The 144,179-nt window shown below is 40.8% G+C and overlaps 4 protein-coding genes, 2 long non-coding RNA genes and 3 pseudogenes across 6 annotated transcripts; 6 read left to right on the top strand and 3 right to left on the bottom strand.

Annotated features, from left to right (window-relative positions):
• LOC134633402 (ankyrin repeat and SOCS box protein 3-like) overlaps positions 1–12,156 on the top strand; it is a 14,826-nt pseudogene extending 2,670 nt beyond the window's left edge.
• Positions 12,157–13,743: 1,587 nt separating this feature from the next.
• On the top strand, positions 13,744–15,652 carry LOC135933516 (uncharacterized). The gene is made up of 3 exons (XR_010573784.1): positions 13,744–13,953; positions 14,405–14,494; positions 15,556–15,652. It is a non-coding gene; the product is annotated as an uncharacterized LOC135933516 (long non-coding RNA).
• Positions 15,653–15,659: 7 nt separating this feature from the next.
• On the top strand, positions 15,660–38,518 carry LOC134633401 (ryanodine receptor 2-like). The gene is made up of 25 exons (XM_063482252.2): positions 15,660–15,693; positions 15,800–15,877; positions 16,003–16,078; positions 16,494–16,617; positions 16,879–16,994; positions 19,687–19,751; positions 20,681–20,802; positions 21,022–21,071; positions 22,907–22,967; positions 23,858–24,096; positions 24,170–24,251; positions 28,481–28,611; positions 29,268–29,395; positions 29,616–29,808; positions 31,771–31,853; positions 32,142–32,299; positions 32,456–32,543; positions 35,011–35,103; positions 35,251–35,421; positions 35,922–35,981; positions 37,207–37,341; positions 37,550–37,662; positions 37,862–37,958; positions 38,106–38,218; positions 38,476–38,518. The coding sequence occupies exons 2-25, from the start codon at positions 15,845–15,847 to the stop codon at positions 38,516–38,518; spliced, it is 2,574 nt and encodes an 857-aa protein (XP_063338322.2). The 5' UTR covers positions 15,660–15,693; positions 15,800–15,844.
• Positions 38,519–40,223: 1,705 nt separating this feature from the next.
• Positions 40,224–47,408, top strand: LOC134633341 (ryanodine receptor 2-like). Its single transcript, XM_063482212.2, has 5 exons — positions 40,224–40,655; positions 43,477–43,541; positions 43,724–43,824; positions 44,743–44,794; positions 46,907–47,408. Exons 1-5 carry the CDS (start codon positions 40,505–40,507, stop codon positions 47,000–47,002), a joined length of 465 nt encoding a protein of 154 aa, XP_063338282.1. The 5' UTR covers positions 40,224–40,504; the 3' UTR covers positions 47,003–47,408.
• Positions 47,409–82,632: 35,224 nt separating this feature from the next.
• On the top strand, positions 82,633–83,080 carry LOC134632671 (uncharacterized). Its single transcript, XR_010094563.1, has 3 exons — positions 82,633–82,667; positions 82,752–82,807; positions 82,899–83,080. It is a non-coding gene; the product is annotated as an uncharacterized LOC134632671 (long non-coding RNA).
• A 181-nt stretch (positions 83,081–83,261) lies between these two features.
• Positions 83,262–94,618, top strand: LOC134633400 (ankyrin repeat and KH domain-containing protein 1-like; annotated as a pseudogene).
• A 7,488-nt stretch (positions 94,619–102,106) lies between these two features.
• Positions 102,107–105,913, bottom strand: LOC134633340 (ryanodine receptor 2-like). The gene is made up of 7 exons (XM_063482211.1): positions 105,897–105,913; positions 105,226–105,304; positions 104,685–104,774; positions 103,494–103,631; positions 103,310–103,387; positions 103,109–103,184; positions 102,107–102,700 (listed from the first exon to the last, which is right to left on the bottom strand). Exons 3-7 carry the CDS (start codon positions 104,742–104,744, stop codon positions 102,624–102,626), a joined length of 429 nt encoding a protein of 142 aa, XP_063338281.1. The 5' UTR covers positions 104,745–104,774; positions 105,226–105,304; positions 105,897–105,913; the 3' UTR covers positions 102,107–102,623.
• Positions 105,914–107,039: 1,126 nt separating this feature from the next.
• LOC134633399 (ankyrin repeat and SOCS box protein 3-like) lies at positions 107,040–121,856 on the bottom strand (annotated as a pseudogene).
• A 13,810-nt stretch (positions 121,857–135,666) lies between these two features.
• Positions 135,667–138,098, bottom strand: LOC134633011 (serine protease HTRA1B-like). The gene is made up of 3 exons (XM_063481877.1): positions 138,033–138,098; positions 137,552–137,660; positions 135,667–135,803 (listed from the first exon to the last, which is right to left on the bottom strand). Exons 1-3 carry the CDS (start codon positions 138,096–138,098, stop codon positions 135,691–135,693), a joined length of 288 nt encoding a protein of 95 aa, XP_063337947.1. The 3' UTR covers positions 135,667–135,690.
• Between the last annotated feature and the right edge of the window lie 6,081 nt (positions 138,099–144,179).

Below are 144,179 nucleotides of genomic sequence, written 5' to 3'. Positions count from 1 at the left end.
AGCTGTTAGCCACGGGCACACAGATGTTGTAGAACTGCTGGTAAGCAAAGGTGCTGAGGTCAACAGAATATACACAGAGTCCAGCTGGACCTGCCTGCATCAAGCTGCATATAAGGTAGGCATAAGCATTAGCACTCATGTTCTTAAACAAACAGTTTTCATTTAACACTAGATCATGACTTTTAGGATTTGATCAGGAAAGCATGGTCACATCTGTTGGGGATTTTCCCTTATTTCCCTTATGTTTTCTGACTGGCTGCAAGGCACAGAGAGAGAGAGACTTTGTGCATGTATTAACCTTTTTATTACATTTCACTTATAAATGAAATAATTTTTTACCTTTAAACACCTGCAGAAAAGGTGCAAACTGGCACAAAAAATTTCAGCAGAATGCAGGGATGCAGTGATTTCTTGTGATGCTCACTGTGAAGAATGTAGGGCTTAAACGTTCCTGCTCTCTGCTGCCAGCATTAACAGTGGGGTCCTTGTGTGTTTGCTGATTGTATTTAAGATCATGTTTCTCCCAAAGGGCCACACTAAGATCGTGCGCATTCTTGTTAACAAATGCAACCTGGAGGCAGTAGATGATTACAGGATTTCCCTGTTATTTGTGGCTGCACAGTACGGACAGAGGGGGTGCCTGGAAATACTCGTTAACGCCGGTAAATATGATTTACTTTTAATGGTAGCTGTACTTTTTTTTCCTCCTTGTTAAAGGATCTCATGCTCCATGTCCTCTTGGCCTCTTCTTTAGGAAGTAATTAAGTAAAATAGATTACACAGTTAATTTTTTAACCTGCTTTCACTTCAGGTGCCAACGTGAACAAGCAGGCAGTTGATCTGAGTACACCTCTGTTCATCGCCTCTCAGGAGGGACACCAGGCCTGCGTGGACTTCCTGTTGGACCACGGGGCTGACCCTAACATGGTCTGCAGTCACGATTGGCCCCAGTTTGCCATTCACGCCGCAGCCCAGTTTGGTCACATCGGGTACTGACTCATAACTTAACCTCTTTTAAAATAAGGCTGATTGTGTATTTTTGACGTTTTGATATTCTGTCACTCCAGTATCCTCAGGAGCCTCATAGCTGTTACGGATCGTGCGTGCGACCACGGCAAGAGCATGGTGAGTCCGGTGCATGTGGCTATCAACAGTGATCAGACCAAGAGTGTGGAATTGCTGTTGAGGGAAGGTTACAGCCCAGATACCCAGGACCGCTCACACACCCATGGCCTCCTCTCACCGCTCTCCCAGGCCTTGTATCGCACACCCCAGAAACCTTACAGGTGTGTAAGAATGCCGATTTTACCACCTTGCACATATTTGCAAGATAAACCAGATGGTTTATTTTAGTTTGATATTAAAATCTCTTTCAGTGAGTCGGTGAAACTGCTGATAGCTGCAGGAGCAAGGTTGAATGAGGAAGATTGGATTTATGCTTTGGCCACTGACAAAGCAGACCTGCTGCAGCTGATATTTGAGCACCGGTGGATACCTCGCCCAGAGGCTGTGACCAGCAACGAATGTGTACTGCAGCATGATGGGAAACTGAGCTGAAGCTGAGAGAACTGAACGAGATGCTCTCTGTGGCTCTAAACCAAGTACATTTTGCTGGCTGCTGGCTTCCTCTTCTCCTGAAGGCAGGACTGGAACCATCTTTACTGCTTCAGCCCCACATGTAAGGTGCCACACCACCTCTGTCTCCTTAGTAATCAACAAGCTGTAATAGGTTTGTTCCAGGGATGGGCCTCTAAAAATCAAAAACTTGACTTTGTATAATTTGGCCGATCACAGTTTCAGGGTCATCCTCTCACGCACAGCTGCTGTTTGGAGAAATCACAGAGGATATTCTAAGTAAACAGTTCTCTAACGTTCTGACTCGCCCCACTTTAAAAGCCAAAATAAGGTCAAACCCCACAGTTAACAGGTTTTATTAGTCAGTGATGTTAAACAAGGATCCCAATTAAATTTTAGTGACATTAAGATCAGCATAGTAGCATTTGCATCAGCCTCTCACTCACCAGCAGTGGCCGTTTTCGCCCACCAAAAGAGGACTTTGGGGGAATAATCTTTAAAAAAAAAAGAAAAAAGCTTCCGTATTTAAAGCTGTCTGGATATGCCTGAGAAAATTCTTTTAAAAAGGAGATCGGCTAAATTTAAGTCAGGATCCAAAGCTGGTTGATCACCCATCATCATTATCTGTTCCTTTGTGTCATCTGTTCTTTGTAGGTTGGAAGATGCAGACAGCCAGGTGTTAAATTACCTCCTTCAGTTTGTAAACTGGTCGACTTTATCTCCCCATTTGAAACATATTCTGGATCGAAGGGTGGCAGAAAAGTCCTGGGATCCACATCCATGTTTCGGTACAGCAGTAAATATGCACTGCAGAGTTTAAATAACCTGCACGTGGAAACACTGCAGCGATTGATCTTTTCTCTCCACCTTCTTTCAGACTCCGTCCCCTGTCTTTCACACATCTGCCGGCTGCAGGTCAGAGCACTGCTGGGACCAGATATCCTGATGAGGACCAATGTCGTCCAGCAGCTTCCTGTCCCCAACCGGCTTCATGATTTTCTTAAATTCAGGGACATCCCAGAAGCTACATACACACACGCACCACCATTGCCTATTTCACAGCGACTCTGGGAATATCCACATTCTTGCAATAAATGCAAGTATTTGAGTCTGGTTCATCATTTTATGTACATTCCTATTTGGAGTATGGATGGATTGGAGGTTTAATCAGAAGAATGTCAGGTACAGAAGAGGGACAAATTAATAGAAAAACCAAAAAGCCTCTTACTAAGGTGTTGGACCACCAGAACAGCACTACTACTCCTTTATGTTTATTCTTGAAATGTCTGGAAAGTCACTGGAGCGCTGGACACTGTTCTTCCAAAAGATATTCCCTCATATGTTTGATGATGTTGGAGAGGACTGTCTAATGGTCAAACATCTCCCACAGGCGTTCATTTGGATTGAAATGTTGTGACTGCACACGTGTGATTCACACCATTTTCATATTCTTCAGTGACCCTTGTGCCCTATGGATGAGGGCAATTCTCACTCTGAAAGAGAGCATACATAAGGATAAAAGCCAATCACATAGACAAACTTTGTATTGATTTGCAGTGATCCCTCCCCTTTTTGTGCAGTAAGTACAGCTAGTGTCAATAAACAGCTCACTAGTGGTTAAAATAACAACAAAGCAGCCAAGAAATATATAACATACAAATAGATGTAATTATCCAAACTCATTCATATTCTTCCTCCGTTTTATTGAAACCAGATCGAATTCACAAGAAACAGCTTCAGGTCTCCAGATCTGGCAGTTAACAAAACAGACATCTCGCTTTTCAACCTCTTTTTCAACAGCAACAATGTTCCTCATATTTAGTAATCAGCCTTACCAGCGTAACCAAACGGAAAACATTTAAAGGCTGGAGAACAATCCCCATTGGTTAAAAATGAAATTGTCCATCAAGGTCAGAAAATAACAACTGTTAAACAAAAATGAATAAATAACAAAAATCAAATGTATTTGGCTTTCAACACAACAATAACTTTTTATACAGTCATCTTATTAGAATTTTGCTTTAGAGTTTGCAGTACATTACACCACATGAGTAGTAATTCTGACCAAAGGTTTCTACTTTTATCTGACTGTGACTGTGGGCTACAACATCACCTGCATAAAGCAAATCTTGAGGCCACCAAATTGAGATTTTCCATTATTCCTATATAGTCTATAAAGGCTATGAATTGGTGACACCGGAAACAAATTTATTAGTATAAAATGCAGAAAGCTACACACTGAGATTATTTTAAGGTGGCACATGCCACCACAGTAGATCCGTCCCCGCTGCCGGTAATGTGGACCAAGCTCTAGCTGTGGGCGTACAAAATGCCCCATGTCAACGGGTCGGGCATCCCATACTGCTGAAGCCCTTTGTTCAATCTCTGTTAAATAAATGGAAATTGTAGGTGTCTTTCCACTGTGCTATATTTTTTCTTTTTGAAACAAACAACCCAAAATAATAATAATAATTTATTTTTGCAGGTGGTGCAATATCTAGCTGGGTGTGGGCTGCAGAGCTGTGTGATGCTGGTCTGTAAGGGATACCCTGACAATGGCTGGAACCCTGTGGAGGGGGAACGATACCTTGACTTCCTGCGCTTTGCTGTCTTCTGCAATGGTAAAAATGTAACCATATGACTGCAGTCAGATCATTTATTTTCCACTGGAGTTTGTGTCATGTGCAACCACAATCTTAGCAACTTGTCCCTGTTATGTGGCCAGGTGAAAGTGTGGAGGAGAATGCCAATGTTGTGGTAAGGCTCCTTATTCGTCGACCAGAATGTTTTGGCCCGGCTCTTCGAGGTGAAGGTGGTGATGGGTTATTGGCAGCAATGGAGGAGGCCATTAAGATCTCTCAGGATCCCTCCAGAGATGGTCCGTCTCCTATGTCTGAGAGCAGCAAGGCACTGTATGACCACACTTCTAACCTGATTACTTACATATATATGTTAAAGTTCACACTGACAGAACAGGACTGATCAGTTGGACTGAAAAGGCAAGGATCAATTACATTTCCTTTATATTTATACAGCACCCATTCATAGCAGCAGTTATCTCCAGACACTCAGCCGTCAGATAATTCCCTATAAGCAGCACTTGGCGACCCTGGCAAGGAAGACCTCACTTTTAACAGGAAGCACTCGCTAGCACAGTCATGTTGACTGTTTCCATTTGGTCTGCCTGGTAGACTAAATTCCTTACAAAGGTCTGTACATGAGTCTACAAGTCCAGATGGCTTGTCGACAACCTGTTAAATGTTAAGGGATTTTCTTAAGATCTAGAATTTGCATCTGTTTTGGAAATTAGGGCATACAAAATGCTGACTCATAGCAATTATAATTTGTTGTGCAGATGTATATTTCAGTAGTTATGAATGCCTGTCACAAAATCCCAGGGTTCAGTTGGATACCCTACTGACTGGTGTTGGCCAGAGGGGCCGATGGCGCGATATGGCAGCCTCGCCTCTGTCAGTCTGCCCCAGGGCAGCTGTGGCTACAACTGTAGCTTGCCTCCACCAGTGTGTGAATGTGAGAGTGAATGAATAATGGAATTGTAAAGCGCTTTGGGTGCCTTGAAAAGCGCTATATAAATGCAATCCATTATTATTATCATTATATGACTTTGAGCACACTATTTTCCTTCGGCACACCTTTTGGTAACTTCCTAAACTACGTGTCATATTTCCAGTACTAACAATATTCAAGCAGATTATCTCTTCCTGTGTTTTCCATTTAGAAAAGAACAATTTCAGACAAACATCAGCCTGAACCAATTATCCTGTCACTAACCTGAGTTCATGAGTAACTACAGTACAAGCACAGAGTGGGAAATGAGCATAACGGGTCAGAAGAAAGTGGTCTGAAGTATTTAGGGGCATTTAATATGAGAGTGTGTCTCTGTGTGTCCGTGTGTAGCAGTGACATGCCAGGGGAAGAGGAAGATGATACTATTCACATGGGAAATGCCATCATGACCTTCTACTCTGCTCTCATTGACCTGCTGGGCCGCTGTGCTCCAGAGATGCATGTGAGTTACTTTGTACTGTACACGTGCGTTTGTTCAGCTGTCTCTGTTTTGTCTATGTCGTCCTCGTCAATGACCTATTTATACAGGGTCCTATCTCCAATTAGAGCACCTGACTGGAAAATGCCTTAGGAAATGTTTGAGGAGAGAAGTTTTCTTCCGACTTCATTTGCATCGTGTCTGCATAGCTGACTTTGTTCACAAACAGATTAAAAATGTGCTGCACGTGTATCTTTAGTGAGCAGAATGTGTTTTCAAAGTCTCTTTTGAGTAGCTGTAGTTGTTGTTTGCAGATATTGTTAGCTCCTGCATGCACAATGACTTTTAGATTGCCCGGAAGCAAGAATTCCAGTAGCTTTATCCTCTATGTCTCAGACAATAGCTCCCAGGTAAGAGGGGTTTGTGACTGAGCTTGTTTTAATATTTTGGATTATTGAGTCACTGATAGTGAGAGTTGTCGCTGGCCGTATGTGTGGTCTTACGGGCTCCGAGCTGGCTGGCCTTGAAGTGGAGTACCAGCAATTCAAAATACACAACTCCTACATGCAGCCTTACGTATATAGTGCACTCACTTAAGCCCTACCTCTTTTCTATTAGCTGATCCATGCTGGTAAAGGTGAAGCTATCCGTATCAGAGCGATTTTGAGGTCTCTCATTCCTATTGAAGATTTGGTGGGAGTCATCAGTATTCCATTCTCTATGCCTAACCTGGCTAAAGGTAAGAAAGTCATCTGACATGATGAGATCTAATCCAGTACTGTAATAACAGTAACTGATCCTGTAATATCAGCAATCAGAAATTGAATTGTGTTTGCGTGCATGCACAGATGGGTTGGTTGTGGAGCCAGACATGTCAGCAGGTTTCTGCCCAGACCACAAAGCAGCCATGGTGCTGTTCCTGGACCGTGTCTATGGTATAGAAGACCAGAATTTTCTTCTCCACCTTCTGGAGGTTGGGTTCTTACCAGACCTGAGGTCTGCTGCCTCTCTGGACACTGTAAGTTTCTGTCTGTGTGTATACATCTTTTCTTTCTCTTCAGGAACAGAAATACAGATTTGACAAAAAGAGACAGAAAGGTAAACTAACAAGCAGTCAAGACCAATGTTCCCTCTAATTTTTCATGTGTCTGAGCGAACACACAAACTCCCTGAGCGATCCCTTGGACCACTGTGAGCGACATCAGACGTGTGCACTGCGGTCACGCCAGCATCGAATCCATCCAAGTTACATGGTTTATTAAAATAATCAAATTACACCATTTACATTTATGTTAGACTACTTTTAATTAACTGCTTTAGCCCACTTATAAATGATAACTTGAACTCCAATTTTGAAAACACCCTTTTTTTTTTCTTTTCTTTTTTTATAAAGCTCTGACTTGTATTATGAGAATGAGTCTGTGGTGTGGGACAGAGTCCTGTAACTCTCTGTCTGCAAAATACAGTATATAATGACCAATGCTGGGCAATTAATTATATAGTTACTTCTCCAAAAAAGTAACTCAGTTTGGCAAACAACAAAGTTTTTTGCAGCTATTTTTTAATGCAGCCAAGGCGTTTTAAAATAAACAGTTCAAACTATTTACAGAACAATCAGCTGTTCTGCATCAAATCTGATGCCACACAAATTATTTGTGCCACTCCAAAAAATAATTTCTGTCCACTGTGAGATAAAGGAGACCAACAGCCTGATACCTGCAGGCCTGACAACAGGAGATGTATCACTCCTGTAACACCTGTAACATTCAGCAGTCGCCTCACTGTTCTGACACACACAACAAAACTATTGACTACACTACACACTGACTACACAAGATTTGCGCTAAACGTCTCAAAACACCGCCGTCACTCCTAAAACTTCCTCCCGTTTCTTAACAACTAGATGCCACATTGCCATATCATTTTTTGATTGGTCGACATGGTATTTTTTTTCGACCAATAGGGCTTTGGAGCGTGATGTCACGGGAGCGGTGCCACGCCCCCTCCCGCCATGACAGTAGGCCAAAGAAAGCACACGGAAGCGTCAGCTATGGTTCGTACGTGCTGTGTTGCAACGTTAGATCACACGATAAGGAAGGCAAGAAGCTGGAAAATGGGCTCTCTTTTCATCGTTTCCCCTCCTGGAGGCAACGGGAGGGATCTCATGTATCCGGTATTACTAAACGAAGACGTCAGGCTTGGATTGCAGCGGTCAGACGAGCGGATATCGAGTTCTCTGCCATCCCCAATTTTTTGTTGGTTTGCTCGCGGCATTTTCTTTCCGGTGAGTTCTAAATAAATTCATATCTCTCTTAATAGGCTTTTCGTGTTATTTTGAATGCGCTGAGGTCATAGATAATTAGATAAACATCCTAATGTGTGATGCTGCAGAACCACGTCATGTTGACGGAGTAGCGTATTATTTGGCATTATTGCAGGCAAACCAGCATATGAAATATGAAACAGAAAAGAAAAGTATGTTTATTTTTTTTATTCAAGATCTGTTCACATGTACTAAGCAAGTACATACACATGAAATGCAAACTATTTACATGGCAACGCACAGCTGGCAACCTCTGGCTGTATCTTGATCATATGGTCAACGTACTCACAAATTGGAGGCTTAAAAACGGCCAAATCTTGTACCCAACCGTTTGTGAATTAGATGTGCTCCTCCAGGAATTTATAATTCCGGAAATGATTCGCCGTGTATGCGCTGACTCCACAGACAAGGTACGCGACGATATCGGGATAGGACAACGGCGGCAGGCCGTCTGGGTTTCCGCTCCACTGCCTTGTTTCATACGGGTCCACATTACCGATGCACGCTATTTTTTCCATGTACCGTCTCTTGGCGTCTGGACGCAATCGTTCGCGATACAGCCCTTTGTCTTTTGCGCTGATTTTAAGCATGGTTCTGGCAGTCCTGCTATCAACACAGTGGCTGTGTCCCAATTCAGGGTATGCACGCTTGAAGTACGCGCACTACGCGTACTACGGACGGTGCGTACTATAAGTACGGGAAGTGCGGAAGTGAGAGGCTTGTGAAATGGGACGGTCTAGCCTTCGTCGTGCTGTTCAGGTTGCCTAGCAACCATGATACTAACCGCGAGACACGTGTCATACAGCAGTGTGTGACAGAAATGAAGGAGAAAAAATGTTCTGTTGGTCCTTCATTTTTGTCATGACATCACTTTGATTAGTTGAGTATCTGAGGCTGAGACCACAGGACTGTAAAACATGATAGTTTGGCTTCATTTCTGTACTGAAGTCATTTCAATATTAGTTAGTAAATAACAATCAGCTAATGTTGTTCATGAGACTAAAATCATCTCACTGTGGTAATGTAAATATAATATGGCCAATATTATATGTATTGTCAGATTATTATGGTATATATATATATATATATATACACACAGTACAGGATATATTACAGCAGTGAGCTTGAACTCTGGGTCAAAGATTCAAGTTGCAGTTATTTATATTTTCGATCACCTTAAATCTTCACTCAAAGACAAGTATCTTTGACAGTGTATATATAGATGTATTATACATAAGAGACAAATATTGTTCGTCTAATATGTTGGCATCATTACATTTGGCTCAATGCTTACATATATGTGTAAAAAGGAAAATGTACGAGCTGTGAAAACTGTTTCTGATACAATGAAGAGTAGACTGATATATTAAATATTCCTTTATTGGGTGAGAAAATCAGACCATGTCATAACTGCTTTAAGTCATACAGAATAGATATCAGAGCCTTAAACAGGCTGACTTCTGCTAAATGGGTCAAACTGGGCAGAAAGTATACAAACACATAACATCCTTATAGAATATGATGTAACACTATAGATCAACTTACCTCAGAATATATAAAGCATATAAACAATTACAGCAATATGATGCAACAAACACAGCAGTACTACTAATCCAAAATACTCAAAGCTTCATAGAACTGAAACAAACATTTATTTTTAGCTCCATTCTGCTGCTGATACATACTTTAGGTTTCTGAATATTAAACTTGTTGCTGCCTTTCATAGTGTGTAACTTGAAGGCCCTGAGTACTTTCTCCCACACTGAAAACACTGGAATGATATAATTATTTGAACATTACCTAATAAGACTGATTCAGGACAGACAATTAGTTATGTTAAACTTTTCTAGCAGTCCTTCACAAACAGGGAACAGTCTGTCTATTCTCTCCATCTGTCAGCTGCTGCTGGCTCTTCCTCCTCCTCTTCCTCACACACTGCTGAGTTTGTCCTGGTGGATCATCAGGGGTGCAAAGCCTCACAGATGATGTGCAGCAGTGGGTCCCTCAGTCTGTCCTCACTCTGGACACTTGCAGTTGTCACACATGGAAATCAAATGTGTGATAAGCTGCAGGATTCAAACACAAGTGTAACTTATAAATACATGTTCATACTTTTATTCCACAATCAGAGAGAAAGAAACAGAGAGAGAGTGCAGGACAGACAGACAGGTGACAGTCTCAGGTGTATCCACTGCTACAAAACAGCACAAGAGAAGGAGGATTTAGTGTTTGTGTTATTACGAGTGCTAAACAAGAAGAGTTCCCAGATGGTCCAGTGGACACATGTGTGACTCCTGTGATTAAAGCATCTTTCTTTCAGCTTAACGAGTGAACCGTCAGCTCGTTCAAACACACGTTAAAGTCCGTTTGGCTCGACACCACCGAACAGAGGCAGCAATATAACATAGCTAACATTAACAGTGCAGTGAATCCTGCTTGTGCCGTGATATTCAGGACTGCAAACCGAGCAGCATCACTGACTTTCAGCTTGTTGTGTTTGTGGATATATGACTGACTTTAATTATCCATAAAATCATCACATTCTCTGTAAGATTAAAGTCAGCTATTGTATTATTATATTTTAAAGGCTTTAAAACCAAGTAAACGCTGAAAGTACAAACATCGCTAATGGCAAATAACTTTGCCGACATGTGGCCAACAGTAATGTTTTAATGTTCCTCATTATTAAACATTCGCACATAAATAAGTGACATCATATTCAGTACTTACTCTTGACAGTTCACTCTTCGGCCGCTCTGCTTCTGCCGTATTTTGCGGCAAAATTATCCACACCCACCGCTGCGCTATGAATTGTGGGATATATGGGACCACGAAGCGTGCACCGGACCACGCTTGATATTTGGGGAAATCGACGGCGCATTTGGAGTATGCATTTTAAGTACACTTTGAATTGGGACAGCCGTCGTCGCGTGGCGGTGACGTATTCGCACTTGAAATGCGTACTTCAAGCGTGCATACCCTGAATTGGGATACAGCCAGTGTGTTTGTTTTGATTTGTGGCCTTCTGACATGGCGCCGCGATCCCACAATGCACTGCGGCGTGACGTCAACTCCAAAGCCCTATAGGAAAGGGTGGGGGTTGGTTTTGTTTTTGTTCACAGGTGGAGAGTGCTTTGGAGCGTTTTCCTTATAAAACGCCGTTTTTACCGTTTCTTCCCGCAGTAAATATAGACCAGGACAGTATTCAGGAAGAAAACCAAACATTGTATATATTTTTATCATAACTCTGGTTTTACGTGGCCTATCAACACAATTTAAAAACTGGTATAAAGTCCACACGTTTCCCTTTTTCAATTGTTCCATCTATCCTGCTGATATCTCCAATGGTTGTACACGTTGTCATTAACTCCACATCAGCCACGCCGCTTTGCTAACTAAAACACCGGTGTCGGCACATAAGGAAGCTGTCATAGCCTTTTAACGACGTTGATTGGCTGCGTATATACGAATGTGAATCGCATCATTGGCTGGACTATGGGATAAGGTGGCATCGTTCTAATCCCATACGGGAGCAGCCAGTCACTCACTGACTAACACTGCAAAACAGAACTGTTAAAGTTTTAATTTTAATTCAGGTTAGATTTTTTTTGTTTGTGCGCAACACAGATTTTCTGTGCGCAGAGACCGTGCCAGCAGTGCGCAATTGCGCACGTGCGCAATTTAGAGGGAACATCGGTCAAGACTGAACCACACACAAAAAACAGGGAGCCAGCAATAAACAAGGAAACCAAAAACAGAAGGATAAATGTCAACACAACAGAAAATAGAACCAAAATACAAAGTTAATCACTACTAAAAAACAGAAAACCCCCAGAAAACTCAAAGCCCATAGGTCCAAGGCCAGGGAACATGACACTTAGCCTTTGATATTGTTTCTTACTGGCACAAATACGCATTTTATTCACTGTGTATAGTATTCCCCCAGAGGTATAAAAACATATGTACATGCCACACATGTAGTTTCTCTATTACATTGTTATTGTTTCTCTCTCCTTCTTTGTGTTAGGTTGCTCTGAGTGCCACAGACATGGCACTGGCACTCAACAGGTATCTGTGTACAGCAGTGCTGCCTCTCCTGACTAAATGTGCGCCACTGTTTGCGGGGACGGAGCCGTTCGCCTCACTAATTGACTCCCTGCTTCATACGGTTTATCGCCTGTCCAAAGGCTGCTGCCTCACCAAAGCTCAGAGGGACTCCATAGAGGAGTGTCTGCTTGCTGTTTGTGGGTAAGATGAAGACATACATGTACATATGAGTCAACCTTTAATGACTATTTATCATTTAGTTTACCCTTTTTAAAAAAACGCATGCTATAAATCGTATTTGATTGTATTCTTGATCAGCGATGGTACAGTCCACTAACGTATGGAATCCTCTTAATGTACAGTCAGCTAAGGTCTTTGTATTTTCCCAAACCCCCATCTCTGCCTGTCTGTAAATCTTAATGAATGTCATTAATGTGTTTTCTCTTTTAATAAAACATAATTACAGAAGAACTTTTAGTTTTTACATTACTGTTAAAAATCCCATTTTTAAAAGTATGCAGTTGAGAGTTTGTTACTAAAACTGGTGTTTTAGTAGCAGATCTGCAAACGTTGTGAGATCATGTTGAATTCATAACAGTGTGTAACTTATAAATATGCAGAAGCAATTTTCACTTGATGGAATGATCTGACAAGTCAGAATATGCCTGTTCAGTTTATTTAGGCTGCTCAGTCCAGAAACAGTTTTCAGCACAGAGGTGTATTCATGAAAACTCCGTCTTTTTTTAAATCTTGGGAGAGCGCGTGCTCTCCTCCTCGAAACAACAAAAACTGATTATCAAGTAGGAAAGCCTTAAATTTATGGAATTCACATAGAGACATAGACTGTTTGTTTTTGGTAGTCTTCTAATGTCCACTGTGAGGTTTCTTCATGTTTTTGTTCACATTTCTAAAGACATAGCCCAAACAGCTGATACGTTGCACACCTGCACATCTGTCAAGTTGACACTGGTCAAACACACTTTCATTGAAAAAACATTCCCCTCTTAAGTATGAAGACAGGACTTAAAATGATTCAAAAAGAAGCCAATGTCCAAAGAACAAACAGCTTCAAAGTTGTTCTTTGAAGCCTTCAGGAGAACTTTAAAAAAGAACAATTAGGTGAAAGTCTCTTATGTAAAATGTAAAGAAATTGTGAGTGGCTCAAGACTTTTGCACAATTTAAGAGATTAATGAAATCTAAAGAATAAATCAAAATATTAAGTTGCATTCTAACAGAAAAAAATGAATAACAATGCTATTCATTCAAACAGGTCTGAAGAAGTAACAACCCAGCCAACAATCGGCTAAATGAAGTTTGACCAGTTTCAGAAGTAACCTCCACATCTGGGTTGGGATCTATGAGGAAGCTTGTGTGCAAGAATTATTATTTTTCTGTATTTATTTTCTTTTAAATTGTTTCTACTAGATTAGATTGAAATGGAAGAACGAATGGATGTTTACAGGAAATAGTTTTGGTGATTTGCAGTGTCAAATGACTGAATGGTCAAACTAACTGTAAAGTTTGATCCATGTATTTTTTCAAAACTTAACTTTAAGTTTTTATACTCTAATGGGTTATGGTAGTGTTATGGTACGTGTATGGACTGGTCTCAGCTGGATCACTAGTGCTAACCGATAGTTAACTGATAGTGTAGCGTTGACTGCTGAGAGACGTAGCAGGATAAATTCCTAAGTGTACAGTCTGGCGATTAACACATTTGAAATGATAAATAAAGTTATGAGCATAACTGTATATTTATTTATATTTCAGTTTTTGATGCAGGACTCCATAATGCTCCACTGAAGTGCCTTCAGTCATTTCCTGGCACTGGACACTGACACAAATCCAGATGCAGATTTCTATTTTCTCATCTCTGTGTTTCTGTTTCTAATGGAGTGGTTTGTTTTGTCTCGCTTTGACAGTGTGACTGTTCCAGAGAAACTGGATTGTTTTATAACCAGATATGCAGAGCACATCCATGAGAAGTGGTGTATAGAAAAGGTATGTATGATTTTATTCTTGTTCTGTGTTGTATTTCCTGATCATACTGTTTTTCCCCTCACCATGACGACAAAAACAGTGTGGTACATCAACAGTCTTTCACAGTCACTGATAACAAATGCACCCAATGATTACACATAGAAGAACACACCCCACAGCTGTAATATATAAAACATTCTGTTACACATGTATGCTGTTTGGCAAACTTTACGGTATACTCTATTTTAAGCCAATGATTGACATAAATGTCAATATACCAGCTTATTCTGCTGATACTTTTTTAGAGAAAGAAACATTTCTTGTAAACATTGAATAACATTGAGGGGAAAATGTTTGTGTGCTTTTTAAAAATGTCTTAGTGTTTCTTGTTATCATCACGAAATGTAGCAAAATAGAACTGCTTTTGGTTGCTGTGAAATCTGATCTGTAAATGTGAAATTATATTTTGTAGTTTTCCAATGGCTGGTCATATGGAGACCAGATGTGTGAAATCAGCAAGAACCATCCACTCCTGAAACCATACAAAAGCCTGTCTGAAAAGGTAGTCTGCATGCAGACATCTTTCTGTGGAAGTTGTGAGCTTTCTATATTTTACAAAAGATTTGTATAGTTTGTGTGAGTGCTACATTTGGGTCAGTGATAGCTTATTAATGATGAAAAACAGCATGGTATGCATCTGTATTGAATCACAGGTAGCTCTCCTGGCTGCTACACCAAACTCATACCTGAAAACTGAAAAAGTCCGTTTTTCCTCTTTAGCAGTAAAAGGCTGATGGGGTGTTGTCGTCACCCTGGTGGCTGAGCGTGAACACCTACGTTTGTGAATGCAGTAACTCAAAAATGTAGGAGCTTCAAATTGATAGCACAGGTAAAGATGTGAGATGAGTTTGAATCTCACTGACCCTGACCTCATGGTTCAGTTTTCTGAAATTGATACTACAGGTGCATTTACTAAAAATGTCAGAGGAGGTTAAATCTCAGTGACCTCAAGGTCAAAGTGAGTTTTCTGAAATTCTTGTGAATGAGAGAACTTCACACCGAGGTGATGTAGGATTTTGAAATGGATACCATCGGTATATCTGCTAAAAGGCTGAGGGGTGCTACTGGTCACCAGTATTTTTTTCTCTTCTCTTTCTTTTAGATAAACTTTAGATATTTATTTACATACACTTCATCTCCAATGTGTTATATAATATTTGTTGCAAAAGAGAAACGTATCAGTTTTATTATTTAATAATTAACTGGAGAAATGAAGCTTTTGTGCTTCATTTTGCAGTGCTCATTGAAATACACATTACAATGGAGTTTTCATGGATTCTAGTTCTGTCACTGATCCTCTAGATGCTTCCATCATGACACTACATTTGTATCTACACTCATTAACTAAGTGTGCCAAGAAAATGTCCAGTTGTGTATATAAAGTCTCACAGTTGTAATGAGCTTCAAATGAGATTTACTAATTGAATGAACGGAAATGTATCAGCTGATGTGGAAACAGACATGTGATCAAATGATCCTGCAGAAGATCATCTGTTGGTGTGTCTGAGTTCATGCTTTGTTCGGTTTTTGCAGTACATCTGAAAGTAAACTGTGACTTTGCAGGATAAAGAGACGTACTGCTGGCCCATCAGAGAGTCTCTGAAGACCATGCTTTCATGGGGTTGGAGCATTGACAGGATCAGAGAGGGAGACTCTGTCAGCCTTCACAACAAGCCCAGAAGGATATCACAGGCCAGTCAGGTGTATATGAACACCAGCTATTCTTACATTTGTTCCCGAGGTACTCATTATGGATCAGAGGGAAAGGTGACATCATATATAATGCTGTGTGTTCAATCTCCAACAGCTTTCTTTTGAAGGAGCTTCAGCTTTCAGTCCAAGACCCACTGATATGAGTAATGTGACATTGTCCAGAGACTTGCAGGTAAATTACTCACAAGAACACAATGCATGCAAAGCCAGATTGGGAGCTGATAATGCAGATTGATTGATGGATGAATTGATCAGCGCAGTGTAAAAGAGTCACATGTCAAATATTAACTTCTCCAGTCAATGGCAGAGCTGCTTGCAGAGAATTATCATAATATCTGGGCCAGGAAAAAGAAAGTGGAGCTGGAAGCCAGAGGTAAATCTCACACAGCAAACACACAAACAGGGTTTTCCTCGTTTCTCTGCCATCACAAACAGATAACACAGAAAGCTTGACTTCTTTTTTATGCATAGCCTGTAAAAATAAATCAGATGGAAGTCTGCGAAGCGGTATTTAGAAGATCAATACCATTTCCCCATACGTCTGCTTTACAGTTGCTGTTATAGCAACTTTACCCAACCCTTTGATTTTTGTTGCATATTAACTGAAGTGCCATACAATCATTTTGGCAGTTTTTCTGTTAGAAGCTTGTCCATTTTGGTGTTTTGAATAGATGAAAATTCGGTCTCAAAGTTGTGATGGACCACCAGTCGCCTGGTAGATGTTAAGATGTCACATAGTGTTGCCACAGCCTGTTATCTTTCTTCTCCACCCTGCTGCTCTGTTCCAGGTGGAGGAAACCACCCACTGATGGTTCCTTACGACACATTGACTGCCAAAGAAAAATCCAAAGACAGAGAAAAAGCACAAGATATCCTTAAGTTCCTCCAAATCAATGGTTACATTGTGTCCAGGTTGGTCCAACTATATCTGACATTTTTAACATGCATGGGTGCATAACAGTTTGTCTTTGGCGTTTGTTTTCAGATTAGAAGGTCAAATCCATAAAAGTTCAATTTTTCTAAAACGTCTAACTCAGAAAATACAACATTAGTGTGTGTAGTCCAGCGCTGCAGTGTGGATTTGATTTAACTTAACAAAGGCAGTGTACAACACATTTAAAACAAAGTTGAGAAATGCAAATAAAAGGAGAATATCCTTTGTGCTGATTCCAGAGGTGTGCAGTCACAGGAGCTAGACACTCCTGCCATAGAGAAACGATTTGCCTACACCTTTCTCCAGCAGATCATCACCTATGTGGACCAGGCACACCAACACATGATGGAGTTTGGTAAGAATCTTCTCATGCCTGTAAGAGCCACTTGTTTACATCACCAACCTGGTTGTTGTCCATGATACAACAACCATGATACTTTTGCCTCATTTGGTGGAACAAGTTTGTCGTTTCCTCTTTTAGCAGGAACGTTTTTTGTTTTTTGCATATTTTGCCAAGTACAATGCTTTGATGAAGGTTGTGGAAGTAGCTCTCTTTTTAGATACTAAATTGTCACTGGAGGCTAAAACAGTCTTGGGGTCTTGCTCTGAGACATTCCCAGGTTTTTCTCTTTTGTTTTTCACACTAGGAAACGTGAAGGCATGGTGTTGTTATAGCACTGATAGAGCAATATGACACTTTTTTATTTGGAGTTTTTACCTGGTTAGATGTTGGGCTGGGTTTTGTATGCAGACAGAGTTGCAACCTGTTTGTAAGGTAGTAAGTAATCTATAAGACAGTGGACATGACAAGACGGTGGTATGCTGAAAATTTCTCTTTATTTTTCCTCCCTGTCCAGGATGTGTACATCCTCATCATAGAAAGAGTGTCCACTGGCCTGTAGGTGTGAATAGACTGCAGAGTCCTGGCCTGACGAGTTAGCTCTTCTGTGTTGTACCATCTGCTTATCCAGAGGTTGTTTTGTTTCCCCGGCAATCCTCCTGGCACTTAACAGCGTACACTATGTTACTCTGTTTGTGTCGGGGGACCCGATCTTTGGGGTGGAACAATTTTTGGTGCAGCGTCTTTTGGGATTTAAAAGCCACAGAGAGTCTGTGTTTAGAAAAAATGCATCTCAGCTGTTCCGATACTCCTGACACCTGAGGACTCACTAAAGGTTTTCGCCTTAGGCAGCAGTTGTCCTTCTCTCCTGGATCAACTGGAGCAAGTTCTTTCCCAGCTGGGATAACCACATTTACTCAGGGCCTTCTTGCTGTTCTTCTGCCTCCCTGGCCGCTGTGTCAGTGGGGATGGTGTTCGCTCTGTGTTGTAGCGTCCTGATGATGCCCAGTTTGTGCTCCAGTGAATGATGAGAGTCAAACCTTAGATACTGATCCGTATGTGTAGGTTTACGGTACACGTCAGCTTTTAGATGTCCCCCATTACTGATGGAAATCTCACAGTCTAAGAAGGCTAACCTGCCACTTTTCATATCCTCCCTGGTGAACTTGAGTGGACTGTGGTACATCCTGAGATTTGATTTTCACCCAGGTGTCATCCACAGACCTGAACCAATGACTTGGTGGTGTTCCAGGGTAGGATAGCAAAGCCCTCTTTTCCACTTCTTCCATATAAAAGTTGGTCACAACGGGTGAAACAGGGGAACCCATGGCACACCCATGTTTCTGCCTGTAGTACTGACTCTTGCATATGAAATGGGTGGAATGAAGACACAGTTCCAAAAGCAAACACACTTGGTTGGTGCTGAGAGTGACCCTGTTGCTGAGGTTGGGCTCAATCTCTTACAAACTACCTCCACTGCTTCAGTGGCTGGAACACAACTAAAGAGAGACGTAACCTTATACGAGACCATTGGTTTATCTGCCCTGCCCAAACCAGTGTTCCTCCAGGGAGGTCGAGGAGGCCATTTACAAAAAGGAAAGACCATCTCTGAATCTAGGAGGAAGCCTAAGGGTACATCTGTCACCATCTTACAATGCTGTGATTGCAGCCATTCTCCAACTCTCAGTGAATGGTACTCATGGTCATTGATCATTTGCATATTAATGACCATGAAACTGACCTCACAACCCATTGTTAGTCAGTGGTGCTAGTGTCAGTCATTATGCAAATCTACTGTTTAAAAGGTTGGGAAACCTGCAGTAAGTTGAACCTGACGAAGTCACTTGGATGGAATTTTTCTCCCTCTGAAAACGTCCAGATGAACAAAATCAACTTTACATGGATGATTGCACATGCATCAGTACATTGTTTGGTGTAGTTTCTCAAGCTGTTGTCCAAAAGAAGTCACAGTCAAGCTGGGGATGTTTGTCAGATGTGTGGGGATCAGATCTTCAGAGTTCACTTGGAGGGAAGAATGGTAGAAAGGCAAAATCACAGAAGGTAGTGAGGTTGTGTGGATGAGGCACCACTGGACTGTGAACTAAACCTGCTGAACCAGTTGAAGAAATTGGTTTAGTGTTCATTTCTGAATTTAATTCATAACATGATTATAGAATTCTCAGATTTCTCTTGTGCCCTGTTACCTGACTGTTCATTGGACTCCTTGTGCGACCCAGTGGTAAAAATTCTAGAAACACCTCTGTGTGGCTCAGAGGTAGAGCGGCTTGTCTACTTCTCTCCTCCAGTTCTTATTTTAAAGTGTCCCTAATACTGAACCCCAAATCCACCCATCAGTTTGCATGTGTGTGCTACAGAAAAGGGTTAAAGTGTAGTAAGGATAGCACTTAATGAATGTGTTCATGTGTAAGTAAAGTAAGCATAGAAAAGAACATCTTAAATACCAGTCGAGTCCTGTTAGTCCCTCAGATTTCAAGCTCATGGCTACACAGCTGTGGCAGCTCGCACAGTAGAGTTGAGCCTTTTTCTATGGCTCAGAGGAATTTCAAATACTATGCAAGATAATGCAAATGTAAAAAAATAAGAAAAATATTATTATTTAGTGAACTGTTTGCATAAAACAATTATGTTTTTATATTTTCCACAACTTAACTTCATCAGCCCATACTCACTGTATTGTCTGTTGTAGATGTGGGAACACGACCAAAGGGAGAGAAGATTCCTCATGAGCAGCAGATCAAGTTCTTTGGAAAGGTGATGAAACTTTTTTTTTGCTACACATTTTTTGACTTATTTTTGTTGTTTTGTTTTATCAAGTTTATATATTAGATTTAGTTTTTTGTAATCAGCAACAGAATTCAAAATGAAGTTATCAGCTTGACTAAAACTGCAAATAATTATGATTTCTTCTTCCAAATTGACACAGAGCAGAATAAGCATTTGACTGACTCTGTGCGTTCCACATACCTCAAAGCAAAATGTGTAAATTTCAGGCTTTTCCTGGTTTGTGCCTGTTGAAAATCCTCTATAATGGTTAGCTAAAGAGGCACAGTGACAGGACAGTGAAGGCATGGACACAGTTTTTGATGATGTCCTCGTTGCATCTGTAGTGCAGAATTTTAGGGGAAGAGCAACGAACATAAAAATCACGAGTTACTAAATTTGTGGCAGGTAATTTACTGAAAAGTGTGCTAATAATTAACTCTAAAAAAGAATATTTCACTAGCAGGGACCACATCCTTGGTAACGATGGGCGATGAGGGATGAGGAAGTGTGAATAGTGCTGCGGTTTGGGGAAGGCCTTGAAGGGGAAGGGCGACGGCTCTCGGGCCGGGCAGATCCCCATGTACTAACGAGAAATAAATGGAGGAAAGGAAGAGAGGAGAGGAGAAGAGGAGAGGAGAGGAAAGAAAAGAAAAGGGGGGCAGGGTGGGGCATGAAAATGAGAACAGCAGGTATTGGAGAAGGGGGGTTTTTATAGCCTGAGGCCAGAGGGGGCGTGAAGGAGGAGTGGTCCCGCTCCTGAAGTTCAGATGATATCTCCACTTAATTTGGCACCCGATAATGCTCAAAGTGTTCCGTGTATAGAAAGTTATGTATTTTATTAAAACTGACCCAAAAAGTTTCTGAAGACTGAAATCAATATGATCGACAAGCTCTGAGGCTTCATGTCTCACTCCCAGGTCGTCCTGCCGTTGGTGGATCAGTACTTTAAAAACCACAGGCTGTACTTCTTGTCCACGGCCATCCACCCCATCAGCAGTGGTGGCCATGCCTCTAACAAGGAGAAGGAAATGGTGACCAGGTGAGCGTGGCCAGCATTACAACAACAGTAAAAAGTCAGGCACATTGTTGAAAGGAATAAAACTTGAGAATGTCTTATTGCCTAAATATTGAATGTCTGGTCCTATGGGCTCTTTCCTCTGTTCCTCTCATTTGATTGCCTCACACTTTTGTCTTCCTCTTTTGTCTTCCTCCTCTTCCATTCTGCCTCTTCTTCTCATCTTCCATTAAATCTTTTCAGTCTTTTCTGCAAACTGGGAGTTCTTGTCAGACATAGGATATCCTTGTTTGGTAAGGACAGTGTAAACATTCGAGTTAACTCCCTAAAGATAAAATATTTGATTTTTAAGCCAATTTTCTTAAAAGATGGAAAACTGCAACTGTGTTTATTAGCTTGCTGTCTGTTTCCCTGTTTTTGATGGCACGTTGTGGTTTATCCTGGCATGTTACCAACACATTTAGACTTTTTGAATAGTGGAAACATTTGCAAGAGTTTATTTTCACTATGCAGCCTTGTGAAAAACTAAGTACACCCCATGATTGGTTAATTGGAAAAACACCTTTAGCAGCATTGCTGTAGTTTTGGTTTTCTATATGAGTTTTTCAGTCTCTTATGTTGTTGTGAAAGAGTTCTGGCCCTGTCTCCTTTACAATGTTGTGTCAGTTCTTTAAGATTTGCAGGTATTTATTCATGAACAGCTGTCTCAAGATCTTGCCACAGGATTTCAGTTGGGTTCATGTTTGGCATCTTGATTATTTTCTTTTCAGCAATTCTGTTGTATTTTTGGGCCAAGCTTTAGCAGTCAGACCAAAGGCTTCACATATGAGTCCAGAATACTTAGATATGCAGAGAGGTTCATTGTCAGTTCAGTGACTGCGAGGTGCCCAGCTCCTGTGGCTGCAATACACGCCCATCACCAATCCCAGAAGTCTTGTGACGTCTTTGTTCTTTGTATTCTTTGTTCAGACTGAACTTTACCTAAACCTAAAACATGTTGTCATGGTCTCTTTAAAGAGAGGAGGCTTACTCCTTGTTCAATCTATTTCTAACTGTGCTGTCATGAAAGGTAATATTTAACATGTTAACTGAGATGATCAGTCTGAGTTGTAGCTTATGACTTTTCAGCAATTCCTCTGAGCATTGTACAGTCTGACTTTAAGGTGCATTTTCTGGCATGCCCACTCCTGGGAAGATTATGGCCTGATGTTAACACATCAGTGATCCAGAAGAGCAAACTTCAAAAAAAGGGTCACATTTGCTAATTGGCAATAATTGAAGTGCATTTGAAGGACATCTGGCTACTACTTTCCCTGTTAATTCCTGTTGAATTATTACTTGTGTACTCAGTTTTATACAGGACTGCATGGAGTCCTATGGAAAATTTTTTCTGACTGACTGTATTTTGATACATGGCACTTCTACGTTCCTCCTGGAATATATCAGACGGGAGCTTCATAAGCTAACTTGTAATTGGTGCAGGTGTCTGCAGGGATGTCACGATACCAGAAAGTTTTAGCCTGTATACTTTTGATATATGATAAATATGATACCACTCACACATACAGTGACAGACTGAACAGACTTTTCTTTCCTCCAATGCAAAATACCAATACTGTCTAGTTTTTCTACCAGTGACTTGGTAGCAAAGTATGAGTTGTCGTGGCATCCCTAAGTGTGTGTGCATGCATGGTATTGTGGGTGTATAAATCCTCATCACTGTGTCCTCACAGGAAAAAGATGTTCCACTTCTTCAGACTCAAAAATGGGCACTTTAGGAAAGAAACATATTGTCAAAAATGAAAGATAATTATTAGTTGCATGTAAAGCAAAAGCTGTTAGAATATCAATTATGCTGATATTTAATGGCTTTTGCTATCAGCCACTGATGACAGGGTAAAAGTAGTAAGTGTAACATTTCCACTTAACATAAACTTTATTTTATAATTGTTTATTTATTGTTTTTCCAAGGAACATCATTTTCCTCAACATAACATAACAGTTGTTGTGTAAGTGTGGTTTTGTGCTAAACATTTCACATTCAAGACAGATACTGTGTGAAGCCTAAATACTTTGTGCTCCGTGATGTGAGTTTGCAGTTTCACAGCTAATTCTCTCTGCTCACCAGGGAACAATGCCACTTCCATTGTCAACTGTCTGCAGATACTGGGACAAAGCCTGGATGCCAGGTAAAAATGTGATCAGTTGTGACCTCATAACGATGAATGACGGGAATGCTTTCAGCTTTCTATGGAAAAACATAAATGAATAAAGCAAAAGAACAAATACAGAAAAATTAACATGAATCAACGCAGATTTTGCAAAATAAGTACCAGTGACTTTATCCCAAAGCAGTATGAACTACACTGAGTGTGGTAGTCGTTAATATAAGCTGCAATATTAGCTGTCAAGAGATAGCAGTCCTCTTTTAAACAGTGGTAAAGTCTGCGTTTGAAGGGCAGAGACGTAATGACAAACTAGTGTATCAGCCAGGAGACCAAAGTTTAGTTAACAGGTGTGGGACAGAAATCCGAGTCAATGAATGCCATAAAATACAAACTCTTACATAAGTAAGCCTAGACTACAAAGTTTAGTTCTCAATGCAAGTGATAATTTCCCATAAATTATAGCTGGATGAAATAACAAGATTAAAAAGATTAAAAAGAATCTAAGGAAATAGCACAGTATAACTATAAGCACAGGTTTGATGGATGTGTTTCTGTCTGGAAACATCATGAAAATTCAGACTGATAAAGGATCATCATTATGTGCGGCTATCACAGTGAATTCTTACCTCAGATAATTATGTGTTTCATTGTGTGACTCCCCTCTCTAAATGTTTTGTACTTTTAGAAGCAAAGTTTAACGAGGCCTCTCACAAAAATAATCGTCAGCACTATTTAGTTGGAAACTCAGTAAAATCCTGACAGCGTTGAATGAATAATATTTACTAGCAAATACTGGTAAAATTGCCCCTTAGTTATCAGACTGGTTGAATGTGCCCATATTTTCTCAAAGTGCTTTTTTCCTGTTTGAAAAAAGAACATCTCTTGTCAAGATATTAATGTAACTCTATCAGGACAGTGATGAAGACGGGCCTGGAGTCAGTGAAGGCGGCTTTACGGTCATACTTCGACAGCGCAGCGAAGGATCTGGAGAAGACTCAGGAGAACCTGAAGCTCGGTCAGTTCACTCACAGCAGGGACCAACCACGAGGAGCGACTCAGATCATCAACTACACCACCTTCGCCCTGCTCCCCGTCCTCTCCTCACTGTTTGAACACATCGGACAGAACATGTTTGGAGAAGACCTCATTTGTAAGTGAAAACTTCACCTTTCATCTGGACGATGATGTCAGTTTACCTACAAATTTTGTCTCTCTTGCCTCAGTGGGTGATGTCCAGGTTTCCTGCTACAGAATCCTTAACAGCCTCTTCCTTCTGGGAACCAACAAAAGTATCTATGTTGAGAGGTAGGAAACATCCATGGTCCACGTGTGATAGATTTAGTAAAAATGTGTTTCACGTCGGATACAGTAGAGTTCAGAAGAATGAGACCACATTGAGAATCTGTCCTGGTTTCATGTAAACCTGGAAATGATCAAATATGCTTGATTCAGGAATATTCAAAAAAAGAATTATTATGTAAAATGAAGAAGAAATACAGTCCTATGAAAGTCTTGAGCACTTTTCTGTTGTTTTTATTTTATTTATATTCCTATTATTTAGAGATTTATTGAAACAAGCAAACATAAATACAGTATGTAAGGTAAAAACAAGAACTCAGCACTTTGGAGTTTTCCATGGTTGATGAACGGATTGTTTCCCTGCACCTTCGGGTTGAGATATGGGTTGTAGGATGTAGGATTGGTGGCTGTATGTCTTGGACACTCAGGAGCAGATCTGTCAGCTGATACCACCAGGTGCTGAATTGGATATGGTGGTGGGGGATTAAGTTGGAGAGGCCTGGCGTGCCCAAACGGATAAGGAGCACGCACTGGGAATGTATGGCAGAGGCCCCGTTTCGTGACATCTTCAACTTCTATGTCCGGCAGAACTTCAACAGCATCCTGAGGGTGGTTGGGATATTAAGTCTGAATGGACCACGTTCCACACCTCCATTGCTGAGGCAGATTTATGGTGCTGCTAATAATAAATATAAAACCTATTAAATAAATAAATGACCTATTAAGTAATAATGGCTGAGTCAATAAGTCAATTCAAAGTGCAGAATGTAGACTGTATATTCAGAGGTGTGGCAGTTTGGCACAGTTCATCAGACTCATATATCTGGAAAACAACTCATCTTCAGACTGGTGGATCTGAAGGGAGGGCGAAAAACAGTCCATGTGTAGGATGGGCGGAGTACGGTGTCTCGTGATGCAAGTTGCTCTGTCGTTGCATCTGCTGGCGTAAATGTCTCAGTGGGAAGGTACATCCAATAGCCCTGTGTGCAGTCTTAACCGCTCACTGCAGTGTCTGCTTCTCTTCTCTATGGTGCAGCTGCAGGGCCAGACAGTAATCCAGGCAGTCATTGTGCTCTCCACCACACACCTGTAGACAGAACTGGGGATGGTGGAGTTCAGCCCCGCTCCCTTCAGCTTCCTCAGAAAATACAGGCGTTTATGAGCCTTTTTAATAAAGCTGAGAGTGTTATCACACCACTCCTGTACTGGCTTCTCTTAAATTAAATCCAGTTGTTAAATCCAAAATCAATTTTAAAGTCCTCCTCATCACATACAAGGTCTTGAATAATCAGGCACCATCATATTTTAAAGGCCTCATAACACAGTATCATCCCAATAGAACTAGAACTCTCAGACTGCAGGCTCACTTGTTGTTCCTACAGCATTTAAAAGTAGAATGGGAGGCAGAGGGTTCAGGTTTCGGGCCCCTCTTCGGTAGAACCAGCTCTCAGTTTGGATTCAGAGACAGACACCATCTCTACAGTGCGTCATGCAGACATTGTTCCCCTTTTAGAAATCCCTAAAGGGGAATATCTAACAAGGGGAACCTGCAGTCAGAAGTGACTGAAGAAGTCACTTGGATAAGTGACGAAACATTTCTCCCACTGAAAACGTCCAGATGAGCAGAATCAACTTTTTGGGATTTCCTTACCTTGATGATTGAGCATGCATCAAGACATCACTTTTCCTGAAGTTTTCAACAGAACATTGCTGGCTAAGCAGCATTAAGATACATGGATAAGAACAAGTCATAAGTCATAATGGTATTCTGATCAGATCATGGCTGGACTGATGAAAGCCATCCGTAATCATCATCATCATTACCTTTATTTATAAAGCACTTTAAAACAACCACAGCTGACACAAAGTGCTGTACATAGGAACTATATAATAAAATTACATAAGAAATAAATACAAGCCAAATAAAAGAAAAAGTAAAATAATTAATAAAATAACTAATTTCATTACAAGAGAAAACTAAGTCTCACTGAGGTTAAATGGTATGGAGATGCCACCCTTCTGCTTCAGTGGCTAATAAATTTGGCAGTCATCCGCAAAACAATGAAAAGAGATCCCATGCCTTCTAAGGATGAAACCTAGAGGCAATAAATACAGTAAAAACAGCAGTGGCCCTAAAATTGAGCCCTGTGGGACGCCACATGACAGGGAAGCAGAAGATGATTCAGAACTGAGTAAGCTGACAGAGAAGGTTCTATCTGACAAATAAGACCTAAACCAACCAAGAATAAAACCAGGAATTAAGCTCTTCTGTGTCAGAGGAGACAAAGTTAGAAGGGCCACCGAGCTGATTAAAAGCAGCAGAAAACTGCACGGCAGTGGAGGGGTTAATAACCCGACAGCGCCGAGCAGCAGCTGAGATTTAACTGCAGTATGTGTAAAACCACATGGGCTTCTCTATGAATCGCCACAGTATCTGAGAGTGCACAGTCACAAATCTCCAAGTTAGTGACAGGCAGACCATATGACAGGACAAGATGCAGTGTGTGTGTCTTTCATGGATCACACAAGTTAGAAATAATAAAAACAGGAACAAACTTGGCAGTGACAGACGAGCAGCCACACATACCGACGCCATCTTGTTTCCACCATAATGTTCTGAAACACTTTGTGGAAACTAGATTAGTTTAATTCAAAGCAGGGTCGGTCATACTATAGTTGTGGGATAATGTGTTTATTGACTGAGATCTGCTTGTACGCATAAAGAGTATCATAATGCTTCTCTATGAATCGCCACAGTATTGTGGTGAACAGGTTTGTGCACCCGATTAACCCTGGAGCTATGATGTCAGAGGCAGGGTCTCTCAAGCCAAACTGATCCTCCCTCAGGGGCCACACAAGAGGAATTTAGAAAACAAAAGACACAGTTCAGATGGACTGTAACTTCCAGCATTTTTCACATCTCTGCATTCCCATATACTCATTTTAACTAATGAAGATACATAAAAATCTGTTGCTGAGCAGGGAAGCCTCTGTGCTCTAGTGCATCCTATCTTTATCAATTCAAAGATATAGTAATACTGAGGGAAGAAAGAAGAGCACCTCAGTGCCACTCCTTCACACTCACTCCTTCACCACACTCCTTCAGAAACACTGTGCCGAGGCTGTTGATCAGTGGTGTCCGAAACTTCATTTGGCAGGTCACTGCTTCAGTACTTGATTCACTGGTTTCTAAGGAATCGTTGGCGGGATTCCTGGAGGCAGGAAGTGAGGATCCTCTGCCTAATCCTTAATAAAAACAAGTTCTTCAGCAATTCTGCTCCCAGGTCTAAAATGTACATAAGAAATACACTATACATATTGTTGGGTCTGCGCTTCCACAGGCCCTGCTGGTTTAGAAACTTATTCCCGTTAACGAAGCAAGGAAGCAAGACGAACAGCTTTAACCGGTTTTTACTTGCTAGCAAGGGAGGCTGGTCGGAGCCAGGCTCTTGGAGCTGAATGCTCCTCACCTGTCTCCTAGCCAACTTCAAATAAACAGCCTTCCTTGCCCACTTACAAATTTAAGTAACACAATGACAACATTTAACAACTTGACTCCAACACATATACTTACTGTATAATTATAGAAGTTATAGTATATTATATATAAACCTACCTGTGTACTGGTTAATTACATAATCAGGTGGAGGCAGGGACCTCACAGTAGAAACATATTCTTATAAGTTTCTGTTTTAGTGTATTTTTAAACATCAAGAAGTCACAAGCATAAGGAGAACACTCCATGTTTAAAGAAGGAAGGTGTATTCATAGAAATGATTTATCATTAAGAGAGACATACGAACATAATTTTTTCACCCCCCAAAAAACACATGTTCAAAGCACCATATCAGCTCGATATCAGACAGAACTGTCACATGAAATTAAACAGAAGCTGTCAGTTGAATCATAATGAAGCCGTCCTTTATGAGTTGTGGACTCAAGCTGCTCTATATTTTTGGCCACCAGATGTCACCAAAGAGGACTGTGTTGACAAGCTTAGAGTAATGAACCGTTTTTCAATACGAGCTTCAGAAAGCTTCATTTGGCCATCTATATACAATATATACAAAACAACTAATCTAGCCCACCAGACTTGACAGGTCCCAGTTTATAGCCAGCCCTATTCAGTCTTAAGCAAAAAAAAGAAAAGGAAAAAAAATTGTTTTTACCATAATTAGATAACCTAAAAAGAATTGTTTTTGACTCTTATCATGAGCTCTCTGTTTCTTTTCCAGACAACGTCCAGCAATGGGAAAGTGTTTAGCAGCCTTCGCAGCAGCATTCCCTGTTGCCTTTCTTGAGCCTCACATGAACAAGTTTAACAGCTTTTCCATCTATAACAGCAAAGGAAGCAAAGACAGAGCAGGTGAGACATGTACATGAAGAAAATGATGGAACATACAAATCCGGAGGTAACTGTACTTTCTTAGAGTGACATTTCAGCGAGCACTGAGGGCTGTACTTTGTCACAGGACTGCATGTTTCTTTGAGCCTTTATGTTTTACTAAAACTGGAACCATGAATACACATTACACTACATACAGCACCAACTAGCTTTTACTGTACATCTCAGAAACAAACAGAAATGTTTGTTGTGACTCTGCCGTCATGTCACTCTTAACTCTGATTTACACATGTTAACTCTTTGGTAAAACCAGAAAATTACATGAAACATGTCTGGGTTGATTGAGGAAAGGGAGGAAGGTTTCGAGAAGTGTCTTATGTCTTAGTAAACTATGAAAAAACTGGAGTGTGCAGTATATACATGATGTTTGTATCTCTTGGAGACACCTACTATAACAGGAAGTACCACAAAGTGGTTTGAATACTTTTGCAGCTGTCTGTCCTACATTTGTCTGACTAACAGATTCTCCAGTTGTGTATTTCGAATAAAAAAACATTAATCCAAAGCTAAACGATGGCTGTGTGGTCTGAGAACTCATCAGTGTCAAAAATCACAAATCAAATCACATTATGTTGAGTTTAATCTGTTTTCATTCCACTTCTCTTTCCGCCTCTCAGCTCTAGGCCTTCCTGGGCAGGTTGGGGAGGTTTGTTCACTGATCCCCAATTTGGAGAAGTCTTTGGAGGAGATTGTAGAGCTAGCAGAGTCCGGCATGAAGTACACGCAGATGCCTCATGTTATGGAGGTAACGCTCTAATAATTAATAACTACAGTATCACCTTTGATATTCTTTCCTTGCTTCATGTCATTGAAAAATTGTCCACGGAACCAAAATAAGTGGATATTTGTCCTGTAGTGAACATTTCAGAGCTGAAGATGGGTAAAAAAAGACATTGCTGATTAAACCCATCTGACTGTGAAGCTTTGCAAAGCTCATTATTTTTGCCTTGTTTCTACTGCTGTAGGTGGTCTTGCCGATGTTGTGCAGCTACATGTCTCACTGGTGGGAACATGGACCGGAAAGCGACCCAGACAAAGCCAACAACTGCTGCACCTCTGTGACCTCTGAATACATGAATACTCTGCTGGGAAACATTCTCAAGATCATCTACAACAACCTGGGAATAGATGAGGGCGCCTGGATGAAGAGGCTGGCTGGTAAATGTTAACTCGCTAATGTTGAACACTAAAATAAAATTCACTGATTCACAAGATTCATCAAACTCGCTCATCCATGTTTTTATGAACCTGGTTTTGTGCACTGATGTGTGGTCACGTTGGACAGGGGCCGTCTCCAAAGATGGGAGCATGAAATTGTCCAATATGTCTCAATATGCTGAAGTATTAACAGCCGAACCCAATTGAAAAACAACCCCACAATATAATCCTCCCCCTCCACCAAACTTTATACTTGCCACAGTGCAGTCAGACAAGTACAGACTCAACAATTGCATTGCCAGAGAGATGTGATTCATCACTCCAGCGAACACGTCTCCACTCCTCTAAAGTTCATGGGTGATATACTAGTCTGACACTTTGCATTGTGCTTGGTGAGACTGGGATACAGATGCTCAGCCATGGAAACCATTCCATGAAGCTCTCTAGGCACTGTTCCTTAATGCTCTTGAACATGAAGACTAGAGGTCTGTAGCGATTGACTGATACTGTGACTTTACACGTCCAGCCACTTTGTGGTAGAGTTGAAGAGAGAGAATTTCACGAGTGGACTTGTTGAACAGTATCACAGTATGATGCTGGACTTCCTTAAACTCCTAAGATCGACCCAGTGTTTGTAGAAGCAGTCTGCATGCCTAGCTGCTTGATTGGTATACACCTGAATTCAATGACTTGGAGGGAAGATTGAATACTTTTGGCAATTTAGTGTATGTTGGAGTTAAAACTGACTAGTGACTGCAACATAAATCTAAAACTAGTAGCTCTTCTTTTGTTTTTCTTTTCTTTTCATTCAGGGGAGTGATATATTTTAAAGCTCTGCGAAGAGAATGAAACATCACAGTGAAGCTTGTGCTGCAGCTGCAGGGACGTGGATGCTGTATTGGTCCACCATGGTAGAAAGAGAGCTAAACGTAAAAGCGAAGCTCTTGATTTTAGAAGGAACGAGATTGCAGATGCAAGTGGTGGGAATAAGCTTTGTCTGAAGGGTGGCTTGCATCTTTCTTAGAGAGGAACTCAGGCTTTTCGGAGCGGCTCAGAGTAGAGCCGCTATTTCTCCACATCAAAAGGAGACAGTTGAGGTGGTTGTGCATCTGACAAGGATGGGTACCTCTTTGGTGAGGTATTCTGGGCATGTCCCACTGAGAGGAGGCCCCGGGGCTGAACCAGGACATGGTGAAGAGAGTTTATCTCTTGGCTGGCCTGGGAACGTCTTGTGTTTCCCCGGACAAGCTGGAGGAAGGTGGCTGGGGAGAGGGAGGTCTGGGCTTCTCTGCTTAGGCTGCTACCTGGCCCCAAGTAGCCGGGAGAAGATGGATGGATGGATGGATGGATAGTTTATTTGCTAATGGAACGTAATATTTGCAGCTCACAGTGATGCACAAGGCAAAAATAAAACAATATGACATCAGACATGAAATCTGGTTTGTAGAGGCAGGTTAGTTAGGTTTGGCGAAGTGTTCATTGTTTTAGGTGTGCAGGCATTTTTAAACACACCTCATTAGAGGGTGCTCCAAATGCTGGGCGTTGCCATTTAATTGTTTGATAAAACACTACAGCACTGGAGGAAACAATTATTTTAAAAGAAATGAGCTTATTCTCTCCAGTTAACCCCTTAAGTCTTTTGCAATTTTTTTGCAATTTCCTCTTTTAAAAAGAAAATATAGTCAGTAACAGCAGTTCTTGTAATTGTGTTAAGAGGAGGACACAATGGAAGACAAAAGTTACATTTCACGCAAGAGGATGTTTCATTTTCTTTCATTTTCTTTTTTCTGCACTTTTTGTAAAGTTAATAAATAAAAACTCTCCTCAGGATCAGTTTACATAAGCATCCTCAAACTGATGTTAGTTGCATTCTTTTTGCCTGCTGCTAATCATTATATGGTATGCAAATGTACATACATTCACATTTTGCGTTTTAACACCATCTCTGTTCATGTCCCCAAGTCTTCTCCCAGCCAATTATCAGCAAAGCCAAACCTCAGCTGTTAAAGACCCACTTCTTGCCCTTGATGGAGAAACTCAAAAAAGTAAGTCTCACCTTTATTATAATATACTGCCTGGAAGTGGTGCAACTCATTTAACAGAATATAAAACTAGGTCACATTCACTGCTTGTTGTCTTTTCTAACACTTTCTTGATTTTTTAAAATGAAATTTAATTACCTACATATATTTCTTAACTAAATATCTATTAGTATGTTTTTAAAATGGAGAAAGTGCCCTATGCAAACACTCCTACTACTTAATAAAATAGTCACAAAGATTAAAGCACACAGTGCTGCTTAATATAGAAAAATCTATTACTGTATTCTTTAGAAAGCAGCTGTTGTGCTGATGGATGAAGAACATAGCAAGGCAGAGGGGAGGGGTGAGATGTCAGAGACAGAGCTCCTCATCATGGACCAATTTACTATCCTGGTCAGAGACCTGTACGCCTTCTACCCTCTCCTCATACGATTCGTTGACTACAACAGGTACAGTGTTGTGACTGAACAAGTGACCTTCAGCTCATTGAGTGGAGTGAATTTAGACCATCTAATACAGAAGCTTAGTCACTAAGATGAAGCTGCAGTTTTGGAAAAAGAATGATTGGTTTCAGCATGTCACTAACTGTTTTGATATACTGACAGGGCCAGATGGCTTAAAGAGTCCAATCCAGAGGCAGAGGAGCTGTTCCGAATGGTGGCTGAGGTTTTTATCTTCTGGGCCAAGTCTCACGTAAGAAAATTACTGCAACATATCTATCCATCCCATAGGGCAGGGTTGGGGACCTCCAGGCCTCGAGGGCCGGTGTCCTGCGGGTTTTAGATATCACCCTGGGCCAACACACCTGAATCAACTGAGTTCATTGCTGGGACTCTGGAGAACTTCAAGACATGTTGAGGAGGTCATTTAGCCATTTAAACCAGCTGTGTTGGATCAAGGACACATCTAAAAGCTGCAGGACACCGGCCCTCGAGGCCTGGAGATGGACACCCCTGCCATAGGGCGCCAATCTGACACAGGGCTAACACAGCGAGTAGACAATCATTCACACTCACATTTACACCTGTGATAAGTTTAGAATCACCAGGTAACCTAAACCCACTAACTGCATGTCTTTGTACTGTAGGAGGAAACCAGAGTATGCAAACATAGGAAGGCAACAGTGCTAACCACCGGGCTGCTCATAAAAACATATAACTGAAAATGTCCCTAAGAGGGTCAGCTGGGATTGATCTTTATATCGCTGATTTATTAAACCTGAAATAACTAATATTACATTTTCAAGCTAAAACAGAAGAGAAGAGCAGCTATCTATCTATTGACATTGCAGTTAAGCATTTACCACAATCTGTCGAAACTGAAGAAAACTAAGCTAGCAGTCTTTGCTTTGGCTTTAAACCATAACAGTCGATGCAAGTGTAAGAGGAATTATTTTTCTACATGTTGAATCGTGGACGGGAGGTTTGTTATAATGTGAAACATTTAGGTGAGTATACTGATTGCAGATAAGCTACCCATGTGCACTTTGATGAAGGTGATCTTCTGACTATGGTGGACAAAGATGGCATCATGGACACTGTGGCCAAACAGGTGGCCAATTAAAGTGGCCAACATACCTTTTTTTATTTGCTTATTTATCACATGTAAACTTCAGGCACATTTTGATGAAACCTAAAATACAGTACAGTACAATGCAAAACACTACAGTACAATAAATAGTTATTTTCAATGGTGTGATACTTGTTTAGTTCCTTTCTACTCAGTTCAGCACTCAAAGTGCTTTCTATTATACAATGCAGTATAGCCCAGTACAATAGAATGCAGTACCATGGATAATGGATCAATATAGTACAGCACAGTCTAACAAAATGCAGTACAGTGCAGTACACTCAGCTGTACCTTCTGAAGCCAATGACTATCTCTTTAGTATTACTTACAATCAGAAGTAGAAGATTTCTTCAAGATTCTACAAATTATATATATGTGTTCTGTGCGCCTCCTCCTGCCAACAGCAATTATCCAAATATTTATGATGATTGTATGACCCGGCGTTGTACTGAAAGTCTGAGGTATACAAGGTGAGCAGGAATGCTGGCAGCATCATTCCTTGCGGAGCTCCTGCACTGCACAACACCATATTAGACTGAGCACTGCCCAGTCTCACATACTGTGGCCTGTCTGTGAGGTATTCAGTAATCCATGAGGACATGTTTACTGACATTTCCTGTAGTTTCTCCCTCAATAGCAGTGGCTGGATGATGTTACATGCACTTGAGAAATCCAAACAGGTGATCCTTACCTTAAATCGGTGTATCAGTCAGTTGTCCCATTACTTTTGAGTCTCTGAAAATTAGGACTAGTGGATCAAATTTGATGTAATTCCTAAAAATGTGTATTAATTTGCAATAATTTGATTAACCATTGAATTAAAGCTGACAGTCTACACTTCAATTAGATCTTGACTGTAAAATCCAGTTTGGTGGAGAAAAATGACAAAAGATGCTTAACTGTACACCATCAATCGTGATCTATGTGTTCTTCAGTTTGAAAACAACTGATGGAGAGTTTACCTAAAAAGATGAGTAATGAGTTAAAAGCTTAACCCAACTTATTGTTAGACTAAAGCGTTTAGCAGTGATTTTATACTTTTATTAAAGTTTCCAGGAAAAACACCATCAAAGCTACTTTTATGCTAATTCACTGGATAGAAAGCTATATGATGCACTATATTACTGCTGCTGGCATCTGACATCAGTAGAGTCACATTATAAATTAGGAAGTGTGTCATCAATGACAGGAGCTCACTTGAAAACAAGGATGGAAAAGGCCCTTCATGTAATTAAATATATAAATGTTGCTGTCTGCAAGTTGCAAGCATAGCTCACATGGTGGGGGTGGAGCAAGTCTAACAAGGTATTCACACCCATGAATACCTTGTTAGACCCATGAATTTTTTCATACCTTGACTCAAGGTGACTCACATGGTTAACAGTGGGTCACTGACCCCAGGACCACAATCCCAATAGGTATTAAATACCTGGGACTCTCATCAGTTTTTTAGAACTGAAGAAGCCTCTTAGTGAGAAGTAAAATGTCTTTACAAACCAAAAATATTGTCCAGTTGCCTTCTTTTCAAAGACAGTACAACACATAATACAACTGTGCTTTAATTTAAGAAAGTCCTGTTTTCTGTCTACAGAACTTCAAGAGAGAAGAGCAGAACTTTGTGGTCCAGAATGAAATTAACAACATGTCCTTCCTCATCACTGACACCAAGTGCAAGATGTCAAAGGTACAGACACACAGATGCTGGACACATTTGAGGACAAGTGCATACCAGTGACCTTATTTTACAATTAAATTAAATGCATTAATTAAAACTATTTAATAGGTCTAACAGTGTAAAGTTATGCCTGATTAATGTTTGACTTTGCCACAGGGAATAGTTTCAGACCAGGAGAGGAAGAAGATGAAGAGAAAAGGTGATCGATACTCGATGCAGACAAGTTTGATTGTTGCTACTCTAAAGCGCCTGCTGCCCGTGGGACTCAACATTTGTGCTCCAGGAGAACAAGAGCTTATCGCACTGGCTAAGAACCGCTTCACTCAGGTAGCATAGTGGTGCTAACAGATTACAGAAAGAACTGTTTCATTATAAAAATAGATATGATTCATTTAAGTGTTTCTGTGTCACACCTTTAGGCAGTCAAATCACAGTGACTGCCTAAAGGCGCTTTATACTGTAATGACCCTACAATGATACAAAGAAAACAGATAAAACCCAACAATCACACCACCCCCCTTTAAACAAGCGCTTTGGTGCCAGTGGGAGGGAAAAACCTTTGGCAGACCAAGCTCAGGGAGGTGCGGTATCTACCATGACTGGTTGGGGTGAGGTGTACGACAATAACAATAAATTATTTGCAGTATTGGTATTCCTGAGGTAAACCTTTAGTAACAGCAAAATAACTCTGCCTTTTCAGCTAAAAAGTACAATTTTACATGAAGGCTAAATTTCTGAATAAATACTTTTGCTCATGACATCTTTGATAGCATTTTGTAGGTCACAGAATAGCTGTTGTTTGATCGAAGTTAATAATTCTTTTGCAGAAAGACACAGAGGACGAAGTTCGAGAGGTCATCAGGAACAACCTACATTTACAAGGAAAGGTAAGAAAAGAATCAGGCTTGTGACTGTCACAAGTTACTTAAAGTGCACTTACACATTACGCCTCTGGGCTTAGATTTTGTGTCAGGTTGTTGTCAGTTTATCTTATTCTTGTGAAAGTAATATCAAAGGACTGGTTTAAGAGAAATTCTTCAAATTTGGCACAAACATCTACTTTGACACAAGGATGAAGTGATTCGATTTTGATGGTCGGTGGGCAAACTCGCAACATTTAAAGTCAAGTATTCAGATTCAGTTTAAATTTCACACAAATCTAGAGTAAGAGGACCTAAATGAACGGATGAACCTTTATGTCCATAAGATAAATAAGGCTACTTCACAGTGATATCATAGGTTTTCTGAAAGATATAGAATAGGAAATTCAATCTGTCAACAAGTGATTGAAGGAACTCTATCACTCCAGATAGCCCCTCTCCCACTAACATCACTAAACTCGTCTGTACAGGAGAGTACAGGCTGTATCAAAAAGATTCATTCGATTTCAAAGTGCTTTAATTCTGCAGCCATTCACCCGGAACAATTGCATTACAACAGCAGTGGCTGCAGTGACTACAGTGAAGTATGGGATGAAGTATTTCATTGATTATTCATAAACATTGAACATTTTGTATGTAAAACTTTATATTCAGTTATGTATTTTAAATTTAGTGTAAGCTTAAAATACAGCCTTTTGAAAGTGTATGATTTATTTTTGATACACTGTATATTCCAGAGTCATATGTGAAGCCATCTGCTCGACAGCTAAAGCTTCACCCACACTGGGTCAGGAAACAGGACAATGATCCCAAACACACCAGCAGGAAAAAGAACTGAATCTGAAGTTATAGAGTGACTGAAATGCTGAAAGCAGCAGGACCTTAAGAGTGCTGTGAATAAATGAATGGCTTCAAACCTAAATCAACTGAAGCAACGTTATAAACAAGGGTGGGCCAAAATTCTTCCACAATGATTTAAAGACTTATAAAGTCATACAAAAAACAACCAATTCAAGTTATTGCCAGCAAGGTAGTTATACAAGCTACTGAATCATGAGCTTTACATGTGCTGTTTCTGTGTTTTGGCTTTTGTTTTGTTAAAGTCGAGACAGATGTAAACGAGATGGTAGATGTTGGTTCGTACTATATATATATATATATATTCACAAAGGTGCTTAACCTTGTGAATAGGCCAATAGAGTCATGCATTTCCTCTGTGTGTCTTACAAAGTCAGAGGACCCAGCAATTCGTTGGCAGATGGCTCTGTACAGAGACCTCCCAAACCACTATGAGGATACTACTGACCCAGAGAAGACTGTGGAGAGAATCCTGGATATTGGTCATGTCCTCTTCCACCTGGAGCAGGTCTATATATTCAAGTTTGAGTTGATTTTGTGCATTTTTGTGCCGACGTAGAGAGTATAGCTTTAAGGTACCCCACGGTCCTCTTAAACTAGCTGATTGGTCTTTATTAAAGCTGACCACATACTTCTCCAGGATAATATGGCTTCCAGATGGTAAGGTACACCAACTAAATATCCAGTTCACTGAGTGGTTCAGTTTGTGTCTTCAGGTGGAGCATCCTCAGCACAGTAAGAAGGCTGTGTGGCACAAACTGCTTTCAAAACAGAGGAAGAGAGCTGTGGTCGCTTGCTTCAGGATGGCACCACTCTATAACCTGCCAAGGTATGTTCTCAAACACACACGTAAAATGAAGAAGAAATATTTAAAATTGTGCACTTTATTATTTTCCCACCCTCATCTACAGCCACACCTCGGGCTAGTGAGGAAAGATTGTGGATATATGTTGCACCTACAGTGCAGCCCTTTAAGAAGATGGGTAGATAAACAGTTATTAGTCATCCATGTATCTCTCTCATACTAGGCACCGGGCTGTAAACTTGTTCCTGCAGGGCTACGAAAAGTCCTGGATCGAGACAGAGGAGCACTACTTTGAAGATAAACTCATAGAAGACCTCGCTGTAAGTTCATTTCATTTAAAAAAAATAAATGAAGTGGAATTCTTCTACCTACTCTGGAATTTTTACTTGTTTTGAAGGCAAATTATGCGGTAATTTCTTCAGTGTATAGCAGAGTTTTAGCACTTTGTGAATGTGTGCTGATTTCAGAAACCAGGTGAACAGGAGCCATCTGAGGAAGAGGAGGGGCAGAAACACAAACACATAGATCCCCTGCATCAGCTCATCCAGCTGTTCAGCAGAACAGCCCTAACAGAAAAATGGTGTGTATTTTACACACTACCTGTTAAAAGTCCCAATATTTCTAGTTATTTGTTGCAGTTCAAGTCATTAAAGTCCAATGAATAGCTTGAAATGGTACAAAGGTAAGTGGTGAGCTGCCAGAGGTTAGGTTACCCCAAACTGAAAAATAATGTACATTTCAGAATTATACCAAAAAACATGGGTTAACAATTCAAAGCTGTTCTGCAGCAGTGGAGGTTGATCAAGCCTTGAAAGCTGGTGCTACTAATTCCTACAGCTGTTCCAACTTGGACTACCTCCAACCCCCCCCTCCTGCATAAAGCAGTGTTGAACACACTATGGTGCCATACCCTCGTGAGCATCAGTTAAATAGTACTGTACTGCAGAAAGTAGTGTGTTGCTACAAAAATGGTGAGAAAAAGACCATTAACAATGGAAGCGAGACAGACCATCATAACACTTAAAAATGTGGGTCTGTCCTGACAAAGAAAGTCAAAGAGTCAGTGAGTCCAGTTTCCTTCACCATCAAACGCACTGAGAAACAAACTGTGACAGGAAGAGGTCTGCAGACCCAAAGACACGACTGAATCAGAGGACAAGTTTCTGAGAGTTAACAGCTTGTGTGATAGTCGGCTCACAGGACAACAGCTTCAAGCACAGCTATCTCAAAGAGCTTCATGATGTCGTCACCTGAAATGGTTTCATTTCACAGGTGAGCCTGTCAGGGTTCATTGGTGGAGTTTCTTGCCTTCTTAATGGGGTTGGGACCATCAGGTGTGTTGTGCAGAAGTCAGGTTGGTACACAGCTGACAGCCCTGTTTGACAACTGCATTAATTTATAATATGGCAAGAACCAATGCGGTAAGTAAAGAGAAACGACAGCCCATCAGTCAGTCTGGAAAATTGCTAAAACTCTGAATGTACAGTCACAAAAAAAATGCCATGACAAAACTGGCTCACATGAGGACGCCCCAGGAAAGGAAGGCCAAGAGTCGCCATGAAACAGAAATGGAACAATTATGATGAATTTAAATGTTGGAAGTGTAAGCCATTACCTATACATAAACACCACTATATAAGGGCTCTATGGCATTTTCTGAGGGTAGAAGGAAGCCTTCTGTCACCCGGAAATTTCAGGACACACAAACACACACTAATCCCCTATAGTCAGCCACCCATTGCATTCCATAGAGCTCTTTTGTCTCCTATTAGGGGCTGAGGGTGGCAGCTCTGCCTGTGTGTAGTTCAAGAGGTGACAGGCGCTTAGTGGGATGGAGAGATGCACTAATGAACGGCACTGCCTAGTAAGATTTGTCTCCTTCCTTACAATAAAGCTTATAGTAGCAAAAAATGGTCAGATGGTGCGTTCCAGGTGAAAGCAGAAGTCGGAATTTCCTGAATTTTTCAGTGTCCCCTCAAGTCAGATTTTCAACTCTGAACATCGCATCAACCAACAGCCTTAATCAGCCCAACTTAACCATCCAAGATGGAACCACTGCATATAAACATTAGTAAAACCGTAAAACCTGTAATCTGTGCTGCCACAGCTGTTTATTCATGACTCGCTACATAAGCCATATGCATAGTTCTGTCTGCGAATGTGCTGCGGTGCTTTTAAGTACAAACACAAACATTGCGCTGTGTTGTTACTGATGCATTAATAGCTCTGCCTTGCTAAGATGGAACAAAACATTTTTTTTGTGGTTTCGCATTGTTTTGCAACGCCTTCCCTGAAGAAATCTGGATGGAAGCATATGCTCTTCTAAAAACTGAACAAAACCTTTCAGCATTGATTTGGCCTTTCCAATTCCACAGGCACTATTGTAACTGAGTGCTAATAGGAAGTTGATGGTCCATTCCCTCTGTAGTCTGGAGGATGCCTCATCCAAAAAGAATTTAAAATATTTATTTGTCCAACCACAGAACATGTTTTATACTTTCCCTCGGTCCCCGGTTTAATGAGCTTTGGTCCGGAGAAGGTAGACAGCAGCGTTTCTAGATCATATTCACATATGGCTTCTTTGTAACCTGCAGAGTTGAGGGCACTGTGAACTGCATTCACTAACAATGATTTTTCAAAATGTTACTGGACCTCTACAGTGACTAGAATCATGCCTGTTTTACTGCAAAGAGACTTACAGATGTCATGTCTTCTGATGTTTCAGAAACGCTGCAGAAAAATTAGTGTGTTCAAACTGTTTGTGACAGTCATGATTCTGCCCATTAAAAACCCAATGCAAAAGATTTGACCTCTGTTACCCCTGTACCCCCCTCCCTGTGTACCTCTCTCTGTTCCTCAGTGTTACATGTTCCACATGTATGTGGGAGTGCGAGCAGGGGGAGGAATTGGTGACCAGATCGAGGATCCAGCTGGCGATGAGTACGAAATCTACCGGATCATCTTTGACATCACTTTCTTCTTCTTTGTCATTGTAATCCTCCTGGCTATCATCCAGGGTGAGGCATCCTACACATACATGCACACAAACAGTTTAATGGACTCCAAACACAAGCAGTTAATTAGGCAACAATTAGCCAAAATGAATACATTTATATATTGTAAAGCAGAGTAAACACCACAGGAGGTGTTTGTTGTTATTCTATAATACAGAGTGCTGATTCAAATGTATAATTATTTTGAGAGCAATCATTTCTGGTTCTGTTTGGTTTCCAATATTTTGGTTGTTCTGTTTATTTCAGATTGACTAGACTAAATAATCGTGACATCTCTCCAAAGTGGAGTACACTTGAACACCACCTTAAACAATTTCCTGCTTGTAAATTCAGATAAAACTGAGCTTATTGTACTTGACCTTAAAAACGTCAATGAAACATAGTGCCTAACCAGATACTACCTCTGGGAAAGGATATGTGCATATTAAACAAAATATAGGACTGCTTTCTTTGCACAACATCTCTAAAACTAGAAATATTCTGTCACAGAGTGACTGAAAAACTATTTCATGCATTTATTACTTCCAGGCTGGACTACTGTAATTCATTATTGTCAGGATGTCCTAAAAACTCCCTGAAAAGCCTTCAGTTAATCCACAACGCTGCAGCAAGAGCACTGACAGGGACTAGATATATCGTATTTCTCCCATATTAACGTCTCTTCATTGGCTCCCTGTTAAGTTCAGAACTGAATTTAAAATCCTCCTCTTCCCATAAAAAAAACTTAATCATCACTTATTATTAAACTCTGTCTATCTTCCACAGTGTGCCTTTTATCTACAATAATACAACAACAAAAAAAGCACAAACCCCGACAATCATATGACCCTCCTACGAGGAACCGCTCTGGGAAGGGAAAAACTCCCTTTTAACAGAAGGACACCTCCAGCAGAACCAGGCTCAGGGAGGGCGGCCATCTGCCACGACTGGGCTGGGGGAAGGAAGACAGGACAAAGACATGCTTTGAAAGAGAGCCAGAGATTAAAAATAACTAATAATTAAATGCAGAGCGGTATATAAACACAAAGTGAGAGAAAAGGGTGACTAAAGAAGAAACAGTGCAACACGGTAACTAAGGGAGGATTCAGGGTCACCTGGTCCAGCCCTAACTATATGCTTTAGCAAAAAGGAAAGTTTGAAGCCTAATCTTAAAAGTAGATATAGTGTCTGTCTCCTGAATCCAAACTGGAAGCTGGTTCCAGAGGGTGTACTGTACTGTAAACTCTCAATCAGAACACCTAAGATGGGTTTAGATGGGTCTTCTTGCATGAAAATGAACTAAAATATACCACCAAGGCAACGAAGCAGTGGCAGAAGAAGAAGCAGCACATTAGTTGTGCTGCCTACCATGGAGTGGCCTAGCCAGTCTGCAGAGCTCAGTCCAATAGAAAATCTGTGGAGGCTTTGAATTGCCAAGAAGGAGCCAAGTAATCTGAAGAATATCTGTAAATGTTATGTAATGGCTGTGTGCAGGTAGAGGTGGTAGTAGGGAGGACCCAAAGTGCAGACTCCGGAGACAAAAAGTAACTCAAAACAGCTTTAATGCTGAACTCAAAAGGGTGACAAAACAAGGAATACAAAATAAACTTACTTAGCCGGAACACACAGCAAGATAAGGGTAGATCGCGACAATGACAAACTGAAACACAGGGCTTAAATACATAGAGGGAGCAATCAGGGAATGAGTAACAGGAGGGAAACACAGCTGGGGCAAATCAGAACTGACGAGACAAGGAAGCGTAAACTAAACACATTAACATTAGACATGGACCGTCAAAATAAAACAGGAAACATAACACAGACTGAACTAAAGACACAGACTCACATGCAGGCACTACACCAGAGGGAACAGAGACGTGGGACCAGGGCAGACACAGACACTGACTGGACGTGGGGATACAGCAGACAGGGGAGACAGCAACTAAGGATCACACTGAGACATAAACCAAAAGACAGAACTCAAACCCAGAAATGATAAATCATATAATAAACTCAAAAACCTCTGGGTCCATGACCCAGGCATCCTAACAGTAAAGAGGGGTGGGCCAAAATCACTCGTAAGATGTGCAAACCTGGTGATCACCTAAAAGAAATGCCTTACCACTGTGTGTGCCAACAAGGGTTTCTTCACCAAGTGCAAAGTCATATTTTGGTTGGGGATTAAATATCTGTTTCACTCAGTGATATGCAAATCAATTCATAACTTCAATGAAAGTTTAGATTTTAGGTTGATATTCTTTCTCTCTCCATTAAAATGTAACTACCATAAAAATTAGAGACTGTTCGTTTCTTTTCCAGTGAGAAACTTTAGTGGTAGTAGAAACTGAGTAGGGACCAAATAATTATTTCCCTCTGCCACACATATTGACAATGATGATAACTAAGCTTGTCAAAAACAATAGTTTGGGGCCTAATCTTAAAAGTAGGGTGTCTGTCTCAAGAACCCAGACTGGAAGCTGGTTTCACTGGAGAAGAGTTGGTTAGAGCTGAGGGCTCTACCTCCCATTCTACTTTTGGAAACAAACCAAACGTTGGCTTACATTCTGACACTACAGTGCTCAGTTGGATTAATATGATATTATGAGGCTTTTAAAATATGATTCAGAATTTTGCATCTGTCTAGGCTTTGTTTTTAGTATTTATATCCTTCCCTATAGGGACATACACACTTTGGACGTAATATAGAGAATGTGACTGCAAAAAAGACTCCTTTAGAAGTATTATAGTAGATAAAGCAGTGGTTTGTGGTTTTCATATCTATTGTTGTATTCAGTGTAATAATGTGGACCAGCATGTTCAAGCTCCACCCTCTCTGAAATTCTAGGGTTAATCATTGATGCTTTTGGAGAGCTGAGGGATCAGCAGGAACAAGTGAAAGAAGACATGGAGGTGAAAACACACACAACAGTTCAATGCAGTTTTTTACAATTAAGGCATATGAACATGTAAAAATATAGATTTTGTGGTTGTTTTGTTTTGTATAGCTGTACCTCCAACAGAGGCATAGATGAAGATTGCCAATAGGTTACAATAAATGACAACCACTTAACTATCACGTGTTTCTCTTGCAGACCAAATGTTTTATCTGTGGAATAGGTAATGACTACTTTGACACCGTGCCACACGGCTTTGAAACGCACACTCTACAGGAGCACAACTTAGCCAACTACCTGTAAGTACGTCTGGAGAGTGTCTGTATTTCTGTGTGTGTACCTTTTAACACCTACATCATCATAGATCATCACACCTACATAGTACACAGTCTTTCAGGTCAGTTAATGAAAGATAGGTACCCAATCTTGGTGTACTTGGGGCTTGGTCTCCAATCTCAGGTGGGCGATGATATCTATGATATTTGTCTTGGCTTGTTTTGTACCACAGCATTTGTGTTACACTGAGGTGTGTTTCCACATTATTATCCCCAGTGTTTGGACATTTATTATCCAGTTACATAAATTTCAGTGTGGTATTACTCAACTGTAACCACAGTTGCTACCATGATACTACTTGGATATTAAGTGCTTGTTACTTTGGTAATTGAGTAGTAACAACTTAGAAATGACCACGTTACGTTCTTGTCTTTGCCTTGTTACCCTTCCCACTTTATGAGCTGTAATAGAAAATACAACCAAAATTTCAAATGTCTGTTGACTTTAACCTTAAATACAGTACTGTGTCTTGAGCCAGCCCTCATTTCTTGGTATATTGCTTTATGTATAAGTTTCTTAAAATTGTTGTAAAGTCCAAGCTGTCATTAGGAGAGAGGTGGGGCAAACCCTGGACAGGTTGTTAGTCTCTCAGAAGACAACAGTTCACATGCACATTCACACCTATGGACAGAATCAACAATTAATCTAACAAACATGTCCTTCGAATGTGGCAGGAAGCCTGAGAGAAGCCACACAGGCAAGAATACACAACTGCCTCCAACCAGCAAGTGCCACTGTAACATCTGGCACTGATGCTGTGTGACTGATATATGCAATGATAATACTGTTTGTGTTTTCTAACAACTGTGTGTGTGTGTGTGTGTGTGTGTGTGTGTGTGTGTGTGTGTGTGTGTGTGTGTGTGTGTGTGTGTGTGCTTCAGATTCTTTCTGATGTACCTCATCAACAAAGACGAAACAGAGCACACAGGCCAGGTAAAACACCTTTCTAATCGCTCTGCCAGTAAATATACAAGACTGTCATCCTGTTATGTGGTCAGTACAGTTTAGCTTCAAACTCTCTCTGAGAGTTTCTAACAGTTTTTTAATGGCTGCTAACATTGTTAAAGCCTCAGTACGGAACATGGAAAATCACCTCTGGTCATATTTGTATGTTCGATCAAATACAAAGGATAACATTTCCTGTAATGTTTAACTAATTCCTGAACAAGGGCCTCAAAACAAACTTGTTATCAGTTTGTATCTTAATTGTGATTAAAGTTTATAGAACTTTCTAGAAGTTTTTCATAAATGTTTTTGTAGTAATGAGTTTTGTTAAAAACTAAAAACTGGCCAGTCTCCCATTCAAGATCATTTTGTTGGATATTTACTGATGATATTCCATCATGGGTGCAAGTGCTTAACAAATTTAGGTGCCCTAAATTAAGAGCATTTGTAATTACCAAAGTATTTTTTTATGTTTCTGTAACAGTTTGTCCATCAGTATACTCATGGTCTTTAATCCAAATGTTTATGTTTTGGTAAATTATAATTATTGCTGTTTTTTTATGAATTTAAAGTAAAGGCATTATTATTTTTTATTAAGATGCCAAATGGGTTACTTATTTGCATTTCAGAACTAAAAAGTCGTTTTAGCGGTAAATGCTATACTTGATTCTGACTTCTCAGAGAGATCCAGTACGCTGTTCAAATTTTTGTTTTTATGACATCTGGGCTCATGAATGCCACCACTAAAGGCACTGGATTAGGTTTGTTGTTTCAGATTTCATTCTGTCGTTCCCCCTGCACCTTACTTTGACTAACTTTGCGTCTTTACTCACAATGAGGCGCTTTCACACTATTGACATGTTAGTTTATGCCTCTCAGTCTGATTTACCTATAACGCCCGTTGTGAATGCATAAAATGCAGGGCTTTATGCAGGGGCTGATCGGGGTGGAGAACATTGGAAATCAACCAGTTCCAGTCCATGGCTGGTCAGTGGGTGCATCTGTAGTGATCGTCTACTCTCCCTTTTGCTGGATTCCTTCTTTTGGTCACTCTGGTTTTCTTTTAAATTGTTTTAAGTTTTTCCGCTACTTCAAGTGCACTTTTTAAAGTATAACTGGAAGCTTAAAAAATATTCTTAGTTAGCTTCTAGCATTCACTTCTGTCGTCTGAGCTATGGGTCCACTCAGGAGCTTTTAAACCCCAGTATATCAAATGATCAAATAATGTGTGATTCAGACAAATACGGCTTGTAGTAAGGGATGAGAATTTATACAAATTTAGCAAATTCAATACCACTATTGATGTCACTTATCAATTCTCTTATTGATTCTCATTGGATTCTGATTGGCTCTGCTTGGAGCGTCACCATCTCTAAGCAGCATATCAAAGACATTACATCGGTGCATATTAATTGCATGTTTTGTGGTCAAATGTTTGTGCATGTTTAAAGCATTTCCCTGTGTTGTTGTGATCATATCTGGGGTCATTATTCGAAATAAGTAACATATTACAAATATTATCCAGAACACTTTTCTTAAAAGTAATATAGTATGTTATTTAATTACTCACCATAGACACCATACACTACTTGTTACATTACTTTTCTGTTTCTCCGTATAATGCCCTGAAACACATTGTCTTATAATTAGCATTTAACAATATAAACCTGAGGCTACAGTCCCACACACCAACACAAATCCATATTCCAATGAGCACACACATATGAGCTTTCTTGTAGTATTTAGGCATGAGCACAAAGCCGACAGCACAATGCAAAGATGAAAAGCAGCACAAAGATACTTTAAAGTGATCACCACAGGGATTCTGCTTTAGAAACATGAACACATAGAAACAGACGCTGCACCCTGACTGCACATCACTGCCTTTGTTACCTGTTGAAGATCAGGTCTGACTGCTGGGCTGGGCTCGGCTTTAATGTCACTCTGGGTTCTAGGCTAGCTTTGTTCATTTCAGTAGGTACCTAGAGGTTACAATGCTAGTACTAATTTCCATAATGAACAAAGCTGATGTGATAATTACACTTTAAATGTAACACACCTGAAGCAAACCCTCCTTTCCTCTTCCTCTCTGTCTTTAAGGAGTCTTACGTATGGAAAATGTACCAGGAACGTTGTTGGGAGTTTTTCCCTGCTGGTGACTGTTTCCGGAAACAGTATGAGGATCAGCTCAACTGAGTCAACCTTGGAGTGACAGACTCTTAACTCTGAAAGGCCCACTGCAGCCATCTGGCCTCTGCTTGTCCCTCAAACGTTTATTACTTTTCTGAGGAGGCTGTATTCTACCAAATGATGGGTTCCTCTCTATGCGTCATCTCTCCTCAAGTGGCCAGGCTCTTCAACGGGACACACCCTGCCATTGTCATCCAGACAGCCAGCTCCACCCCCCGACCTTCAGCACACTCTGTTCAGAATGCTTTTGAGACCTTGTACATAGAACACTTCAGAAAATATGATGTACAATACATGACAGGTGGCAGGTCTAGAATTTTTTCACTCTGATGACTTCTGTGCTTCATCTTATTCTATATTCAAAGTAACTTGCAAAAAATACAAAGGCTTAATGGATTGAGGGTAAAACAAGAAACCTAAAGAATGTTTTACTTTTAGTATGACCATGTCTACGGCCTTTCATGTTTATAATGCACGATTCATATAGGTACAGGTGGTGGATACAATAATCAAACAAGTTGACGACTTATTCTGGTAAGAAGAACTCTGCAGCAAATCTACACTTCAATAAGCTTAAAGACGTGCTGACCTGAATACGATGGACAATGAAAATCGAACACAGCACCAAAGTGGAGACTTCAGAACAATCACAAAGCTGAATGAAGCCCCTGTGCAGTGAGGAACAGTTTCACAAACAGAGCTGCTGTGTTGAGTTGGATTACAGTTTGGTCCAAAGTGTTTGAACAATGACACGTTCTTCTCACTTTACTTACTTATACCACCATCACAGTGGATCTCAACTCAACAATCTAGATCACTGAATACTTGATTTGCCTTCATCTACTGCTTGTTTGTGTTCTTCTGCCTTCACTTTTCTGTGCGGTAAATGAAAAGCATGCTCTTTTGGGTTGAGATCAAGTGAGAGACTTGGTCATTGAGGAATATCACATTTCTTTGGCTTAAGAAAACCTTGAGGATAAACATATTTTCAAAAGCTAGCCACGTAGTAAACACCCTTTATCATTGTCAATAAAATCAAATAAAGTACACACCAGTGGTTACACTCAAGAAGAGGAAGGCAAAAATACACTTTGACAGAAAACATCGAAAAGAGTCCACCTGGTTCTGTATTAAGTTCTTTAAACAGATGAAACCTGGGCTGACTTGTACCAGAATGATGGGAAGAGAAAAGTATGGGGAACAAAAGGAACGGCTCATGATCCAAAACACACCATCCATCAGATGTGATACAGTGCACTGGCATGTGGGGCTGCCAGTGGAACTGGGTAGAAACAGCAGAATTAATTGTGAAATGTTCAGGGCTGTACTCTGCTCAAATTCAGCCAAATGCTGCAAAACTGGTTGGAAAGCATTTGTCAGAGCAAATTGATAATGACCTCACCACAAAAGAAACCCAAGAATTTCTCAGTATTCAAGAGATATTCTTCAACAGCCAAGTCAGTCCCCCGATCTTAACCCAGCAGTTTTATTTATATGCATTTTATTTATTAAATTAAAAACATAATGGTGAAAGACTCACAAACGTGCAGTAACTGAAGGCAGCGGAAGTAAAGGCCTATGGCGGATCTCAAGGGAAGAAACATTTGGTGATGTCTGGTACAAAATGCTGTGGTACAAAACAAGCCAAGACAAATATCATAGATATCATCGCCCACCTGAGATTGGTAAGAGGCAAAATTGAAAAAACAAAAAGAATAACATTCTGTCATTGGGCACTGGACCAGACTGTAAGTTCACTGTTGATCATGCTGTGTCCACACACTGTACCATGCCAGCACTGTGTGTGAAGGGACCCTTAATTATATGCTCATGGCTTACCACATGTTCATCAAGTTCATTTTGCTCCACTTAAAAAAGTCAAAGCATGGACAATTCATAATCCTCAACCAGCTTTCTGATATACCTAAATAAATACATAGCTTATAAAATGATTGAATCCATTACTGTCTTTGATAATTGATTTAATGCATTTTTTGTTTGTTTTGTTAATGTTTGTCACCGGTATTAACAGGACATCAGAGATGTATATTTTTTCAACACTCATGTTCACGGTGATAAATGCGAACAACTGCTGGTCAGTCAATGTCAAACCCCAGAACTGGGCAGGATTAGAAGAGCTTAACAAATATGTATTGTGTCCAAATCTTCAATATTTTGTTGTTGTGTAAGGAATACGACAGGCTCGAGGCGCCACTAGCAGGGCTTTGTTTTTTTGTTTTGTTTTGTAAAATTTCGTAACATTTGTTAAAGCTTGTGATTTTCTGAAAAAGCAATATCAAAACAATCCAAAATAGAAAAACAAATAGAAAATATAATAAACAAACAATAGAGATTTATTTGTTTTAGAAGTTTATGGCTGCAGATATAGCTGCATGCTTGTTAGCTAAGAGGAATAATCAGCCAGAATGGAGCAATCAGATGTGTTTCCTGCAGTACTAGAATAGCACAACAAAGCAGTGAGGAGACAGAAAGGGGGGACGGGAGGTTGCAGTGCCTTATCTAGCTGGGGAGGATCTATGAAAGCTAGACAAGAAGAGTAGCTTCATAATACCGTATACAAACTGAGGAGAACATATGAAGCTAAGAGTACCACAGAATAATATTCTATAGAAGTAGAAGAAGAGAAGGACTTTGGATATCACGAATGTTATGGCTCAGGGGTTCTTAGGTTGACCAGAGCAGACATGCACACATTTCAGTTGTGCGAGCTGGGGTGTTACAATTCCAAAAGGTGTCATAGTTGACTGTAACTAGCCTCAAACCAGGGTACAGTAGGTTTACTTAGGGCTAGGTTACATTTTAACCACATTTCATTTTGTACAACATTCCTTCAGTAAATCCTTTTTTTCTGTTTTACAGAACTTCTAATTCCATTAGTTATCATCATCTTGAAGGGTTCAGTTTAAACGCTAAACAACCATCACAGCCTATTTAGAGTTAAGATTAGGGGTACGGTTAGCATTAAGTTCATATTTACCAGGTTGTAAATTCAATTGGAATTTTCACCTATTTAATATATTCAGCTGAAGTCTAATAAGAGAAATGCTGAAGGTAAGATGCATGTAAGAGACCTAAGGTAATGTCTTGAGAACAGTAATGTTATGTTTAGCATGTAGCTAAAATGTAACCTAACCTCACCTTTAAGTGGGCTGTAAGTAAGTTGGTGGATGTTAAAAGGTTAATGAAATTTTTCGTATTTAATCTGTCTTTATGAAAACACATTTGGGGAAATATACAAAATATGTTTAAATTGACAATAGCTTACTCATCAGAATACAACAGATGTTGCTCGGTGGACCTAATAAGACAACAGGTTGAGTGTATGCTGCAGGTTCTGTTCAGCTATATGAGTGATGCAGAATAAATATATTTTTTTTATTGTATAACTTCTGATACTGCTATACAACCAAGTTTAAAGATCAACACTTGTCGTGGCTTTGGTTAGAAATCAGCAGCCACGTGTTACAGTCTGTGGGCTACTATCTTCAGTTTCTTAGGAATTGTAATAGTTACATCTCACTTAACTGGCATCAATTAACATTCCATGGAACACATTTCACAACTTTCTTGTCAAATAAGGAATAGTTCATGATATGCATTTTTGTGATGTTCTTATATAATAATTACTTTTACTGTAAACACACCTCCCTCTCAAAAAAAGTCTAAAAAATATTTGCATGCTAATGGGGAATATTGAGTAGATATAATAAATACACTAAATCTCTGCTGCCCATAATTTATCCATTCAGATTCTTTTAGTTATTTAAGATAAATCATTTAGGTGTTGTGGGATGAGTTGTAACTCATTAAGACATTTTACCACAATTGTATTTGAAAAAAAAAAAAGACAGTAGGCCCTGCTTTTCTGTCATTCAGCCATCTCTGTTTGTAAAGGTTTGCTTAAGTTGGTTCTGAGGTCAATGCAAAAGACCTTAAGGGAGTTTAAGAGACAAATCACATTTACCATTTTATATCTCAAAGAAAGAGGTAGAACAAATTAAAGCTTGCTTAACTTTGTCTCAGAAGTAATTTAAGTTTTATATTTATTCAGTTATCTTTTCTTTTCAGATAATAAAGAAGTAAACTGAGGTTTTGTTAAATTTGTCTCACTCGATCTTAAAGGTGCAACAAGTAGCGTAATATTTCACTGGCTCTAACCTATAGACTCTGTTATCCGTCACCCTTTTATCTGTAAAACCCCAAGCTGTCAGTAGTAGAGTGTGAGAAAGTTGAAATGAATATCAGTTCAACTTGTATAAACTGTTGAACAAATTTAAGCTGCTGCTTGATAATAAATCAGGCAGCTTAAAGTATGATGCAGTTTGTCAGAGAAGACAATGTCAGGAAGCCTGTAAATGAAACTCTAGACTTTGCTGATGGAGACGCATTGGTAGGAACATGTTGTTTGTTGTTAATGCTGTTGTGTTTAGGCTGGCACTAGAGGCCACTAAAGAGCCATTATTTACTGGTTTCACCTTTAAGTGAGTGCTGGTGCATGTGTAACTGATAACTGATGACTTTAAGACTGATAACACAGTGGATGTCACAGCTGCAATCAACCAGTGTAAGTGTCTTGAATTGTGTTCATTATACCATGCTGATGCGATGCCTCATTTTTATTTATTCCAATCCCTTTTCAGACTGAACAAGACCATTACCAAGTGGCAATTTGCTCATGTAAAAATAAATATTTTCCATATGTATCATGAAGGGGGAATGTTTAGTTTGCCACAAAGTCTACTTCATGTAGTAATTATGAGTAGGCTATTGCTACTTCTGAGAGACAAATGTGTAAAGAGGAAATTGATCTATAAGCAATGATAGATTTGCATGATTTTGAAAATAAAATTTTATTTATTAACTTGTTAATTGTAGAATGCTCTTAATTCAGCTAAATTTGTTAATTTTATTTCTAAAGATAATTTGTTTTCTATGGTTACTTGTTATATAATATATACAGGCTGTAGACACTTACATCCATCCATTTCCTTATCCAAAGATGAGTTTTAGTGGCAGCCTAAGCTGATCTTCTGGCCTCCTCCTGGGAGTGTCCTGAAAAAAAAAACCTCCTAGGAGAGGCACAGAGATGACCTCCTGATCAGATGCCTGAACCACTTCAGCCAGCTTCCTTCAATGTGAACTAGCTCCCTTTAGATGTTTGAGTTCTTCATCCTTCCTTTCTTAAACGGATCCCTGCCACCTTAGAGAGGAAACTTATTTTGATTGCTTGTATCTGCAACACTATTCTTCAGAGCACTAGCTACAGAGCTTGCCCAAAGGTGTGGGTAAAGTGCTTTCTGGCTCAGCTCTCTCTTTACCGCAGTGGTCAATTGCAACACCAGGGCAACCAGTCTGCCAATCCTGCTCCTCCTCTTCTTTTATGAGGAAAACCATAAGATACTTCAAATCACTCGCTTGGGAAGGCAACTATCCCCCAACCCAAAGGGTCCTTTTTTGGCAGAGAACCATGGCCTCAGACTTGGAGGTGCTCAAGATGTTCGAATGACACCAAGAAAATTACTTTCAATTCTACAGTTGAATCTGAGGTTCACAAAATGGACACCCTCCACCGTGTGGATACTTCTTTAACACACTCTGGTTCACCCGGCCACGCCCCACAGCTCACGTATAAAACAGCTGTGCAGACGTGACACCGGTGATCATTTCAAAGTGGATAATAGCTTTTTGATCTTATGTAATGTTTATGGTTACAACAATGTAGCTCAGAACAAACTTTTATTAACTGAGATTACCAGTCACCTAAAAGAACTATCTCACAAATACTCCACAAACAATCTTATATTAGGTGGAGATTTCAATATGGTTTATGACGAATGGCTTGATAGATCACCCTCTAAATTCCATTCCCATCATATAAATTCATTTTTACACAGCTTCTGTCTAAATCTCAACCTAATAGATCCTTGGAGATTAGCAAACCCACTTGTTCAGTCCTTTCCGTGGTTCAAGCCTGATGGTTCGGCTAAATCGCGTATCGATTTCTGGCTAATCTCAGACAGTTTAATGCAGAATAGTGTAGATGTGGGTGTCTCAGCTGCGCCTTTAACCGACCACTGTGTGATACATTTCAGTGTCACTCCTCAACTTAAAAACTCTCATAATAAAGGTTACTGGAAGTTTAACTCATCCCTGCTTACCAATGACAATTTTAGTAATGAAATACTTCGACAACTAGAACTTATTTCAACTAATTGATTGATATACCTTTATTAGTCCCACAAGGGGGAAATTTCATAAGGCTGCCGACCTATTGCACGCAATGGCGGCGCCATCTTACCCTCCGACCATACATACATTACACAAAACATCACATGGGGAAGACAGGTCAGAGAGGTATAACATGGAAAATGCACCACATGAGGAAAGATAAGGAGAAAAAAATAACTCCCCCCAGACTGAGCTCCAACAGGGAGATCAGTTTGAGAACAGAAAAAAAACACCTCTGCACATAGCACATGAAAAAAACTCTTAATACACCAAAGAAACACATGACAAGCAACAGGGGTGGGTAAAGGGTGAGAGACAGCCGATTTAGACAGTACATCTGGGCCTGCAGCCTGTGCGCTGGTCTCCATGATCCACCGTCAGCATCGGAAGGGAATAAGCGTCGAAGGCGTTTGGAAAGGGAGGGGGGATGATTGTGTGCATATCAGTGTATATGTATGTGTGTGCATGTCCAGAGTTCAGCTGAGACAGTGTCCTTCACCCTGCCAGGCTAAGTAAACAGTCTTCCAGCCAACCCAGGTGGCCTTGCATGGAATGGGAAGGAACAGTCTAAACACAGTCGTTATCAGGGTGTTTTTTGTTTGGCTCCAGCCTTGAGACCGCAGCTGGCGCCGAGAAGGTATCCGCATGAAGTGATGGTGCTTTTACTTTAGTGCCAACAGCTTATATGAATTTCAAAGCAGTTCTACAGTCCAACACTGGTCTCTCAATCTCCGGTTGGAGAGCCGTGAGCTTCGCCATACTTGCGTTCTGTGATGTTGTCATTCTTGTGCCCAAGGAGCCGATTCTGAAAAACTCACGACAGTGTGCCTCCCCGAGATGTAATCCATTTTGCACTCAGAGATCTTATTCTGAGTATTCACAGCAGCCGTAGCCTTTCCAAGATCTTATCCGTGCTGCACTCAATGAGCCCATTTTGAGAAACTCACGCCTCGTACCATCATTTCAATTCCAGCGGGCAGCCTTGTGGAGGTTTGAACAGCCGGTTCCGCTTTCTTAATTTTTCGATAAGCCAAGGCCAAGCCAGCTCCGATCAGCCAGAACCCTGTTACCATGGTTCCAAATAGGTAGATATCTTCAGCACTCAGGCTCACCCAAGCCCAGACTTCTCGTTGAGAAAGGGGTGTCAATTGCATTCAGAGACCAGTTGATCAAATCCATAATTCCTCTTTTAGGTTTTAGAAAACAGACTGTGAGAGAGTGTTCCAGGGAAAAGTAATACAAAAAACACGAGACTAGACAAGGACATAAGAGGCTAAGCAGGGAAGCTAAGGGAGAGGAGGAGAGGAGAGGAGAAAAATGCGACCGCCTTCGTCAAGAGCAAGCCATAATGACAACATAAGTTCTTACACAGAAAAGTGGGAATTCTGAAAGTTTAAAGTACGTCAAATCTCAATTAAACACAGTAAAATAATAGCTCATCAGAACAAGCAAAAAGAAACTGAAGTTATCAGAGAACTTAATCACATCTGCTCAAAACCCTTTTTTAATGATAATGACAAACAACGTAGAAGTATTCCACAGTCTTCTTTAGACGATATTCATACTAAAAAGGCTAAAGGAGCATATCTGAGATCCCGAGCCAAGTGGATCGAGGATGGCGGAAAAAGTACAGCATATTTCTGTAGATTAGAAAAGATAAGACAAGAGAGAAACGCCATAAATAGTCTACAAATTGATAGTCGGCTATGCACTGACCCTCAATTAATATCTAAAGAAATCTTTACCTTTTACAGTAATTTGTACTCCTCTTCATACTCTAGACCATTGGCTGAGACATTTTTTCAACCTGATTCCTAAAATTGATGAAAATTTTTAAAAGACCTGTGAGGGCAAAATTACCATTGAAGAGTTAGATAAAGCCTTAAGTGCTTTACCCAAAGATAAAGCACCAGGTTGTGATGGTTTGACCAGTAACTTTTACAAACATTTTTGGGTTCATTTTAGAACCCTTGTGTTTGGAATGCTTACAGAAATATTAGAAAATGGTTCTCTCACACACACTATGAAACAAGGGGTAATTACACTCATACCAAAACCTGGGAAAGATCCGACTCTTCTTGATAATTTAAGACCAATTACTCTATTAAATAATGATTATAAACTTCTAACACATATTTTTGCAAACAGGTTAAAATCAGGCATAACTCAAATTATTTCTGACACTCAGTCTGGATTTATAAAAGGCCGCTCAATCCATAATAATATCCGCCTTATTTTGGACTTGACTGACTACAACTACCACGGGGTATGCACGGGGATTTATTATTGTGTACTATTTACTTCACTGTAAATAGACGCACTGCATTAATCGCACAGAGTTCTGCATTTTGGGTCCTCCTTCCCCACACACCCACGGTCTGCCACGCAGACTATGACAAAAATCAAACTCAATCAGACTGTCTCTGTCCATGGTGTACAGCTTTAGCCTACTCTTATGCTTATGTCTCTACGCAGCTGTCCAGGAATTGTATCAATATGATGTGCGCATGTTATCTATTTCGTTGCAACAAATGCGTAATTCGTTGCCAGGTTATACCCAATTCGTGCCCACAAATAACTATTTCGTGGGCACGAAATAGTTATTTGTGGCCACAATTTATTTATTTTTTGGACCATGTCATCAGAGGGGTTCCGTACTTTTCCAAACATCCTGCATCATTTTTACTGAGTAACAGCCTGCAGTTGTTTGTTGAAGTTGTCAACAAGTGGCACACGTGTTGAAAGCACGATACTCCCACCACCCTGTTTCACTGTGGGGACACTGATCTTTGGGTTGTAGCCTTCTTCCTGCAAACATAAGCAGCGTCTCTGTGACCAGAGAGCTTAAGGTTAGTCTAGGTTAGCTTCCAGTGTGAATGATCTTTCTCCAGGCTGTCCTTAACACACGTGACTTGGATCGAAGACGTCTTCTTCTGCAAGAACTGGAATTTTTCTTGGTCTGCGACATCACAGTCCATTTGCATGGAGAGTTTGAGTTATCTGTTTTTTTAACTCCAATTCCTGACTTGGCTAAGTTACTCACAGGTGTCTTGGCAGTTGTTTTGGGGTCTTTGGGCACTTCTCACACCAGTTCCTGACACCTTTGTCCTGCTTTATGAACTTCAACAATATTTCCTCAAGTCTAAACTGATTTTTTGTATTTGGTATGGTACATTCTCAAGAGACAGCTCAAACTGTAAGTTTTTATAATATAATTGATGCTTTCTAAAAAAAATGTCATTAACTTTCTCCTCATCTGTATGTTCTTTAATTCAGTTTGTGATTTGGTTCTTGAAAGGTGAAGAGATAGTTTTAAAGTACTTATGTAAAAGTTGTTTTTCCTTCATTTGGCATCTTTATGAAATCATTGGCCAGCGAATATCCTTAATATGGGCATTATGAAAGCTCTGTCTGTAATGTGGATTTCTGTTTATGAGCAGCAAAGAGAGTTAAAACAGCTTATGCCACACAGGCTCGACTGAGAGGCTGCACCTATGTCACAGACTGTACTATAAATCAGGATTATTTTACACTGTGAATCATGCAAAGCTACCCTAGTGCACAGACCCTTTAATGTTTCTGGGATTTGATCTCAAATCTGTAGCATTTCTAATAGCAAACTAGTGTACAGATAAGGCACATGTTAGTCATTAACATTTGTGGCACATTATGCTACGAAGGCTGAGCTGTATGTAATCGAGCCCTCTGTTTTTAGGGGGATTCATCGGTGCATTACCGAGCTTTGATAATCATGTGGATAATACAAGTAAGGTCAGGCATCTACCTAGCATCTATCTACTGACTTATTTCTATTTATCCATCTGAGGCAACACGAGCGCTCACGATTGATTTACTAGTAGACGATCCCCACACTCTTATTTTGAAAGTACTAACCAGCACTTAGTACTTTCATGTTTCCTGACCAGGTGTGTTAGCTGGCTCGGTTGCTACCGTAGCAGTCTTTGACGACAGCTTTGACAATGCATTTCTGTTCAAATCTGCTCTCATGCATGAAATGGAGAAAAAATGGGAGTTGCGTCCGTATGCTTGTTATGCTCTTCTGATCATTGTTATGTCTGTGAGTCTGAATATTTTTATATTTTTTTTTAGTCTTCTGTGACACAAAAACCATCTCCAGCATGACTAACTAACATGGGCCCATTCTCTGGTGACTCACTTCTCTATATCAAATAAGTACGAAACGTCATCCTTGCACAGTTTCTGTAACCATCATCTCAGACTGAAGCTTCCACAAAATTTACTTAAAAACAAAACAAACTTTAAATGTTCCTAAAAGCTTTCCGTGTTTGCAACAATTAGTAGAAGAAGAGCTTGACCTACCCGGGAGGTCAACTGGACCTGAGATCTCCCAGTTGGTTCTCCTTTCACTGTTATCTTCTGTTGTCCACAAAAGGGGACAACAGAAGATTGAAAGTGTTGCCTGATCTGATGGGTCTCAATCTCTGTAACATTCAGATTTTAGCTTCAGAATTTGTCTTAAAAAACACAAAAGCATGGATCCATCCTGCCTTGTATCAGGAAATGCTGATAAACTCTGAGCAAATGAAACCACAACTATAAAAGATTATTTTCCTAAAAAATTTAAAAAGAAATCAGAAGTTTTAACACCTACAGCAAGTTTGATAAAAAGAAATACAAGATTTTAAAGATCTTATTTTTCTTAAATTTAAGATCAGAGTTTGTAATAAGCTGCAGGAACCCTGTTCAGTGTGAGGGAAGGAAAGCCAAGTGTCCTCTGATAAACCTCCATCTGTGTCACTGAAAACAGTTAATCTGACTCTGACTGTAAACATGTTTCCATTCATCCCTCGAGTCTTTACTCTGAAATACAGGAAATGACATCATGGCTCAAACTGTCATTAAACCATTTCTTTATTTAACATTTTGACTTTTTATTTAACTGTTGCAAAGTTTCATAACACAGACAGCCTGAACAAAGAACACCTACAGAACACATGGATCAAAATACATTCAATAAAAACTTGATTACATAACAACAGATTTCTTCTTCCAACAAAAAAAAAGCTAACCACTCGATAAGAGCACTAAAGTAGAAGAGTTTAGCAGCTTAAGATGTAACTGCAGGAACATTTATATTTACAGCAGCCTCATCAGTTCTTTACATGAGATTCCAGCTGAACTCTGTGGAGCCTGATCTCAACAGTTTTAAGTCTGACCCTGACACCAGATTCACCGTGATCCAGAGATGGGAATGATTTCCGCCCCGCGTGATCACGCTGATGTTTGCACAGAACAGATAGTGAAGTGAAGGTTTTTGCACATTTGTAGCAGTGAAACAGTTTATCTGCAGTGTGGGATCGTTTGTGAGAAGCTTCTGTCACAGTGTGTGCACTTGTATGGTTTCTCTCCTGTGTGGACTCGTTTGTGTGTTTTAAGCTCACCTGCAGTGGTGAACGATGACCCACACTGATCACAGAGGTGCTTTTTAACCCCACTGTGAATGACTTCATGCTGTTTTAACTCATTTGATCTGGTGAAGCTTCTCCTACATTCTTTGCAGTATTTCAGTTTGTCTCCAGTGTTTCTACGTTGATGTATTTTTAGGCTCTCTGCATGACTGAAAGATTTTCCACAAAGGTCACAACCAAAGTCTTTCCCACCACCACAGCGATGACAGGGTTGAGAACTGCATCCATCTGCGTCGCTCTGCTTCTAAACAAAGACACAAAGACAGCGGAAGTCAGTCCTTCAACATTTGTATCGTGAACGTCGCCTGAAATAAAGAGCATCTCTGCCAACGTCCAATTACTTTTTACTCCAATTACTTTTTCAGTTCACATAGGATAACTACAATACTGCCACCATAATACTACAGTAATACTTATTTAATGTTACACCACGCTAATATTTTCAGGGTACCAACGTAGTGCTAAACTACTAATGCAACACTCCAATAATACTAATTTAATACTGCATTAGAAACACTGACTTTCCACACAAGTCACAGCTGAACGGTCTCTCTCCAGTGTGGATGACTTGACGCATTGTTAGTGAAGCTTTGCGAGAAAAATCCTTCCCACGCTCGTCACAGCTGTAGTTGTTCTCTCTCTTTCTTCTGTGAGGTTTGTCGGCCTCCTGAGAGCGCTGACTTTTCTGTCCATGTTGGTCCTGCAGCGACAGAGATACAAACACAGGCAGTGAGTGAAATGCAGTCGCTGAACAAACTGAACCTTCAAAGTCCCTCCATTAACACTAATTTTAAACCTGAAGGTGGAGTGTGGCACCAAACACCTAAAGGTCTCTCATCACCACCTACTGGTAACAGTAACACATTACATCCAACCTGGTGTTAAAAATCATGCCCATCCCCCCTGCTTTACACAAATATTAATGCTAGCATGCTAACACACTCAGAATAGTAATACATGTTTACCAGGTCTATACTTTCTTATATTTCTTTCCCCTGTTTCCTATCATATATTTCTATAATTTGCTAGTTTATTCAATGATAATGAATCCAGTGTAATAGTTGCAAGCTTGGTTCAGTGAAGGGAAATGTCAGAGTCTGTTTGTAAACTAAGGTTGTTGTTTGTTTTTTAACTTTTACTCCCGACATTAAAAAAATAATCTGTACTTTATACTCCTTACATTTCCAAGCAGATGTGTTACTTTTGGTTTAAGGCCTTTGAGAGGAGTTATTTCATCACTGCAGGCATCAAACGACAAACTGATTTGAGCTTAAACAGTAACACGTGAAAGGCAATCCAGATGGTGTATTAATCACCAGAGTACGACACATGAAAATGAAAGAAAGAAAACTGTGGGCCATAGTCAGGGGTCAAAGTGAGCCAGTGTTTTTTATTTTGGCACAACACTGGAATGACTGCAGCGCTCATATGTTGCTGTCACAGTACTTCAGCATCTAGCCACACAGAATATGAGCGAGCATAAATGGAGTAATAGTTTTTAAGTGGCAGCTAATTTCAAATGCAGCATTTTTATCAGCTCAACAAAAATTGGAAAGCACACAAAATGTTTGTGTGCAGTTTGTCTAACAGTGTGTTGCTAGCTAAAGGTCCAGCTGCTGTATTTCACAGGGAGAAAAGGTAGCTTCAAACAAAAGGACCAGTCAAAACAAATCGAGGACCTTACTCCTAAACGAGGGGCTACCTCTGTAGCATGGACGTAAAAGAGTATGGAGAGAGTTTACGGATTTTATTGATATCAGTGATGGCCAAATGAAGCTTTCTGAAACACTGAAGTTTGTATTATAAGCCCAACAAGGGACAATGGTTGGAAATTAGCTATAAACTCATGTGCAGTACATCAGGTTTATGTTTTATACTTGGACTATGTTAAACTGCACTGTTCCTTTTAAAGAAAGAATTATTATTATTATCACTGTTATTGAAAAAGGGTTCATTACTCAAAGCATTTCAACACAGTCCTCTTGGTGACATCTGCCAAAAACATGAAGCCTAACGTGAACTTAAAATAAAGTGCTTCATTATAACTGCCCACTCTACAGAGCTCAGCTGACAGCTTCTGTTTAATATTATGTGACAGTTCTGTCTGATATCAGGCTACCATTTGTGCTGCTTTCAATGTGTATTTGTGTGTGTATATATATAAATTAAATCCATTTGGTGAAACAGTGGTATTTTTTCCTCACCTTCTGTGTTGAGCTCATCATTTTCTCTGTAGTAGCTGAGCTGAGTGCAAATGGCTGAAAATGTTCCTCTGCTGCTCCGTCAGACTTTTCTCCTCCTGCTGATCAGCTGGGACACAAAACAGATCTTTGTTAGGCTCCACACTGCACTGAACAGTCAAAGTGTCTCATAATAATTACTATGTATGTTTACTATTTTATCTCTACTATGTACAGCACTTTGGCTCAACCCGTGTTGTTGAGCTCTGTAGAGTGGGCAGTTATAATGAAGCACTTTATTTTAAGTTCACGTTAGGCTTCATGTTTTTGGCAGATGTCACTGTAGAGATTAGGAAATTATTTTACTGGTACTATTCATAACCATTATTGTTTCTGTTGCATCACTGATCATTTATCATTATCATTTCATCAGAGCATTTTTGAAGTTGTCGATGTTACATGAAATTCTCTATTTCAAGTCTGTATTTCAGAGGTTGTCATAATCACATGATGATCTTTCATTGCAGGTTTAACTATATTCATGTCATCCATATTGCTTATTAGAGAGTTGTTAATTGAGGGTTTGGAGTTATGGGGAAGTGAGAAAGTTAAGCTAATGTTAAGATGATTTCATATCTGTTTACACTAGAGCACACCACATATAATAAAATCACAGCCTGGAGGCCTGTAGGCCCAGCACTTTGAGGTTAACTGAGGATAACACCCAAGACACATAAGGGGGGGGGGGGCCTGCACACATACACTCACAGTTTCTCAGCTTGTTTTGCCCAAAAGTGCTACGTGACTTGTCCGGTGTACTTGGCTGTTTAGCAATAACAGTTTAGATAACGGGGAACATCTGGAGGAGAGGAGTGAAAGGCCGTTAGGGTCCGGCGGAAGAGAGTGTTCTTAGATTCCGAGAATTGATACTTAGATTTCCAGTAAATCCAACTGTTTGACGCATATTATTCGTCATTAACTGTTATATATACCACTCCTTATTTTTGTTCGGGGGAGACTGCCTTGAAAAGTGTAACGATACGCTTCTTCCCCACATATATATGTGTTTAATAAAATCACTATTTTGACATCTACTGGGACCTCCAGTCGTTTGTCCTTTCCTCAAAATACGAACCATGACATCACCAAGAGGACTGTGTTGAAAGGCTTTGAGTAATGAACTCTTTTTCAATAACAATGATAATAATAATAATTTTTTCTTTAAAAGGAACAGTGCAGTTTAACATAGTCCAAGTATAAAACATAAACCTGATGTACTGCACATGAGTTTATAGCTAATTTCCAACCATTGTCCCTTGTTGGGCTTATAATACAAACTTCAGTGTTTCAGTTTGTTCAGCGACTGCATTTCACTCACTGCCTGTGTTTGTATCTCTGTCGCTGCAGGACCAACATGGACGGAAAAGTCAGCGCTCTCAGGAGGCCGACAAACCTCACAGAAGAAAGAGAGAGAACAACTACAGCTGTGACGAGCGTGGGAAGGATTTTTCTCGCAAAGCTTCACTAACAATGCGTCAAGTCATCCACACTGGAGAGAGACCGTTCAGCTGTGACTTGTGTGGAAAGTCAGTGTTTCTAATGCAGTATTAAATTAGTATTATTGGAGTGTTGCATTAGTAGTTTAGCACTACGTTGGTACCCTGAAAATATTAGCGTGGTGTAACATTAAATAAGTATTACTGTAGTATTATGGTGGTAGTATTGTAGTTATCCTATGTGAACTGAAAAAGTAATTGGAGTAAAAAGTAATTGGACGTTGGCAGAGATGCTCTTTATTTCAGGCGACGTTCACGATACAAATGTTGAAGGACTGACTTCCGCTGTCTTTGTGTCTTTGTTTAGAAGCAGAGCGACGCAGATGGATCCAGTTCTCAACCCTGTCATCGCTGTGGTGGTGGGAAAGACTTTGGTTGTGACCTTTGTGGAAAATCTTTCAGTCATGCAGAGAGCCTAAAAATACATCAACGTAGACACACTGGAGACAAACTGAAATACTGCAAAGAATGTAGGAGAAGCTTCACCAGATCAAATGAGTTAAAACAGCATGAAGTCATTCACAGTGGGGTTAAAAAGCACCTCTGTGATCAGTGTGGGTCATCGTTCACCACTGCAGGTGAGCTTAAAACACACAAACGAGTCCACACAGGAGAGAAACCATACAAGTGCACACACTGTGACAGAAGCTTCTCACAAACGATCCCACACTGCAGATAAACTGTTTCACTGCTACAAATGTGCAAAAACCTTCACTTCACTATCTGTTCTGTGCAAACATCAGCGTGATCACGCGGGGCGGAAATCATTCCCATCTCTGGTTCACGGTGAATCTGGTGTCAGGGTCAGACTTAAAACTGTTGAGATCAGGCTCCACAGAGTTCAGCTGGAATCTCATGTAAAGAACTGATGAGGCTGCTGTAAATATAAATGTTCCTGCAGTTACATCTTAAGCTGCTAAACTCTTCTACTTTAGTGCTCTTATCGAGTGGTTAGCTCTTTTTTTGTTGGAAGAAGAAATCTGTTGTTATGTAATCAAGTTTTTATTGAATGTATTTTGATCCATGTGTTCTGTAGGTGTTCTTTGTTCAGGCTGTCTGTGTTATGAAACTTTGCAACAGTTAAATAAAAAGTCAAAATGTTAAATAAAGAAATGGTTTAATGACAGTTTGAGCCATGATGTCATTTCCTGTATTTCAGAGTAAAGACTCGAGGGATGAATGGAAACATGTTTACAGTCAGAGTCAGATTAACTGTTTTCAGTGACACAGATGGAGGTTTATCAGAGGACACTTGGCTTTCCTTCCCTCACACTGAACAGGGTTCCTGCAGCTTATTACAAACTCTGATCTTAAATTTAAGAAAAATAAGATCTTTAAAATCTTGTATTTCTTTTTATCAAACTTGCTGTAGGTGTTAAAACTTCTGATTTCTTTTTAAATTTTTTAGGAAAATAATCTTTTATAGTTGTGGTTTCATTTGCTCAGAGTTTATCAGCATTTCCTGATACAAGGCAGGATGGATCCATGCTTTTGTGTTTTTTAAGACAAATTCTGAAGCTAAAATCTGAATGTTACAGAGATTGAGACCCATCAGATCAGGCAACACTTTCAATCTTCTGTTGTCCCCTTTTGTGGACAACAGAAGATAACAGTGGAAGGAGAACCAACTGGGAGATCTCAGGTCCAGTTGACCTCCCGGGTAGGTCAAGCTCTTCTTCTACTAATTGTTGCAAACACGGAAAGCTTTTAGGAACATTTAAAGTTTGTTTTGTTTTTAAGTAAATTTTGTGGAAGCTTCAGTCTGAGATGATGGTTACAGAAACTGTGCAAGGATGACGTTTCGTACTTATTTGATATAGAGAAGTGAGTCACCAGAGAATGGGCCCATGTTAGTTAGTCATGCTGGAGATGGTTTTTGTGTCACAGAAGACTAAAAAAAAAAAATAAAAATATTCAGACTCACAGACATAACAATGATCAGAAGAGCATAACAAGCATACGGACGCAACTCCCATTTTTTCTCCATTTCATGCATGAGAGCAGATTTGAACAGAAATGCATTGTCAAAGCTGTCGTCAAAGACTGCTACGGTAGCAACCGAGCCAGCTAACACACCTGGTCAGGAAACATGAAAGTACTAAGTGCTGGTTAGTACTTTCAAAATAAGAGTGTGGGGATCGTCTACTAGTAAATCAATCGTGAGCGCTCGTGTTGCCTCAGATGGATAAATAGAAATAAGTCAGTAGATAGATGCTAGGTAGATGCCTGACCTTACTTGTATTATCCACATGATTATCAAAGCTCGGTAATGCACCGATGAATCCCCCTAAAAACAGAGGGCTCGATTACATACAGCTCAGCCTTCGTAGCATAATGTGCCACAAATGTTAATGACTAACATGTGCCTTATCTGTACACTAGTTTGCTGTTAGAAATGCTACAGATTTGAGATCAAATCCCAGAAACATTAAAGGGTCTGTGCACTAGGGTAGCTTTGCATGATTCACAGTGTAAAATAATCCTGATTTATAGTACAGTCTGTGACATAGGTGCAGCCTCTCAGTCGAGCCTGTGTGGCATAAGCTGTTTTAACTCTCTTTGCTGCTCATAAACAGAAATCCACATTACAGACAGAGCTTTCATAATGCCCATATTAAGGATATTCGCTGGCCAATGATTTCATAAAGATGCCAAATGAAGGAAAAACAACTTTTACATAAGTACTTTAAAACTATCTCTTCACCTTTCAAGAACCAAATCACAAACTGAATTAAAGAACATACAGATGAGGAGAAAGTTAATGACATTTTTTTTTTTTTTAGAAAGCATCAATTATATTATAAAAACTTACAGTTTGAGCTGTCACTTGAGAATGTACCATACCAAATACAAAAAATCAGTTTAGACTTGTGGAAATATTGTTGAAGTTCATAAAGCAGGACAAAGGTGTCAGGAACTGGTGTGAGAAGTGCCCAAAGACCCCAAAACAACTGCCAAGACACCTGTGAGTAACTTAGCCAAGTCAGGAATTGGAGTTAAAAAAACAGATAACTCAAACTCTCCATGCAAATGGACTGTGATGTCGCAGACCAAGAAAAATTCCAGTTCTTGCAGAAGAAGACGTCTTCGATCCAAGTCACGTGTGTTAAGGACACCCTGGAGAAAGATCATTCACACTGGAAGCTAACCTAGACTAACCTTAAGCTCTCTGGTCACAGAGACGCTGCTTATGTTTGCAGGAAGAAGGCTACAACCCAAAGATCAGTGTCCCCACAGTGAAACAGGGTGGTGGGAGTATCGTGCTTTCAACACGTGTGCCACTTGTTGACAACTTCAACAAACAACTGCAGGCTGTTACTCAGTAAAAATGATGCAGGATGTTTGGAAAAGCTTTCTGTAGCGCTTTTAAAAAACAGTCATTTTCATTGGGGGCAAATACTTCTGTCCTCATTAGTGTTATAAGACATATTAACTGGAGACTCTTTGAGTGAGGACTTTTTTTGGTGCCAGAAGCTTTCCAGTGTCTCTTTGGAGTTTTCATGTTCAGCTTTCATTGTGGTGTAAAGTGACAGAACCACCACAGACGACTTCCTTCCTTTTATTGTTCAGTCACATTAGAGTAAACACCCTCAGATGACTATAAAAGAGAATTAAATGTTCCTGAATGGTTGGAGCTGTTCGTCCTAAACGTATCTGTGTGTCAAAAACAGAGACTCATGTGATCACCTGGGTTAGAATTGACTGACGCTGCCTCATTTTAATTTCACATCGATTTGTTCAGATTTCCCCCAGCGAGTGTCTCTGGGTTTGTCTCTCACACCGGATATACATCAGTTGCTGCTGCCTCCTGCACTGCTGTGTGTTCAAATTCCAACCAGGCAGAGTTGTTATGAGTTTGTCTGTCTTTTCATTTATTTTTGTGCTTGCAGCGCTGTGTGCCAGAACAGAACAACATATTTTCCCAACAAGTAAGTGAAAATTAAAACTGAAAACTTAAAACTGCCCCCAAATCAAATGTTTTTGAATCATGCTTAACCAAATGCCAGGCTGGAGAGCTGAAACTAAAGTATACGTATAAAGATTTCAACATTGCATCTTCAAAACTCTTGTCTGTTTTCAACAGAGAAAAGTTGCAGCCTGACTCAAACCTGATTAGAAATGTTCCGCACAGGCAGAGGTACTGTTAAAGTTTAGCCTTAAGCTAAGTCACTGATCATTTACACATCTGCGGCTGTGCAGGCTGCCCGTTTCTCACTTGCTCTTTTTAGCCCACTGGTTGTGAGTGTGTAAATGCCCCGACTAATTATCTTGAGCTGCAGTGAGCTTCAGAGGGAGGGGTGGCTCTCCCATGACAAGATGCAAAAAAATGATCCGGGTACATACATTTCATAATGCATGCATATATCACCATCAATGACATCTGGCCTGAGGTCTGCCATGTTTTACATTTCAGTTATTTCTCTCAGAAATGTTGGCTCTAAATGATGAATGTGTTACACTTAAACTGTTACTGGCTCACAGTGCAAAGGGCTCACTGGGACGTAGGAGCCTTTCAATTAAATCCCATAAATGCATTTAAACAAGTATAAATATGAGTCTAACATTTGTAACCAATCAAACTGCTTCAAATGAACACATCCTGTCCGTCAACAGCAAAGGCCAATGTGGTATCTGGATCTTTGGTTCCACATATTTTTGACACAGTTCCCCGTAGACAGTACACATCTACAGTTTGCAGATATATTAACCTCCTAGGACCTGCCGTCCACATATGTGGACATCACATTTTTGGTTATTTTGACCAAAATACTCAATTTTGCTCTACATGGCCCTGATATCCACTTACGAGGACATTATAAATATATATTATATACATTATACATTATATATATTCAAATGAATATCCTCATTTGTGGCTCTCATTTTTCTTAAAAACAAAAATAAGGTTAAAAAAAAAATCTGGAAATTCTTTGTTTTTACATTCATCGGGCCCAAATATCAAAGAGAAATTAAAAATGCATGTCGTGGAAGAGTTCGGGTCTTAGGAGGTTAATAATATTATGTTACAAATGTTACAAACAAGTAAAATTATATAATATTACTTGTTTGTAAACGACCAACACAATATGATGAACAGACTTGCTCACTGGCTGAAGGAGGTGGCACATCAGGCACGGCAAAGTGCTGTTGAAGTTCACTGCCGGGCTCCCACGAGTCATCCCACATTTTCCCACTGGAAAATATCATTATTGAAAGAAACGACTGCAAATACTTAAAATCAGGTTGGGGATTACTTCATGCTTTTAATGTTTAACCCCAGGGGTGGAATATAATAATGTTGAATTTACGGTAAATTGCTGGCAGCTGTGGTTGGCAGAATTTCACTGTGGAAAATATAGTAATAATGCAGAATGCATAACGCTATACTTGATAAATGTAAATTTCACAGTTCAATTCAATTTTATTTATATAGCGCCAAATCACAACAAAAGTCACCTCAAGGCGCTTCATAGATACAGAGAAAAACCCAACAATCATATCATATGACCCCCTATGAGCAAGCACTTTGGCGACAGTGGGAAGGAAAAACTCCCTTTTAACAGGAAGAAACCTCCAGCAGAACCAGGCTGAGGGAGGGGCGGGGCCATCTGCTGTGATTGGTTGGGGTGAGAGAAGGAAGACAGGATAAAGGCATGCTGTGGAAGAGAGACAGAGATTAATATCAGATATGATTCAATGCAGAGAGGTCTATTAACACATAGTGAGTGAGAAAGGTGACTGGAAAGGAAAAACTCAATGCATCATGGGAATCCCCGGCAGCCTACATCTATTGCAGCATAACTAAGGGAGGATTCAGGCTTTTCAGCGACATCCTGATAATAATGAATGACAGTAGTCCAGCCTGGAAGTAATAAATGTATGAACTAGTTTTACAGCGTCACTAAGAGACAGGATATTTCTAACTTTAGAGATGTTGCACAAATGGAAGAAAGCAGTCCTACATATTTGTTTAATATGTGCATTGAAGGACATGTCCTGGTCAAAAATGACTCCAAGGTTCCTCACAGTGTTACTGGAGGCCAAGGTAATGCCATCCAGAGTAAGAATCTGCTTAGATACCATATTTCTAAGATTTTCAGGGCCGAGTACAATAACCTCAGTTTGATCTGAATGAAGAAGCAGAAAGTTAGCGGCCATCCAGGTCTTTATGTCTTTAAGACATTCCTGCAGTTTAACTAATTGGTGTGTGTTATCTGGCTTCATGGACAGATAGAGCTGGGTGTCATCTGCATAGCAGTGAAAATTTATGCTATGTCTTCTAATGATACTGCCTAAGGGAAGCATGTATAATGTAAACAGAATTGGTCCTAGCACTGAACCCTGTGGAACACCATAATTGACCTTAGTGTGTGAAGAAGACTCTTCATTTTCATGGACAAATTGTAATCTATTAGATAGATATGATACAAACCACTGCAGTGCAGTACCTGTAATACCTACAGCATGTTCCAATCGCTCTAATAGGATATTATGATCAACAGTATCGAACGCTGCACTGAGGTCTAGCAGGACAAGCACAGAGATGAGTCCACTGTCAGAGGCCATAAGAAGATCATTTGTAACCTTCACTAAAGCTGTTTCTGTGCTGTGATGAGCTCTGAAACCTGACTGAAACTCTTCAAATAAGTCATTCCTCTGCAGATGATCTGTTAGCTGTTTGACAACTACTCTTTCAAGGATGTTTGATATGAAAGGAAGGTTGGAGATTGGCCTATAATTAGCTAAGACAGCTGGGTCTAGAGATGCTTTTTAAGTAAAGGTTTAACTACAGCCACCTTGAAGGCCTGTGGTACATAGCCGATTATTAGAGATAGGTTAATCATATTTAAGATTGAAGCATTAATTAATGGCAGGACTTCTTTGAGCAGTTTTGTAGGAATGGGGTCTGAAAGACACGTTAATGGTTTGGAGGAAGTAATTATTGAAGTTAACTCAGAAAGATCAATTGGAGAAAAAGAGTCTTAATGAACATCAATGGTACTGAAAGTAGCTGTAGATAATATTACATCTGTGGGATGATTTTTGGTAATTTTTTCTCTAATGATAAAAATTTTATTTGTCAAGAAGTTCATGAAGTCATTACTAGTTAACGTTAAAGGGATTGTTGGCTCAACAGTGCTCTGACTGTTTGTCAGCCTGGCTACAGTGCTGAAGAGAAACCTGGGGTTGTTCTTATTTTCTTCAATCAGTGATGAATAGTAAGATGTTCTGGCTTTGCGGAGGGCTTTCTTATAAAGCAGCAAACTATTTCTCCAGGCTAAATGATGATCCTCTAAATTTGTGACACGCCATTTCCTCTCCAGCTTACGAGTCATCTGCTTTAGGCTACGTGTTTGAGAATTATACCACGGAGTCAGGGACTTCTGATTTGAGACCTTAGTTTTCACAGGAGCTACAGTATCCAGAGTCGTACGTAGTGAGGAGGTAAAATTATTAACAAGATGATCGACCTCTGTTGGAGTAGCGTTCAGATAGCTGCTCTGCTCTGTGCTGGTACAGGGCATTGAAGATGATAACAGTGGGTGGATTATATTCTTAAACTTAGTTACAGCACTTTCAGAAAGACATCTACTGTGGTAAAGTCTACTCTCCACTGCTGTGTAATCAATTATTGTAAATGTAAATGTTATCAGGAAATGATCAGACAGAGTCTAATAACAGATTAAATGCAATGTTGAGGCTGTCATTTTTAGCATCTACATGGATGTTAAAATCACCCACAATAATTATTTTATCAGAGCTGAGCACTAAATCAGATAAAAAGTCTGAGAAATCAGAGAGAAACTCTGTGTAAGGCCCAGGTGGACGATAGATGATAACAAGTAAGACTGGTTTCTGAGTTTTACAGCTGGGGTGGACGAGGCTAAGCATCAGGCTTTCAAATGAATTAAAAGTCTGTCTGGGTCTTTGGTTGATTAATAGGCTGGTGTGAAAAATTGCTGCCACACCGCCCCCTCGGCCTGTGCTTCGAGGTGTCTGGTAGTTAGAATGACTCGGGGGTGTTGATTCATTTAAACTAACATAATCATCCTGCTGTAACCAGAAAAAAAGAAAATTAAAAGATAATTAAAAGACATAAAATAAGTTATACCTTAGGGGTTTTCTAGCAGATCTAGTTCAATAATCATATGATTCAGATCCAGAGCTTGTTTTTTGTCCATAAATTTTACAGATGAGAAGAAGAGGCAGAGTTCTTTGTGAAAAGTAAAAAAGGACGGCTTTGTTTTCAGAAAACGACATTTGTGAATGAAGAATTTGCCCATAATAATCATTACATTTAGAACATTTTCCTCTTTTCTTTTCTTTTCTTTTCTTTTCTTTTCTTTTCTTTTCTTAGAGAACCAAAGATAAGATCATTTTTAGAAAATTCAAGTAAGTTTGGAATCTTTGGGAAGAGCCAGTAGATTCAATATCCCCATCACAAAAAGAGCAAGAATTATTAGCAATAGCAAAGCGACGTCTGAGAAATTCTTTGGAAGGGTAAATACCAGAGAGGATTTTGTAGTGGACCTCCTTAGCTTTGGGAGGAATGGGAAGTTTTAGGTAATTTTTTCTGATCTCTTTCTTTTGATCACCGGAGAACAGATGTGAGATGGAATTTGGATTGGATCTATAAGGGAAAAAAAACATTAGTAAATAATTCCCTAATTTGGGAGTTTTTTAGCCTGTTAGCTGTAATGTTATGCCCATTTACCAAGAGTTCAGGGAGGTCAGGGGATCTATAGTCAGGGTTTTGAAAAAGATTATATGCTGTACATAGAATGTTTTGAGGGATAGGCTTAGTAATTTTTTTGAAATTCTTTGTTATTTATTTGCAGATTATAATTCATCTTCTAATAAAATTTTACCTCTATCATTTAACAAATGCTTCACTGACCAGATGCCTTTATCGTACCATTTTTTCATAAAGATTGATTTGTTTCCAACTTTTATGTAACGACAGTTTCATAGGGGAGTGTTGTGTGGGCTATAGTTTGTATATTAATTTCCAGTATAATAAAACTTGCTGGTGAAAGGAAGAGAGCTTTATGGGGAGTTTTTTTATGTCAAAATCACATCTAAGTAAAAGGTTAATTCCGCCTAGATCTGAGAATATTTTGCTTGGAATGTGAAACCAAAGGCTATTTTGACTTCTTAAAAATGACCTAAGCCAATTTATTTTTAGGGTGCCATTTAAGCTGTCAAATTCAATAGCTTGCAAACCTCCATCTTCAAAACGTTTGACTAAATTACCTTGCCTGATATAGTGGGTTTTACGTTTCCATATAAAATCAATGTTTAGCTGGTTAATAGATTTGATTGCTGATTTAGGCACTCCTACCGCATATGCAGGGTATACTAGCCTGGAGATACTTTCCATTTTGGTGAGAAAAATTCCACCTAGAATCGAAAAGTCTCTCTGAGCCCAGTTATTCAAATGAGTTCTACAGATATGAATTTTCTCCCAAATATTAAGGTTATCTAAATCAGTCTTATTCTTGGTTATATACACACCCAAATATTTGACAGTGGATTTAACAGGAATATTAAAAGTGTTAGAAATAGTACAATCATTTAAGGGTAAGATCTCACATTTGTTTAAATTCAGATTTAACCCTGAAGCTTTTGAGAAAGTTTTAATGATCTGAAGAATTTTGGGGATTTCATTCAGGTTATTTAGGAAAATAGTTGTATCATCGGCTAACTGGCTGATAGAGAGCTCTTTACCCAGAGCAGATATCTTACCAAAATCAGCATTTTTAATCAGAATGGAAAGCATTTCTGTTGCTGCAATAAACAACAATGGCGAGATTGGACATCCTTGTTTTATTCCTTTGCAAATCCTAAATCTTTGTGAGGTGCCACATGGAAGACACACTGAACTGTTAGTATCTCTATACAGTAATTTGATTACATTAATGAAGTTACCTCCAAAACCCAACAAATCAAGGGCTTGAAACATAAATTCATGCTCTATCATGTCGAAGGCTTTGTAAAAATCTAAAAATAGAACAAAACCTTGGTTTTCAATTAGGTATTTGTAGTCAATCAAGTCCAAAATAAGGCGGATATTATTATGGATTGAGCGGCCTTTTATAAATCCAGACTGAGTGTCAGAAATAATTTGAGTTATGCCTGATTTTAACCTGTTTGCAAAAATATGTGTTAGAAGTTTATAATCATTATTTAATAGAGTAATTGGTCTTAAATTATCAAGAAGAGTCGGATCTTTCCCAGGTTTTGGTATGAGTGTAATTACCCCTTGTTTCATAGTGTGTGTGAGAGAACCATTTTCTAATATTTCTGTAAGCATTCCAAACACAAGGGTTCTAAAATGAACCCAAAAATGTTTGTAAAAGTTACTGGTCAAACCATCACAACCTGGTGCTTTATCTTTGGGTAAAGCACTTAAGGCTTTATCTAACTCTTCAATGGTAATTTTGCCCTCACAGGTCTTTTAAAAATTTTCATCAATTTTAGGAATCAGGTGTTTGATAGATTGAAAAAATGTCTCAGCCAATGGTCTAGAGTATGAAGAGGAGTACAAATTACTGTAAAAGGTAAAGATTTCTTTAGATATTAATTGAGGGTCAGTGCATAGCCGACTATCAATTTGTAGACTATTTATGGCGTTTCTCTCTTGTCTTATCTTTTCTAATCTACAGAAATATGCTGTACTTTTTCCGCCATCCTCGATCCACTTGGCTCGGGATCTCAGATATGCTCCTTTAGCCTTTTTAGTATGAATATCGTCTAAAGAAGACTGTGGAATACTTCTACGTTGTTTGTCATTATCATTAAAAAAGGGTTTTGAGCAGATGTGATTAAGTTCTCTGATAACTTCAGTTTCTTTTTGCTTGTTCTGATGAGCTATTATTTTACTGTGTTTAATTGAGATTTGACGTACTTTAAACTTTCAGAATTCCCACTTTTCTGTGTAAGAACTTATGTTTTCATTAGTTGAAATAAGTTCTAGTTGTCGAAGTATTTCGTTACTAAAATTTTCATTGGTAAGCAGGGATGAGTTAAACTTCCAGTAACCTTTATTATGAGAGTTTTTAAGTTGAGGAGTGACACTGAAATGTATCACACAGTGGTCGGTTAAAGGCGCAGCTGAGACACCCACATCTACACTATTCTGCATTAAACTGTCTGAGATTAGCCAGAAATCGATACGCGATTTAGCCGAACCATCAGGCTTGAACCACGGAAAGGACTGAACAAGTGGGTTTGCTAATCTCCAAGGATCTATTAGGTTGAGATTTAGACAGAAGCTGTGTAAAAATGAATTTATATGATGGGAATGGAATTTAGAGGGTGATCTATCAAGCCATTCGTCATAAACCATATTGAAATCTCCACCTAATATAAGATTGTTTGTGGAGTATTTGTGAGATAGTTCTTTTAGGTGACTGGTAATCTCAGTTAATAAAAGTTTGTTCTGAGCTACATTGTTGTAACATAAACATTACATAAGATCAAAAAGCTATTATCCACTTTGAAATGATCACCGGTGTCACGTCTGCACAGCTGTTTTATACGTGAGCTGTGGGGCGTGGCCGGGTGAACCAGAGTGTGTTAAAGAAGTATCCACACGGTGGAGGGTGTCCATTTTGTGAACCTCAGATTCAACTGTAGAATTGAAAGTAATTTTCTTGGTGTCATTCGAACATCTTGAGCACCTCCAAGTCTGAGGCCATGGTTCTCTGCCAAAAAAGGACCCTTTGGGTTGGGGGATAGTTGCCTTCCCAAGCGAGTGATTTGAAGTATCTTATGGTTTTCCTCATAAAAGAAGAGGAGGAGCAGGATTGGCAGACTGGTTGCCCTGGTGTTGCAATTGACCACTGCGGTAAAGAGAGAGCTGAGCCAGAAAGCACTTTACCCACACCTTTGGGCAAGCTCTGTAGCTAGTGCTCTGAAGAATAGTGTTGCAGATACAAGCAATCAAAATAAGTTTCCTCTCTAAGGTGGCAGGGATCCGTTTAAGAAAGGAAGGATGAAGAACTCAAACATCTAAAGGGAGCTTAGAGCAGAGTTGCTGCTAGTTCACATTGAAGGAAGCTGGCTGAAGTGGTTCAGGCATCTGATCAGGAGGTCATCTCTGTGCCTCTCCTAGGAGTTTTTTTTTTTCAGGACACTCCCAGGAGGAGGCCAGAAGATCAGCTTAGGCTGCCACTAAAACTCATCTTTGGATAAGGAAATGGATGGATGTAAGTGTCTACAGCCTGTATATATTATATAACAAGTAACCATAGAAAACAAATTATCTTTAGAAATAAAATTAACAAATTTAGCTGAATTAAGAGCATTCTACAATTAACAAGTTAATAAATAAAATTTTATTTTCAAAATCATGCAAATCTATCATTGCTTATAGATCAATTTCCTCTTTACACATTTGTCTCTCAGAAGTAGCAATAGCCTACTCATAATTACTACATGAAGTAGACTTTGTGGCAAACTAAACATTCCCCCTTCATGATACATATGGAAAATATTTATTTTTACATGAGCAAAATGCCACTTGGTAATGGTCTTGTTCAGTCTGAAAAGGGATTGGAATAAATAAAAATGAGGCATCGCATCAGCATGGTATAATGAACACAATTCAAGACACTTACACTGGTTGATTGCAGCTGTGACATCCACTGTGTTATCAGTCTTAAAGTCATCAGTTATCAGTTACACATGCACCAGCACTCACTTAAAGGTGAAACCAGTAAACATGGCTCTTTAGTGGCCTCTAGTGCCAGCCTAAACACAACAGCATTAACAACAAACAACATGTTCCTACCAATGCGTCTCCATCAGCAAAGTCTAGAGTTTCATTTACAGGCTTCCTGACATTGTCTTCTCTGACAAACTGCATCATACTTTAAGCTGCCTGATTTATTATCAAGCAGCAGCTTAAATTTGTTCAACAGTTTATACAAGTTGAACTGATATTCATTTCAACTTTCTCACACTCTACTACTGACAGCTTGGGGTTTTACAGATAAAAGGGTGACGGATAACAGAATCTATAGGTTAGAGCCAGTGAAATATTACGCTACTTGTTGCACCTTTAAGATCGAGTGAGACAAATTTAACAAAACCTCAGTTTACTTCTTTATTATCTGAAAAGAAAAGATAACTGAATAAATATAAAACTTAAATTACTTCTGAGACAAAGTTAAGCAAGCTTTAATTTGTTCTACCTCTTTCTTTGAGATATAAAATGGTAAATGTGATTTGTCTCTTAAGGTCTTTTGCATTGACCTCAGAACCAACTTAAGCAAACCTTTACAAACAGAGATGGCTGAATGACAGAAAAGCAGGGCCTACTGTCTTTTTTTTTTTCAAATACAATTGTGGTAAAATGTCTTAATGAGTTACAACTCATCCCACAACACCTAAATGATTTATCTTAAATAACTAAAAGAATCTGAATGGATAAATTATGGGCAGCAGAGATTTAGTGTATTTATTATATCTACTCAATATTCCCCATTAGCATGCAAATATTTTTTAGACTTTTTTTGAGAGGGAGGTGTGTTTACAATAAAAGTAATTATTATATAAGAACATCACAAAAATGCATATCATGAACTATTCCTTATTTGACAAGAAAGTTGTGAAATGTGTTCCATGGAATGTTAATTGATGCCAGTTAAGTGAGATGTAACTATTACAATTCCTAAGAAACTGAAAATAGTAGCCCACAGACTGTAACACGTGGCTGCTGATTTCTAACCAAAGCCACGACAAGTGTTGATCTTTAAACTTGGTTGTATAGCAGTATCAGAAGTTATACAATAAAAAAAAATATATTTATTCTGCACAGGACCAAAGCGCTGCACAGTAAATAAGTTAAAAACAATAGAGTAAAACAAAACAGCAAAAAAAAAAAAATATATATATATATATAAATTAAAAAGTCCTATATTTATAAAATGGGATGGGGGGGCCCCTCCCCCTCCCTGGCCTAGAGCGATTGTTATCACTCCTTCGGGCCCCTGCAAAGTGAATGTACTAAGTGAGGGCAGTTATGACCGGAGCGACTCCTGTTTTCGCTACAACGGACTCTCCCCCCACAACAGGTGGGCCATACAGAGTGAGGGACATAGCCGGAGCGACCCACTGCTACAACGGACTACATCCCCCAGAAGGTGAGCAGCATGGGACTCGAACCTGCCACCTCTGTATCTCCTGCTGTACAGTGGCCCGCCACTTACCGCCATGCTACATGGCGAGCCAGAAGAACGTTGGCAAATTTAGCATATTTAAATATCAAAACCAGCCGTATTTCAAAGAACTCAATTCCTCTCTTCCTCGCTGTGTTTAATGTGTGCCTGCCCTGCTTCCAGTGTTCACAGCTCCTCAGTAAGTAAGTAAGTAAGTAAGTATTGGCTGTCCTAAAAGTCGCTACAAGTCGCTAAATGATGTCATCGCCTCATTTGCACAACCGGCAAAAGTGACCCGAAATAGGCACTCTGGTGGAGTTACTTTGTGTGTGTGTGTTTATAAGTAGTAATTGTGATCCACAAAACAACATAACAGTAAAAGAAGAACTCACTGCGTTACAGTCAGTGCGGGAGCAGCGGCTTCGCTCATGCGCGATTCATTTGCAGTTTGGACGCATAGGTATGCACATCTCCTGCCCTGATAGCAGCTGGGGGAGGACTATCCTCCGCCCAGGGGGGTGTGAAAACTCGCTAAATATAGCGACAAAGTCGCTAAGTTGGCAACACTGCCTGCTTAAAGGCTTGTACACGGGGAACAGTGAGACACACTTGAGGCGCATTCAAAAGGTCACGTGATGAACCGTGAACATGGCTTCCAACTCTTGGAAAAACCTTATGGTGCCGGTAAACCTATGTAAAACATCGGAAGAGCCGTTTTGTCGGCCATCCAAAGGTTCAGCAATAGTGCACCCTCAGCAGCTGCAGTGTCCACTTCACAATCGCCGCAGCACTCGGTGAGTTTATTGTATAGCATGTTGGACGGCTTAATAGCAGCGTTAGCTAAACTAGCATAGCTAAATGACTGAGCTAGTCCTCACTTTTTCTTTTTAAATTTGGTAGGCAGTAGACAGATGTCGAACAAAATACAACTTAATTGATGCAAATATTTCATTATGCTAACATATGCTCCAGCTTGGTGATATTATTCATCATGAGGTCAGCGCTGAGTATCCTTCCTTGCTGCAGGAGAATTTCAAGAGTGAGATTCAAGGTGCAGAGGCGAGCAGAAAACACCAGCACAGCTTTATGTAACGGAGCAGCAGCTCCAGTTTTATACTTGACCTATATGAGAACAAAGGTTTATCTCCACGCAAGTTGAAAACATGTCTGATTTATTTATTTTTGAATGTTTGTTTCTGCAGATGGCAAAGCTGTGATCTCTCAAGGTCAACTGAAGTGTGTTGGCTCCTCTCTGTATCTCAAGATCAAGTGCGGAGTGGGCTATCATCTAAGGCAAGGAGCCCTTTAATTGACTCTTACAAGAACCCAAAAGGAATAATTAATTCGATTGTTACAACAAAAATGCTTTCGATTGAAACCTTTATTAAAATAAATGAATTACTTGTACCTCAGGGAGCTCAGGGCAACAGCTGCTTTCTCTGTCAAGCATACAGCTGTGTTTTTCAAATAAATACACGATCATATATCATTGGGGCTGAGGCCGTTATTGGAGTCATGTTTGAGAGCATTTCTCCATTTCTCAGGCCACCTTCCTCCCGACTGTCTACGAGGAGAACTTCCTGTGGAAGAACCTGCTCATTTCAGTTTTAGCCGTATGTATCATATTTCAAGACGTGGGGGAAAAAAATGTGATAAACAAATGTCAGAACTGTATTTAACTGTAATCCTTGTGTGTCTGTGCTCAGCCCTATCTCCAGTGCATCATTCTGCTTTTCCTGCTTCGCTGGCTGGAGATCCATTCTGGAGGAAGGACGATGAAAAACGATCAGCTCTGCAGGTGATGATCGCTTTCATAACTCTGATGACAGCAGAGCCTGGGGGACCCGCAAGTGTGGGGCCCGCCCCCTAGGGGGGCCGCGGTGTGAAAAGGGGGAAAAAGCCCGCTTGGACATTGCTAGCACGGGGCGCCCACACAAACGCAAAGCAGGAGATGAAGCATCGCTGAATATGTTTCCAAACCAAATTCATTCTAAGCTAAAGACTAGAAAATATGGTGAAGCATATCTTCCCTTTGGCTCCACCTGCACAAGTGCCAAGGTAGGTCTCCCCTGCAGAATTGGTTTTCCCTTCGTCGGGAGCACGCGCTAGGCTCTCCAAATCACGGACTAACAGTATCCCACATTCTTGATTTTTAGTTCACAAACACTTCTTGTAACTACTCCTGACATTTTGGAGATGTTAGCTCTTTATACAGTAAAGTTACAGTGGGATACAAATAATATCAGGCTGATCCTGCCATGATTTGTTCCCTCGGTTCAAATCACGTATCCAGTATCAAACAGTATCCCACAGCTGTTTATGTTTTTGAACCCATTTTGCACAGAGAGGCATTTTTTGAAAAAACAACTACACGTAAAATAATTACACCGTGACGCCTCTGCCTTTGTAAATGGAGGGACAGTAACTGCATGTGTGTATGTAAGCGTGTAAAACCTGCAGATAGTCAGATTAACAGTATTTTGTCTCTATCTGCCATTCTGCAATTCATCTCATGTAAACAATAACGTGGCGCACAGCGTGACGTGAAAAAAATGGCACATACCTTTGACGTTGCGTGATGAACTCTGTATTCCTCGTCCACACATAAACGCAAAAAAGGAGTTTTAAAAAATCTCCGTTTTCGGTGATTCGAAACGCCGTTTACATGTGGACAAAAGGTCCAAACGCATAGAAACAGCTGCGTTTTCAAAAATACCCGTGTAGGTGTAGACGTAGCGTAAAAGAGTTAGTAGTTTACTTTCTTGCTGCCTGTAATTTATTACTTGTATTTGCTTAATTGTTTACTAAATGTTTGAGGTGTGAAATAAACCGCAATGGAGCAAAATATGGGCGTGTGTGGCTAACAGTGTTGGTCAAGTTACTTGGAAAAAGTAATCAGTTACTAATTACTGATTACTTCCCCAAAAAGTAATCCCCTTACTTTACTGATTACTTATTTTCAAAAGTAATTAATTACTTAGTTACTTAGTTACTTTTTAAAAACACGATTTACAACCTGAATAGGTGATAAAGCGATAGATCTTTCAGCCCAATTCTACTTTTTCTGCATAATCCATCATACAAAATGTAATCAAATGGAAACGTCTCTTTTTAAAACTTTAAACTTTAAATCTTTTAACTTTATGCATCAAGCCAAAACTTAATTATATGCAACATTCTCTGACTGGAAGAAATTTGTTTAACATTTAAACCTATTTTCTGCACATTCCAGCACATAAAATAAAATATTTTTTTGGATTTACACTCACTCTTTCAAATAGATGCAAGTAAAACACAGCAGAAAATAAATAAAATCAAAGACTAGCGGTCCTGTTGCTCTATTTTCACCTATAAAGCAGGAGTGGCTTATGCGGAGGTTTACCCTGGTGCAGGTGTGCCGCAGCGGTCAGTTGAAGACTCCGCGAGTTTCTCTGTGAATTTCCCATTATGTCGTAGGTGCTTGCTTTCGAAGTTTAGGGGTTTTTTTCGCTGTAAAAAGAAGTTTTCTTCCCACGCACAACGGACACTAATGTTTTTGTCACTTTTTATGGAATCAAACTCAAAATAAGGTCAGTACTTCCACGCTTTAAACGCTGCATGCTATACTCTCTCCCGCACTCGATATATTGTCCATTGTTGATCTGCACACAGCTGTTGTCACGAACGTCGCAATCGCTTACGTCACTGTCATGAGACATTCTCGCAAAAAATCACGGTTTTAGTAACGCAGCTTTCCTACGTGAAAGTAACGGTAATCTAATTACCGTTTTTGCAATAGTAATCCCTTACATTACTCGTTACTTGAAAAAGTAATCAGATTACAGTAACGCGTTACAAGTAACGGGGCAGTTACAAGTAACGGGGCAGTTACAAGTAACGCGTTACTGCCCATCTCTGGTGGTTAAAGGATGTGTTTGTGCGTGCGTGCGTGCATGCGTGCGTGTGCGGGCGTGTGTGTGCGTGCGTGCCCGGGGGGGGCATTTTTCTTGTAAAACAAAGGGGGGCCTAGCAAAAAAAGTTTGGGAACCGCTGGATTACAGGAACCTCTGGTTTATTTGTACTGAGGTTTATTGCTTTGATAAAGGTAGAAAAGTTTGTGAGGCTTTTGGAGTTACCCAGATCCCTGAACAAAATGTGGTCGCAACCGTTTTACTGCAATAAAAACATATAGGTTTTGATGCCTACATTAAATGCAGCAGACCTGATGTCCTTTTAAAATGTTCACAGAATCTCATCCCAGTCCAAGGCCACGGTGGAGAGGAACCTAGAAGAAGGCCAGAATGAAGACGAAGATGTCCAGATGGAAAGGGCCAGAGTCAAAGAGGCCCTCAGCTGTCAGTCCTGTGAAGAGGTAAAGGTTTATAATAGATAAATTAAGAATGCTGTTGAAGTCCCTGGTCCCTGTTGAAGAGTCAAGGTGTAATAAAGATTAATTTAGGCAAGCATCTTTAGTTTTTTGTTTCTCATCAGTGATCTGAAGGCATTTTGCTACTTTTTCTGTCTTTTCTGTGTCTGTTTAGAAACCGGTCGTGGTTGTGAGTAACTTGAAGAAGCAGTACAAGGGCAGGAGAGAAGGATTTTCTCCAAGCAAGAAGAGGAAGCTGGCCACAAAGAACGTCTCTTTCTGTGTCCGTAAAGGTACGCTTAGTCTTGCTGCTTTTTCTTGTGCTGCGTGGTTCACAACCGGCCGACTTCACCCACAGTCTGAATCCTAACCTGCTGTTTCCTCAGGTGAAGTTCTTGGACTGTTGGGCCCCAACGGAGCAGGAAAGAGCACCATCATGCACATGTTGGCAGGTGACACTGACCCCACTGCAGGCCAGGTACAGTAGAATGATACTGAAGCATTCCTCTGTCTGTTTGTTTAATCATTTCAGTCATGTAACTCATGGAACACTTTTTTTCTTTTTGGTTTTTTATTTATGCTGTTTTTGTCAGCTGAACCGCGGTTACAGTTTGGAGGTGAAACTTAGAGAAGAGCTGACGGGGCTCCAGCAGGTGGCGCTGTTGCATAAGGAGAGCCTACGAATATTCCCTCACGCCGCTCGGCAGGAGAGGTGAGCCCTGACCTGTCTGTGTCTGTGTGCAGTTCAGGGATGTCAGACTCGTTTTACAGTCATTTTGATCTTAAATGAGTTGGATTGGTAAAAATCCTTCTCCTGTCATTGTGAAGAAGTTTAACTGCACATTTAATCCTTGTGCAGTTTCAAGCGTGTGTCAGTGTTTCTACATGATAAAGAAATGCTGCTGTAGTTAATGAAAGGCATCTGTGTGGACACAATAGAAAAACATAAATATCTCCAGAGAAGGAAAAAGCTGCAACTTTTCAGTCATTTAATTGTTCATTACTTGAATGGATGGACTTTGGTGTAGTATGAATGGAAGTGGGAAAGGTGTTTTTCAGTAGGACAAGCTGTGAAATTCTTTAAAAGACAGTCCAAAATGTATTTACGTTTACTAAACGTGTCCACTGGGCTGGATTGTATATTTTTGATCATAAAGCCAGCGGGCACCGATGGCGGTTGGAGAGAGTACCAGATGGGAGTGCGGTCACATAACTCCACAGCAGCTCGTCCAGCTGTGAAACCTTAAGTGTTTTCTTCCTGTAGATGGCTCCAGTTGATTAACACCGGTCTTTCTTCCATTTCAACTACACAGTGATGGACACTTAATGAGTGCCAACAGCACACTGTAAAGGAAAGCAGTGAACCTTATAAAACCGAGAAAGCAAAAATCAAATCCAGAGTAAGAGTTTTGTCCTGACTGAAAGACAGAATTGTGCTTGAATATGATTAATGGAACAGCCCAGTTTCAGCTGTTCAAGTTCAACACATTCAGCTTGTAAAGTCAAATAAAATGAACTTTTCCCTTAAAATAACAGTTGGGAGTAGATATCCTGTGCTTTCATGTTTTTACGCTCAACGTGTGGGACTTGTTCGAGGTTGTTTTTGGGGTAGAAGTAGATGTACCTACTGAGGATGTAGCAGCCCTAAAGACTCAAACAAATGCAATAAAAATGTTAGAAATCAATAAATGATCACTGGCCAAGTCTTTCTCTCAGTTAGAGAGCGGTGAGTGAGTGCTGACCCGATGTTTCTCCTCCACAGCTCTGCTCTCTCTCCCGTGTACTTAATCTTCTTTCTTTGTGTCTTCAGCCAAGCAAACCTTCAACTTTGAAGAGTACAACTTCTCCCAGTCCACCTTAGAGCAGGTAGGCTTACAGGTCAGGCGGTCAGTTTGTACTTCCACTGGACCTCTGGATTATTCACTCCAAGTGTTCCTCGTTTCCTTTTGTCCTGCAGGTGTTTATGGAGTTTGCCAAGGAGCAGGAGAACGAGGAGGACGAGGTGGGCTCCCTCAGCACAACTTTCCAGTGGCAGCGGCTGCGCCAGGACGGCTCCGTCTCGGTCAACCACACAGACAGCATCGTGCACCAGCTCTGAACTCCACCCAAGAGGGAGCTGCCCGGTAACTGACCAGAAACCCGAAACTGTCAGGCTTCAGCGCCTGAGGGCTCACGCCAGCGCTGCCCCGCAAACTGCACGCCCACCGCCTTTAAAATGATAGTCGGACCTGGGTGGGTGGAGGGGGCGGGCCTTGCATACACTGGGATTGACTGTGTGTTTGGGCTGTTGTGGCCTTTTCCTGTGTGCCTGTGGGAGCGCATGTGTGTATTGCTGTCGTCCATCGGTGCTCGGTGCTCTCTGAATCGCACTGACCGAGGGGCCTGCAGTCTTTCTCAGCACGCTGATGCCACACTTAAGCCGCAGCTTAAGGGCATCTGCACCAAAAAAATACCGTTCCATATCATTTAAGCCAGGAGTGAGGAACTCCAGGCTTCAAGGGTTGGTGTCCTGCAGGTTTTAGATTTGTCTAGCACAGTATCTGTACTTCATTACTTCCCACCTCTGAGGGTATTTCTACTCCTTCTACTTCTCTGCTAGACTCCAGATGGATGTGAATGATTAATGGATAAATCAGTCACTTCAGCACCTGTTTTAAAGTTATATGTGCATTTCTCTCATTTGCCTTTTGTTCTTCCTCTTTGGTTTCCGCCTGTGTGCAGGACGCTCCTCCAGATGTAGTCGTGTTTATGTGAACCATCTGACGCATGAGGGGGAGTCTGCCTGTTACCTGGCAGCGCAGCGTGGACACCTGGAGGTGGTCCAACTGCTCCTCAGAGCACACGCTGATATCAACCAGCTCACTAACGACTTGTCCTGTCCTGTTTATGAAGGTATTACAACTGCACTTCACTGATGTTTAATTTTTTTCTGTTTTTGCTTGTCTAACCCTTTAAGCTCCTCTAACCAAATGAATGTCCCAAAATTTGCTTCCAGCTGTTAGCCACGGGCACACAGATGTTGTAGAACTGCTGGTAAGCAAAGGTGCTGAGGTCAACAGAATATACACAGAGTCCAGCTGGACCTGCCTGCATCAAGCTGCATATAAGGTAGGCATAAGCATTAGCACTCACGTTCTTAAACGAACAGTTTTCATTTAACACTAGATCATGACTTTTAGGATTTGATCAGGAAAGCATGGTCACATCTGTTGGGGATTTTCCCTTATTTCCCTTATGTTTTCTGACTGGCTGCAAGGCACAGAGAGAGAGAGACTTTGTGCATGTATTAACCTTTTTATTACATTTCACTTATAAATGAACTAATTTTTTTACCTTTAAACACCTGCAGAAAAAGTGCAAACTGGCACATAAAATTTCAGCAGAATGCAGGGATGCAGTGATTTCTTGTGATGCTCACTGTGAAGAATGTAGGGCTTAAACGTTCCTGCTCTCTGCTGCCAGCATTAACAGTGGGGTCCTTGTGTGTTTGCTGATTGTATTTAAGATCATGTTTCTCCCAAAGGGCCACACTAAGATCGTGCGCATTCTTGTTAACAAATGCAACCTGGAGGCAGTAGATGATCACAGGATTTCCCCGTTATTTGTGGCTGCAGCGTACGGACAGAGGGGGTGCCTGGAAATACTTGTTAACGCCGGTAAATATGATTTACTTTTAATGGTAGCTGTACTTTTTTTCCTCCTTGTTAAAGGATCTCATGCTCCATGTCCTCTTGGCCTCTTCTTTAGGAAGTAATTAAGTAAAATAGATTACACAGTTAATTTTTTAACCTGCTTTCACTTCAGGTGCCAACGTGAACACGCAGGCAGTTGATCTGAGTACACCTCTGTTCATCGCCTCTCAGGAGGGACACCAGGCCTGCGTGGACTTCCTGTTGGACCACGGGGCTGACCCTAACATGGTCTGCAGTCACGATTGGGCCCCAGTTGGCCATTCACGCCGCAGCCCAGTTTGGTCACATTGGGTACTGACACATAACTTAACCTCTTTTAAAATAAGGCTGATTGTGTATTTTTGACGTTTTGATATTCTGTCACTCCAGTATCCGCAGGAGCCTCATAGCTGTTATGGATCGTGCGTGCGACCACGGCAAGAGCATGGTGAGTCCGGTGCATGTGGCTATCAACAGTGATCAGACCAAGAGTGTGGAATTGCTGTTGAGGGAAGGTTAGAGCCCAGACGCCCAGGATGGGAGTCAAAGGGAGTCAAAGAGGAGGTACTGGTCCGTGTGTGTGACCAGTACCTCCTCTTTGACTCCCATCACCCTCTGGAACACAAACTTGGAGTAATTAGGACACTACACCACCGGGCAGAACATGTTCCCTCTAAGCCTGAAGGAAAAAAGAAGGAACACACACATGTAAAGGAAGCACTCAAAACATGCGGTCATCCTAATTGGGCGTTCATAAAGTCAGCAAAGAGGCACAGAAAAGAAGATCAGACACCAGTGAGGGAGGATAAGAAAGACAGACGCAACAACTTTGTCATCCCCTATGTAGCCGGTGTATCAGAAAAACTCAGGAGAGTTTTCTCCAAGCACGACATCACCCGAAAGACAAAACTCCAAAACACAAACTTAACAATGTGGTGTATGCTGTACAGTGTAGCGAGGAATGCCCAGACCTCTACATTGGAGAGACCAAACAGCCACTTCACAAGCGCATGGCACAACATAGAAGAGCCACCTCCACAGGACAAGACTCAGCAGTCCATCTGCATCTAAAGGATAAAGGTCACTCTTTCGAGGATGCCAGTGTTCACATCTTGGACAGAGAGGACAGATGGTTTGAAAGAGGAGTGAAAGAGGCCATCTATGTCCACTGTGAGCGACCATCTTTGAACAGAGGCGGTGGTTTACGACACCAACTGTCTGCCATGTATAATCCAGTTTTGAGTTCCCTCCCCAGACGCCTTAACGCCCACTCACATCCTGGGCCATCTGACCTCAGGAAATCACATGATAAGGTGGGGCCAGGTTTGACAAAATTGACAAATGAAATAACTGAAAATAAAATGATCATTTCCATGACTTTATTCAAAACCCTTTGCTGGCAGTGGCATCATCAGATGCTGGGTTTCCTCTTTGTAATGCTGAGCCAGGCCTTTAGTGCGCTGGCTTTCACTTGCTGTTTGTTTGTGGGCCTTTCTGTCCCAAGTTTAGTCTTCAACAAGTGAAATGCATGCTCAGTTGGGTTAAGATCCGGTGAATATTCCACTTCTTTGCTTTAATAAACTAATGGGGTGCTTTGGCTGTATGTTTTGGGTCATTGTACAGATGTCACACTGCCCCCGCCATGTTGTACAGATGATGTGGCATGCTTTGGATCATGAGCCGTTCCATGCCTTTGTTAGGATGATTTTGATGATTTTGTCATTGTTGTGCTTAAATTTGTAAACCTTGCCCTAAACTGTATGATCAAAGACATTCTTCTGTTCTCCTCCCCCCACATGTAGGATGGTAGAGAAGGAAGGGTATAGTGTTTAACTGCAGGCACATCCTATGTGAAGGTTCTGTTTTCTTATTTAGTAAAGGATGTTTACTTGCTGCCATTTATGGCCTCACCTATGTTTGAATCCTCCCTTAGTTATGCTGCAATCCGGTCGTTTAGTGATGACGTGACGAATCCTACTTCCGGACCTAAAGTAGTCTGCGTTTAATATGGCTTTTGTGTTGTTAACATGTTTAATGTTTTGTATTTTCTTCTATTTACCTTATGATGTAATTACAGCCCAGCCCATGCAGCAGTATATGAATGACTAACCTCGTATTGTGGATGAATTATCTCAGTTGTTCTCCTGGCTGAAGTTTGGTCCTTTTACAGCATCCTGCCATGCGATTACATTTGTTCCTGACCACTAGAACACTCACGTTAACTTTTATCGAGTGGAAAATAAGTTAGCTTGTTTATATTATTTTTTTTATATAGATTTTAAATCTCAGCCAGGGTTAAAATGTGTTCATCTAAACGTACGCAGTTTATTACACAAGATGGACCTGGTCAGAATTTGGGTGAAATCAACAAACGCGGATATTGTGATTATCTCCGAAACTTGGTTGTCCAAATCTATTACAGATGATGACATCAACATAACGGGATACAATCTTTATCGCACAGATAGGCCTAGGAAAGGTGGAGGCGTAGCAATTTATGTTAAGTCAAGATATGAAGTATCCATTGTTTTATCTGTATCTATTCCTAAACAAATGGAATTCTTGGCTTTGGATATTAAAATAGTAGAGTCTCTTTCTATAACAGTTGTTGGGTGCTATAGGCCTCCGTCTGCTGTAAAGGAAACTTTATTATCTCTAAAGCATCTTCTGTCTAAATTAAAATACAACGAACTTCTACTGGCCGGAGACTTGAACTGGGACTGGCTGAATATAGTTTCTGATGATTTTAAATCTTTCTGTGACTCTGTTAATCTTACCCAGTTGGTCAATCTACCTACAAGGCCAAATATAAAGAGTCCTGACAAATCTACTTTGACCTAATTCTAACAAACGTCCCTCATAAGTTTCTGTCGTTAGGCGTGTTTTGTAACGATTTAAGCGATCACTGTGTAGTTGCTACCTGTAGGAACACCAAAATCCCTAAATGTAAACCGCGTATTATTTATAAAAGAAATTTTAAAATATTTAATGAGCAAGCGTTTCATTATGACTTGTCTACGGTAAACTGGGAATACTTGAGTCTGATACCTGACATTCATCTGGCTTGGGATTATTTTAAAGAAATTTTTATGAAGATTTTAAATAAGCATGCACCTACTAGAAAATTTAGGGTTAAGGGACAGGAAAACCCTTGGTTTTCATCGGAATTATCAGAGTCTATCCATCAGCGTAACGTGGCATGGGCAAAAGCTAGGAAAAACGATTCCCTGACTGATTGGTTAGACTTCAGGAAATTAAGAAACAAATGTACGACACTTATCAAGAAGGCTAAATCAGAATATTATTTATCTGTTACCACAGAAAGTCTCAATAACCCTCAGAAATTTTGGAAAGTAATTAAGTCCTTATCTATAAATAAAACATCACAGGCTCTTCCAAAATTCATCCTAAAAGATTCTGTCCCAGTTTATGACAGAACTGAGGTCTTAAACAGTTTTAATAAGCACTTCGTAGATACTGGTTTTTTATTTAACACTGTGGGAGCAGCCCCCATGATTCCTTGCATAGAACCCCAAATATATTCTGGGGAGCTTTTTGATTTTTCTCCTTTTTCTGTCCAGGAAGTGCATAAAGCTCTTAAAGCCTTAGATCAAAGGAAACCCCCAGGGCCAGACTTAATAGAGCCCTATTTTCTGAAAATAGCAGCTGATTACATTGCACAACCTCTTACGATCCTTTTTAATCTTTCAATCCAAAATAAAGAAATTCCACTTGTTTGGAAGTCTGCTTCTGTTACGCCAATATTAAAAGGAGGCGACCCGGCCATTTTGACTAACTACAGGCCAATATCAAACTTGTGTGTTTTGGCAAAAGTCCTTGAATCTCTCGTCAGTGAGCAATTAAAAGAGTTCTTGTACTCTAACGAAGTTCTTTCAAAACTACAATCTGGGTTTAGAAAGCAGCATAGTGCTGTCACGGCTGCCACAAAAGTGATAAATGACATACTTGTTGCTCTCGATAAAAAACAGCACTGTGCTTCTCTTTTTATTGACCTGTCAAAAGCCTTTGACACTGTGGATCACGCCATTTTAAAGCATAGGCTGCTTTCTTTAGGGCTGTCTAGACATGTTGTCTCCTGGTTTACTAATTATTTGAGTGACAGGACTCAATGCATTAAATGTGAAAATCTGTGCTCAGAACTTCTGAATATTCACACTGGGGTGCCACAGGGCTCAATCTTAGGACCTCTGATGTTCATCATGTATATAAATGATTTGGGACAAAATGTGTCCAATGCTAGTATGCATTTCTATGCTGATGACACAGTTATTTATTCCTTTGGCTCAAACCTTGAAAAAGCAATACAATCTTTGCAGAAAGCTTTTGACGTGGTTCAGCACACACTTTTGGAGCTGAAATTGGTTCTCAATGCTGATAAGACCAAGCTAATGTTGTTTTCAAACATGAAGAGATTTCCTCAAACTGTCCCTGTGGTGTCCACTCTTGAGGGAGACCTCATAGAAGTGGTGCATACGTATAAATATCTTGGCTTTTTAATTGATGATTCTTTGACCTTTAAACCTCACATAGACAATCTTGTGAAAAAACTCAAATTAAAATTGGGATTTTTCTTTCGAAACAAATTTTTTGTTTTTCTTTTGAGACAAAAAAGCGTCTTGTAAATGCTACATTTTTATCTGTTTTAGATTATGGTGATCTGCTGTACATGAATGCTTCCGCCCAGTGTCTTCATAAGATTGACTCAGTATATCATGCCTCTCTACGGTTTATTACAAACTGTAGGGCTTTGACCCATTGTTGTGATCTGTACGCTCGAGTGGGATGGCCTTCGTTGTCCTCCAGGAGGTTTGCTCACTGGTGCATCTTTATTTATAAGGCCCTGCTTGGGCAAGTGCCCACCTACATTTGCGATCTGCTCACACGGAAAAGTACTGTTTCTTACAGCCTGCGTTCAAGCGATCTTTTGTTGCTCAATGTTCCATTTGCCAGAACTGAACTGGGAAGAGGGCTTTTACTTATGCTGCCCCATCCACATGGAACACGATGCAAAAAGATTGGAAGATAGCAGATCTTATTTCATTAAATGCCTTTAAGTCTAGATTGAGAGAGCCAGAGAAAATTGTTTTTAAAATGTAATCGTTATTTTACAATATGTATGTAACTTTGTAATTTTAATGTGTTGTCGCCTCTTGGCCAGGACTCCCTTGAAAAAGAGGTTATTAATCTCAATGGGACTTTTCCTGGTTAAATAAAGGTTATAATAAAAAAAAATATTATGCTAACATAGCTGTGTCGCTAGCGGTCACGTAGCACATCATTATATAGCAGCTAGCCAAACTTCAGTAAACCTACAAACGTCACTGCTGTTTAGTTTTCTGTCTTCATTTATGTTGGAAGTGATAACAGAGCTGTACGTTTTAATTAGTTTCCAAAACTCCGCAGTCAGGACATGATATATTGTATTTAGATAGCAGGAAGTTAGCTCGCTAACTTCTAACGCCGTTAAATGTCATAAATTCCGTTTTCATGGATGCCTGGATGTTAAACTCAATTGTTACACCTGGTAGAGCAGAACATTGATCATTTTATTAAAGGTGAAAGACTTTAGACAGTTTTTCAACTCTCAGTAATGCCACAGTGATCGTTTGATATATGGACCTGCAGCGGAGTTTAGGCCCAGACAGAATGACCGGATAGGTGTAGGCTGCTGGGGGATTCCCATGATGCATTGAGTATTTCTTCTTCAGTCGCCTTTCTCACTTTCACTCTCCCTCCTTCTCAATTTATACACCTCTCTGAATTTAATTATTAGTTATTATCAATCTCTGGCTTTCTTCCCCAGCGTGTCTTTGTCCTGTCTTTCTCCTCTCTCCCGCAAACCAGTCGAGGTGGATGACCTGGTTCTGTTGGAGGATTCTTCCTCTTAAAAGGTTTCTCCATGTAACGATCTGCTAGGGAGTGTTGGGAGCCATAGCCCCATCCCCCAGGGCATGAAGCAGGTATGGAGGAGATCCAGGCCCCAGACATCCAGAGGGCCCAGAATACGAGGACCCAAGGAGGACCACCTGAGGGGCAACCGTGCCACCCTCCTGGGAAGAGCTGAGGAGAGCCCCAAACGAGAGGTCACCCAGCAGCCACGGAGCAGAGGCCAGAGGGGGTTGCAGTGACGTGCCTGCGGGCTCTGCCGGCAGCCAGCTGTACCAGAGAGGACCGGGCCTCAGGCCCAGAGGCCCTTGCTTCCAGGCTTCCTCTGTTCCACATCACTGACTGCTGGTTCCTTGTGTGTTGCTGTCAAAAGAAGCACATTCCTCTGTTGTTTTGGCATGTGGGATATTGCCGTGGTAGTTTTGGTGAAGCCAAAGACAGACAACAAAATCTTCCTCTTTTGCAACTGGAGGAGCTGGGGAGGAAGCTCTGGGTTGTTTGCCCTGTGCCAGTTTTCAGCTGAGGAGTTCCTCTGCCAAGATGACCGAAGTAAAGACGTTGTTCTTGGAGCTCCTCTGTCAGTTGGAGTCTGAACCCCATGCCATTTTTTACTTCCTGAGAACTTCCAGTGTTGTCATCCAACATGCTATGTATTGCTTTATTCTGGTGTAGAATCTCCACTTCATCTATAATCTTCCAATCCTCACACCTTGGCCTCCCGTGCAGGTTTGTAAGGGTGCACAGCAGCTAAAAGATCTCCTTTGTTATAGAAAAGTCAAAAGTTGATGTCAGGCTGCTAATGCAGGAAACTGCACACAGGTTGCGCCCTGCTTTGATACCAGTGGGCGCTGGATTGTAGAGCAGTGTCTCTTCAGTAGTGGGACCCACATGGTTTTCCTTTCATGAGAGATCCACTCAGTTGCCGGCTCCTCGTTCTCAGAAAATGCTCCTGTGGTTTTCCATCAGCTGCTCAGCCTCCCCCTCCATGCCGCCCAACCCCAATCCTCCCCCAAAGAAGAGGATTCAGGCACTGGCTAGTACTCATCATCAGTGGCGATGCAGTAAGCCTCTTTGGAGATTGTCCCCTCATCTTCTGGAGAGGAAGTTTCTTCATCTTGGGCAGATGTCTTTTCTGCAAGGCCAGAGGACTGCTGCTGTCCTTGCTCTCTGACCAGATCATATAGGCAGTGCTTGAAGCAGTGATGACATTCTTGCCATATTGCCAGAATAAATGATCTGGAAGCTGTTAGGCTTACTTACAGCAGTAGCTCTGTCTGCACCTGCGTAAACTCCAGGACACGTTTACAAACAGTGTTTGTTGTCCTGTGATTGGGTTGTTTTTTTTTTCTTTAAGAGGTTATATTTGGGGTATGGTCTCTTTTTATGAAAAATACAAGAGTAAAAGTGCTTTTAGCATGTGCTTCAAAGCTAAGTTTGACTGGGAACCTCAAAGCTCAATAGCCTGCACCCACAGAAATTCACTGCTGCCTATGTAATATTTCATGCGTCATTATTTATTCCCATCTATCTTGCAAATACATGTTTGTGCTGCAATGTAATGCACAAACACAAACTATTGGATCCTGTTAAGATTCAAAATTGGAGAAAAGGAGTACGGAGGGCTCCCAAGCAAATAACAACTTTGGTCCACGAGGTATGATCAAAGCAAAGATTTATTGGTTACATGCATGGAGTTCAACACTGTGCAGATTCAGCATTGAACTATCTTACAATAGTCAGAACAAAGACTTTATAGGGGTGAAATAGTCCAGCCCCCCTTCTGTTGCCAGGCAGACCCAACATCTCCTACGTCAATCCAAAACCACAATTATTCAGTTAACTTTTGACACAGTTTAAAAAGAACATTGTCTTCGCGTCGAAGCCAGGTGTCTTCCTGTTGTCCCCGGACGCTCGCTTATCTGTCTGGAACATCAGGCACACGTTCTGCACAAACTTTTACATATGCAGGCACAATTTTGCAGTTGCAAGCAAAGCATGATCAACTGTTACCTAACTAAATGAGTCTATCTAATATGTGTGTGTGTGTGTGTATGTGTCAGCCTCTGCTTGCACCTTATTTGACCTCTCTAACTATACGTGTCTGTATGTGTGTGTATGTCTGTGCATGTGTGATCCTTACGCTGCACTTTGATTGACCTCAGCTTAGGCACCCAGGCTAAGGCCATCCTGTGTGTACTGATCTTGACTTATATGTAAAATATATAAAATATATAAAACAAATGTTTCAATCTACTACAACTGCTTAAAACCTAATCAAAGCTTAATCAAAGATATAAATGCATAATAAAACAGCCTGCTCAAAACACCTTACAATCTAACTCTGCTTTCAGTTTCACTTTTGCAAAGCATACTCTGCACAAGCCTGTGTTTCCTGTCAAGACCTTTTAGGCCCAGAGTTAGACCTTTTCTTCTATAAAGTAATGTGGCCAGCAAATACGTATTCAGATTATAAATTCAAATCTCAATAATCCTTAAGATCAAACCGATGTCAAAATTGTTTCATTCTTTTGGTCCATTGGAGTGTGGTAAGCCGTCAAAGGCCGCTACTAGAAACTAGGAATGTTACATTAAATTGCTTGTTTGGCCAAAAATGGGTAAATGATGTAATTTGGTAAAATAAAAACCATTAAAAACTAAAATTTTCATGTGTTGAGTTTAGAATGAAACCAATTTTACCTAAATTGCATGATTTAGTACTGTCAGTAGCAAAGAATCAAAAAAGGTGGTTATAATGGGTTTCAGTTGGTCAAAACTGGCCACGATAGTGGCAAAAGGAACAATTTGGTGTATAGTGTATATTATTGACATTATTAAATCGTCAAAACGCTTAAACGGTCACAAAAAATCTCCATTAGAGATTCTTTCACCGGGTTCCTGTGGAGCTTTTAGCCATAACACATGGTCTCTATCAGCCAACAGGGTGCTCTCCTGGGAGTCACTGCTTTGGTCAGGACTGTAGCCAACCATCTGCTGGCTGTAGCTTCATATTTAGTATCCAGACATCAGTTATTTTATTTAAATACTGTATATGGAAATCGGGGTCTAAAATGCACCTGTTTGTGCAGGTACGACTACGATCCTGACAAACCCTCAAAGGATATTGAGCCTTCTACCACATCGTGGCAGGAAGAGGAGCAGGACTCGCTGCGGCAGTCCCTCCATGCTCTTCAGACACAGTTTGCCACTGAGCGTGCTCAGAGGGAGGAAGCAGAGCGAGAGGCTGAGCTGCTCGCCAGAGAAAATGCAGAGCTAGAGCAGCAGCTGGCCAGGATGGCAGGATGTCAGGTAAGACTGACACCAGTATCTCTCGCTCTTTATCACTTCTGTTCTTAAATTTGTTTCCGACTTGCATCCATCCACTTTCTTGATCACTAATCCAATTTAAGGTCACGGGTGGCACGTAGCACCCTGGACAGGTCGCCAGTCTAACAGTTTGTCCAACTGTCTATCTTCATCAGGCCAGACTGTCTGAGCTGGAGCGCGAGGCGGAGGAGCTTCATCAGCTCTGGAAATCAGAATCCTCTACAAGATGCAACAGGCCAGACGTCCTCCACGGCCTGCTGCTGCACACAGTGTTCCTCAACCCAGAGGAGGAGAATGACGGAGAGGCATCTTTGCCTAAAAGCCCCACGGTCCCGAAGCGCTGGAGAAGTGAGCGGCTGATGAAGGCGACGCAGATGCCAGACTCTCCTGACAGGGTCTATGCCACGAGTGCTCCTGCGTGCGCCGGGCCGAGGTAGTGAAATATCGCGGGATCTCGCTGCTCAACGAGGTTGACGCCCAGTACAGCGCCTTGCAGGTGAAGTCCGACGAGCTGCTTCGGCGCTGCCAATCTGAGGAAGACGAGCAGGACAAACTGAGCCACAAGTCAGTGCAGACTGCATCCCTCATCGCCACCACATTCCCTCCTCTGACAGACAGGGAGGACTTTGAGGATGACTTTCACCAGCCGGAGTCCAAGGAACTCTTCAGGGAAATTTTCTCCCGCATCCAGAAAACCAAGGAAGACCTGATTGAAAACCGGGGGAAACACTCAGCTGGGAAAGCTCTGCCTAATTAAACACTTGTAAAAAGTTAAAGGGGGAAAAAACAAGAACATAATGAAAGACTAATAACCATCTTCCTGTTTTGGAACAACTCTTTGAAAGACTAATCTGCCCAGAAACTGTGATTACCGTACAAACAGCTTAACAGATAAGGGCAACGCAGGAACACAAAGGCTAACACCACCAGCTCACGTTGCAGCTGTGCCTCGTTTTGCACAGAAACACCAGTGCCTGACGCCACCGTCTCTACTGTGCAATCGCTTTACCTCAAAGCGATTGCACTGGGGGGGTTGTGAACAACCCCCCCCCAGGAGGTTGTTCACAAACAACCTCCTGGGGGAACATTTCTGGGGGAAAATTGTCTTCCTTTAAGCCGACTACACTTTATTTTGAGTCACACAGTTTCCTTTTAGAGAAGTAGCATTCTAAAGTAAAATCATCGGAAAGTTCCCAGTAAAGATACAAAACTCTAGAAAATATAGAAAGTGTACGTCTTCCTTCTTCCTTAGAGTAAATACTTCCTGGAAATCAAACCACATCAAAGCTTCAACTTAGGCTCTGTGAAATTTGTTCTAGACTAAGGTAACACCCAACAAGTAGTCTGAAACATAAATGTGTTTAAATTTTACTGTCGGAGAAGACAAATATCCCAAAAAAGTACACATTCAAGAAGCTAGAGCTGGGACTTTTAGCTTCTTTAATGAAAAACCAGCAGTGGTCCACTGTTTTCTGATTCTGCTCCGCTGATGGAAATCTCCGCCCTTTAGCCTATCGGTGCTCTACCAGCCTCTAGTTAACGGTGCGTCTCAGCAGGTATTGTGCTGAGACCAGAAAGGGAACAAAAGCAATAAAAGTTGTTGGCCAGGCAGCTAAACAATGACTGCATCTCGTCTCAACTCTTTGGGGTCATTATCACATGATCACAATCGCTTTTATATATTGACTGCAAACGGCGTTGCTCTTTCTGGGAAATTTCCAACATCATTATTAGGAAATTATGGACCTGTGAAATAGAAGACCATCTCTGTTTTGTTTGTTTGTTTGTTTTTAACAGAGCTCATGTGAGCTGAAATACTTTATAATTTCTACTTCACTGCTGTAGCAAAAAAGTGAATTTCTCGATGGTAGTTTTCCTGCACTTGTTAGAGTCACCATTGCAAGGTTGACTGATTCTAGGTATACAATGAATGACGTATTTGTGATGGAGTTCAGAGGTGATTTTAGGTGCTCTAATATATTAGGATTTTTGTAACTGATGCATTATCCTCCTGAATTTATACTTGATTGTCTTATGGTAGTTTAGATGGCTGTAAGCGAATGTTATAATAAAGTTTACCAAAATATTAACTGTGTACTTGATAATATAACCTGTAACAGTGTCTTGAAGTATGATTAGAAGCTTTTTCTTAGCAGCAGTTCTGTTGCTTCTGCTGCCCGATGTTCACGAGTCCTTGTTCAGCTTAATAACTGTGCACTGCTGTATCTGTAGATGTCTGTAAAATCTCAATGAGATGCACTTTAGAATTGCGCAGGCGTTTTCAATGCTCTTCTGACACTTTGCGCGTGTGTTGTAAATGTAGCTAGCTAATGCTACATGTGATGTGCTACTGTCTCCTTCAGAGACCTGAATAATCTGCTGTGTTTTTTGCCTGTTTCATGGTTAATGTTACTTCTCTGAGCCATTAAAACCTGAAGCAAGCTGAGATGGAAGCATGTGTGTGTGTGTGTGTGTACCATGTTTACATCTTTGTGGGGTCCAAAAATTGGAAGTTTACTGTACTTGTGGGGAGAAACAGCCGTTATGGGGACAAAATCGCCGTCCAGACAAGTCTGAAGGCATTTTTGAGACTCAAAATGAGGTTTTACTGTCAGGGTTAGGGTTAGGCATTCACTTTTGATGGTTAGGGTAAGCGGCTAGGCAACGCATTGTCAATTAGATGTCCCCACAAGCTTATGAAAACACAACTCTGGATGTGTGTTTTTACTCTAAAATACAATTAAATCTTATCTATCGAGTAAAACGTCACTGATCCGCTTTAACAATCAGATAAAAGCTTTGAAGTCAGCCACACAGACACAGTGCTAAGGCCCAGCCCAGTCTAAAAATAAAACAAGAGTCATTACAAATTAAAATGAGATAACTGCCCTGAGCCTTGTGGGAAAATAATGGTGCTGTAGCAAGAAAGAATTAGAAGTTATATAAAAACAAACAGTTTATGGGTTATGTAAACATCTTTAACCAGCAGCACAGTAAGCAGAGACACAGTGGGATTTTTCTAAATGCTTAATTTTAATAACAGACAATCCAAGAAGTCTGTGCTTAGGTTGAAGGTGCAGGTGTGCATTAGTGGCGGGATCAGGAAGGACATCTGTGTTTGTTTTGCATAAGAAGAGCAACTATGGAAGTTTTATTATGGTCAAATAGTCTGAACGTTTTGGCATTAATTGCATAAATGTTTATTAGGTTTTAATTTTTAAAAGGGAATCTTCTTTGTGTCTGTTGACATCTACGTACAAAGTAATTCACATTAACTACTAACTTGTACCCCAGCATTCATCGTGGCTCTGGTAAAATCATGTTAAGAGACTAGTCAGGTGAAATTCATCCCCCGGTCTCGCTTCCAAGGGCTGCTACCCTCCCTTTATTTTGGGATGTGTTGCTACGGTCTTCCTTCCTTCTTCCTTCTCTCTCTTCTACGGCCTCAACCAGTGAAAAGCTTGCTGAATTGGGTTAAGATCCGGTGACTGACTTGGCCATTCAAAAATAGTCCACTTGTTTGCTTTAATAAACTAATGTGGTGTTCATGTCACACCACACAACATGTTGTACAGATGATGTGGTATGCTTTGTATCATGAGCCGTTCCATGCCTTCTCCATACTTGGAGGGCATGGTGCTTGTGCTGTAGCAGCTCCAAAAACTGCTGAACGATCTGCCTTTAGAGATTAGACAGGCCTCGATTTGTTCCACCACCTGCCTTTAAATAATGGCAGGGATACACAAACCTGCACAGGTAAACATTTGATTATGCAGAGATATTTTTGGGCAGCATTTATTGTATAAAAAGTGAGTCTGATCCTTTAACTTATTTTTCTGACTTAATATTGCACTTTTATCAGGTGTAAACAGTTTTTAGTGCAGCCATGTGGCTCTGTGTTACCGGGGATTTGGTGCAACTGGATTAGATTTGATGTAGAACAACTTTTTTTCCCTCGGGAGGAACCAGAGGAGCTTTCTGATGGTGACTTTGAAAGTCCAGTCTGCCGGAGAAGATCAGGTATGTCTGAAAAATGAAAATGGAGAGTACGCTGAATGAAAACTTATTGAGGTTGTAAGCTCAATGACCAGTGTCATATAATTAATATATGCTTAGTGCTTATTTTCTTATTATATTGTTTTATGTACTTTAATAATGAGGGTTTGTAAAGCAAGGCCACTTTTGACTCACAAACTAAGTGCTCAGCCAGACTGAAAAACAGGAAGTTAGTGTAGAGCTGTACAAGCATATTAATAAATACAGGAAGCCAGACAGAAAAGAGGAACTTGTGCCATATAAGGAATGTTTGTATCGAAAACTGTGTGACGTGTAAAGTACCAAAATAATACCTATATGAGACACAGTTTATGATTCTAATGTTAGAGATCCTGCAACTGGCGTTTGGGCTGTGCAGGGGTCTCTCTCTTCCAGAAGATGATAGAATAAAAAAGAAATATAAATGTTTTATACACACTATGAGTCGGTTTTCTCTGTTCTGTCATGGGGACAAAACAATCGGGGTTTAATACCAGCTAGACTTTGTGACTGCAGTGAGTATGAACATAATTCCTGGGGGGTTTGTTTGTTCGTTTGTTTGACGAGGGCATCGTTAATGTGTCTGATTTTAATTTTTACCGATAATCACAGGTGATTATGGCCAAGCAGGAATATGTGTCCAACTTTCACTAGAATTAATATAAGGAGATATTAAGGCTCTGTTAAGATTACGAAACAAGTCGTGCTGACCTTCTTTCCTTTATTCAGTGCATCGTGCGTTGCCAACATCACCAGGTGAAAGTGAGGCCAAGCATCAGGAAACAGAAGGCTGCACTCAGGACAGTGAAAATGAGGAACAGGCAGAGGGACAGCAGATCCATATAATGTGGCAAAATTTAAAGAAATCCTTCATTCTAGATGTTGGCTAGGATATTGTTTTGATGCAGATTTGCAATTTGTATGTTTGTTTTTGTTGAATCACTGCAACTTTAAGATTTACATTTAATCATTCTATTTTTTGAAAATGATGCAATGTGAGAAATTCTTCAAGGCTGACATGTTTTCTGATTCCTCATCAGTAGCGGTTTTTGATACGGGAGACACGGGCGGTTGCCCGGAGCGGCATCACGGCATCGGCAAAAAAAAAAAAAAAAAAAAATGCACGTACTCATGCTGACCCGACGTCATGCCAGCGCATATCGGGAATGGCATAGGCACCGATTGGTTTTCTATCGCCCATTTGCTGGGAGTAAGGGCGCCCTCCGTTTGCGAGGTGCGCCTGCTGCTTGCGGCACATGGAGGAGAGGGCGGGGCGGCGGGGGATTCACTGGCTGGCTGGAGCAGCGTTTAATAACCCACCCCCAAAATAAAACAAAAATAAAAACAAACCAACAAACACGAAAACACCATTTGCACCGATGTTTTTTCGAAATTCTATAAGCGAAAAGTGAGCGCGAGAGCCCTCGGTGCGCCTTGCTGCTGAAGTCAAAGTAAACTTTATTGTCATCTCCGCTACATACATACATAGGTATATAGAGAGACGAGACGACGAGGCTCCAGTTACAGCAGTGCAAGTAAACAAACAAATAAATACAAGAAGAGTAAGAAAATAAATATACACTTTAGGACCAGGGGTAAAGGGATCAATAACAATTTAAAATTTATAATTTACAGTTTGATGATTTAAAGTCTCACACACAACACATCGAAAGGTGAGGGGGGCGGCTGCTTCCAAATAGAGCACATTTCATTCATAATGATGTAAATCCAAGCCCATTATGTATTCTTGATTTGAATAGTGGGTTGTGTGAAATCCCAGAAATAAACCCTAGACAAAGTGAATCTGTGAACTAAGGTGTAGGTTTATTAGGTTATGTTGTGGTGATCCAAGAGCTGGGGAGTGCAAAATTACAAGACAAGAACAGTTCAAAGTCATCAGGTGCTCAGTTTAGAAAAAAAGAGAAGAAAGAAGTGGAGGAGAAACGAAAGATACAGGTAAGCAGATGTGTCATTGGATAATGGCGGGTTATGTATCCTGAAACAATCAGAATCAGAATACTTTTTTAATCCCTAAGGAAATTATGTGGGTTACAGTTGCTCCAAGAAGAAATGGTAAAAATAGTAACAGTAACAGACTAAACTCCAAACAATACTTTATGTTACAGATTTTAATATTAATTAGTCAGTGTCAATTGTTGATTTGTCCTGTTCTCATTGTATGATGAATTATGATGGCTGTTTGGTAGCTGTTTGCATACAATGCATACTCTCTCTCTCCTCATGTGTGTGTGTGTGTTTCTCTGGCGAAATTCAGTATGGTTCCGACAACAGTTTTATGTTAATGTATAATCCTTAATATGTTTTATGTGTGTGTGTTTGTGTGTGTGTGGAGGGGGCGCCAGAGGGAGTGTTCACCCGGGGTGTTAGCCCTCTTTTTCTGGAGGAAGATGAAGCTCTTGAAGAGGCAATTCAGCGTAGCCTTCTCGAAGAGTCTGATAGACCGAGTGCAGTTCATGATTCAAGGTAAGATTTGAAAATAACCTTTGATTATTGAATATTTTATTTGCGTGTTAACTTGCATCATTTCTTTAAGTTAAACAATTACAAAGGTATTTTTTGACTAAGTTAAAATGCACAATCACAGCATAATTTTCTCTTGTAACTCTGTGCACTTGGGTCAGATGTAGAATAGAATAAAACTGAATGCCTTTGTACGTCTGTATAATGTTTAAGTCTTTAATAATATTTATTTGCTTGGGTATTTTAGGAGTTTTTTTCTAAACATGGAGAAAAAAATGGAAGAAACCGATCTGAATTTTCCGTCTCCTGCTGCCGACGATCGCTGTGAGCTCAGAGGGCAATTGGTCTGCAAAGCTGGAACTGGAGTGAGGGAGAGAGGAGTCATCATCCAGATCAGATTGCCGCTACTCCATTAGCGGTCCAGACACCAGTGAAGATGAAGAGGACAACACTACTTGGGTGTCTTTTCATTTTCTTGTTCACTCAGAAAACTAGACTGTTACTCTAGAATTGCATATAAATGGTTTATGCACCATTTAAACAATTTTCATATATTTATGTTACTACTAATAACATATGAAACGTTGTACTTGATTCCATATATTTCTCACACTGTACATGTTTGTCTTTAAAATAATGCCACATGCTGTTTGTTTGATGTACTAGAATAATGAAGGACAATAAATTAATATTGAGTACAGTGGTGTCTGTAACTTATATAAGTTAGCGATATAAGAAATATCTCTAACTTACAAGGGAAATATAAGGGAATTTACAAAATGTCTTACTTGCAGGAACCCAAAGAAGTGTTTTTGTGGTTAAAAAAAAAAAAAAAAGAAAAAAAAGAAAAAGAAAAGTGTTTTAATCTGTACCAAAATAAAATTTAACTGAAGCATAAAAAAGGGCATGTCTTTTTCGTCGTGGGTTTGCTTTTTTCTGCCTGCAAAGTCTGTAACATCTGGAGAAATTACTTTCTTTAAAACACTTGTCTTGTGATATCTTGTGTAATGTTCACATATGTCCGCTAGGGGGAGCGCGATGGCCACAGTTGGACAATTTAAATTGCAGTAAGGTATTTTTTCTTGTGTAATCACGTTTTATTTTTATACTCCAGTGTTAATCCAGTCTTTGCATGTATCCCCTGGAAGATGCATTTGACTTTAATTGATTCAGTATTTATAATTCAATTTTTTTTGAAAAGATCGTAAATACTGCATTGGTAATATGATGTATTTTTTTTTTTCTTTAAATGCACATGTGTATCTTTTAATTTTTGATTACCCAAAAACTGTAGCCATTAATTTAGAGCACAGCTTACATAACTTCTGGACAATATGTTTTTCACTGAGTCATGACCAACCTGCACTAGCTGAAGAGTGTCACTGTATATGGACATTATTTATCCATCACACATTCATGTATGACTTAACCTGTAATACAAGTGGGAAAAAATCCACTAAATATAACCTACCATACTGTCAAAACTTTGGCTTCCAGCTAAAGCAGAGAACTGAATATATCGCCCAGATAAAAAGAAAGTAGAGTATTTAAAAAAAACCCTCCTGGTCCTCTATGTTTTACTAAATAATTACTAAATAGTTTTAGCAAAAAAGTTTTTGGAAAGTTCGTTTTTCCAAATGGGAAACGAGGTTGCCTTTTTGTATTCGGATTGTATGTCACGGTTTGCCCTGGCAAAACGTGGGGATGTGGGGAAGGAGGACCGATAGCTGGACTCTTTAGTGAAGACAATGCGTTTATTTACAGTGTGGTTAACAAACAGATGCACAATTAACCAACCATACATACCATACATAGACATACGACCTTTCAATGAACTTAAACTGTGTGTATGAGGTATGCAGAAAAGCAGAAGTAAGCGTCTTGCTAAACTATAAAAACAGGAACTTGCGATAGGTCATTTAAAGGTGTGAAAGGTCTTGCACTTTAAGAAACAGAACAGTCTGGTTTCTAAAGCTATAATGGAAATTATAACGTCGAGGCTGCTTCCTCTCATCTCATGGTACACAAGTGCACACAGAATCTTAACAGACCTAATAAGGATAAGATATTTTATCAGCAAACAAATGATTATATGTTTCTAAACACAAATGACAATGTAAAAAATATCAATCCTAACAGCCACCCCACAGAAAAGTGCTAGAAACCTTTGCATCCTCTAATTGTACTCAAATCCAATACAACTTAATGATACATAGCACTTTAAAATACCCAGCACAGGACCAAAGTGCTGCACAGTAAATAAGTTAAAAACAATAAAGTAAAACAATGTGTGTGGCAGTCAATGTGTCGTAAGGAACCATCAGTGGGTGGTTTCCTCCACCTGGAACAGAGCAGCAGGGTGGAGAAGAAAGACAACAGGCTGTGGCAACACTATGTGACATCTTAACATCTACCAGGTGGTCCATCACAACTTTGAGACCGAATTTTCATCTATTCAAAACACCAAAATGGACAAGCTTCTAACAGAAAAACTGCCAAAATGATTGTATGGCACTTCAGTTAATATGCAACAAAAATCAAAGGGTTGGGTAAAGTTGCTATAACAGCAACTGTAAAGCAGACGTATGGGGAAATGGTATTGATCTTCTAAATAGCGCTTCGCAGACTTCCATCTGATTTATTTTTACAGGCTATGCATAAAAAAGAAGTCAAGCTTTCTGTGTTATCTGTTTGTGATGGCAGAGAAACGAGGAAAACCCTGTTTGTGTGTTTGCTGTGTGAGATTTACCTCTGGCTTCCAGCTCCAGTTTCTTTTTCCTGGCCCAGATATTATGATAATTCTCTGCAAGCAGCTCTGCCATTGACTGGAGAAGTTAATATTTGACATGTGACTCTTTTACACTGCGCTGATCAATTCATCCATCAATCAATCTGCATTATCAGCTCCCAATCTGGCTTTGCATGCATTGTGTTCTTGTGAGTAATTTACCTGCAAGTCTCTGGACAATGTCACATTACTCATATCAGTGGGTCTTGGACTGAAAGCTGAAGCTCCTTCAAAAGAAAGCTGTTGGAGATTGAACACACAGCATTATATATGATGTCACCTTTCCCTCTGATCCATAATGAGTACCTCGGGAACAAATGTAAGAATAGCTGGTGTTCATATACACCTGACTGGCCTGTGATATCCTTCTGGGCTTGTTGTGAAGGTTGACAGAGTCTCCCTCTCTGATCCTGTCAATGCTCCAACCCCATGAAAGCATGGTCTTCAGAGACTCTCTGATGGGCCAGCAGTACGTCTCTTTATCCTGCAAAGTCACAGTTTACTTTCAGATGTACTGCAAAAACCGAACAAAGCATGAACTCAGACACACCAACAGATGATCTTCTGCAGGATCATTTGATCACATGTCTGTTTCCACATCAGCTGATACATTTCCGTTCATTCAATTAGTAAATCTCATTTGAAGCTCATTACAACTGTGAGACTTTATATACACAACTGGACGTTTTCTTGGCACACTTAGTTAATGAGTGTAGATACAAATGTAGTGTCATGATGGAAGCATCTAGAGGATCAGTGACAGAACTAGAATCCATGAAAACTCCATTGTAATGTGTATTTCAATGAGCACTGCAAAATGAAGCACAAAAGCTTCATTTCTCCAGTTAATTATTAAATAATAAAACTGATACGTTTCTCTTTTGCAACAAATATTATATAACACATTGGAGATGAAGTGTATGTAAATAAATATCTAAAGTTTATCTAAAAGAAAGAGAAGAGAAAAAAATACTGGTGACCAGTAGCACCCCTCAGCCTTTTAGCAGATATACCGATGGTATCCATTTCAAAATCCTACATCACCTCGGTGTGAAGTTCTCTCATTCACAAGAATTTCAGAAAACTCACTTTGACCTTGAGGTCACTGAGATTTGATCTCCTCTGACATTTTTAGTAAATGCACCTGTAGTATCAATTTCAGAAAACTGAACCATGAGGTCAGGGTCAGTGAGATTCAAACTCCTCTCACATCTTTACCTGTGCTATCAATTTGAAGCTCCTACATTTTTGAGTTACTGCATTCACAAACGTAGGTGTTCACGCTCAGCCACCAGGGTGACGACAACACCCCATCAGCCTTTTACTGCTAAAGAGGAAAAACGGACTTTTTCAGTTTTCAGGTATGAGTTTGGTGTAGCAGCCAGGAGAGCTACCTGTGATTCAATACAGATGCATACCATGCTGTTTTTCATCATTAATAAGCTATCACTGACCCAAATGTAGCACTCACACAAACTATACAAATCTTTTGTAAAATATAGAAACTTCCACAGAAAGATGTCTGCATGCAGACTACCTTTTCAGACAGGCTTTTGTATGGTTTCAGGAGTGGATGGTTCTTGCTGATTTCACACATCTGGTCTCCATATGACCAGCCATTGGAAAACTACAAAATATAATTTCACATTTACAGATCAGATTTCACAGCAACCAAAAGCAGTTCTATTTTGCTACATTTCGTGATGATAACAAGAAACACTAAGACATTTTTAAAAAGCACACAAACATTTTCCCCTCAATGTTATTCAATGTTTACAAGAAATGTTTCTTTCTCTAAAAAAGTATCAGCAGAATAAGCTGGTATATTGACATTTATGTCAATCATTGGCTTAAAATAGAGTATACCGTAAAGTTTGCCAAACAGCATACATATGTAACAGAATGTTTTATATATTACAGCTGTGGGGTGTGTTCTTCTATGTGTAATCATTGGGTGCATTTGTTATCAGTGACTGTGAAAGACTGTTGATGTACCACACTGTTTTTGTCGTCATGGTGAGGGGAAAAACAGTATGATCAGGAAATACAACACAGAACAAGAATAAAATCATACATACCTTTTCTATACACCACTTCTCATGGATGTGCTCTGCATATCTGGTTATAAAACAATCCAGTTTCTCTGGAACAGTCACACTGTCAAAGCGAGACAAAACAAACCACTCCATTAGAAACAGAAACACAAAGATGAGAAAATAGAAATCTGCATCTGGATCTGTGTCAGTGTCCAGTGCCAGGAAATGACTGAAGGCACTTCAGTGGAGCATTATGGAGTCCTGCATCAAAAACTGAAATATAAATAAATATACAGTTATGCTCATAACTTTATTTATCATTTCAAATGTGTTAATCGCCAGACTGTACACTTAGGAATTTATCCTGCTACGTCTCTCAGCAGTCAACGCTACACTATCAGTTAACTATCGGTTAGCACTAGTGATCCAGCTGAGACCAGTCCATACACGTACCATAACACTACCATAACCCATTAGAGTATAAAAACTTAAAGTTAAGTTTTGAAAAAATACATGGATCAAACTTTACAGTTAGTTTGACCATTCAGTCATTTGACACTGCAAATCACCAAAACTATTTCCTGTAAACATCCATTCGTTCTTCCATTTCAATCTAATCTAGTAGAAACAATTTAAAAGAAAATAAATACAGAAAAATAATAATTCTTGCACACAAGCTTCCTCATAGATCCCAACCCAGATGTGGAGGTTACTTCTGAAACTGGTCAAACTTCATTTAGCCGATTGTTGGCTGGGTTGTTACTTCTTCAGACCTGTTTGAATGAATAGCATTGTTATTCATTTTTTTCTGTTAGAATGCAACTTAATATTTTGATTTATTCTTTAGATTTCATTAATCTCTTAAATTGTGCAAAAGTCTTGAGCCACTCACAATTTCTTTACATTTTACATAAGAGACTTTCACCTAATTGTTCTTTTTTAAAGTTCTCCTGAAGGCTTCAAAGAACAACTTTGAAGCTGTTTGTTCTTTGGACATTGGCTTCTTTTTGAATCATTTTAAGTCCTGTCTTCATACTTAAGAGGGGAATGTTTTTTCAATGAAAGTGTGTTTGACCAGTGTCAACTTGACAGATGTGCAGGTGTGCAACGTATCAGCTGTTTGGGCTATGTCTTTAGAAATGTGAACAAAAACATGAAGAAACCTCACAGTGGACATTAGAAGACTACCAAAAACAAACAGTCTATGTCTCTATGTGAATTCCATAAATTTAAGGCTTTCCTACTTGATAATCAGTTTTTGTTGTTTCCTTTGATTTGTTTCGAGGAGGAGAGCACGCGCTCTCCCAAGATTTAAAAAAAGACGGAGTTTTCATGAATACACCTCTGTGCTGAAAACTGTTTCTGGACTGAGCAGCCTAAATAAACTGAACAGGCATATTCTGACTTGTCAGATCATTCCATCAAGTGAAAATTGCTTCTGCATATTTATAAGTTACACGCTGTTATGAATTCAACATGATCTCACAACGTTTGCAGATCTGCTACTAAAACACCAGTTTTAGTAACAAACTCTTAACTGCATACTTTTAAAAATGGGATTTTTAACAGTAATGTAAAAACTAAAAGTTCTTCTGTAATTATGTTTTATTAAAAGAGAAAACACATTAATGACATTCATTAAGATTTACAGACAGGCAGAGATGGGGGTTTGGGAAAATACAAAGACCTTAGCTGACTGTACATTAAGAGGATTCCATACGTTAGTGGACTGTACCATCGCTGATCAAGAATACAATCAAATACAATCTACAGCATGCGTGTTTTAAAAAAAAAAGGTAAACTAAATGATAAATAGTCATTAAAGGTTGACTCATATGTACATGTATGTCTTCATCTTACCCACAAACAGCAAGCAGACACTCCTCTATGGAGTCCCTCTGAGCTTTGGTGAGGCAGCAGCCTTTGGACAGGTGATAAACCGTATGAAGCAGGGAGTCAATTAGTGAGGCGAACGGCTCCGTCCCCGCAAACAGTGGCGCACATTTAGTCAGGAGAGGCAGCACTGCTGTACACAGATACCTGTTGAGTGCCAGTGCCATGTCTGTGGCACTCAGAGCAACCTAACACAAAGAAGGAGAGAGAAACAATAACAATGTAATAGAGAAACTACATGTGTGGCATGTACATATGTTTTTATACCTCTGGGGGAATACTATACACAGTGAATAAAATGCGTATTTGTGCCAGTAAGAAACAATATCAAAGGCTAAGTGTCATGTTCCCTGGCCTTGGACCTATGGGCTTTGAGTTTTCTGGGGGTTTTCTGTTTTTTAGTAGTGATTAACTTTGTATTTTGGTTCTATTTTCTGTTGTGTTGACATTTATCCTTCTGTTTTTGGTTTCCTTGTTTATTGCTGGCTCCCTGTTTTTTGTGTGTGGTTCAGTCTTGACCGATGTTCCCTCTAAACTGCGCACGTGCGCAATTGCGCACTGCTGGCACGGTCTCTGCGCACAGAAAATCTGTGTTGCGCACAAACAAAAAAAATCTAACCTGAATTAAAATTAAAATTAAAACTTTAACAGTTCTGTTTTGCAGTGTTAGTCAGTGAGTGACTGGCTGCTCCCGTATGGGATTAGAACGATGCCACCTTATCCCATAGTCCAGCCAATGATGCGATTCACATTCGTATATACGCAGCCAATCAACGTCGTTAAAAGGCTATGACAGCTTCCTTATGTGCCGACACCGGTGTTTTAGTTAGCAAAGCGGCGTGGCTGATGTGGAGTTAATGACAACGTGTACAACCATTGGAGATATCAGCAGGATAGATGGAACAATTGAAAAAGGGAAACGTGTGGACTTTATACCAGTTTTTAAATTGTGTTGATAGGCCACGTAAAACCAGAGTTATGATAAAAATATATACAATGTTTGGTTTTCTTCCTGAATACTGTCCTGGTCTATATTTACTGCGGGAAGAAACGGTAAAAACGGCGTTTTATAAGGAAAACGCTCCAAAGCACTCTCCACCTGTGAACAAAAACAAAACCAACCCCCACCCTTTCCTATAGGGCTTTGGAGTTGACGTCACGCCGCAGTGCATTGTGGGATCGCGGCGCCATGTCAGAAGGCCACAAATCAAAACAAACACACTGGCTGTATCCCAATTCAGGGTATGCACGCTTGAAGTACGCATTTCAAGTGCGAATACGTCACCGCCACGCGACGACGGCTGTCCCAATTCAAAGTGTACTTAAAATGCATACTCCAAATGCGCCGTCGATTTCCCCAAATATCAAGCGTGGTCCGGTGCACGCTTCGTGGTCCCATATATCCCACAATTCATAGCGCAGCGGTGGGTGTGGATAATTTTGCCGCAAAATACGGCAGAAGCAGAGCGGCCGAAGAGTGAACTGTCAAGAGTAAGTACTGAATATGATGTCACTTATTTATGTGCGAATGTTTAATAATGAGGAACATTAAAACATTACTGTTGGCCACATGTCGGCAAAGTTATTTGCCATTAGCGATGTTTGTACTTTCAGCGTTTACTTGGTTTTAAAGCCTTTAAAATATAATAATACAATAGCTGACTTTAATCTTACAGAGAATGTGATGATTTTATGGATAATTAAAGTCAGTCATATATCCACAAACACAACAAGCTGAAAGTCAGTGATGCTGCTCGGTTTGCAGTCCTGAATATCACGGCACAAGCAGGATTCACTGCACTGTTAATGTTAGCTATGTTATATTGCTGCCTCTGTTCGGTGGTGTCGAGCCAAACGGACTTTAACGTGTGTTTGAACGAGCTGACGGTTCACTCGTTAAGCTGAAAGAAAGATGCTTTAATCACAGGAGTCACACATGTGTCCACTGGACCATCTGGGAACTCTTCTTGTTTAGCACTCGTAATAACACAAACACTAAATCCTCCTTCTCTTGTGCTGTTTTGTAGCAGTGGATACACCTGAGACTGTCACCTGTCTGTCTGTCCTGCACTCTCTCTCTGTTTCTTTCTCTCTGATTGTGGAATAAAAGTATGAACAGGTATTTATAAGTTACACTTGTGTTTGAATCCTGCAGCTTATCACACATTTGATTTCCATGTGTGACAACTGCAAGTGTCCAGAGTGAGGACAGACTGAGGGACCCACTGCTGCACATCATCTGTGAGGCTTTGCACCCCTGATGATCCACCAGGACAAACTCAGCAGTGTGTGAGGAAGAGGAGGAGGAAGAGCCAGCAGCAGCTGACAGATGGAGAGAATAGACAGACTGTTCCCTGTTTGTGAAGGACTGCTAGAAAAGTTTAAAATAACTAATTGTCTGTCCTGAATCAGTCTTATTAGGTAATGTTCAAATAATTTTATCATGCCAGTGTTTTCAGTGTGGGAGAAAGTACTCAGGGCCTTCAAGTTACACACTATGAAAGGCAGCAACAAGTTTAATATTCAGAAACCTAAAGTATGTATCAGCAGCAGAATGGAGCTAAAAATAAATGTTTGTTTCAGTTCTATGAAGCTTTGAGTATTTTGGATTAGTAGTACTGCTGTGTTTGTTGCATCATATTGCTGTAATTGTTTATATGCTTTATATATTCTGAGGTAAGTTGATCTATAGTGTTACATCATATTCTATAAGGATGTTATGTGTTTGCATACGTTCTGCCCAGTTTGACCCATTTAGCAGAAGTCAGCCTGTTTAAGGCTCTGATATCTATTCTGTATGACTTAAAGCAGTTATGACATGGTCTGATTTTCTCACCCAATAAAGGAATATTTAATATATCAGTCTACTCTTCATTGTATCAGAAACAGTTTTCACAGCTCGTACATTTTCCTTTTTACACATATATGTAAGCATTGAGCCAAATGTAATGATGCCAACATATTAGACGAACAATATTTGTCTCTTATGTATAATACATCTATATATACACTGTCAAAGATACTTGTCTTTGAGTGAAGATTTAAGGTGATCGAAAATATAAATAACTGCAACTTGAATCTTTGACCCAGAGTTCAAGCTCACTGCTGTAATATATCCTGTACTGTGTGTATATATAGATATATATATATACCATAATAATCTGACAATACATATAATATTGGCCATATTATATTTACATTACCACAGTGAGATGATTTTAGTCTCATGAACAACATTAGCTGATTGTTATTTACTAACTAATATTGAAATGACTTCAGTACAGAAATGAAGCCAAACTATCATGTTTTACAGTCCTGTGGTCTCAGCCTCAGATACTCAACTAATCAAAGTGATGTCATGACAAAAATGAAGGACCAACAGAACATTTTTTCTCCTTCATTTCTGTCACACACTGCTGTATGACACGTGTCTCGCGGTTAGTATCATGGTTGCTAGGCAACCTGAACAGCACGACGAAGGCTAGACCGTCCCATTTCACAAGCCTCTCACTTCCGCACTTCCCGTACTTATAGTACGCACCGTCCGTAGTACGCGTAGTGCGCGTACTTCAAGCGTGCATACCCTGAATTGGGACACAGCCACTGTGTTGATAGCAGGACTGCCAGAACCATGCTTAAAATCAGAGCAAAAGACAAAGGGCTGTATCGCGAACGATTGCGTCCAGACGCCAAGAGACGGTACATGGAAAAAATAGCGTGCATCGGTAATGTGGACCCGTATGAAACAAGGCAGTGGAGCGGAAACCCAGACGGCCTGCCGCCGTTGTCCTATCCCGATATCGTCGCGTACCTTGTCTGTGGAGTCAGCGCATACACGGCGAATCATTTCCGGAATTATAAATTCCTGGAGGAGCACATCTAATTCACAAACGGTTGGGTACAAGATTTGGCCGTTTTTAAGCCTCCAATTTGTGAGTACGTTGACCATATGATCAAGATACAGCCAGAGGTTGCCAGCTGTGCGTTGCCATGTAAATAGTTTGCATTTCATGTGTATGTACTTGCTTAGTACATGTGAACAGATCTTGAATAAAAAAAATAAACATACTTTTCTTTTCTGTTTCATATTTCATATGCTGGTTTGCCTGCAATAATGCCAAATAATACGCTACTCCGTCAACATGACGTGGTTCTGCAGCATCACACATTAGGATGTTTATCTAATTATCTATGACCTCAGCGCATTCAAAATAACACGAAAAGCCTATTAAGAGAGATATGAATTTATTTAGAGCTCACCGGAAAGAAAATGCCGCGAGCAAACCAACAAAAAATTGGGGATGGCAGAGAACTCGATATCCGCTCGTCTGACCGCTGCAATCCAAGCCTGACGTCTTCGTTTAGTAATACCGGATACATGAGATCCCTCCCGTTGCCTCCAGGAGGGGAAACGATGAAAAGAGAGCCCATTTTCCAGCTTCTTGCCTTCCTTATCGTGTGATCTAACGTTGCAACACAGCACGTACGAACCATAGCTGACGCTTCCGTGTGCTTTCTTTGGCCTACTGTCATGGCGGGAGGGGGCGTGGCACCGCTCCCGTGACATCACGCTCCAAAGCCCTATTGGTCGAAAAAAATACCATGTCGACCAATCAAAAAATGATATGGCAATGTGGCATCTAGTTGTTAAGAAACGGGAGGAAGTTTTAGGAGTGACGGCGGTGTTTTGAGACGTTTAGCGCAAATCTTGTGTAGTCAGTGTGTAGTGTAGTCAATAGTTTTGTTGTGTGTGTCAGAACAATGAGGCGACTGCTGAATGTTACAGGTGTTACAGGAGTGATACATCTCCTGTTGTCAGGCCTGCAGGTATCAGGCTGTTGGTCTCCTTTATCTCACAGTGGACAGAAATTATTTTTTGGAGTGGCACAAATAATTTGTGTGGCATCAGATTTGATGCAGAACAGCTGATTGTTCTGTAAATAGTTTGAACTGTTTATTTAAAAACGCCTTGGCTGCATTAAAAAATAGCTGCAAAAAACTTTGTTGTTTGCCAAACTGAGTTACTTTTTTGGAGAAGTAACTATATAATTAATTGCCCAGCATTGGTCATTATATACTGTATTTTGCAGACAGAGAGTTACAGGACTCTGTCCCACACCACAGACTCATTCTCATAATACAAGTCAGAGCTTTATAAAAAAAGAAAAAAAAAAAAAAAGGGTGTTTTCAAAATTGGAGTTCAAGTTATCATTTATAAGTGGGCTAAAGCAGTTAATTAAAAGTAGTCTAACATAAATGTAAATGGTGTAATTTGATTATTTTAATAAACCATGTAACTTGGATGGATTCGATGCTGGCGTGACCGCAGTGCACACGTCTGATGTCGCTCACAGTGGTCCAAGGGATCGCTCAGGGAGTTTGTGTGTTCGCTCAGACACATGAAAAATTAGAGGGAACATTGGTCTTGACTGCTTGTTAGTTTACCTTTCTGTCTCTTTTTGTCAAATCTGTATTTCTGTTCCTGAAGAGAAAGAAAAGATGTATACACACAGACAGAAACTTACAGTGTCCAGAGAGGCAGCAGACCTCAGGTCTGGTAAGAACCCAACCTCCAGAAGGTGGAGAAGAAAATTCTGGTCTTCTATACCATAGACACGGTCCAGGAACAGCACCATGGCTGCTTTGTGGTCTGGGCAGAAACCTGCTGACATGTCTGGCTCCACAACCAACCCATCTGTGCATGCACGCAAACACAATTCAATTTCTGATTGCTGATATTACAGGATCAGTTACTGTTATTACAGTACTGGATTAGATCTCATCATGTCAGATGACTTTCTTACCTTTAGCCAGGTTAGGCATAGAGAATGGAATACTGATGACTCCCACCAAATCTTCAATAGGAATGAGAGACCTCAAAATCGCTCTGATACGGATAGCTTCACCTTTACCAGCATGGATCAGCTAATAGAAAAGAGGTAGGGCTTTAGTGAGTGCACTATATACGTAAGGCTGCATGTAGGAGTTGTGTATTTTGAATTGCTGGTACTCCACTTCAAGGCCAGCCAGCTCGGAGCCCGTAAGACCACACATACGGCCAGCGACAACTCTCACTATCAGTGACTCAATAATCCAAAATATTAAAACAAGCTCAGTCACAAACCCCTCTTACCTGGGAGCTATTGTCTGAGACATAGAGGATAAAGCTACTGGAATTCTTGCTTCCGGGCAATCTAAAAGTCATTGTGCATGCAGGAGCTAACAATATCTGCAAACAACAACTACAGCTACTCAAAAGAGACTTTGAAAACACATTCTGCTCACTAAAGATACACGTGCAGCACATTTTTAATCTGTTTGTGAACAAAGTCAGCTATGCAGACACGATGCAAATGAAGTCGGAAGAAAACTTCTCTCCTCAAACATTTCCTAAGGCATTTTCCAGTCAGGTGCTCTAATTGGAGATAGGACCCTGTATAAATAGGTCATTGACGAGGACGACATAGACAAAACAGAGACAGCTGAACAAACGCACGTGTACAGTACAAAGTAACTCACATGCATCTCTGGAGCACAGCGGCCCAGCAGGTCAATGAGAGCAGAGTAGAAGGTCATGATGGCATTTCCCATGTGAATAGTATCATCTTCCTCTTCCCCTGGCATGTCACTGCTACACACGGACACACAGAGACACACTCTCATATTAAATGCCCCTAAATACTTCAGACCACTTTCTTCTGACCCGTTATGCTCATTTCCCACTCTGTGCTTGTACTGTAGTTACTCATGAACTCAGGTTAGTGACAGGATAATTGGTTCAGGCTGATGTTTGTCTGAAATTGTTCTTTTCTAAATGGAAAACACAGGAAGAGATAATCTGCTTGAATATTGTTAGTACTGGAAATACGACACGTAGTTTAGGAAGTTACCAAAAGGTGTGCCGAAGGAAAATAGTGTGCTCAAAGTCATATAATGATAATAATAATGGATTGCATTTATATAGCGCTTTTCAAGGCACCCAAAGCGCTTTACAATTCCATTATTCATTCACTCTCACATTCACACACTGGTGGAGGCAAGCTACAGTTGTAGCCACAGCTGCCCTGGGGCAGACTGACAGAGGCGAGGCTGCCATATCGCGCCATCGGCCCCTCTGGCCAACACCAGTAGGCAGTAGGGTATCCAACTGAACCCTGGGATTTTGTGACAGGCATTCGTAACTACTGAAATATACATCTGCACAACAAATTATAATTGCTATGAGTCAGCATTTTGTATGCCCTAATTTCCAAAACAGATGCAAATTCTAGATCTTAAGAAAATCCCTTAACATTTAACAGGTTGTCGACAAGCCATCTGGACTTGTAGACTCATGTACAGACCTTTGTAAGGAATTTAGTCTACCAGGCAGACCAAATGGAAACAGTCAACATGACTGTGCTAGCGAGTGCTTCCTGTTAAAAGTGAGGTCTTCCTTGCCAGGGTCGCCAAGTGCTGCTTATAGGGAATTATCTGACGGCTGAGTGTCTGGAGATAACTGCTGCTATGAATGGGTGCTGTATAAATATAAAGGAAATGTAATTGATCCTTGCCTTTTCAGTCCAACTGATCAGTCCTGTTCTGTCAGTGTGAACTTTAACATATATATGTAAGTAATCAGGTTAGAAGTGTGGTCATACAGTGCCTTGCTGCTCTCAGACATAGGAGACGGACCATCTCTGGAGGGATCCTGAGAGATCTTAATGGCCTCCTCCATTGCTGCCAATAACCCATCACCACCTTCACCTCGAAGAGCCGGGCCAAAACATTCTGGTCGACGAATAAGGAGCCTTACCACAACATTGGCATTCTCCTCCACACTTTCACCTGGCCACATAACAGGGACAAGTTGCTAAGATTGTGGTTGCACATGACACAAACTCCAGTGGAAAATAAATGATCTGACTGCAGTCATATGGTTACATTTTTACCATTGCAGAAGACAGCAAAGCGCAGGAAGTCAAGGTATCGTTCCCCCTCCACAGGGTTCCAGCCATTGTCAGGGTATCCCTTACAGACCAGCATCACACAGCTCTGCAGCCCACACCCAGCTAGATATTGCACCACCTGCAAAAATAAATTATTATTATTATTTTGGGTTGTTTGTTTCAAAAAGAAAAAATATAGCACAGTGGAAAGACACCTACAATTTCCATTTATTTAACAGAGATCGAACAAAGGGCTTCAGCAGTATGGGATGCCCGACCCGTTGACATGGGGCATTTTGTACGCCCACAGCTAGAGCTTGGTCCACATTACCGGCAGCGGGGACGGATCTACTGTGGTGGCATGTGCCACCTTAAAATAATCTCAGTGTGTAGCTTTCTGCATTTTATACTAATAAATTTGTTTCCGGTGTCACCAATTCATAGCCTTTATAGACTATATAGGAATAATGGAAAATCTCAATTTGGTGGTCTCAAGATTTGCTTTATGCAGTTGATGTTGTAGCCCACAGTCACAGTCAGATAAAAGTAGAAACCTTTGGTCAGAATTACTACTCATGTGGTGTAATGTACTGCAAACTCTAAAGCAAAATTCTAATAAGATGACTGTATAAAAAGTTATTGTTGTGTTGAAAGCCAAATACATTTGATTTTTGTTATTTATTCATTTTTGTTTAACAGTTGTTATTTTCTGACCTTGATGGACAATTTCATTTTTAACCAATGGGGATTGTTCTCCAGCCTTTAAATGTTTTCCGTTTGGTTACGCTGGTAAGGCTGATTACTAAATATGAGGAACATTGTTGCTGTTGAAAAAGAGGTTGAAAAGCGAGATGTCAGTTTTGTTAACTGCCAGATCTGGAGACCTGAAGCTGTTTCTTGTGAATTCGATCTGGTTTCAATAAAACGGAGGAAGAATATGAATGAGTTTGGATAATTACATCTATTTGTATGTTATATATTTCTTGGCTGCTTTGTTGTTATTTTAACCACTAGTGAGCTGTTTATTGACACTAGCTGTACTTACTGCACAAAAAGGGGAGGGATCACTGCAAATCAATACAAAGTTTGTCTATGTGATTGGCTTTTATCCTTATGTATGCTCTCTTTCAGAGTGAGAATTGCCCTCATCCATAGGGCACAAGGGTCACTGAAGAATATGAAAATGGTGTGAATCACACGTGTGCAGTCACAACATTTCAATCCAAATGAACGCCTGTGGGAGATGTTTGACCATTAGACAGTCCTCTCCAACATCATCAAACATATGAGGGAATATCTTTTGGAAGAACAGTGTCCAGTGCTCCAGTGACTTTCCAGACATTTCAAGAATAAACATAAAGGAGTAGTAGTGCTGTTCTGGTGGTCCAACACCTTAGTAAGAGGCTTTTTGGTTTTTCTATTAATTTGTCCCTCTTCTGTACCTGACATTCTTCTGATTAAACCTCCAATCCATCCATACTCCAAATAGGAATGTACATAAAATGATGAACCAGACTCAAATACTTGCATTTATTGCAAGAATGTGGATATTCCCAGAGTCGCTGTGAAATAGGCAATGGTGGTGCGTGTGTGTATGTAGCTTCTGGGATGTCCCTGAATTTAAGAAAATCATGAAGCCGGTTGGGGACAGGAAGCTGCTGGACGACATTGGTCCTCATCAGGATATCTGGTCCCAGCAGTGCTCTGACCTGCAGCCGGCAGATGTGTGAAAGACAGGGGACGGAGTCTGAAAGAAGGTGGAGAGAAAAGATCAATCGCTGCAGTGTTTCCACGTGCAGGTTATTTAAACTCTGCAGTGCATATTTACTGCTGTACCGAAACATGGATGTGGATCCCAGGACTTTTCTGCCACCCTTCGATCCAGAATATGTTTCAAATGGGGAGATAAAGTCGACCAGTTTACAAACTGAAGGAGGTAATTTAACACCTGGCTGTCTGCATCTTCCAACCTACAAAGAACAGATGACACAAAGGAACAGATAATGATGATGGGTGATCAACCAGCTTTGGATCCTGACTTAAATTTAGCCGATCTCCTTTTTAAAAGAATTTTCTCAGGCATATCCAGACAGCTTTAAATACGGAAGCTTTTTTCTTTTTTTTTTAAAGATTATTCCCCCAAAGTCCTCTTTTGGTGGGCGAAAACGGCCACTGCTGGTGAGTGAGAGGCTGATGCAAATGCTACTATGCTGATCTTAATGTCACTAAAATTTAATTGGGATCCTTGTTTAACGTCACTGACTAATAAAACCTGTTAACTGTGGGGTTTGACCTTATTTTGGCTTTTAAAGTGGGGCGAGTCAGAACGTTAGAGAACTGTTTACTTAGAATATCCTCTGTGATTTCTCCAAACAGCAGCTGTGCGTGAGAGGATGACCCTGAAACTGTGATCGGCCAAATTATACAAAGTCAAGTTTTTGATTTTTAGAGGCCCATCCCTGGAACAAACCTATTACAGCTTGTTGATTACTAAGGAGACAGAGGTGGTGTGGCACCTTACATGTGGGGCTGAAGCAGTAAAGATGGTTCCAGTCCTGCCTTCAGGAGAAGAGGAAGCCAGCAGCCAGCAAAATGTACTTGGTTTAGAGCCACACAGAGCATCTCGTTCAGTTCTCTCAGCTTCAGCTCAGTTTCCCATCATGCTGCAGTACACATTCGTTGCTGGTCACAGCCTCTGGGCGAGGTATCCACCGGTGCTCAAATATCAGCTGCAGCAGGTCTGCTTTGTCAGTGGCCAAAGCATAAATCCAATCTTCCTCATTCAACCTTGCTCCTGCAGCTATCAGCAGTTTCACCGACTCACTGAAAGAGATTTTAATATCAAACTAAAATAAACCATCTGGTTTATCTTGCAAATATGTGCAAGGTGGTAAAATCGGCATTCTTACACACCTGTAAGGTTTCTGGGGTGTGCGATACAAGGCCTGGGAGAGCGGTGAGAGGAGGCCATGGGTGTGTGAGCGGTCCTGGGTATCTGGGCTGTAACCTTCCCTCAACAGCAATTCCACACTCTTGGTCTGATCACTGTTGATAGCCACATACACCGGACTCACCATGCTCTTGCCGTGGTCGCACGAACGATCCATAACAGCTATGAGGCTCCTGAGGATACTGGAGTGACAGAATATCAAAACGTCAAAAATACACAATCAGCCTTATTTTAAAAGAGGTTAAGTTATGAGTCAGTACCCGATGTGACCAAACTGGGCTGCGGCGTGAATGGCAAACTGGGGCCAATCGTGACTGCAGACCATGTTAGGGTCAGCCCCGTGGTCCAACAGGAAGTCCACGCAGGCCTGGTGTCCCTCCTGAGAGGCGATGAACAGAGGTGTACTCAGATCAACTGCCTGCTTGTTCACGTTGGCACCTGAAGTGAAAGCAGGTTAAAAAATTAACTGTGTAATCTATTTTACTTAATTACTTCCTAAAGAAGAGGCCAAGAGGACATGGAGCATGAGATCCTTTAACAAGGAGGAAAAAAAGTACAGCTACCATTAAAAGTAAATCATATTTACCGGCGTTAACGAGTATTTCCAGGCACCCCCTCTGTCCGTACTGTGCAGCCACAAATAACAGGGAAATCCTGTAATCATCTACTGCCTCCAGGTTGCATTTGTTAACAAGAATGCGCACGATCTTAGTGTGGCCCTTTGGGAGAAACATGATCTTAAATACAATCAGCAAACACACAAGGACCCCACTGTTAATGCTGGCAGCAGAGAGCAGGAACGTTTAAGCCCTACATTCTTCACAGTGAGCATCACAAGAAATCACTGCATCCCTGCATTCTGCTGAAATTTTATGTGCCAGTTTGCACCTTTTCTGCAGGTGTTTAAAGGTAAAAAATTATTTCATTTATAAGTGAAATGTAATAAAAAGGTTAATACATGCACAAAGTCTCTCTCTCTCTGTGCCTTGCAGCCAGTCAGAAAACATAAGGGAAATAAGGGAAAATCCCCAACAGATGTGACCATGCTTTCCTGATCAAATCCTAAAAGTCATGATCTAGTGTTAAATGAAAACTGTTTGTTTAAGAACATGAGTGCTAATGCTTATGCCTACCTTATATGCAGCTTGATGCAGGCAGGTCCAGCTGGACTCTGTGTATATTCTGTTGACCTCAGCACCTTTGCTTACCAGCAGGTCTACAACATCTGTGTGCCCGTGGCTAACAGCTGGAAGCAAATTTTGGGACGGGCTTAAAGGGTTAGACAAGCAAAAACAGAAAAAAATTAAACATCAGTGAAGTGCAGTTGTAATACCTTCATAAACAGGACAGGACAAGTCGTTAGTGAGCTGGTTGATATCAGCGTGTGCTCTGAGGAGCAGTTGGACCACCTCCAGGTGTCCACGCTGCGCTGCCAGGTAACAGGCAGACTCCCCCTCATGCGTCAGATGGTTCACATAAACACGACTACATCTGGAGGAGCGTGCTGCACACAGGCGGAAACCAAAGAGGAAGAACAAAATGCAAACGAGAGAAACGCACATATAACTTTAAAACAGGTGCTGAAGTGACTGATTTATCCATTAATCATTCACATCCATCTGGAGTCTAGCAGAGAAGTAGAAGGAGTAGAAATACCCTCAGATGTGGGAAGTAATAAAGTACAGATACTGTGCTTCTGTACTTTACTTTACTTTGAATTTTACTCTCTTTATTTTAACACAAACATCTCTACTTCTTACATTTTCTAACCAGGCTGATTTTTTTAGGTTTAACATATGTGAGCTACTATTTCCTCTCTTTGGGTACTTTCCAGACATCGAACTAATCAGACCCCAAGCAGAAGGAACAATATCCATCACCGGTGCTTGCACATGAAGAGATCAAAGAGGAAAAAAATACAGTTTGCATCATTTATTTATTCAGTATACTCTGGGATTCAATCAGGCTTAAATCAGGTTTGGGGAACTCCAGGCCTCGAGGGCCGGTGTCCTGCAGGTTTTAGATATCACGTTGGATCAACACACCTGAATCACATGATTTGTTCATTACCAGGGCTCTGGAGAACTTCATGACATGTCGAGGAGGTCATTTAGCTATTTAAATCAGCTGTGTTGGATCACGGACACATCTAAAACCTGCAGGACACCAACCCTTGAGGCCTGGAGTTCCTCACTCCTGGCTTAAATGACATGGAACGGTATTTTTTTGGTGCAGATGCCCATAAGCTGCGGCTTGTGCTACAGAAAAGGAGGCGAGACTAACATTTTCTAATGGGCGTTTTAAATGCAATGTTTCTAAGAAATATCATCAAAGCCACAAATTGATTCATACACTGGATTCCACCTTTGCACTAGCTTTATGCTGTCAATGGGAAGGGCATGTAATGGAAAATATTAGGATTCTGCTCTTTTCAGTGTCAAGCTGACCTGGCTCAATGAAAGGCTCCACAGTGTCAGATTCTGCCTGTCAATACAAGTACAAGTACATCTTTTTCACAAAGAAGCATCCATGTAAATCAATAAAACGACAGCTCATGTAACATCAGCTCATATCCTGCTGGATAAATCCATAAAGAGGAGCAGGACAGGCCGGCTGATGACAGGCTGTGCACAAAATCTGTAAAATCCCACTCTAAGCTTTCACTACAGTCATCTTACTGTTTGAGTTTCACAACAAAGTCACACATCTAAAATGCAGTCAGCAGCAACGAGAGCTTTTTAAATTCCCCCCTTTTTTTGTTCAGCATATCAGGAGTTCAAGCTGAGTTAATTTATTAGAATTTGAATTTAAGTTGAAATAAAGTTTGTATAAATAATATTTTATTATTATATTAATATGGAAGGTGGAAGTTTGAGCACATATCAGAGTGTGTACTTTTGTGTACTTTTTCACCTTTACTTGAATAAAGAAGTACTTGTGTAACGTACTTGAGTAGTCCCGACCTGTCGTCCATCTGAAATACCACATCGAGCAACAATGTGAAAGCACTTTACTTTTCAAAAGTTTGGCAGTTGTTGTTAAATGTTTTTCGAACTAAACATGCTGCTGTCTTAAAAATGCAAAGTGAGCATGTATTTTTGAAAAAGCAATAAAGAATCTCAGTTTTCTATCAAGTGAAAGCTCCCTGGTTCGATCCCGGGAGTAGACACGCATCCCTTTGAAGCTGCTCCAGGTACATCTGCCAGTCAAACATAGTAAGACTGTAATGGGCCCAAACCTTTTGTGTTACTGTATGAGAACATCAGGAGTGGCAGAGAAGTATGTGAGGCTGGTGCAAGACATGTTAGAGGGCAGTGAGACAGTGGTGGAGGAGGGTAGGAGTGACAGATGGGTTGAAGGTGAGGGTGGGATAAGATCCGGGATTGGCTCTGAGCCCCTTCTTGTTTGGAGCGATGGGGACTGTTGGACACTAGGGTCTCTTCTAACTTTGCATCCAACGTTAGACAGGCAAGGCTGAGACCTTTCGGACATGTGCAGAGGACGGACAGTGGCCAAAGGATGCCGAAGATGGAGGTGCCAGGCAGGAAGAAAAGAGGAAGACCTCAGAGGAGGTTCATGTGAAGGAGGACATGACGAGGGTTGGTGTGACAGAGGAGGATGCTGGGATAGGGTGAGACGAAGGAAGGCAGATGATCCGCCTGTGGAGACACCTAAAGGAAGTAGTACTGGATACCTGTGCAGCAGCCTCTCTTACCTCTGACAGCTGACAGGATTTCCAGGACGCACGCTTTGCTGCCAGCTGCCGCCGCCTCATGCAGGGGGGTCCAGCCTCGGTTGTCCCGACAGTCCAAACTGCAGCCTCTCTGAATCAGCATCCTCAGCAGCCTCCTGAAGCCTGAGCGAGCAGCAGCGGCCACACTGTAGCACTCAGTGAAGTCCATGCCCAGGTTCACAGAGACATTCGTTATTTTAACTTCAACAAGGATTAACAGTCAAAACACAACCTCAGAGTTACTCTGGATGATTTTACACAACCCAACGTACATGTTTCTGTTGAAATAAAGAAATAAACGTTCAGTTGCTAACGTCTGTTTGGTAACTAAAGAGTTACCAAACAGACGTTAGGAACTGAACAACGGCATTCCGTCCCACCACAACAATCCTACGATCCAGCATTGCGTGTCAGCTGTAGCTTTATGGAAGAAATATAGTATCATCAGAATTTAAAAATAGTTAAATTCTGATGATACTATATTTCTTCCATATTTTTATTACTTAAAGTAGAAAAAGAATGACCATAAAAACAAACTTTAGTTGAAATAAAAGTTTACAGAGAGTAAAAAAAAATTGACGAGTCATATCTTAAGATTTGCGACAGAGTTGTTAAAGCTAGGTTAAGCAGAGACGTGATGATCGGTGAGCAGCAGTATGGTTTCATGCTGAGAAAGAACTGTAGAGATGTGATGTTTGAGAGTACTGATGGAGAAATATAGAGAAGGTCATAAGGAGCTTCACTCTTTATTTATGGATGAGCGAAAGCGGAAATTTTTTCCAAAAGCGGAAAGGTTTTTCCAAAGAAAAACCTTGGACCACTTCATTGATTGTGATTGTGATGATCGTGTTTTTCTATTATGTGAAATGTTTGAGTGATTCTAATTGGCCGACATGAAAAACAAAACGTGAGAAACAACCCAGACTTAAAGCACAGTTCAAGACTGTGAGGACAGAAGGCATAAATTATAAATTCAGAGACTGTAGCTACAGAAAGAAGAAAGCTGATTGACGTTTAGAGGTTTTTATGTTGTATTGGAATCAAACTTTGTTTTCTTGGTGTCATGGTCATGAGTCTGAGGACTCAGTGTTTTGTGTTTCTTTATATTATTCTATGTTCTCGTTTATTCTGTTTTGTCTTTTGTTTAGGTTTGCTATGTGTTAGTGTTTTTGTTTCATGCCCGCCTGTGTTCCCTCTGTCTGTCCATGGTGTCACTGTTTCTGCTCATGAGTCTGGCTGTCAAGTTCAGTGTCCTGTCTGGTTCTCTGTGTCTGTTTGTTTCCTGTTTTATTCTGAAAGTTCATGTCTCATGTCAGTGTGTTCAGTTTTACCTCTCCCCTGTCTCGTTAGCCTAATTTCTCCCAGCTGTGTCTCCCTCCTGTTGCCCATTCCCTGATTACTCCCCTGTGTATTTAAGCCCTGTGTTTTCCTGTGCTCTCTGACACGTCGTCTGCTTTACTCTGTGTAACCCGGTGTTCTTTCTGTGTCTCTCTGCCATCTTTTTTTGTGCGTTTTGCTCCTCCTTCCGTATGTGTTTTGGTTTAAGTTTAGGTCTTTAGTTTTCCCCAGTTTAGGTTTGTTTACTCCCCGCTCTGCTCTTCCTGTTTTCGTCACCTTATGACTTCTGTAAATAAACACTCACTCGCACCCCAGCCAGTACCTGCATTTTGGATCCTTTTCTCAATACACCACACAACTGCTCCCCAGCCGTGACACTTGGAACCTTTAGATGCCACAGCTATAAATTCTAATGTGGTTTAAAGGTAACATAAAAAAGAAGCCTTTGTGATCAGAGGCTCTTTAGCTCCCACTAGTATTATTTCAGATTTGTCTTGTTTACATGTATGATAAGAGAGACATCTGAAAGTCAGATTCTGGCTTTAGCTTGTTTTGTCCACATGTGCAGTGAGTGTATTTAAGCTTAAAATAAAGACTGAATGCAGTGACTTCCAAATCTCACAAATCCATATTTTTATTCACAAAAGAACACAACAAAATACATCAAATGTTTGACCTGAGATGAAAAATATTCGCTCAGTTTGGCTTTTTATGGCAGCAGCAGCACATCTCAAAAAGGCTGCAAGAGGGACACAAGAGGCTGGAAAAGCAAGAGGGACTAAAAATAAACAGCTGGAGGAATTTTTTCGTCACTAATTACAGCAACAGGTCAACAACATGACTGGAGTAAAAAAACATTTCTCAAGTAAAGGTTCAAAAAACAAAACAAAAAAAGAAGAAGAAAAAAACAAACAAACCCCCACATCTAAAAGTTGTGGAACAGTTTCAGAATAACTATCAATGTAAAACTGAAGACTTTGACACTCTAAACATCAACACCACCTATCATCAAAAGATTCAGAGGATCTGGAGAATTAATAATGGATCGCTCTGATCATGACAAATAAGACCCATCCTTCTCTTTTTTGTTGTTGTTCTGTTTTTATTTACATTTTATAAAGTGATCCAATTGTAAATATGCACATGCTGACATATTTGCAATAGCAATGTACCACCTACCATTTTCACTTAAACAATAAAAAGTTATATGTAACAAGATCAAACATCAGTAAAAAAGATACAACGATGCCAGAAAAGATTATTGCACATTAGTGTTATTGCACATGTGTGGATGTGTGTGTTTGATCAGTTAAAGTCTTTGTTGTGGAGTCTGACATCAGTGGGGAGGAAAGACCTGCGAAATCTCTCCGTCCCACACCGTGGGTGCCGCAGTCTCCCACTGAAGGAGCTGCTCAGTGCTGTCACAGTCTCATGCACGGGGTGGGAGATGTTGTCCAGCAGGGATGACAGCTTAGCCACCATTCTCCTGTCACTCACCACCTCCACTGGGTCCAGAGAGCATCCTAGAACAGAGCTGGCCCTGCGGATCAGCCTGTTCAGTCTCTTCCTGTCCCCAGCAGAGATGCTGCCACCCCAGCAGACCACACCATAAAAGATGGCTGAGGCCACCACAGAGTCATAGAAGGTCTTCAGGAGTGGGCCCTCCACTCCAAACGACCTGAGTCTCTGCAGCAGGTACAGTCTGCTCTGCCCTTTCCTGTAGAGGGCGTCTGAGTTATGAGTCCAGTCCAGTTTGTTGTTCAGATGAACACCAAGGTACCTGTAGCTGTCCACAGCCTCAATGTCCATACCTTGGATGTTCAGTGGTTGCAGTGGAGGATGTTTGTGCCTGCGGAAGTCTACCACCAGCTCCTTTGTTTTACTGGCATTGATCTGGAGGTAGTTCAGCTGGCACCAGTCCACAAAGTCCTGAGTCAGTCCTCTGTACTCCTTGTCGTCCCCATCAGTGATGAGGCCGACTATAGCAGAGTCATCAGAGAACTTCTGCAGGAAGCACTGGGTGGAGTTGTGGGAGAAGTCTGCAGTGTAGATGGTGAAGAGGAACGGAGCCAGAACCGTTCCCTGTGGGGCCCCCGTACTGCAGACGACCCTGTCCGACACACAGCCCTGAGTCCTCACATACTGTGGTCGGTCGGTGAGGTAGTCCAAAATCCAGGTAGTGAGGTGATGGTCCACTCCTGAGTTCTCCAGCTTGACCTTCAGAACCGAGGGAAGAATAGTGTTGAAGGCACTGGAGAAATCAAAGAACATGATTCTCACAGTGCTCCCAGCGGTCTCCAGGTGAGCGAGGGAGCAATGTAGGAGGTGAATGACGGCATCATCCGCTCCAATGCCAGGCTGGTAGGCAAACTGAAGTGGGTCCAGTGATGAGCTCACAAGGCGCCGAAGCTGAGCCAGGACCAGCCGCTCCAGGGTCTTCATCAGGTGGGATGTCAGAGCCACCGGCCTGTAGCTGTTGAGGTCCTTGGGGCGTGAAGTCTTTGGCACTGGTACAACACAGGAGGTTTTTCGCTACAGTTCAGGTTGTTTGGCCTCGATGTTCTTCCTGAGACGCTGAGGTAGAACGGGGCATCAACCGCCTGACTGTCGGGAACAAATTCCCGATGCACCACCCCGTGAATGTCAAAGAAGACGATGAGCTTGACCTTGATCTTGCTCCTTGTCGGATTCACCTTCCTTGCCTTTCCAGGCTTGCAGCGATACACTCAGCTTTCATCGCCAGTTATGATCCGGGACATGAACGTTGGGTCATCTCGCGTCTGTTGACAGAGATCCTCGCAGGTTTGTAAACGATATTGCTTCAGCTCAGGAGTCAGTAGCCTGGGCACAAACTTGTTAGCCACTTGGTGCAGGTTCAAAGTGGACGTCAGGATCACCTGTACTGTTCCGAATGACACGTTGAGAATGGCAGAAATCTCCCTCATGGAGATCCCTAAATCCTGGTGCACAAGTCGATTGATTTCTCGGATGTGCTTGAGAGTTGTGCTCGTGCTGGGTCGCCCTGACCTCATTTCATCATCGACGGATGTTCTGCTATTTTTGAAACGCAAATACCCATCATTGCATCTTGATCGGCTCATTGCTTTGCTGCCGTAAACTTCCTGAAGCATTTGGAAGGTTTTCTTCACAGATATCCTGGTTTTCACGCAGAATTAGATTTTTTCTCTCTGTTCAAATTTGAGGCGTTGCAATGCATTGCGGGACGCAACACAGAATATTGGCTTTGGAAAGGTTCACGGAGCTGTTGCACGTGTGTCATCCTCCTGCAGTCCATCCTGGCCAATGCAGCATTCCTGCTCTTCATCCTGGAAGATTCCGAGTCCTGCTGATTCACACTCGGGTTCCATTCATTGGAAACCTGATATTTAATATCAAACAGATGATGGACACCTGCAAGGTACACACAGATGGATAAGCATATTTTAAAAAAGCCAAAATGCTGGGTGTATGGGGACACTGGTTTCCAGTATCCTGCAGAATGGACTCTAACCTAAAGTCCATCTCACAGAGTTACATCATCCAATCTAATCACAGCCAACTAAATTAAAACTGGGTATAAGTTAAAATGAAGAGAAACTAAAATAAAACAAATCAAATTAGTGAGGTGACTGCATTCAATGGATTTCATCACTGGTTCTTAAATCTAGCCCTAAAAAATACCCTCCATATTTTAATAATAACATTACTGAAGTGAAACTAACAAAGCCACAACAGAAGCAGACAAAATATAAAACCTGATTCCTCACAGAGAAAAAATGTCGGTGCAGTTTCATAGTTCAATTTTATTTTATTTTTTTACCTGAGCTGCTGGTCTGAGGCTCCTCCTCGTCCTTATATTCGTTTTTAACACGATGAAACAGTGAGTGCACTGTCTCTTCATTTTCTCTCGTCACCGCAGCAGCAGCGAGCGGGAAATCAGTGATGTCAGTTTCCTCCTCCTCTTCCTTCTTTATGCTGAGGAGCTGTGGGACTTGCTGCTCCATATCAGGGCTCCACTCATCTGGTTCTTCTTTGATTGGTAACAGCTGCTGAATATCTGAAAGGTACAAACATCACAAATGTATGAGCAACAATGCAATGAGAAAAAAAATTAAATTCTTCTGTGTGGCCCTGAAACACAATCAAAGTTTCTTTACTCATTAGGAAAATGAGTTATCACCGTTAGTTATCGTTATCGTACACTGACTTGAGCTTCAAGCTGGACGTTTCTGTCATTAGCAAAGCTGCCTGCATGATGTTTCTTTGGTAAACATCAAGATACAGGACAAGATCACGTGTATGCTGATGGTTTTGCATCATTTCATCTCAGCAACTATTAAAAATGTTTCTACTTTGTTTTAAAAAGAAGCCTTCAGAAAAATATAAATGTTAAGGTAATTTCAGAACTTGATAAGTTTTTTGGAAGAAATTAGGTTAGATGATGATAGATGATGATGAAAGTAGTGATAGAATTAAAAGAATCACTTTGTACATTTGTAATAAGAATGACATATGTTTAGGGAACATCTAAGTTCTAAAAAGCAGGCAGCCAGGACTTACCCAAGGTTGAAGACATTTTTCCTCTCGCCCTGTGGTTCTGACTGACTTCTCAGGTTTTTCACCTCTCCTGATGCCTCAGAGAGTTGTTGACCCACCCATTCACCCTTTTGGTCAAGGTGTGAAATGCTTTAAGCCAGTGGTGTCAAACTCCAGGCCTCGAGGGCCGGTGTCCTGCAAGTTTTAGATCTCACCCTGGATCAGCACACCTGAAACAAATGATTAGCTCATTACCAGGCCTCTGGAGAACTTCAAGACATGTTGAGGAGGTAATTTAGCCATTTAAATCAGCTGTGATGGATCAAAGACATATCTAAAACCTGCAGGACACCGGGCCTCGAGGCCTGGAGTTGGACACCTGTGCTCTAAGCCGTCTGCGATGCCCTGCAGGTATCTGATAAGAGGGGCAGGGTCCAGCTTCCTGGATCAATAACAGTTCTGATCGTCTCCTTATTTACAATAAATCTGTAGCTAAATTCTGCTGCTATCCAGCATCAACAATATTTCTGTGCAGTAATGTTAACACTGCGATTAATCTGCTCATGATTACCGTTGGAAATTCTTTATATCTCAACAGATTCAACCATATATGTAACATTTGCAAACAATAAACAAACATTTACCACAATTACACAAAAACATTATACATCAGACTATCTACTTTTAACAACACAAAGAGTAAGACCTGTTGAAATCATCGTTATCAAACCTTCCAGTAACGTCAGGATAGCAGAGGTGTGTCTCGGAGCAACATTTCTCACAAAATAAAACATATGTAATAAGACCAGCTACCTCTTTACACTACAGGTGGAATCACGGCTTTCACCATGTGACAGCGCCACCCACAGAATCAGATCAACTGCCTGGATTCACGGAATTCACCAAATTTCCTCCACCGAGATGTGGAAAAAGACCATTAACAAAGAACAGAAAATTTCAGTATTTTAGTTTAGTTTGTACATATTTGTGTTCATATATGTTCATATACATATATGTTACATACATGTTCCATTAGAGAAGGAAGGACCCAAATCACAAATAATCAAAAATATGCACATCAAACTCCAGAATTTTGTTCTATTTGGATCGGACAATCTACTGATAGTTTTGTTTTTGGTGTAAGTATTCTAAAACTCAACTATATACTATTCAGGAATTGATATTATTTGTCTTTTGCATTGTGAAGATTTTTATCTTCAGTCAGTTTTTCAGGAATAAATCTGAGCAGAAACTGTAGACCTGTACACTTCACGCTATACTCTGTGCCACCAGTAAACACTGTCCTGATGAGTTTATGAGCTCAAATAACAGCTTAAAGTCTTATTAAATATATATATAAATATATAAAGAAGTTGACTTAGCATCCTCATTAGAATCAAAAAGCAGGATCCAATGGTTTTGGGTGGTCACTTGTCATGTGTGGTTTCAAAACACGTCACAGATCACTATGTGGCATCACTTTAGCTTTCTGCATGTATAATATACAGCCTATGCTCAAATACTGACCTTTGTCCTCAGAGGCCAGAAAGAGGGAGGCAGAGTCGCCGATGAGCTCCTAGCCTGTTGTAACATAAAAGGCCTCATTCAGGAACCTCTTTTTCACATCAGTCTTTTGTTTTTAACTCGGGCCACAGTCTGCGTCAACATTTATCACACAGTTTAATTTTTATGCCATCTGCACTCCGGAGGAAGAGCTCAGGAAAGGTTTGCCTTTTTAGGTGTCCTTCTCAGACACTTGTTGGAGTTTCTTCCAGCTGTTGTTGTTTAGTTGTGCGGGCTTCTCTCTCAGAGAAACTCCACCACTTTCTCCCATGCACCGTGAGATATTTGTTCTTCTCTATAAACATAGAACTGGGTGCATGACATTATGCAAGAGTGGACACAAGTGTGAGGATTTTGAATAAAACTGATTCAATAACACAAACGCAGAGTTAAGAATAAATATTCTGGTCATAAATACCTGCCCATATTAGTGAACGAGACCCACTGTCTTCTTTTCTACTTCTTGTTCTAACTAAATCGGTATTTTTTTTAAAAGGCTCCTCAGGGAATAGAATAGAATAGAATAGAATAATCCTTTAATTGTCCCACAAGGGGAAATTTGGTTGTAACAGCAGCAAAAAGACACATATACAAACAAACAGTACACAGGACACAGAACAGAAACATACACAATTTTTCTTAAATATTTACATTAAGGACAATGGTTACTATATACAGAGTATTGTACAGTTATTAAATTAAATAAAAATAACTACAGATAAGAGGCAAACCAGGTTGTAGTGCAACTTGGTTAATTAACTTATTGCAGTTACAGTGCTGATGTAAACATCTATGTTTGTTGGGAGCAGTTCTGATTGTACAGTCTGACAGCTGCAGGGAGGAAGGACCTGCAGAAACGCTCCTTCATGCATCTAGGATGCAGCAGTCTGTCACTGAAGGAGCTCTGCAGTTCAGCAACATTTACATGCATGGGGTGGGAGACTCTGTCCATCAGAGATGTTATTTTGGCCAGAGTCCTTCTGTCTCCCACCACCTGCACTGGGTCCAGGGTGCATCCCAGAACAGAGCTGGCCTTCCTGATGAGTTTATCCAACCTCTTCCTTTCAGCTGCCGATAAACCGCTGCTCCAACATACCACACTGTAAAAAATGACAGATGCCACCACAGAGTCATAGGTCTTTAAAAGCGCTCCCTGTACTCCAAATGACCTCAGCCGCCTCAGCAGGTAGAGTCTGCTCTGACCCTTCCTGTAAAGAGCATCAGTGTTGTGGCTCCAGTCCAGTTTATTATTCAGGTGAACACCCAGGTACCTATAAGAGTCCACTATCTCAATGTCCCCTCCCTGGATGTTCACCGGTGTCAGTGTGGTGGGTCTGCGTCTCCGGAAGTCCACCACCAACTCCTTGGTTTTCCCGGCGTTGATCAGCAGCTGGTTCTGCTGACACCAGTCCACAAAGTCCAGAGTCCACTGTCTGTACTCTGAGTCGTCCTCACCTGTGATGAGGCCGACTATGGCAGAGTCGTCAGAGAACTTCTGTAGGTGGCAGCGTGGGGACTTGATGGAGAAGTCTGCAGTGTAGAGGGTGAAGAGGAACGGTGCCAACACAGTTCCCTGTGGGGCCCCCGTACTGCAGACCAGCGTGTCAGAGACAGCCCTGTGACCTCACATACTGTGGACGTTCTGTGAGGTAGTCCAGTATCCACTGGGACATGTGGTGGTCCACTCCCGATAGCTCCAGCTTGTCCCTCAGAAGTCGTGGCTGGATGGTGTTGAAAGCACTGGAGAAATCAAAGAACATAATTCTCACAGTGCTTCCAGGCTTCTCCAGGTGAGTCAGAGCTCAGTGCAGGAATGAAACTCTTGTTATAAAAAATATCATTTGTCATGTTAGGAAAAGTCAGCTCCTATTGGTTTGTAAAGATAACAAAGTAAAGCTCGAAAAGTTTCCTGTTATGACAAGGAAGTGATGAAAATTCATCATGATGACTTATGTAAGAGAAACTAAGAGGAATATTCGGGGACTCCAGCACGGATCCTTGGAGTTCAGGAACAGTTAAAATGTGAGAAAAGCAAAAATGTTACACAAATTTCAAAGCCTGGTGTTCTTATTTAGACTGGCCGAGACTAAGAAGGTCAGCGGTTTCTGTCGATGCACCATTTGTAGTGAATATTTGCACAAATGTTGGGAAAATATAGGAAAATATAAATATAGGAAAAAAATACTTGGATAAATTATTAGTGTTTTTCAGGGGCATCATGATTATTAATAAAGAGGCTTTTTTTTAAAAAATAATTTTATTCCCTTTTTTGAAAACGTCATCAAACATGTACAGAAAAAAAACCACTTAAAAATATCCCATGGAGAACATACAGTACACAGTGATACTACGGAAACCTGCAGTAACCTCTTTGTGGCGACAGATGGTGTTAGTAGGATATAAAAGGTCTGTGAGGATGGAAAAGAGGAAAGATGAGAGCTAATATGAGCCGTACAATGACAGGGGTGAAGCATCAGATCCCAGAGTGACGAACCTACGAAGGTGTGTCAGCGCTATAAAAATGGAAGAATAATAATTACAAATTCTAGGTGTGGCCCCAGACACACCCTAACATATTTGTTCTTTTTTTAAGTGTCCATGATTGGCTGAAAAACACTGAGAGCCAGCTCGAGATCGCGTGAGCGGTTAAGATGGTGCGTTGAATGGTAGCTCAGTCAACTGAGAGGTCAAGGGTCGACCTCCTCGGGGATGATGGTGAGGATGACATCCTCGTTGCCTCGCCTCACCACCATTCGAAGCGTTTCGTCCCGCTTTATGGCAGCGCTGACGTCGCTGGCAGAGGGGATTCATTCGCCGTTGATGCTGATGATGACATCACTCTCCTTCAGGCCGGCTTTTACAAAAAATGAAAAGAAAAGACGAGTTATTCTGGACTACCAAGAATAAAAAGGTATTCCTGACACACACCTCCTTATTCCAGGGAGAGGATGAACTGAAGTGCTGCACAAGATCCAGTGTAATACAAAGAAGGATTATTTTGTACTGCAAATCACACAAAGCTGCTGTAGTAGAGTCCAAGAATAAAAATGTATAGATGGAAATGACACTGAAAGCGTGTATCTGTGTTTCTGCTCTCATAGAGGTTATTAGCTGTGGTAGTGACTGAAAATATGAGACTGACATAAGTAGTGGAAATGAGCTTCCTCTAAATCAGGGGTGGGCAATTCCAGGCCCCGAGGGCCGGTGTCCCTGCAGGTTTTAGATCTCACCTTGGGTCAACACACCTGAATCACATGATTAGTTCGTTACCAGGCCTCTGGAGAACATCAGGACATGTTTAGGAGATAATTTAGCCATTTAAATCAGCTGTGTTGGTTCAAGGACACATGTAAAACCTGCAGGGACACCGGCCCTCGGTGCCCACCCCTGCTCTAAATCCTCTAAAGGGGTCTGAAGTCAGCCTAGAGAAAAGGTGGGGAGCTCACTAATTTGCGAGGAGCTGACAGTAGAGCACCTAGTCCTCCACACCAAAAGGAGGCTAGTTGTGGTGGTTCGGACACACGACATGCCTGCAAAGTGACATGTTTTAGCCATGTACAGCTGGGACGAGGCCCAAGGACAGAGTCTTCAGAGATTATATCTCTTAGCTGGCAATACTGGGAATACTTTACTGCCCCCCTGAAAATGTGGGACGTCAGGCATCTTTGGTTAGACTGAGAAGCACCAGGAAATACAAAAAAGTAAAGACAAAGAAGTGATTACTTTTTGGTAAAACACATTTAGGACAGAGTGCTTCCCAGCTGTTCAGTGAAACGAACCCAAAGCCACCTCTTATAGTCCTTTAACACAGAGGCTCTACTTTCAGAGCTGAAGCGATGCCAAAGACAAACCCAGATCTGCGCAGCTATGACTGAAGCAGTTTCTCCTCCCTGCCAGAGCGAGCTGGACGCTCTGGGTGGGAAACACTCGTTTTTCTGTTTTTGCTGCCAGCTTCCAGGATGTTTCCAAAAGCAAAACAGCAGCTTTAAAATCAGAGGTGAACTTTCCATACCCCGCAGCTCCTCCTGAGTGCCATCTATGTTCTGCATAAACCAAGCAGACAACAAGAAAACAAACTCTGCCTGCTGTTTCCTCAGGTGGGCCGCTGCGGTTTGCTTTCAACACGCTTGAGTAGCAAAAACCGCTCCACAGACAGAGTATAGTCTGCAGAAGCATGTTTGTAACCACCCAGCGTGCACTCTTGTACCTGCTTTAACATACGAGAACCCCGCCAATGCCAAATGTGCCACTTGTGCCTTGGAAATAAAAAAACTCTCTGGATAGAGAACTGTCCTGTCCATATCCTGAACTCTTATACCCCGATGTGAACTTAGTAGACAGTGAACACTAAAATAAAATGGAAATAAGAGGATGAAATGAAACACTCACGCCTCAGCTGGAGTTCTGCTGATGACTTCAATGACATACGCCCCAGAAGTGACATCTGGGAAGTCTGACTGGCGCTCCTACAGCTCTTTAGCCGGCCTGAGAAAAGAGGAGAAAACCAGTGAGAACATGAGCTTCTGCACCGAAGGTTTTCAGCACGTCATTCTGATGCATTCTGGGCTCTAAAACTTCACTCAGATTAGAAGTGACAGGGCAAACTCTGAGAAGCTGCATCTTCAACAAAGCTGATGGCGATGAACTATGACCTGCATCACGCAGTCACTGTGTTCACCACCATTCTGGAGCAAAATGTCTGAAATGACAGGCCCAGATTTAAATGTCTGTGGTGCCTGAACCACGCTGACTGTCAGCATAATTAAGGCCTGTCAGAAAGCAAGAGTATTTTATTCTGAAGTGCCCAAGGCTCCGTCAAGTATTCTGTGGTTTGTAAGCACAAATAAAAGTGATTAACTGCCCCAAATATGATGAAGACGCTGCAATATGACACATGCAGCATTTTTCTCATTATGCTGATCAGGACATTTGGTGTCTCCAGCAGGTTAAATGGTGCTCCAAATCAGCAGAAATGTTGTGTAGCCTTTTATCTTCTCAGTCATAATAACATTTGTGTTGCCAGTCCTGATTCACAGCAGTCAGAATGATTTGAGAGTAGGCATCTGTGCTTCACACTGCATTATCACTAAAACAGCATATTCCACACTGGAGCCATATTGAGAGCATTAATCCCTCTGAAAATGTCTTTCACAAGAAATGGTGTCAAACCTGGGAGGTGTTTTCTAATTGTTGTGTGTTCAGAGCTGTTACTTCACACCAAGTCCTTTTAATACTTAAAATCAGTATGGTTGTATTTGAGTTTATGGGTAATTATGAGTTTTGATTCTTCTTTTCATTCTTTTTGAGTGATCCTTTGGGGGTTTGGGGCCTTGTTCTGATTGGATTATATCCCAGTGAGTCACTGATTCCTTGATTGTTTCCCCTGATGTTACTGACCTCCTGCTCTCACCTGGGTGCCGTTTATTAGCTGCACTTTGCTAGCACTCCTTTTTGCCTTCAGAACCGCTCTTTGTGCCAAAGCTTCATCAAGGTGCTGAAAACATTACTCAGAGATTTTGGTCCCTATTGACATGACAGCATCATTTAGCTACTGCAGCTGCACATCCATGATGTGAATCTTGCGTTCCACCAAATCATGAGGATCTACTACAGGATTAAGTTTAGGTGGCTGTGGTGGCCGTTCGAGTCTTTGTGACAAGGTGCTTTCTCCTGCTGGAAGCAACCATCAGAAGATGGTACACTGTGGTAACACAGGGATGGACATCGTCCGTTTTTCAGACCATTCTCTGTAAACATGGAGATGGTTGTGACGATCCGAACTATTCAGACCATCATCCACGCCATGATCAAGGTCTCTGAAATCACCTTTCTTCCCCATTGTAATGCTCAGTTTGAGCAGGACATATTGACCATGTGCAAACACCTAAATGCACTGAGCTGCTGTTACGCGATTGGCTGACTATATATTTGCATTAAGGAGTTAAGCAGGTGTCCCCAACAAAGTGGCCCTGTATCCCTTCCCTTTCTCAAAGCTTCTGTTACACTCTCAAGTGTGCTGGTTGGATTTTTGCACTCAGCCTTTTATGACTATTGATAAATTTCAGCTTTTGTGTTTTTTTCTGGCTGTTTTATTTAAGGAAGCTCCAACATGTAAGGACTGATATACATCAGCCAATCGTGTCCCAATGTGCAGCAGCAGCATGTTTTCACTTGCAGCAGGCTTGAAAGTGCATTACCACACGATAGGTTTGACATGAATAAAGCTGACTGATGATCACTCGAGGAGGTTACCTATTATCTTGGCTTCTTGCGCAGTGTTGTGAAATGTAGAAAAATTGGTACTTGGATGGAGGGTGAAACTTGAAAAGCGTAAATGTGATGGCAGTTCATTTTAAAAGTACCGGAGGGCATGTTTAAAATTATTATCACCCTGTCGATATGATCACCGCCCTGATTATGTATGAAAGTCAGGATTGAGAAACATCCATTTTAGGGATCCAGGGAGCTTCAACAACACACTGAGTCAGGATTTAGATTTTCCAGGCTGCTCTCACAGAAATCGACACATTAAATAATCTTACTATTTAATCCTGTTTAAATGCAGTTTAGATGATTTTTCTGTGGATGTCAGAAGTAGAGGTGAGGGAAGCTGGGACGTACAATGAAGTGAGACTCATCATTCTGACGCCGATGTATTTCTTCTTCTGTGGTGTTTTACCTGCAGAACATAACAAAAATACCCATGATGTCCATGTCATGGTCAACATCATCATCCTCTTTTATCACGTTTATCTAGTTTTAAAATCAATGAGTCTACAGTGAAGTGTGAAATGTTTAACAGGCAGCTTTGAAATCTGTCTTTGAGTTTTAGCTACAGCACAGTAACTTAACGTAGCCATGCAAACATCTCAGAGTTTCAGGTACAGGTACGAGTACTGCAGGTGGATGTGGCACATATAGCCTGGAGCTTGTTTACTCTGGTCAGAATCAGTTCATGAGTGTGTAAATGTGTGGCTTTTTCTCTTGATTTGGTTTCATTTCAAAGAGAAAAACTAGAAGCAACCGAAAAATGCATCACTGAAAACCACCATCAGTCTTCTTATTGGCTAAATCAGTCTGGGGTGAGAGAAATAAAGGTGCTGTGTTTTGGGTTAGCTCAAATCTGCTGCGTACATCTGACAGTTTGGTCAGATCACGGTCTGCCATGAGCGAACCACTCTGGAGTTTAGTTTAGTTGAAAGGGTCTCAGTGCAGTTGTTTTGGTCTGCACCCGAGCATGATTACCGAAAAAAACGAACTTCATCAAGAGGGAAAATAAACCCGAGATTTATTTAACCGGGCGAAGCAGCTAAAATCCACAGATACCCACATGAAACTTTTTGGGCTGGAAAAACAGATTTTAAGCTTTATTTCAAAACTGTACTCAAGTCAATTTCAGATCCAGTTGAGGTATTTCAATCTAAAGAGACAAAATCTGGGTTTTGTTTGTAATTTAAAAGCTAAATTGCAAAAAATTTGTCTCTTAGAGTGATAACAATAAGTGTTGATGCTCTCTCAGCATTTACTGGAGAAAACTTTCAGGGCTCTCATCTCCACCTGAGATAGGTGGGCGTCAAAATAAGTTATAACATATGAAAGGTCTCCTTTTTACCCACATTTAATCCCAGGCTCATCCTCTAGCTGTGGTTCCCGATACTCTCCTTTTTATTTTCTCTTCCCTCTCGCCTCTTAAATACTGAGCCTGGTTCTACTTTCTTCCTGTTAAAAGGGAGTTTGTCCTTCCCACTGTCAGCTAATGCTTGCTCGTGGGGGCGTGTTGTGCGTGCTTGTGCATTGTAATGAAAATTCTTCACGGACAAGCTTGAGCAGCCACAAAAAACACGCAGGCACATGGACGTCCACACGCTCTCACCAAATGATGACGGAACTTTAACCACGGCTTTAACCTCTTTGAGGCGACTGCTGTGATTTGATGCCATTTAAATAAACTTCAATTTAGAAGTAATGAATGATTACTGCAGCTGATAACTGAGAGAAACCTTAACCCTTATATCACATGACAAAACAACTTTAGTTCATAAAGAAGTGTTTCCTTGTAAATCTGAGCTGAAAATGTAGTTTTAAAAAATCTGATTTCAGGTGTGAACGTTTATTTTGATTTCATAAGGAATGACCTCAATATTCCTAATATTCTGACTTAATGTTACTGCATGTTCACAGCAGTTAGGAATTTCTCTTCATCTGCGTTGAGCTTTCATTGCTTTTTAAACTGCACGGGTCTTTCTCTATAACTTAAAGAGACATTTGTCTACTTTTTGTAAATTATGAGGGGAAATGGCTGGATCCATTTTTTAAACGCACAGCTTTGTGTGAGTGTTCGAGCATGTGAGACTTGTTGTCTTGCTCTCTTTGGCCTCGTCTGCTCCGTCTCTCTGACATCAGCTCTGTGATAACACTGCTACAAACCTTTAGCTTGTCTGTCGCGTGACAGGAACTGTCTGATCTTGTCCGAGGGGATGGCAAAGGAGATTCCTGCTGTGACCTTCAGAGTGTTGATGCCGATCACCTCCCCATCCTGCAGCACACACACAGGAACAAACTTTAATTTGCCAGCGTTTCTCAGTAAAAGCCAGAGTCCCACATGAAGCTTGTGAAACAGTCAATCTGACGCCTCTTTTTTTCTGTGGCTGACTGAAAACAAGCTTCTAATCAGAGTCAGCTGTGGACCGGGACCCTGCGCCAAGCGTTACCTAAACTCCTTATTTACCTTTCCTAATAAGGACTTCATGCTTCTTGGTCTTTATTTATATCAGGTTATGTATTTCTCCATTTTGCAACACGTGGATGTGTTCCAAGTAAATGCAGAGCTCTGTTTCTGCTTCACAGATATCATTCTTAATTAAAATTATACGGATACAGCTCATCTCATTTTTTCTCCTTCACTTACCAGATTGACTAGTGGTCCTCCAGAGTTGCCGTACTGCAAGAAAACAAGCAAGCAAACGGTTAACATGAATTCAGTGAATATTATTAAAACAATTATTTAATGCTTTACCCATTGAAAGCTTACTAGGAGAAACTTTTGCAGCTCTTTTTCTGAGCTGAGCGGTTTCTGTCATATTTCAGACCTGCTCATAGAACAAAACGACTGGGTGTGCAGCGGAGGTTGCTGAGGGTGGCCTCTTCCTATCCAGCAACCCTCCTATTGTAATGGTCATCAAAATGCATCCTTATTGACACATATTGAGGTGTCAAAATGTGTCATTAAGGGTGCAGGGGAGGTCTTCATATATCGTCTTTATGGGGGAAAGAGTTAAGAGCGACCTCCATGGCTGAAAAATGACGAAAACATAGAAGCTTTGGAAAGTGCACTTCCTCTAGTAGCCACTTGAGGCAACATTATCCGCCGTTTCTGAAGAGCTCTGAAGCCTCAGGACTAGTGTTTCTTTTACTGTGGCCGTCATGTGACGAGAGGGGCGAGTCAAACTGTGATGATCTCACAGATGATCCCTCACTCTGAAACATGGTATGACCAAGACTGTATGACAGCATGACCCAAAATGAATGACCGAGCCCATAAAGTCAGCAGTAACTGTATACAGAGGTCAGGCTAACGTGTGAACCGTTTTGAAGTAAATGCTCTGCGGTCTGGAGGCAGGGCTGGGACAGCAGATGTTTCAGGATGGCTACATGTTACTGAGACACAACACACACATGCAAACAAACTCTTCATTGCACTTGGGAAAACGAATATAAAATGAGTTTCTATACATTAGTGTATATGGGACAGTCCAGAGAGGCCCACCTGTCGATACTCAGCACACACATTTAACTTAAAGCAGAGCCAGTGTTTCTACTCAGTCTGCAGACTAAAGGCTACATGTGTGCACAAACATACCCACAGGGCTTCAGTTTTCACATTTAATAAGGACACAATAGCAGAAATCCCACTCATTTCCTCCACCAAAGGTCTATTTCAATGTTTCTTGTATGTAATACATCTTTACAAACACAGCTCTGACACTGAGCTCCTACTCACCTCCAGTAAAAAGCGCCTTACAGATGAATGGCATCTACTGCATAAACACATGAAGGTAACTTATCCCTGACACCTCAAAAACAGAGTCACACACACGACCGGGCTCAGGACAGGAAATAGAATAAATGCTGGAATAAATGTTGCTGGCTGTTTTCTGAAAATTAGAAGAAATCCAAGAAAAGGTAATAACTCCTGGCTGCATTTATGATCACTAAAGAAATAAAACAAACATCATAAAAAGTGTCTTAAATTCCCTTTAACCCAAAATCCTCACACCTGAACGTCATGAAAGAATTACAATTTGTCGGTTTGCTGATAGGTATTGCACCAACAACGTTACTCCCTAGTACAAATCTACTAGATCAGGGGTGTCAAACATAATGTTAAGATTAAAAGAAGCTTTACAGCTTGGACTGTGTTTTGTGCTTAAGAAAGTAGAGTCTGACTCGTCCAGTTCATCTGAGCCAGAGGTCGCTTTACCGCCTTCTTCCTAAAACTAGTTCTGCCCCCCCAAACTAAACTATGCCTATAAAGTAAGGATGGTTTTTCCTAAATATAAAACAATTTGGCACCACTTTCCCTAAAAAAAGAACATATCTTAAATCCCTCCCCCCCTTTTCATGAAATGACTGAAATAACAAGGAAAGAGAGATTTGTTAAGTAAGGTAGCACAGACTATTGCCTTTAGTGTATGTGGAGTAATTGTGCTTACATGCATCGTCACCACCTAAAAATCCCATTCTGATCCAGGACGAATCCTGGGAAAATGTGCATATTTTCCCACTGTACAAAAAGAAGAAGAAGAAACAAAGTAAAATTCTGGGAATTAACTAAAAGTTTCTGTTTTCATTACAGATCAAAGTCCAGGCAATGATCAGCTGGTACTTTGTTATTTTACAGACTGATTTCTTTAAGAGTTTAAACTTCTTTATACCAAATAAAAAGGCAACAATCTGCTTTCTTTACACGTTTGTAAGGAACAGCATCAGGAAAAACTGGACCCAGAATCTAAAATGAGTTTGACACCCCTGTGCTAGAATACACTCACAAACACTATAAACAGCACAATATACACACATCAAATAAGCTAGACAGAGTTAACAAAACACAGCTGCATGATCCAAAGGGGCACCAATGTGAAACACGAGTGACGACAGGAGCTCCACGGAGCGGTCACTGAGTTACGAACCCTCCTCTCGCCGGAGGCCAAGCGTACATTCAACATCTGTTACGAAAAGAACGCCTAAACGAGCCCCGTCTGGATCCAACGTATCGCGCCACCTCGGAGGTCGTTCGTCTCTCTAGTGTCATGAGATGAGGGCGGAGTGCTACATGTACTGGTGTGCATATTCTACACTATATTCCTGCATCCTGCTGCCGGGCGACGCTCATCGCTCGCCCCAAAGAATCCGGCTACCACTTCTGAAAATATCCAGCCTCCTCTTTGTGAGCGTGCATGCTGAAAAACTATGGAGAACGAAGGTCGGGACGTTAAGATGAGGATGCTGGTGTAAGATGAGGAGAAGGGACTTTTTTCTTCAGCTTCAGAAGAATAAAAAGCAAACACGATGTTAGGGTTTTTTTTAAAGGTTTAAAGAGCTGTACCATGTCTCTTTAGGCATGTTAGTAGATAGGCGTTCACTTCACAGGATCACATCAACGACAGAGCAATTTCTGCACGTGCTACCGACACTAATAAACCAAAGATACTCGTCAGTGCCAATACGTGAGGAGGTGTGGTTCAGAGATGTGCTGCTTTGGTACGATTATGGACCATTCTAATGTTTGTCACAGTTTTTGTGAACAGCTGAAACTGGGCTGTTCCATTAATCATATTCAAGCACAATTCTGTCTTTCAGTCAGGACAAAACTCTTACTCTGGATTTGATTTTTGCTTTCTCGGTTTTATAAGGTTCACTGCTTTCCTTTACAGTGTGCTGTTGGCACTCATTAAGTGTCCATCACTGTGTAGTTGAAATGGAAGAAAGACCGGTGTTAATCAACTGGAGCCATCTACAGGAAGAAAACACTTAAGGTTTCACAGCTGGACGAGCTGCTGTGGAGTTATGTGACCACACTCCCATCTGGTACTCTCTCCAACCGCCATCGGTGCTCGCTGGCTTTATGATCAAAAATATACAATCCAGCCCAGTGGACACGTTTAGTAAACGTAAATACATTTTGGACTGTCTTTTAAAGAATTTCACAGCTTGTCCTACTGAAAAACACCTTTCCCACTTCCATTCATTCTACACCAAAGTCCATCCATTCAAGTAATGAACAATTAAATGACTGAAGAGTTGCAGCTTTTTCCTTCTCTGGAGATATTTATGTTTTTCTATTGTGTCCACACAGATGCCTTTCATTAACTACAGCAGCATTTCTTTATCATGTAGAAACACTGACACACGCTTGAAACTGCACAAGGATTAAATGTGCAGTTAAACTTCTTCACAATGACAGGAGAAGGATTTTTACCAATCCAACTCATTTAAGATCAAAATGACTGTAAAACGAGTCTGACATCCCTGAACTGCACACAGACACAGACAGGTCAGGGCTCACCTCTCCTGCCGAGCAGCGTGAGGGAATATTCGTAGGCTCTCCTTATGCAACAGCGCCACCTGCTGGAGCCCCGTCAGCTCTTCTCTAAGTTTCACCTCCAAACTGTAACCGCGGTTCAGCTGACAAAAACAGCATAAATAAAACACCAAAAAGAAAAAAAGTGTTCCATGAGTTACATGACTGAAATGATTAAACAAACAGACAGAGGAATGCTTCAGTATCATCCTACTGTACCTGGCCTGCAGTGGGGTCAGTGTCACCTGCCAACATGTGCATGATGGTGCTCTTTCCTGCTCCGTTGGGGCCCAACAGTCCAAGAACTTCACCTGAGGAAACAGTGGTTAAGATTCAGACTGTGGGTGAAGTCGGCCGGTTGGGAACCACGCAGCATAAGAAAAAGCAGCAAGACTAAGCGTACCTTTACGGACACAGAAAGAGACGTTCTCCGCTTCTTCTTCTTCTTCTTCTTTGTTTTTAACGGCGGTTGGCAACCAACGTAAAAGGAGCATTACCGCCTCCTACTGTTCCGGAGTATGGGTCAGACCGTGAGCTTACAATCTGTATCAGAAAGAAAAAAACAACAACAACCTCACACTCTTTCATACACACCTATAGCCTTCAAAAACCCCACCAATTCCCTCACCTGTGCCCTACTACCCTCCAACACACTCTTCAGATTAAATTCCCCGATTCCCCGCTCCCTCAATCTATTCTGCAGAACTTTTCTCTCCACATCATAACCCTTGCACCGCAGTATTACATGCTCTACCGTCTCCTCCTCCTCCTGGCACACCCCACAAAGCCCCGTCTCATGTTCTCCTATCATCTGTAGTGTTTTATTTAACGCACAATGTCCCAGTCTAAGCCTGGTAATGACCACCTCTTCTCTCCTATTACCCCCATACAACCTACACCCTGCCACCTCCTTCTTAAAATGATACAAGTGCCTGCCCTTATTCCCTGAATCCCACCGCTCCTGCCACTCCTGAACAACCTGCCTCCAAACAATACCTTTTGCTTCAGATCCACTGCTTTTAATTTCCATCTCGGTCCTATGTTTAGTCAATGCTCCTTTTGCCAACCTATCACCTTTTCATTTCCACTGATTCCTACATGAGCTGGCACCCAAAGAAAGTGAATATTGCCACCACAACACCTTATTCTGCTTATAGTCTCCAGAATAGTAAACAGCATACCCTGCCTTGTCTTCGAACAAAACGACTGTAGACTTGAAAGAACAGCTGCTGAGTCAGAACATACTACTACCTGCCTGAGTTTTGAACACTCTATCCATTTCAATGCTACCAAAATTGCTACCATTTCAACCGTGTACACTGAAAGGCCATCCGAAGTGCGTCTGTTTATTTCAATATTTTTGGATGGAACTACTATTCCAAACCCTGTAATCCCAGTATCTGGACTTTTAGCACCATCCGTGAACACATGAACATACCCAGGGTATTCATTCGAGCTGTGAAAATGAAATGCTGAAACAAGATCGACTTTTCCTTTCAATTTCCTCTTCAGATCCAGCAAGTACCAGTCCACAGGAGGGGTCTCCAATAACCATGGAGGAACCACAGGGAACACAACTGCAGGACATATTTTAAGTTCATACACATGACACTCCTTAGCCCACTGATTCCCCACCTTTCCAAAATGATCCTTCTGACTTTTTCCATACTCCCAGCACTCCAAAAGTACCTCCTTTGTAGGATGTGCGTCACCATGACCACCAAGATGAACCCAGTAATTCACTGATACTTGCTTCCTCCTAAGATCCAGGGGCATTTCTCCCATCTCCACCTGTAGGGCACTGACTGGAGATGTTTTAAAAGCTCCACAGCACACTCTAAGGGCTTCCGATTGCAAAACATCCAAACGTCTCAACACAGAACGAGCTGCTGAACCATATGCCACACACCCATAATCGAAGACAGATCTAATCAATGCCTGGTAAAGTCTTTTCAAAGCAGAAGAGCTTGCTCCCCAACCCCTCCCAGCTACACACCTCATAACATTAACAACTTTTTTACATTTGGTTTCAATCCGGTCAATATGCTCCCTCCATGTCAGTCTTGAATCAAACACAACACCTAAGTACTTAAAAGAGCTCACTTTCCCAATTTCCTCGTCATACAGTTTCAATGTCAAAGTCTCACTTACTGTTCTTTTGGTAAAGAACATCATTTTTGTTTTTTCCACCGAAAACCTGAATCCCCAGTCAAATCCCCACTCGACCACCATATTCACAGCCTCCTGAACCTTGCCCACTAGGTGCTCAATATTTCTTCCTTTTTTCCATAACACACCATCATCAGCAAACAAAGACCTCCTAATACCCTCAGGAACATCAGAAAAAACATCACTGATCATTATAACAAAAAGCAGGGGACTAATCGCACTGCCCTGTGGCGTCCCATTCTCAACCGTGCACTGACTAGAAATTGTAGACCCAATTCGCACTTGGATCTTCCTACCAGATAAAAA

Source organism: Pelmatolapia mariae, linkage group LG8 (assembly GCF_036321145.2).
Source record: "Pelmatolapia mariae isolate MD_Pm_ZW linkage group LG8, Pm_UMD_F_2, whole genome shotgun sequence".
Classification (NCBI taxonomy): Eukaryota; Metazoa; Chordata; class Actinopteri; order Cichliformes; family Cichlidae; genus Pelmatolapia; species Pelmatolapia mariae.
The sequence above is the reverse complement of the archived record's forward strand: the minus strand, read 5'-3'. Positions and strand labels throughout refer to the sequence as shown.

Coding starts and splice junctions, on each gene's coding strand:
- LOC134633011 (XM_063481877.1), bottom strand. CDS start 138,098: ATGTTAACCGTTTGCTTGCTTGTTTTCTTGCAGTACGGCAACTCTGGA. Junction 137,661..138,032: donor GAGGACCACTAGTCAATCTG/GTAAGTGAAGGA, acceptor TGTGTGCTGCAG/GATGGGGAGGTGATCGGCAT. Junction 135,804..137,551: donor ACGCGACAGACAAGCTAAAG/GTTTGTAGCAGT, acceptor TATGTTCTGCAG/GTAAAACACCACAGAAGAAG.
- LOC134633401 (XM_063482252.2), top strand. CDS start 15,845: ATGAGTAATGTGACATTGTCCAGAGACTTGCAG. Junction 24,097..24,169: donor GTTTGGAGAAGACCTCATTT/GTAAGTGAAAAC, acceptor CTCTTGCCTCAG/TGGGTGATGTCCAGGTTTCC. Junction 38,219..38,475: donor ACAGCCCTAACAGAAAAATG/GTGTGTATTTTA, acceptor TAATTCCTACAG/CTGTTCCAACTTGGACTACC.
- LOC134633341 (XM_063482212.2), top strand. CDS start 40,505: ATGTTCCACATGTATGTGGGAGTGCGAGCAGGGGGAGGAATTGGTGAC. Junction 40,656..43,476: donor CCTCCTGGCTATCATCCAGG/GTGAGGCATCCT, acceptor CTGAAATTCTAG/GGTTAATCATTGATGCTTTT. Junction 43,542..43,723: donor AAGTGAAAGAAGACATGGAG/GTGAAAACACAC, acceptor TTTCTCTTGCAG/ACCAAATGTTTTATCTGTGG.
- LOC134633340 (XM_063482211.1), bottom strand. CDS start 104,744: ATGTGTGAAATCAGCAAGAACCATCCACTCCTGAAACCATACAAAAGC. Junction 103,388..103,493: donor GGATATCACAGGCCAGTCAG/GTGTATATGAAC, acceptor AATCTCCAACAG/CTTTCTTTTGAAGGAGCTTC. Junction 102,701..103,108: donor ACTGGAGCTGGAAGCCAGAG/GTAAATCTCACA, acceptor GCTCTGTTCCAG/GTGGAGGAAACCACCCACTG.